The sequence below is a fragment of the Streptopelia decaocto genome (assembly GCF_964273445.1).
Source record: "Streptopelia decaocto genome assembly, chromosome: 3".
Classification (NCBI taxonomy): domain Eukaryota; kingdom Metazoa; phylum Chordata; class Aves; order Columbiformes; family Columbidae; genus Streptopelia; species Streptopelia decaocto.
In genome coordinates, this window is record NC_138656.1 from 105,506,799 (window position 1) to 105,650,977 (window position 144,179).

At 40.8% G+C, this 144,179-nt stretch overlaps 3 protein-coding genes across 4 annotated transcripts; 1 reads left to right on the forward strand and 2 right to left on the reverse strand.

Moving 5' to 3' along the window:
- Positions 1-5,880: 5,880 nt before the first annotated feature.
- On the reverse strand, positions 5,881-56,781 carry NOL10 (nucleolar protein 10). The gene is made up of 21 exons (XM_082048055.1): positions 56,688-56,781; positions 56,173-56,218; positions 55,422-55,520; positions 54,612-54,689; positions 52,714-52,751; positions 49,095-49,231; positions 48,262-48,327; positions 46,766-46,826; positions 46,153-46,238; positions 45,732-45,810; positions 44,204-44,353; positions 41,839-41,905; positions 36,499-36,551; positions 19,390-19,516; positions 17,651-17,730; positions 17,404-17,502; positions 16,675-16,764; positions 15,854-16,027; positions 15,239-15,486; positions 9,628-9,730; positions 5,881-6,290 (listed from the first exon to the last, which is right to left on the reverse strand). The coding sequence occupies exons 1-21, from the start codon at positions 56,751-56,753 to the stop codon at positions 6,171-6,173; spliced, it is 2,067 nt and encodes a 688-aa protein (XP_081904181.1). The 5' UTR covers positions 56,754-56,781; the 3' UTR covers positions 5,881-6,170.
- A 5,535-nt stretch (positions 56,782-62,316) lies between these two features.
- On the forward strand, positions 62,317-83,324 carry ATP6V1C2 (ATPase H+ transporting V1 subunit C2). 2 transcript variants are annotated; one of them, XM_082048005.1, is made up of 13 exons: positions 62,317-62,369; positions 63,414-63,572; positions 65,084-65,151; positions 70,611-70,696; positions 75,194-75,288; positions 75,811-75,902; positions 78,027-78,125; positions 79,191-79,259; positions 80,634-80,726; positions 81,157-81,250; positions 81,480-81,577; positions 81,961-82,090; positions 82,934-83,324. In XM_082048005.1, the coding sequence occupies exons 2-13, from the start codon at positions 63,444-63,446 to the stop codon at positions 83,027-83,029; spliced, it is 1,149 nt and encodes a 382-aa protein (XP_081904131.1). In that variant the 5' UTR covers positions 62,317-62,369; positions 63,414-63,443; the 3' UTR covers positions 83,030-83,324. The 2 variants fall into 2 exon arrangements, with proteins under 2 accessions (XP_081904131.1, XP_081904130.1); XM_082048004.1 differs by lacking the exon at positions 62,317-62,369 and having other exon boundaries at positions 63,283-63,572.
- Positions 83,325-84,355: 1,031 nt separating this feature from the next.
- PDIA6 (protein disulfide isomerase family A member 6) lies at positions 84,356-98,695 on the reverse strand. Its single transcript, XM_082048003.1, has 13 exons — positions 98,611-98,695; positions 95,719-95,860; positions 94,463-94,520; positions 93,606-93,732; positions 93,004-93,110; positions 91,426-91,559; positions 90,924-91,038; positions 90,178-90,318; positions 88,720-88,804; positions 88,554-88,626; positions 87,545-87,703; positions 85,557-85,653; positions 84,356-84,838 (listed from the first exon to the last, which is right to left on the reverse strand). The coding sequence occupies exons 1-13, from the start codon at positions 98,642-98,644 to the stop codon at positions 84,770-84,772; spliced, it is 1,341 nt and encodes a 446-aa protein (XP_081904129.1). The 5' UTR covers positions 98,645-98,695; the 3' UTR covers positions 84,356-84,769.
- Positions 98,696-144,179: the final 45,484 nt, after the last annotated feature.

The following is a 144,179-nucleotide window of genomic DNA, read 5'->3' on the forward strand; positions in this document are numbered from 1 at the left end:
CAGAAGTGTGTGCCAGTTCTCTGAACCCCCGTGTGCTTCGATGTCACAGCTCTCCACAGCTCCAACTTCATACAAATCTGTTCTGCTCAAGATGTGCCTAAACACAGCCTGTCTACTATTACTGTTTTAGTGTCCCTTCTCAAATCTGTGCTATATCTGTACAAATTTGTGCTATAGATAGATCCTGATATTAAAAGAAAAACTGGAGTGCAGAGATGTGTGCCCCCCGCCCCCCCCCCCCAGCAAGAAATAGCCAGATGTTAAAACAAGAGATAATAAGTAGGAGAGACAGAGCAGCTTTGGCAGAAACTGCTGTAGGGAAGGGAAGGGTGGTTCCAGGAACTGGGAGTGTAAATTTTAATTAGGGCTGGGCTGGTATTTCCCACTTCAACTGCCTTTTTCTCTTTAATGAGGAAATGGGATTTTCACTTTTGCCCCACTCAATAAAGAATTAAATGTGAACAAGGACTTGCCTTCATAGGTAAGCTGACCCAAATGCCATTTATAAAGCATGACCACACTGGGAAGGATAGTGTTTTAACTCATACCTGATCTTGCTGTAAAATTATTGTAGTTAAACTCCAATTGAATGTAACTGTCAAAGAAAATGTAGCACTTATCTCTGCAACTACTTCTTTCAAATGGTAAGAGAAAAATCACTCGTTTCTGAACATGCTCAGGGTCGATCTTCACTCCTCGCACATGCACTGCAGTCTAAAACACTAAGCAAAGAACAGAAGATGAGATCCTGAAAAACAGTCATCAACAGACAAATACACTTCTGAATTTTTACTAGTATGGACGATTTACGCTCATTGCAGTTTTCATTGACTTGTACTGAAATCAGCTTACTTGACCACTGCTGATGGTGAGTGTGCAAACCAGTCTGTACCAAGGGATGCTCACAAGTATTTCATAGGGAAATGCCACTTGCAGTACAAATGCAGAGTAACATGACATATCAACAGAAATTTGCCACTAGGCCCCATGTGGATCAAGGATCTGGGTCAAATTAAAAAACAAAGGGTGAGGAAGTGATGCTAAAATGATACTAAAATGCAGTTAACACAAGTGCAGTCATCAGAGAGAGGAATGGGGCAGAGAGAAAATGCCTAAATTAAAGGTGGGGGAATGGATGTGGAAATTTGTTATACCCAGTTTTATAGATAGAATGACTTACAAACCGTCTTGCAAAGTTTGAAGTTATCCATCTACGGAGTCTTTAAAATAAGGGAATTCTTTTTCCTCCAGTTGTGTAAACTACAAACTCTGCTAAACCTGATTATTTTCTGCAGGCTGTAGCATAAATTGTTCATTTTAGTGATAGAACTACTTCATGTTCATCACAAAGAGTCAGTTGTTGAGTAAAATGGGCTTTGAAACACAGAGATAAAAATCAAGAGCTAAAGTTTATTAATAGATTTATGTGTTTTCATTCAGCTTAAAAAACCCACACTTCCCAAGATCAGACAAAATACATTAGCTATGGAAACAGGCCAGAAAAAGTATTTAACCTTTACAAAAGAGATAAAAAGGTGAAACTAGTGAGTGATTCAGCTGAAGGACGGGACAAAGGAAAATGACTCCAGTCAGTTAATGCTGCACGCCACTTCCTTATGCCCTACGACATCAATAGAGCCACGGGGCTGGAGGTCCTCTGGAGTTGATCAGTCTACTCCTCCTCCTCAAGACAAGCTCCAGCAGATGTTTAATCTGACATCACACGTTTTTCAGTGGGTACTGCACAACCTCCCCAGGTGAACTGTTGCACTGCTTCACTGTCCTGCTGCACCTGGAAGTTGGTCCTTTCTTCCTGGAATTCAAGTTTATTACTCGTTTTCCCATGTGGAAACATGGAGAGACAAATATTTATAAAAGGCTGCTGCAAAGTAAGATGGAGCAATTTGAAAACTGTTACACCCTTGCTCACAACTCTTCCTGAAGCTGGTAAAATCAAAGCATACCTATGTTACACTCTATACATAAACAAACCCCATGAATATAAAAATGTATATATACATTTTACACACACATGCAGGGAAATATTTTAAGTCATATTTCACTATTTTGTTCAGATATTAGAAACCAGCAGTGTGGTACAGTAAATTCTTTCATTGTTTTGTATAAACTGATGGATGCTCTCCATTTCAGACAATTGTACCAGCCGCAGGAACACAGCATGCTTCTTGGCGTAGTAACAGCATTTTGGAAAGAACACTACACAAACAGTTTGGTTCAATGTTTGTTCAATTACTAATAGCCTGTTTGAAGTTAATTATATTACTTGTGGAGTAAGAAAGTACTGAAGTATATAGGTGACACATCAGATCCAGGTCTTTATCTTGCTGGTATTTCAGGCACATTTAACCACTATCAGTAAATTTATTTATAGTCTTTACACTGATTATTACCATTAAATTCTCACACGTAGGAAACAATTAGGGTTTCAATGAGGCTACAGCATCTGATCACTCTTACCTTAGAGTATGAACTTTAAATGTCAAAAAGGATCCCAGCAGCTGCTCAGGTTCTAGGAATGGCTGTATCCATACTGATTCCTGCAGCATGGAAAATGAAGTACTGTTGACTGAAAGAAGGTTCATTTAATCAGGCCAATATCAATGAAATGTCCACTTTGAATGCATTATGAAGTTAATGGGTTGCAATGATGTTGCATTAGCACACCAGCTTCCACTGAAACTCTCAGATGTTACCCCAAATAGCTGCTTAAGGACATTTACCTGGTGTATGAGTCTCAAGAATCTAAACATGCTTCATGCCAGGTCCCTATGTGGGACATTAGGGCTTTGCTACTTCTCCCCCACGTTGCCAAGGGTTTGATTCTCTGTGTTGAAAGCCAGCTCAGGTAAACCACTGGGGACCAGACTGCTGAGATCATAGAACAATTTGGGTTGGAAGGGACCTTCAAAGCTCATCTAGTCCAACCCCTTGCAATGAGCAGGGACATCTTCAACTAGATCAAGTTGCTCAGAGCCCCGTCCAGCCTGGCCTTGAATGTCTCCAGGGATGTGGCACCTACCACCTCTCTGGGCAACCTGGGCCAGTGTTTCACCACCCTCATTGTACAAAATCTCGTTTTCATGTCTAACCTGAATCTCCGCTCTTTTAGTTTAAAACCATCACCCCTTGTCTTATTGGAACAGAAGAGCTCTGAACAGCCTTGCCAGAGGTCTCCCCTGCTTTGCTTGGGAGACGCATCAGTCTTTATCCTCACCTAAGCTATGTTGCAGGTGTGCCCATGCCCACCCAAATACCTTTCTGATCCTGAGCTTATCACTTGACCTAGGACCTGCCTTGTCATGATGGACTTGTCTGTCAGGTCTGTTGGTTGAACCTCATTGCTGTCACCCTACTGCTCTCCTTGTTTGGTAACTGCCAGCCTGCCCTCCCTCAGAGCTGCCTCCTCTTGCTGCTCCCCAGCACCTCTGAAGCAAGGCTTGCAAGGAATCTTCATCCCTATTTCACCAAAAAGCCCTTGGGCTTGAACACATTCCAGGCAGCTGGACACCCACACTCACCAACTATAGCTCACCTGGGTTCCAGAGCTGCAGTGCTGGACACCCTGAAGAGCCGTGTCTCACCATTTGCAAAGTCAAACACCTCTGACCAAAATGAGCAACATAGAAAAGAGCACTGTCCTCTTTCAAACGTTTAATAGTCAGATCAAGGCTAGGAAATCCACTTTTCTGGGTATCACCGATTCTAAAAGTGGTCCATGGGAAAAAGTAGCCCAAAATTAAATATTCATTCAATTAGTTTCTGAATTTTTAAATTATATTATCTTCCTGCTTTAGAGACCGGCTGGGTATCCCTCTGCCTGTATTAGAATCACATGTCCTTCCTTCAGGACCCCTGCAGCAGGAAAACACCATTGACACTACAGACCTGGTTTGGGTTAATTCTCTCTGGTCTTTCAACATCAGCCACTGGTTATCTAGTACAGCATGAATGTAGTTGTAGCTAAGATGGAGACTGCACAGAGCTCTGTGCCCACCTTCCACAAACGCCCTGTTCCACCACGATCTGACACAAGCCCTGAGCAATCCAGTGCACAAACGAAGAAAACGTTGCATGAAGAACCATCCACAAGGCAGGTGCCCCTGGGCAGACAAGCAGATGCATTCACAACGATATGCCAAGTATATTTAAGCACTGTTTAAAGTATATACCAAATAGCACAGTGTATATTTCACATAGAGGGTAAGTAAAGTTTGCATGTGCCTTCTCTTTAGCAGTATGACGTATATTCCTCTGATGACACAGGTTCCAACCTAAATACATGATCAGTATTATCATAATGTAACGTACTCTGTAATATAGTAATATAACTAATAAAATAACTGTAATAAAATAACTGTAAGTGCACGGAAAACAAAAACCACTGAATTAAAACAGTGTCAGTCCCGAGAATCTCAAAATAGAAGAAATACACTTTTTAAACTGAAAGTTAACCATTTCAAACCCAGCTTGGATGTCATCAAAAGACAAGACTCCAGAAAGAGGGACTTGCCTTGGAGCAACCACAGTGGCATTACGTCTTCTCAGTGGCTAAAGAGGAGCAATAATGTTACCCCTTGATACGCAGCATGGGTGAGACTGACATTGGAACACTGGGCAGTTCTGTGTTAAACAGCAAGCATGAGAAGCTTGTGGACAATGCAGAAATTTGACAGCTAGAGGTAAAAGATGGGTATGGAGAGACTCACCCTTTAGTTGAATGCAAGGACAGAGCCGTGATGATTACAATGTATGTTCTGAAGATGAAAGTAGCAGGTGTAAAAGGCATTTTTAAATCAAAAGAAACAATTAAAATCAGAAGCAAGAAATTAAAGCAGGTAAAATTAAATTGGGGAGAAGAAAATAAATTTAACCATGTGACTAATTACCATGTTAAAAAAAAAAAGCATCAGGCTATGAGAAACCAAGGTTTTTACTGACACTAACTGCAAAAATTCTATGATAAATACTGTCCAGGAGACCTGACCAGATTAATACCCTCTCTGGTTTATAGAGCAAAACACCTAAGAACCTCCAAGCCTCTTAAAAAGATTTACAGTGATGAGGAGATTCACCGATTCTTGTCAGATCCAAAGTTCACAGTTTTTTGGATTTAGTAAAAAGACAATTTATAAAGCCTTTTAAAAAGCAATTAAAAAGTTCCATTAGAATCAAAGGCAAAAATTAATTTCTTTGCTTAAGTAGTGAATAACTTATGTAAATTATGAGTTTGCAAGATAATGATCAAGAAGAAATGCTGCATCCTGGTTAGCAAGAAGTATTCTGTTGGGAATCAAAAAGACGACAAAGAAAAGAAGCAATCATTTCCTTAACGTATGTTCTAATGAACTTTTTGAAGAATAGGAGGCTCCTGGCATGGCCTTAATGCGCTTGTTAAGTGAACATACACCATCTGATCTATGTTGAACCATGGCTAGCTTATAAAAACCATACTAAACCTGGTCCTAAGGATTCCAAGTAAAGGTAATATTCACAAATTTCACCTAATACGACTATCCTTCCAAGATTCCCCTTTGTACACCAGTGAGGCAAGAAAGGTTTCCCTACAGAGTGACTTAGAGGAACCTAAATCAGGCATTCTCAACTGTCCTCATGATGACCATTGGTACCTCCTCCTGGCTACTCAGGCAGCCCAAGAATATAAAGGCAAAGTTACTTTTTGAAAAACACAACTGTGTGTCATGCTTCAAGAACTACAGAAGAAAAAAACTGTTGTGCCCTCATAAAGATAAGTTTTTAGAGAAAATAACTTACCCTTGATCTTTTATCTAAGTAGTCACAAATAAATATTTCAGAAAGCAAAACCCCACAGCTCTTAAGTTAAACAAAAGACAGGCAGCCGCATTGCATATATAAATTTTTATATAGAAAACATCCAGGGTTACAAAATAACCAGTTGCTAGTGATTACTGCACAAATGCAGCTCACACATACTCACATAGTGTCCTTTGGTCAATATTTTCATCAACTTTTCAAAAATGATCACTGGCTTTAGCAAGTTCTGATTTTTGTGTTCATCAATTAATCGAAATACAAATACATTGGTACTGCATCCCAATTTGAAAGAGTCCCTTTTTCCAAATGAAAAATTAGATAAAAGAAGTTCCTTTTAAAAAATAACATAAAATAAATCAATGAAACCGTCGTCCTCTTCCACGTTTGCTCTTGAGATGACTAGCAGAACGCCTAAGAGCCTTCCTCTCTTGACGATGTTGTTTCTCAGCTTCTTGCTGTTTCTTTTGCTGCTCCGACTGGAATATTAAAACAAAAATAGACTAAGATTCTTGCAAACTTACATATCACCTCATTGTTCAAGTATCTATGTATCAAGTCAGAATTCCATTAGGGAAATCTGCAAATGTTACTGTAAATAGTCCCATGCTATCTTGTTTTATATGGCACCTGTTGATTCTGGGTATCCCAGGGAATTATCATTCCAAGTAATTCAGAGCAAACATTTAAGATAAAGATGTTGAAAAAAAGTGAATAAAGTATTTCAGATGAAAACCAATGTCTAATAACAAATCGTAAAATTAGACTCCAGAATGTATGTTTTAATGTCCTCAAGAAGGTAGAGCACAATTTGAGGCTACTTAGTATCTACTTTGGTTAACTAGTATTAGCATATTTATATTTACACAAACGCATTTTTAAAAGATAGAACAATTAGTTAAATTTTCTGAAACATATAGTTTTTTTTAAAAGTGTTCTTAGAAGTTCTTTAAAGTGTTTGATATGCTGTATGCAATTCTAGGCAGACTTTCCACATTAAACTAATTTAAAGTCTCTGGTCCTGTGGCACATGCTCTATTAATGTTTTTCCTCTTCATTAAAAACACACTGAAAGGGTTTCACTTACATACCACATAGATGAGATGGCTCAGACAGCCATAAACTACTATTTCCTTTGGAAGACTAAGGCTTGTCTTCAACCTAAGCATAAACTGGAACTAGCAAACTTGAACTGCCCAAGCTCAGGCAACTGTCCATGCTATAAGATATTCCAGCAATTAGAGCAATTTCAATGGCAGCACCGGATAAATGCATGAACAGCGTGACCTGATGTGTGGCTGTATCCCCACTGCATCTAACTCTGCAACCAGCAGCATTCATACAACAGCCCCACTTCTCCCAAATCTCCCATTAAAGCACCAATGAAACTAGAGCTAGAGATTTGCCTGCATAGAGAACGTTTTGGCTCAGGTAAGATATGAACCCATTTACCAAATGCAGCAATAAACCCATACCAGTGTCATGGAAAGAAAAGCCAGTGGTCTTTGGACTTTGTTGAAATTTTTTGACTCCTGTTTCCACTGCAAGCAGGGAAATAAAAAACCCACTATGTGTAAGTAGTTTGTCTCCAGACTTAATCTGAAAAGGTCATGAGAAATCTTACTTAATATAAAGTTGACTGCTACTGCACTTGATTTGAATTTGAAGCTTTTTTCTTTTTAATGTCCTCTATACCTCCTTAGTAGCATAAGTACTTAGGAATTTTAGAATCCCTGCTATTTCATTAAATCTACTTGCTATGATAAAGCATGCTGAAATTGAAAACCAGGATGGCACGCTGGAGGAACCATACTGACATCCCTGAACTGAAACTGACATACTGAAACTGACATACTGAAAACTAAACTGTGAAGTATCAGTGACAAACAATTTCATTGCTGGACCTCTTAGCAGTTGCCGGGCATTTGGGAAGCTGCTGACACACCTCAACCACAGCAGCCAAGTTCAGTCTCAATTTCACTGACCTATAACGTTGAGTGATACCAATCCCGTGGAATCACAATTCTCTCACCAACTAAATCTTTCTACCTACTCCTAAATCCACCTGCACTTTAAGGAAAGGGCATCACAAAGCAGAAGCTGATGATCAGAGCATCACTAAAATCCTTTATTTGGCTTGCCAACTTCATATTTTCATCCTCTGGAGTGTCAAGACACAGAATACCACGTAGCGTGACTTTCCCCTAGCTCTCCCTGCTTCATTTCCTGGGACTTCAGAATATATACGCAGGGTCTGTTTCTTTGAGACAAGACTTGAAAGTCTTATTTTGCTATTCTGTTGACAGGAGAACAGAGCTCCACTGTAGATGCATTATCTTCCTGTTAATTAGACTTCAAAAAAATCTTTCTAATACAAATGAGCACAATATACATATTTCAATAAGGCAACATCAGTTAGCAGCCAAAAAAAAAAAATCCATATACATCAGCAGAACATAATTTAAAAAAAAAATGTCAAAGGTACAGCATATCTTATGGAAGCAAGTGGCATTCTGAACCACTGCTGTACCTGCCTATTCCACCTTACTCCCAAAATCTCACAAAACTGTTACAAAAGGTGACAGGTCCTTATTCAGCACCAATTTCAATAAACCTTGTGCCTTTGCGCTTCTTAAGTTAAAGCTACTATAAAAAAGACTGTGCTTTCAAAGTCCTGCAAAGCCCATTTAATTAGCTGCAAGACAATAACATATCAGTTACAGCAGTTGGTAAAAGCCCCAGAATGGTTATACTACACAGCACTCCAGAGGAATTTGATTCTTATTCCACAGTCAACACATTTTAAATTCCAGCAACACAGGAATGAAAAACAGATGAAAAAGGACATCTGCAAGCAGACAATAATCAGATAAAACAATTAAGGTAGAAATAGTCCAGTAAACTTGGTTATTTAAAAACTTTCCTCAGGCATAGCCAATGTGACAGTCAAATAACTACTTAGCTATTCTTGTGACAGCAGTTTTACCAGTGAGAATAACGTTTCTCCTTACCAGTGGTCAAATATATTACAGCACAGAGGTTTACCTGAGGGAAACCAGTTTTTACTAAAGTAAATTTTTGCCAGCTCGAGTATCAATTAATATAGCTGTTCAGCTTTTTTAATGGGTCCTTTCCTCGGTTCTAAAGCAATTTTCTAGCAAAAAATCCCTAAGTGTTGTACAGCCACAGCAGACGCACACGTGCATGTAACTCTGCCGACGCTACAAAGTAATCACCTGTCTGTGATCTGCAAAACTCCTTAGGATGGGAAATAAATACCCTTTGGGGAAGTTAGATAGGCAGCAGTCAACTGCACACTTCAAATGGAACACGGCAAGTAGAACAGGAGCGGAGCTCGTTCCTGTGACCTGCGCTACACAAGTTCAATGACACGAGCGGTTCGGAGCTCTGTTTTTTCCTGCTGAGACCTTGCGACATTATCAACCGAGAGCAAGTCTGTCACCTATGGCATCCCAACTGTGTTTGGAGCTGCAGACAAGATCTGATCAATCCTGGCACAGAAGTCACGTAAGGTCATAGGCTTCTGATTGTACGTCTGCAAATAAACTATTAAAAGATGGAAGCCAGCATTTTCCACTGGAACACAAGATTTTATGAGTGTTGCCTGAGTTATAAGGGTATAAACACACAGAGTACTACCGGAGGCTTTCATTCTCTTGGCAAGAAGCAGAAGAGTTGGCAGCTTATAAAGAAATGAAGAGGGACATTTGTTTGACAGTTTTAAAGTTCCTGTTCTTTCATGCAAAAACTAAAGTTACTTGTGCATTATCTTAAAAAATTATATATATAGCTCACCTTCTTTAATTTGAATGTTGCCTGTTTGCTGCCTACTGTGGTATCAGACACGTTGAGTGTGCCAAGTTTTTCTTCAAGCTTTAAACGATCTCCAAGAGTTTTCCTGCAGAGAATAATTAACATTAGTCACTATTCTTGCCATCTTCTTACTATAATAAATGCTGATAATGCAGTCAAAACTAATCTCAATGTCTCTGAAACCTTGAAATGCCATCACCTTAAAAAATAAATATTCAGTACACAGAACAGAAACAAGTTCAAATCATTCCCTCCAGATATTGCTTTCAGTAGAAACGTTTTTAAAATTTATGTAAAGTTCATTGTGTTTTTTTCCTGTTAAAAAAGCAACAGGACTCCAGTTGAGAAAGAAACCGCACCCTTCTATTGCTATAGTTTTCTATGAAATGTTAGAAAAACGAATGTTCAGCTACAGTAATAGATACATAGACATAAAAAATAAGGCTAGAATAATCCAGTTTTCTTGAAACCTTATCATTTCTGAACTGGAAACACTTTGAAGGGACGGAAATAACCTTGACAATACATCAGAATGAATTAATCACCAAATTAATCACTTCCCTCATAGAGACAAACTACTTAGTTCAAATATCAATGACTGTTCGGACACTGCACCCCTAACGGTCTAATGCAAATCGTTTTCTAAATAAAAGAACAATGCAAACAAGTGAATGTAATAAGAAGACAGACCCTGACGATGGAGCGGAGCTCCACATGACCACGTGCCTGCAAGCGCATGGTGCTCATGAGTTGGTTTCTGCAGCGAGCTGGTTAGAGCTCCCGCACTGCTGGGGATGGGGTGGCTGCTGGCACCAAAACTGCTGCCAGCTTTCCCCCACTGCAAGTTTATGCCCGTAGAAAACCAGGACACATGACATGCCCCAGCTGCTCCAGGTTGTGAGCTGATGTTTAACATCACCCTTACTGACTTGAGTGAAGTCGGGTTGTAAACTGGAAGAGCCGAGGAGCGGAGACAGCCCTTGTTCTCCAGCACAGGGTGAGGCAGGGCCGGGGCTGCCTTCAGCCAAACTGCTCAAGGGCACCTCCAATCTTAACGTGGCTCATCCTTCTTCTGTCATGGGGGTCCTACAAGTGGGTAGTGCCACTTGGGAATATGACACGGTGTGTACAACCAAACTCACTCGGTGATGCGCTTTGGAAATGTTCACTTGACTGTAAATGAAATTAGTTTCTGTAATTTGAGATACTGCTATTAGTGCCCTATTAGATCTCTCTGAAGAGGTCTAGAAGACATTTTTTGTGCAAGTTTTAGAGTGGAAAATAAGCAGTCATAAAAATACAGATGATTAGCAGCCACCAAAGTCAATGGCATTTCTAGGGATGAAGGGCTCGTGGATGGTGGCCAGTGCATGAAGTCTCTGAGGTCTGCTGAATTTTGGTTAATGAGCCATTTTATGTAAAAAAGTCTTTTCAGATTAACAATGAAAAATTACTGTCAAGAATTACATTATTTCTCATGACTAGGTACTTTGTATTTTTTTTTTCTGTAGTATATTTTTCAGTGAGTACGTGTAAAAACTTGTTCCATCTGTGCGAATCGGGAAGACAAGCTAAGCCTCAGAGCTAACTATGGCAGGAGATCAGTCACAGACAGTGCGGTGGGATTTTTACATTCAAGTGAAGCCCCATTTCTCTCCCCTTTGAAAGTGAACTGGAGAAATATGGCTACTACCCAGCAATTATTTAGCATGACTGCCTAGATACTGCTTCTGTCAGGAGAAAAATTAAAATGAGGAGATATTAGCAAAACGCCGTGGGGTTGCAGTTTTACAGAATAATTGCAGGTATGGCTTTGTTTATCTGAAAATGCACAGACCTCAAATGATAGTGAATTGCACACACTGATACACAAACACAACAGCTGGGTTGTTTGTTTGTTTGTTTTTAAATCATCCCCAACAAATTGATTCAAGGGATACATTAGCAGTGTTATTAAAAGCAACTTCCCCTGCCCTACAGTAAAAAAACAAACAAACAAATTGCCCAGGCACTTCTTTTTTCCTCACTATAAAGAGAGGAGTTTTTCGGGATCTTTCCTGCTGTTTTACTTCAGCCATACCTAGGAATGTCAACTATGCTTTTGTTGACTTTCTTGTCCACCTCTGGAGACATTTACACTGACTGCCATACTTTATGGAGTAAGACTACTGTAGTTTTTAATTTTGACATGCTCTAACCTCAATAATAAACATTTTAAAGGGACATCAAGTAAAGCAAAAGAGCTCTTAGCACACTGATAAAAATCCTCTCTGTTGATGGATTCCTTTTAAATTACTATGTACGGAACTTAGGTGGTAAGTAAACAAAGCAAAGTTTTGCAGGTTTTCATGTGTAAGTATAAGAGTGCAAAAGGGGAAAATGAAATGCGGACAGATTTGACAGGAGGTGTTTTTTTACAATCATGAGTAAATTTTGTAGCTTTCCTGTGCAAAGAAATGCGTAGACTGTTGGTCTATGAAGAAATGTATAGTACGCACCACTGCTTTAGAAGCTGGGCTTGGAGCCGTGCTGAGTCAGGAACATGTTGAAAGAAACACCCAGTTTTATATAAGTCATAAACTGTTTCCTCAGGTAGAACATTATATGATTAGAGAAAAAAAGAACACCTAGCCATTAACTGCATAGTGAAGGTATTAAGGTACTTAATTATATTGGTCACAGACCATCATGCCATAATTGGATAAATCAAATGAAAGACAAACACGCCAGCCTCACCAGATTGTACATGCCACTGCAGCCTTTCCAATTTTCAGTACCTTACTTGAATTAATTATTTTTATGTTGACTACTGATCACTGAATAAGGCTAGCACAAAACACATGTAGGTATTTTCTTCACAGAATTCCAATATGTAAAAATGCTATTAACCAAACAAGCTAGCTCATAACACAGACTAAGTCATTATGATTAGAGAACTGCATCAGCTATATAAGAAACATATACCAGCTGCTAATTTTTAAATTTTTCTGAGAATGTGAGGAATATCAAACTCCATACTAAGAATAATGTGTGGATGAGCACAAATGGGATGAGGGAGTACAGAGCTAATGGCTTAGACTAAAATTTAAAACAACATGGAAAGACAATTCCACAACAGCAACTCAGGAAAACAAAGGATGTAACACTGTCACATCCGCATTTTGGTAATCCTATCTTCAATTCTGTCTCGTTTTCTTTCTTTTTTAACATTTTACATTACATCCCATCTGTGCACCTACCCACAGAGGGTATCTGACCTAAGCCACCCTAGTTATGCATCACACCTTGCAAAGTATCCTGCAGAGAACTGGCAGCAAATCTTAAGACAGTTTTTCTTTTCTCTAAAATCCATCTTTTAAAAATCTTTCCATGGTTATTTCATCACTGACATTCCTCCATCCACCAGATAGGTCTGTGGTATTTGCTTTCATTTTTCACAAGCTGAAGCAATAATTTTCCTCCCTGTATACACCAGATGTAAGAATTTACTTTGCCCTGTGTCACACTATACTAATTTTTTTCTAAGTGTTTCTCTTCCTTACACCTGTTTTGGTTTAGTTACTAAACTTTCAGTATCCTTGTTCACATTTAAGCCTTCTATGTTTTGAACAAAATGAAATCTTACTACGTCAAATTGAGTATTCTTGAGAATTTCCTTCAGATGTCAGCAGCTGAGTTCCTGTAAAAGCCCAGGCTGCCTGCCAGGGGAGCGTGTCAACAGCAAGGAGAACACAGCGCCATCTGACCACTGTCTCGGGCTCAAGTCACTTGCTAACACAACTATAAATGCAAGTAGAGTGTAAAAAATATCCTCAGCCTATGATACGCTGTCAGAGTGTCCAAAGTGGATTTTCTCCTGACAAAGGGAAACAACTCACAAAACTGAAGAGTTGTGAGGGAACGAGAGCGGGAGAGAGGGAACGAGAGCGGGAGAGAGGGAACGAGAGCGGGAGAGAGGGAACGAGAGCGGGAGAGAGGGAACGAGAGCGGGAGAGAGGGAACGAGAGCGGGAGAGAGGGAACGAGAGCGGGAGAGAGGGAACGAGAGCGGGAGAGAGGGAACGAGAGCGGGAGAGAGGGAACGAGAGCGGGAGAGAGGGAACGAGAGCGGGAGAGAGGGAACGAGAGCGGGAGAGAGGGAACGAGAGCGGGAGAGAGGGAACGAGAGCGGGAGAGAGGGAACGAGAGCGGGAGAGAGGGAACGAGAGCGGGAGAGAGGGAACGAGAGCGGGAGAGAGTTGATAGAGAAATCTAAGAAAGTCAGAGTCCAGAATGAGTAGGTATATTCAATATAAAGATCAAAAAAACCCCTGTGTGAAAACACTTGCTGATAAAAAACAGTTAAGGAAAACACGGGAACCAGTTCTGCAGAACTGCCATAAATCCCAATTTATAAAAAATACGACTTCTATTTAAAGTGGTCTTACAGGTATGACATGGAAATCATAGACTACCAGACTGCTGTAGAAACACTGTTTCGATAATATTTAAAGACCATTTACATGATCATTCAGTTAAAAACTTGCAAGTCTAAGGGATGAGCTGAGTTTTTATCAAATGTTTCTTCACTTGTCTCCAGAAAATTTCCATCATGAAACAACCAGATTGTAAAGGCAGTCATTAGTGACACAAAGAAACAGTCCCATTATATATATTATTCACTTCCTCTTCTTTTACTGTATCATTTTATTCTAAGTAAAAACATAATGGCTATTACGAGATCCATCTAGCGCAACAACCTGTTTCCACCATTAGTCAAAATTCTGCTTTGCATCTTGTGTGCTGCAAGAACTTTGAAGCTATTGTCTTTCAAGGTTTTAATACTGGTGTCTGCACTCCAAGTAATAAAAGGCTATTAAATCTAATCTTCTGAAGGGCTCAATTCACCTCTGAAAAAAAAAATATCAATTAGATTTGCAGGCATTAAGCACGTCAAAGCCAAGTCCTTTAGTTTGACGTGCTCTGTATAAAGTACCCAATTACTTCAGATGATCATCAACTTAAGGAAATCCAAATTAAAAATAAAAGAAAAAGGTTGTTTTTTTGTATTGCAGAAAGAAAAATAGAAATAGTGAGACCTGACAACATAAGGACAGCATAGTTTTTTGAAAGTTTCTGGATGCCACAACACCCAGAGAAAACAATTTTTGTTTTATCACCTTATCCTACCCCCAAAATAGTGACTAGTCATGCAGTATTCTACATCCTTTTAGAGGATCAGATGAAAAACATCCAGACTGTCAACCTCATACTGACACTGGGGAATAAATATATCCAGTATCACAGACATCAGTGTTGTTATTTGTGAGAGCAGCAGTTCACCAACACTAGTAATGGATCCCCAAATCTGGTTCAGACTATTGCTCTTACTCGCCTCATTTGTGCTGTCTCTCTGCCATACTTTAAACATGATATTTGTTTTAACTACAAAACAAAGCTTTAACAACTATGTCGCTTTAAGTTACATCCCTGCATCACCAGATGTGGCTTTACTAGTAAGTGCTTCCAAGCCAAAAATGCCACTGGCTTGCACTATACAGAAATATTTGAGAATCGTCCACCCCCAGCTATTAAAATAGGAACATTAGTCTTACTTCATTAATTTTTGTTTTTTGGCAGAGTCTTTGAAGCTTCTGAATTCCTCTCCTTCTTTAATCTCAAAAAACTGAGGTTTCAGTAATGTTTGCTGATCCTCCTTGAACCTTTCCTGCCGCTTTACTTTTTCCTCTTGGCGTAGAAGCTTGCGCTGTTTCCTGACCTCTTCAACCCAGCCTTTTTCATCATCTGAGCTCTCAGAACTTTCTGCATCACTTGCTTTTCCTTCTGGCTCTTCCTCGTCTTCCTGCAGACAAAAATAGTATAAAATAAGAAATCATCAACTCATTTTCTTTTCAAACCATTCCTGCAATTAGTGTACGTGACAGCTTTTGCATAGATATAGTTGAAGAGAACTAAAGTTTGAACAAAAGCAACAGCAGCAAATGAAGCAGAAGAGATATTATAAAATTGTTTTCACCTACATGTTTTATGTTTTTCAAACCTATATTCACGTAGGCACATATTGCTCACATCTAACAACCAAGATAACATTAGAAATTACACTTACTGTAGTTGATAAGACATTCTTGTGTTGCTTTCATCTTTCTTTCTTTCTATGGTAAAAAATCTGAATGCTTGAAACAAACAAATCCAAATGTAAAATATTTCACCTGTTCTTGTGCTTCCAGTTCCTCTAAGATCTTCAGTTTCCTCTTTCTTTTCTCACTTATTTTAGAAACAAGTGGGTTAAGTAGCCTAAATTCTTCACTCTGCTCATCCACCTGGAAATCTGGATTCTCAAACATGACCTTAAAACGATCATCTTTGAGAAGGCTAGGCAGGTTCTGGAAGACAAGCAAAGCATGAGTAAGTTATAAAATTCTGAAACAGACCTATAGAAAGCTTCCCCCCGCTCACTAGATGTTAAACATTAACTCATTTTTTCTTTTGAACTTCATTTAGGATAAAAATGGATTATTTTCAACACCAGGAAGAACTACTGTTGCATAAGGGCAAACCATTTTGGCTCTTTTATGAAATGTAGTTAACTGCGTACGTAAAGAAAGGCAATTGTATCTTCAGTTTTGCACATAACATCTATCTTGTGGTCACCACCAAAATACCAACAAATGCAAACAACAGGCTTTTTTTGAGCAGCTTTGCATGAGCTCTGCATTTAGCTGGCTTCTGGAGTCCAAGTAAACCCATATGTTCTTCACAGTGAGTATTTAATAATTTTAAGCTTTAAGTTACTACATAGCCTTTTTGGTGCTGCAGCTACAGTGAAGTCCACCTTAAAGCCACCTACTAGAATAAGTGATGAGAAACAGAAACAATGGCTTTTTGAATCTGTTTGGTCAGATTACAAAACAAACAAAAATCCCACACCAAAACAGAATGAAACCAACCAAACCAAAACAAACAAACTAGTTCTGTAAACATTACTGTGTCTGTGCTCCCACTTAGAGAAGTCTCCAAAACAAATACTCACCTTCTGTTTCCTTTTTCTAGTAACCTGTTGCTCTTCTCCTTCTTCTTCAATCAGTTTGAGTGCAAGCTCTTTATTGACTTTTGGAAGTTTCTGAAGAGAGGAAAGCAATTAATCAGTAAATTATTCCTTTAGACATGCGAAAACCTATATGCTTTACATTTGTAAGTCTGGTGGAGAGAGAATTCTTATTCATTCTCATAACTCCTGCTGAAAAGCTCTTTGATTGGTTCCAAGTATTTCTAGGCACTAGTAAAGCAATAGCACTTGGAGAAAATTTAAGCAGAACTTCTGTGTAGTTTCTTCCCTGCAACGCATCAGCTTTAGTACTTTGAAAGCTACCATTTCTCCTTGTATGTTGAGCAAATTCAATGTGGAAAGTTACTAGTTATAAACACAATACTATTTTTATATTATCTCTTTTCAGAGTATTACGGTTTGATGGCTTAAGCCATTTCGTTTAATGACAGCAGACACTGCAAGTTTTACCGGAGGGTTATCTGCTCAAGTGGCAAATGTGATGAGAGCTGCTCTTTTACAATTTGGTATCAGTCTCTCATATATGGGAATCACAAGCAAGGGAATGCTACAGTTCCATTCAAAACATTCTATAAATCACTTTGTGTCTCCAATGATAAACAGAATCAAATCCTAAGTCATTACATCTCTGAGATACACTTACTCTTTATGAACAGTTTTCCCAGAAGTATACTCATTGTTTACAGGATTTACCTTTAGTTGAACTCTCTGTGCACGTGTTTCTTCTATCTTCTGCCTTATTTTCTCTCTTCTGTATTCTTCATAGGCAAAGGGGTTTGCCATCATTTTTGCCTTTGAATAAGCAGGAGGAAGTAAAAAGCATTAACACAGGACACAGTCCATTGTTTGCAGAAAAATAAAACACACAACCATCAACAAAAAGCCAACACATGTACTTTACTGCTTCAAGTAAAAGTTGACAAGGATCAGCCTTATTTACCTTATGATACAGTCTTATGTCCATGAAAAAGCCATGCATATATGCTCTGAGCAATGATGATCCAATGAGATGAGCAAGGCCTGGGAAAAAAATTAAAGGATTTCAAAGAGCTTTCATACAAAAATAACTCCTATTCCAAGATAACCACTTCACTGACCCAAGTCAAGACAAACAAGCACTGCCAACACAACATATCAATCTAACAGTCACATCTAATACATCAATTCTTAAGAAAAACCGCAAAAAAAAAAAAAAAAGTTTGGCCAGCAAGAAATCTGAGCTCCTTCAGAGAAAAAAAATCCATTTTTCTTGTCATAATCCATGTTACTGTGCACTTCTAAAAAATGCCCACAAGTACTATGCTCCATAAAAGTTTACAAAGAAAAATTTGAGAGGATTTTTTTTAAAGTCCATAGATGTTTGACAATCACTTTTTTACTGTGGTATAGAGATGTTTTTAATTAAAGAGTTTTGCCTTGGGTCACTATCTTTGAAGAATCAACATGTTGAAAAAAATACAGTGCCACATCAGGTCGTAAAACTGCCACCCTAGGCCCTAACCTAAATAAGAATGAAAATCCTTAAGAGTCCTCTGATTTTCCTTCCATGTATCTTCACAAAATTCCAAGACTGAGAAAAGGAAAAGCTTTTTATAGCAAAATATCCTTAATTTCTAAAGATTTGGAATCTGTCAAGAATTAACAAACTACTTCTAGAACTAAATGGCAAAAAAATGTGAGAAACCACTGTGCATCTCAGAAACTTAAGTTGGTTTTTTTTAACTGTTTCCAGGACACAATCTTCCTGTGTATTCCAAAATGAGAGTACTCCAGCTAATGGCTAGTAATGCAAAGAAATCCTGACAGATAAAATCAAAATATCCCTTAAGCTGGTTCTTTATTTGAAAGCTTCCATTTATGGGGAAATGAATTTGTCTAAGTTACAGAGAATTTAAAGCATATTAAGTATTCTGAGTCAAGTCTCTGCGTAGACAATACCGCGTTGCCTTTTTCCCTTGCTATTGGGATAGGGGTCTGTGGGCTCCATTCAGACCACCGACTCTAGAACTCTAACACTGAAGACGCAGGTGCTTTGGATGACCTCCCCCTTGAATGGACTCCAGCCAGGCCAAACCCAACTCCCATATTCAGAGGTAAATTAGCTATACTAAACTGGATCAAAAAATGGCAATCAAAATACATAGTGGACTGAAAAAGGACTAATTACGTTGGGAGAAGCATGCTTCCCTTCTCTGTTATGTAATTTTCAGCACTCCAGTTCCTTGAAAGTGGTTTTCTATTAGCCCTAGCATGATTTGTATTTTCTGGAATGACTATTCAAATAGGGTGGCCTTTGGCAGAGTTTGCTCTGAGCTCCAATATACTATTTGAGCACCTCAAAAATACTTTGAAAACTAAACCAACTTCTCTTCTTATGCCATCTGTTTAGTGTCTGAAAGCACACACGACAGATTCCTAGACATACTAAATCAGCAAATATCAATCATCTTCCTGGGATAAAAATCTGCGAAACACAAATACCTTGTGTTGCACTGGTTGGGAGCCAAAGAACATAAAGCCATCACTCTGGTAATTAATATCCAAGAAGACTGGTGGAAACTGCTGCCAGTGAATTTCTAACGGTGCTCGTACGTCACATCAGAATTACAAAACTCGTATGTGCAAATAGTCAAAAACTGAACAAAGAAGTCAGTTAAAGAGGATATACAACTGTTTTACCTAAATTTTCAAGGTCTTTTCTGGTGACAAATTTGTAATCATCATAAACTGTGCTCTCTGGATTCTCTTCCAGTTCTTCAGTCAAGTTATCCAAGAAGGAACACCATTTTGGAGCAGGTCCTAAAACCTGTGGATATTATAAAAAGTTAAGACATTGTATATTCTTACAGAAGAAAACCTACAGTTAGGCTCTCAGCTACTGTGTTGTAATTGAATAACAAATGAATCCCTCTGAAATCAAATATACCTTGAGAGCAACAGCAGTTAGAGAACACAATTAAACCTACCGCTTGCATTACCAATAAAGAGTACTACAGATTACATAAACATTATTTTAATTTAGGTCATTTATTTGAAAGCAACAACACAGAGGTTTCAAGCTTAACTGTTTCAAGTTGTCTCAGTCTGATGGATTAATTTATTGAAAGCTCAGAGCCCAACACTATACATAGAGTCATGAACTAATGGCACTAGATAGCAACCAATCTCTAAAGCACTGTTGGAAATCAAAGTCATTACGTTCAGCATGCAACGTTAAATGCCACTCTGCCTTATTTATTTTAATTAAAACACCACGGGTATATTTTATGTATTTTTATTCAAGGATAAACCCAGACTGTTATGAACAGATAATGGGAAATATTAAAAAACTTGCATATTTCCATGATGAAGCAAAGGATTTATTTGAACAATATCATGTTGAACTATCAATGTACTTTTCCATATAAGCTTCCTTCAATTTCCCCAGTTAACAATTAGCTCCCTCCACTTTTCCCTCCCACTGTTCTGATTGAAATTCCTCTCTATCCTGATGCACGCAGCCATACTCAACTGTTCCAGTACTATTATTTTAGTAGGTGAGTTAGCTGAATGGAAAAATCCAACACTACATTTTTCTCTCTAGAGCAAATCATCTGACATTTTAGAATGTAAAGTGGCCAGTTAACTCCTAGATTGGGACTTTTAATAAGGCTTGTAATGTGTTTGCTAAAAATTAATGTTAAAAACTCTACAGTCAACATGACCATAGGACTAGTTGTGATTCAACAACATTTTAAGATCCTATCTGATTATGAAAAAAGGTAGAACTGATTTTATATATATAAAACACACAGTTTGTTTTAACATGATAGTGTGGTAACAGTATGAGATAATTCTGTTCAAGTGTGTTACTACTCATTCAAAAGTCTTCTTTTGAAGATAACTATACACAAAAAAATTGTAAGTTTGTGTTCTAGACCACAACATTCTAGACTGTAAGACTCCAGACAATAATACTGTATTCTAGATCATTATTGTCTCTGTGTCAAGTATTATCTATCTTACTAAGATTTCCGCCTTAGCCAAGAACTGAAACATGTCATACCAAAAGCTGCACTTTTTTACAGTGCTGCATATTTTATTCCAATTAGTAAGAGCTTCCAAACAAAGACCCAAGATGTCACTAACAGGAAAGACGTTACCTACTTAATGAATTAACCAAATCTCCATGCCTGCTCCAGCAATACTCAGCTTAAATATAATACTATATAACATTGAGATTGATTTCTTGACAACATTGCAGACACTTTTGTCTCCATATTGTCTCCAACGAGATTTTAATTTTTTCAGTTATTTCCCCCAAACCCACCTATTTAATCTAAATGCCAAACTTTATGAGAAAGTAGACTAGGTATATTAAATGTAGCATTGGTTTTCATGCAATTCAGTAAATCAGTGCTTAATTACCAGACCGTCAAAGCAGGACTGGGGTGGAGGAATCTTCTCTGAAGTTTACCTATAGTTTTGTTTTGGATGAAACCATTTGTCCTGCTTATGAAAAATGAGTTGATTACTAACTAAAGAAAACTTCTCTTGTAATAAAATTTAAGTACAAGTTTCTCTGCTGAAGATTATTAGAAACTAAATTAGAGAATCCTTGACTCACATCCATTCCCACTAAATAAAAAGTTCCCCTTTATTCCATCTTCCTGACTCACCATGTAAAGATCTTTATCACTTCAATAAACCTTTTTCATCACTTCCATGTCTATGACAGTATCTGCTCAAGCCTTACAAAGCACACGTTACTCATTAGAACTCAGGCCACTCCAACCACTTAGGGTAATCCCCCGATGGGATCTTGACTGGTGTAAATCTTTGAATGAATAACTAAAGTAGAAGTCTCACAAATAAAGGAAAGCAAGTTTATCTGCCCTTCAGCTGTAGCTCCACTCACTGTTCCAAGTATCCCAGTACTCAAAACCTGAGAGTAAAACCTTTCATGGCACATAATTTGTGCCACAAGACATATAAAGCCAAAAGACCTGATTATTCATTATAATCTGTGGACTGAGTTGGATGATCAGATCACAGAAAACAAGGAGCAGGGGAAATGAGATAATTAAAGGAAAAAAGCAATAGCAGAATGCCAGGAAAAAATAGAAAGTCCAACTATTATTCAGATTTCACATGTAAACTGACAAAAAGGAAAATCCTACAGAGATGTCTGTGTATCTTTTATTGCCTCTCTCCCACCCTACTGAAGCCACTTGCCTACCTATTCCAGGACACCTTAGGACCTTTCCTTTGTATATTAAAAGGGACATTTTTTAAAGCTGAGGAAGAAATTTAAAAATAGTAAAAGGCAAACAATACCAGCCACAATGACAAAAACATAAACAAGAAATATCCTTCCCTTGCAACAGTAATTCCTCACAGAATTTAATTGCCACTGCAGAGTTTAATGCCCCTCTGTCACTCTCTGCCAACCAGGACATCCCAGGACGGTGCCGAGACCACTCTGAGATGTCAGGCTCTGCCAGTCCTGTGCTCAGGTGCCAACGCCACGGTTCAGGGGGCTGGTCCCCGCCATGGCCACCAAGGGTGAGGCGGAGAGGTGACACCTGTCTGTCCCCCCAGCAGCGGGTGTGCAGCAGCAGGGGTGGGACCCCTGAGAGCTCCTGACACTGCCTTGGCCTGGTGCTCAGTCCCTGCCAAAACCAGAAACATGGCCACAAAGCTGTGGAGTTTGGTGAGACCTGACAACTTAGATCGGGAATGTACAAATCCACCACGTCTAAGGGACTAAAAAAAAAGCACTGGAATTCACAGCAAGAATAAGGAAATGTTATTGAGGTAGGTAATCGCATGAAACTAAACTGCCAGGTCTCATTTCTTAAATATTATGATATACCAAATAGGTTTCTCCACAAGTTTTAGAAGAGTTTCACACAACTAATGGGTGAGTGCACATCTAAATTTGGCTTTTACTCAGATACTTCTTAGGACAGGAAAACCAGACATCATCACCAGTAGTGATCGAACCAATATTTTTGCACTTGACCGGACTCACCACAGGAGACCTCCCACTGGGACACACAGGCAATGCAGATTCCTCGTCACTGCCTTTCCTGTTCTATACCAAGCCACAAGAAGATGTGGACTTAATATCATGCCATCTAATCCCAAATTTTTATTAGTATGTATTAGAATGTCTTTTTTTTTTTTACCTTTAGACACAGAAAACACAAAATAGGATGAGTAATCTAGCACGCAACCAATCAGAGATGGCCAGTGCAAGGCCAAGCTGATCAAGAAAAGGAAGAGAAAAATGTTGACAGAAAAATATTTTTAAAATACTTTTGTATTCTATTTCACAAGATGTTTAATTCAATTGTATTGTTGCACCAAAACCTTACATGGTAGAGCTCAGCAATGCCTAATTCCTGAGCACTTCTGTAGAAAATACCATCCTGTCATCAGTCTCTAATTCCTCTGAAATTAATGAAACCTAAGACAGAGTATTACCTGCAACCCACAACAGATGTTCATTATCTTCAATCTGGAACACCAGACAACACTTGTACACTTTTAAACACCACTCAACAATTTGACAGCCAGATCTGCAGAGCCCTTTGAGTCACAGAAAAACTGGGTCTAATCCTAACTAGTACTAAACATTCTCAACAACTTAAAAGAAGCCCAGGAGGTGTAGAAGCTTCCAGAGTCAGATGTCACAAGATTTAAATTATACAACTTCAATGCACATACAGATGAACGTTGCTAAATATCTGTTTGAAGGTTTCAGGGACCAATTCTATACTAGTTAACTGAACAGTTGCTCTTTCCTTCACATGGCATAAAAACAGGCTCCAAAATCTGTTTTGCAGGATGCTAAATAGTAAATTCCTGGAAGATTTCATACGAGGCAAGGACTAATCATGCAGCTGCAAATAAGATGTCAAACTATATTAAGATTCAAGTAGCAGAAACTCCTCCCAACCTTCAACAATGTATTTTAGCAAACGAAAATATGCAAAAAGTTCACAGACAGCATAAATCGGATTGGGAAAAAAAAAATAACTAGAATTTGCAAAGTTAAAACTGCCTGAAATCCATCTAGAAGACTAACTTAACGTAGGTGGACACCAGTCAATAAAACACTTCCATAGGCTTTGGAAAGCAGAGGTATTTGCTGCCATAGCTGTACAAGACAGTGACATGCAGCTTCACAGAAACTCAAAATTAACACCGTAATGCTGTATCCTGCTCTACCAAAATAATACAGTTAATAACAATTAAGTATAAAAATACATAATATCACTGTTCTTTCATAATGTATTTTAAATGTAAAAGTTTCTTTTAAAAATCTTTCAAATTGCTTGTTGTGGTATCTCCTATGGATTTTAGTTAGACTGTGAGAGCTTTACAAGGTAGCCAAAATGTACAATTATAGTTAAATCATCCACTCCCATCCTATTTGAACAATGCCAAAAATAAAATAGTGTACCTTTAAGGGTTTCAGCAGAGCTCTGGCTACAGTGTCTTGTGTAAAACTACTGGTCAGGATGAGAATTTTAATAGCTGTAAGGCAAGACAAGAACTGGCTAACAAGAAACAGCTTATGCTGAAAGGAGAATTACTGCACAGAAAGGAGGTTCAAAGGCTGTCCTATAAAATATAGTAAGAAAATTAAAATATGCTGATGACAAACTGTCAAAAAAGAAGGGTCAAAATCTCTCTAGGAAAAAAACTACCTCAAAAAAAAAAAATGCTGGAAATCGGATTAAATGTATAACCGATAACTATCAGCTGTAAGAAACAGAATAGGAAAAAAAATTATACTATCTGATCACAAGACAAGAAAATCATCATATAAGGACATCGTATTAGTATAGAATAGGAATAACGACTCTGTGTACATCTTGTACAACACCGGGCAATGAGAACAGGGTATGAGAACACAAACTGTAGCAAGTACCATGAAAGGCTGCCAGGATGGTTTCTGAAACAGTGCTTCCTGCACAAGGACAAACACATGCAAAGTCCTCCCAGTGACACTGTAAACCACAAAAGTTAGCTAAGCATCAATGGAACGGGACTCTTGAACAGCTTTTTAATGGAGATAATGAGGAAGAAACAAAACTAATTTTCAGATGAAATCTGACATATTCATGGAAAAGATTATACAATCTGCCTGTGACAAAATGGGACTGGACTCCATGATCCAAGGAAGCTCCCCCATTCCTCTGTTCCCATGTAAACAAACAAACCACCAAGCCAAACTTAAAGGACTTTAACAAAGAGAGATTCTTTCCTAGATGATAATTTCTTTAAATTAAATATATTTTATACATATGACTCAATGACTTCACATACGCATTTACCTGTAGGAGAGAAAAATAATTCTTTGGAGAAGACAGAGTAAGAATAAAACAAAATGTTAATTTTGGCTTGCTTTGTTTAATAAAATGGCACAATAAAAAGCATTTTAAACTTATAACAGGACACATTTGCTGGAGAAAGCAAAGGTATGTCTATGTATGCATATTCTCAGCTTCAATCCTGCCATTTAACAGAAGGAGATTACAGAAGATCTAACGAGGGAAGAGAAAAAAAAATGGGTGATCCCCAGGGTGTGGGCAGTGATTGAAATGTGCAATTGTGTTTTAAACATAATTAGCTCCCTAATTGCATAGCCAAGTTTAATTAATGCAATTACATGAGTAATTAATTACTATTCATTTTAAGAGTACTGTTTTCAATGTTTTGTTCTCTAATTTTAAGAATTAGACAGATCTCAATATGTAATAACTTTGAAAAGTTTCCATCTATACGCATTGAAAAGGCAAGAGAAGAAAGAATAACTTGTTATTATCCCTTATTAACAGTCAAGGTTACAACAATTGCAATTGGTAACTCTCACAAATCAGATGGATTATTTCTAGCTTGCAGACACAAAAAACTGCGGCTCTCCATTCCTGTTCCTGCACTTTTGGGCTTCAGTCATACCCAGCCCAAAAACTTCAGAGTGCTCAGGAGATGAGCTCGTGTTAAAAAGGAGCCTTGGGATCACCTTGTCATGTTGTATTTCTATCTATTACACTTCCATACACAGTGTGTTTCCCTTAGCAACCAACATGCTCCAAACAATTTGTGAGGTTGAATTTTATTTTGCCATTCCTTTCTAATCTACTTTCGCCCCATGAATGCTCTACAACCAACTCCAATTTTGCCTTGTTAATCTCATGAGTAAACCCATTTAACGAATTGAATAAAATTCTTTAATACTCTAAATTAAATGGGCTTTGGGAATAAACTCCAAACAAATCTCCCACACATTTCTGTTTTTCAGCATTTCATGATTTCATTCACCCTACATTACATAGCGTGGATTTGATGCTTCTACAGCCACCAAATAGCTCACTGGACTAAAGCTGTGACCAAGACTGAACAGCGCATTTTTCCTTTTTGGCATATTACTGACAACTGCATTGCATTTGGTTTTCAAGCCCACAGACTCATAAATTTCACTGAACTATACAATGAATTGGCTCTTTCTTTCATCTTCACTCCAGCCCATCCAGACATTTCTGGCAGGTTCATTAATCTGAGAGAGGCTGGTTTTCCCACCTTTCACGATGCTATGGAAGCTGCCAAATAAAAAATTTGGAGGTTTTACTCCTCCGAGAACATGTTAAAGAAAATGTGGCTTTTAAGATCCTCCCAGTGTTAAACAAAAACTGCTGCAGGAACTTGTACACTTTATCTAGGAATGAGATACTAAGTCTTTCTGCCCTGGTAGTTATCAGATAGTAAGCACTTCTTTTTCTAATCCTAAGTAGTTTGGCTTTACAGTTTGTGGGGTTTTGGCTTGGTGTGTGGGTTTTTTTGTTTGCTTGGTTGTTGGGGTTTTTTTAGTTGTTGTTTGTGGGGAGTTATTTTCTTTTTTTTTGGTTTGTTTTGTTGTTGTGGAGTTTTGTGGTTATTTTTGTTTGTTTTTTTTTTTGTTTTAAAATCTCCTATTCTCTGAAGTGACAGGTATTGCAGTCAGTTAACTAGCCATGGGTCTGCTCTCCCTGTGAGGGTCTTCTTGGTGAAGCCATCTTCTTTCGAAGGAGACAATGGTCCTGTTGCTCATTATGTTAGGAAAAAATGACCTCCAAGATAGGAACAGCAAATAATTCTTCAGCAAGAAAGTTACTCCTTAAAAATGTAAATAAGATTAGCAGACTAATTCTCTTCCTTACAAGGCAGGAAGGAAAAGGGACTTTTCTCACAAGTCATCTGTACCTTACCAGCAATGGCACTGAGTCTGACACTTTTGCCAACATCCTTGTCATGTTCTAACGTGATGACATACATAAAAGATAAACACTTGTCACTACTGCTACAGATCTTTTTATTTATCAAGACTCCCTACACTTTTTAGGTCTTTTGACAATTGGAGCTGAGATGGTCAGAAAAATACATAGAAACATGAAGTACAAGAAACCACAACCTTCACATTAAGCCAACTAATCAAATGAAGCTCAGGGGGTAAGAAGACACTGGCTTCTCAAAGCATGTATTACAAGCATGACCTGCCGCAAGCACTCTCCCATAAATATCAGCTGGAAATGAATTAAATGTTCCCAAAACTCTGTTCTTATTCTAATACAGCAGCTACTAGAGTATATCTGCTGTAATAATAGAGGCAGTTCGGGTAAGTTAAATACTGTACAATATGTTCAACTGAGACTCACTTTACTGGTTTTTACCTGTGAACATCTGGTGATGGTCTGTTTATTTATCCATGAAAATAAGGTGTAGGTCAGGCATGACCAGCTGATCTAATGCCTTACTGACAATAAAAGGCAGAAACCACATTTTACTTTGACTACCCATACCTCCCATTCCCAACAACATCTGACTATGTGCTCTTACCAATTCCTTTGCAGAGGTTCTGGTATTCGTCAGACCCTTCATGGAGCCAATTTACCAGCACAAGCCCCCTCAAACACAACATCTCCACATTTTATATGAAGTCTGACAAAACAAAACAAACAAACAAAAAACCAAAACAAAACAAACCCACCAACCTCACCCTATTATGATACTCTTTGAAGAATAAATCCCTTATGAAGCTTTCCCTGTGCTTTTACAGTTGCAACTGCAGAGGACAGACAAGGCAACAGCAAGTGGGAGACTTCCTAACTGTCTCAACTTTTTCTTGCATAAGGACAGAACTGCTACACAGCTTCTACCCATTCCAACACGGTCAGAAATCTGTTTTTCAAAATATAATAGCATTTCTTGCAATACTAAGGGCACAGACCATCAACAGACAAAAATTCTGCTACTAATAGAGGCGAGAGTAACACGTGCACTGATTTTGGTATGTACATAAAGGCCTCTGATTGCAAACTAAACTAAAAAATAAGGACGAAGAATAATCCAGAAATGCAAAATCCCAGCATGTCCCCCTCTCCATGTCTCTGATGGGACAGAAGCACTGCCAATTGCCACACCATGTGGGGCCTTGCCCCTCGTGTTTTTTACTGGCCGGGAATAACAGGGCTCTCGCAGTACAAGCCAGATGCCAAGGAATGTTACAGCATGAATACCATTACAGTCATGAAAATAAAACTGTACTGGAGTTCAGAGCATAACTTGTATTTTAGGAAAATTTGAGGGATGCTACAGATACAAAGGTGACCTCAAATCCAGCTGTATGGCTACTGGAAATCAAGGAACCTTCTAATAACTCCCTGCCCTGGCAGCTTAATTGCATTTTGCAAACCTGGGAGGAAGAAGAGTCTGTACGGCTACTGCCAGACAGCACAAAGGGACGGAAAGGCAACTACTTGTTGGGAACGTGCAACTCCTGCAGACAGATAATGAAGATAACAGCAAACAACAACCAACCATTATGCTTTGCTTCACAGAGCATAATGCTAGTTAGAAGAAATTTTATACAATTTATGAAATAATTTTCTTTGGGTACAAAACATCTTCCAAATGTACACTTGAAAGCTTTCACATAACTGATGGTTTTATTTATCTCTCAAGTCTGTGTGATAGAAATTTTAAATCCTCACAACTTTGTTAATATTTTCGTATAAAAGTGGTAACTCGCAATGTATTTGGTTCGTTCCTGAGTGCAGCACAGATGATAATACAGACAAGTCACTTGCCTCTGCTTTCAAATATAATGAAATAAAGACATAGTTTAAACTATCACACAGAGAAAATTCTCATGTTCTTTGCCTTTTCCAATCCAAAAAGCAAAAAAACTCACTAATTTTTATTACATGCTTACAGACTATAGCATAGTATGAAACTTCATTTAAGCAATTACATCCTTCCATTATCTGTGACTGCTTCTGTCTTTACTAACTGCGGCTGAGCAACTGCACCTCTAAATTTTCAGAAACCAGGTAAAGAACAGATGGTCCAAAGGAAGGAACAAATGGCAACTAAGAATTTTTTTTTTTTTCTGATACTCATTGCTTAAGTTTTCTGCCACTTAAAAAGGGGAGCCCCCCTCCCCAACAACAAAAAACAAAACTGTTTTCTTAATATAGGAACCCAAAACCAGAGTGTCCTATACCACTAATTGCTTAAGAAACAGTCACAACACTAAAAACATGAGCCTATCAACTGGCAGAGCAATCACCTGGTATAATTCAGTACAACTTCTGCTGCTTTGTCCTATGAAGGGCATGATGCAAACTACCAGAAGTGTGGGCTTAACAGGCAGCATGCTGCTAGCAAAAAAATATTAATCAAGAAGCGCTGCCTATCACACTATCACCCACAACAGCAGCCAGCAGGGACCATACACCCTCATAATCAACACCACGTTGAACTACTACATCGTCAGCACCAAAAATCATCTAAAACAAGTTTCACAGGAAGACCAGAAATTGTTTCCTGATTATCGCACGCTGGTGTTTTCCTTCTATATTTGTGTGCTAAGTGGTACGGTGTCTCTCAGCCAGAGCATGGGAAATGGAGGATATCCTTTGTTGGGAATAAGCCCCGTGTGTTATTTTTCAGTTTGAAAGTGTTTAGGTTAAAAGTAGGAAGCTCACATTTCTGTTTGTGATGATAAACAACTTTTTTCCCTATGCTTGTAAATACTGTGAGATAGGTAATGTATCATTCACCAGCCATTCTTTTTATATTGTTTGCACAATTTTCTGTGTAAAGGATTAGACTGTTCTGGATGGAAAACACAGTTCTAAAAGACTGATATACCAAAACTCAGAATTAGCTTAAAGGCCAAAGATACACTCAAGTATCTTTTTATTAATGCAAAGTTTTTTCTTCTAACACCTGGCAACCCCAAAGCACAACCGTAATACGCTGCTTCATAACAACCCTGCTTCCAAGTCATTTCACAGTTCCCAAAATGAGCAAGCTAAGGTTAAGATCAACATTTCTCATTCTACGTCATAACTACTGTGTTTTTATCTTAAAACATTTTTTCCCAGGGAACGAAATGTTCTTCTACACTATATATTGTTTCAGGATAGAAAAACCAAAACCTTCAGTTTCATGGCTGCTTTCCACTTTACCTAAAACTTCTTAGGTAAGGGTTGTACTGAAGGAGATGAACAACTGTCTTTTAAAAAATACACCCTCATCATATCTTCAAGACGACAGCTGAGGCAGCATTAATTCAGAATTACCAAATACTGCCAATCAGAAGACATGAAAACATCCTAAAAGAGATCAAAATTTCACACTAGTCCTAATCTGTTCTATTAGTGTCAAAATACCGGCCACAAATATAAAAAGAATTGCATCATTTGCTTTATAGCTTCTACTATGCAGAAGCGTAACTCCAACAGCACCCATAAACCATTTGAACGACAGCTGACTATAAAACAACACTGGTCTTAAGGGCATTTAGTACAAGGTGTGGGGAGGGGATTTTCTCTAATTATATACCCACCATATAAAGAACCAAGAGAAAAAAAAGTGTGGGGAGGAACCAACAACAAACAAACAAACACCACACACGACACAAAAAACAACACACCACAACAAATTAGTAGATTCCAAGATAAGTAAAGGATGAGAAAGTTAAGTCTTAGATTGATAAAATTGTTCTGGGAGGCTACGACCATAGAGTTAAGCATGGAACGTGCCACAAGTGAGAAACCTCCTGCATCTTTTAAAATGAAAAATGACAGACTGTAAGGACAAATACATGATGATTATAACCCCTAGTGAGAGAGCACCCTGTCACCAGCCTGACAGAAATACCTGTTTCAGATAAAAGCTCCTCCTGTCTGCAAGTGAATTGAACACAACTCTTCAGTCGAGTCAGTCACAAGTAGGTTTAAAAGCAGAATCTCTAAGCATGGTCATCCTTCATTTACAATCCAGAACTGTTGCAAATTAAGAAAGAAATAAGGGGAGTGAACTAAGGTGTTAAAAAAACTGCCTTTGTATTTCCTTCAGTACAAGTTCCCTCTACAGATTTGTTTCATCAAATATCTAGTGCATTAAATAAAGACATAAGCTAGGAGAATTTGGTGTCTTAATCTGTGATTATGTTATTTCAGGTAGCTACTAAGGAAAAACTACCTTTTTCTACAGTTTTTCTAAAACTTTATTCCTAAAGCTAAGCGAAAATTAAAAAAAAAAAGCTTTTTTTTTAAAAGAATGAGCATTTTGGGGGCATATTAAAAAAAAGATGGTGATAAAGAGTAATTAAAACAGTTAAGTAGAGAACCTAAAACCAGGAGAAACCAAATAATTTAAAATAGCACGTATGAAAGGAAAGGAGTAACAGGAATGGCTGGTTTAGTCAAAAAGCTACCCAATTTGAATACGACAAAATTCATCAATATTTCTAGCAATAAATAGATCCACACATCCAAAGCAGATGTTGTACTAGAAACCAGACCCATTATAAAGATATTCTGGGAAAAACTGAATAATTGAGTAGGCAAGAAATATTTGCCCTTGAAACATTTCCAGCTTATAACTCCAACAACCCTGAACTGGGAGAGCACTAGGATATCAAATGATTTTCCAAAACCACCTGAAAAGAAGCCAGAGACGCTCCAGGATTTATTTTTTCTTAAAGAGCTTAATATCTTCTCTACACCAAAAGTACATTGCTTCTAGCCTCAACAGGGAGTTTTCTGCCAACACTGCAGGAAAGTATGAAAAAAAATCCAGAACACAGAATATTACTCTCAATTAATTACACACTTAATTGCTCTCTTCTTTAAACAGCCTAATGAATAGAGCAAGTTTCAGTTTCAGTATGTATATGTAGCCCAAAGTTTCAAGTCCAATAAAACAGATGTGACTGATTTGAAATATCTGCGCTAAAATCAGACATGTCCACCTAACCAGTGGTAAACACCCCGAATAAATAACATCTACACCTCTTGCTCTCCACCCAGAGTGGCCAGGAGGTGACATGTAGGGTTTTTCTGTACAACCTGAGAAGAGAACATTCTATGCCATGAAAGCTGACAGCCTGGATTAAATGTAAGAGAATCTGGCTCACTTCAGATGCCAGGCCAGCAGACCACCATGTGTTGGTGGAGCTTCTTCACTTCTCCAGCCAGGCCCTGGTTGCACTACTGACTCAACTTATGTTTGAGTCAGTAGTCTGAAAAGTGTCCCAAGGCACACACAACTTTCATTTCAGCCTTCCTGAGGCACACATCAAAGCCATACTCCAGGAAGCCAGCTGGCAAGGAGCGCTTTCCAAGTGTTTGCAGAAATTGCGAGTTAACTATTAAACTATTGGCAAACGGCCCAATTCCAGTCAGAGGCACTTGCCCTCATTAAAGCCCAACAAAATAAAACAAAAACAAAGTCTCCAAGCTAAGCCACTCAAGATGTTACCTATGTAAAACAAACATTTCATTTTAAAAGTCAGATTCAATTTGGCTTTTACTCACTCCCTGCACTGTGTAGTACCTGCATAAGGCATCTTCTTGACATTTAAAACCAAACCTTCCTGTCCTTTCTAGTAAATCAAAAATCACCTTTTCTCTCTGTTAACAGCTTTGCAGATAAAAGGAACAACTGCAGTGATTTTTTTATTTTTTTTTTTTAGGAAAAGCATAATTCTCTCAGACATTCCTAGTCTCAAATGTCATACTCATCTTGCTGAGAATTCTGCAGGAAAAGCTGATGCATGCCATTTCATTTACAGACAATATTATGATACCCGTTGTCAACTCTTTTATAATCCTGAAGTTCAAGAGACAGTAACTTTTTGGTTTTGCAGTGGAAATTCAGCTTTGGCATTAAGAATGGAGAGAATGGGCACATGTACACAGATAATCCAGTCAGACATGAGCTCAGCCAGACCGTACTCCAAGCCGGCCGGACAGGAGCCAGCTCCAGCTCACCAGTCATGTAGCTGTGTTAGCACAGGACTGTGCCCACACTAATAAAACCTGCAGAGAGGCCGGGCCTGTTAGGCTGGGCCTGTTAGGCTGGGCACAGTCTGGCCAGCTTCAGTCGAGGACAGAGGATGCTGTTTCTGTCTGCACCCACCCACGTCCATACACACTCCTGCTCCATAAAGCTCTGACTCCTGGGCATCTCTTCTAAAGATGTTTTTCCTTATGCTGTAAACTAGAGGGCTAGAGCACAGCACCATACATTTGAGGTTTTAAGTATCCTTCTTGACCATAACCATGGTAATTCCTTGTAGTAGTTCCAAGGAAGACTTAAAAAAAATGAGAATAATTACTGGTGTTACAGGGCAATGAGGGGCTAGGGCAGTCAAATGGATTCTATTTACACAAAAGTACTTCCAAGAGTTCTGAAACACAACTGTCCTTTATAGTAGTAGCATTTCCCCCAGGCATTTATTCTGTTGTGGAATTCAAGAATTATAATCCAGTTCATGTCAACATCTCAAAAACAGAGGACACATTTTAAGTAGTATTCACATCTACCTCAAAGTAAACAAATAGAAAATTAAGCTATTCATTGGAAAATCAGTGACTCCAAGTTCTTAGAAAAAGCCAGAAAACAAGATAATGAAAAGAGAGCAGGTAATACAGCAAATCACTAGTTCTTTAAAGTTTTGCCCCAAAGATAAATGCAACTAAACTCATCTTTGCCTCTGCAAGGAAATTACGGTGTGTTCCAAGGACAAAAAAAAAAAAGTCTTAATAATCTACTGACATAGAAACCAAAGGACAGGTGTGCATCTTGCACCTCAAATAACCAGCCCAAAAGATCAAGGAGTAAAACTGTAACATGAACATGTTAATAACATTGAGTTTTCCTTAATAACAAATGCCCTGGAGCAGCTTAAGGCTGACACAACTTATGCATTTTATATTTTCTTCATCTAAATATGAGAATAAAAAACCCAACCAACCAAATAAAAAACAACCAACCAAAACAGATTTAGTGATCTACATACTTGATTTTTTAGGAAATGCAGTAAGAAACCCGTCAATTATACAACACTATCTGTGCCAGCCCCTTTAGTCTTGCCCATGGAAAAAGAAAAGTAGACAGGTTAAAAAAAGGCAATTACTAGACTGTGAGACTTCTGTCTCTATTTCAAAGTAACCTCTTCTTTCTACTTTTACCTTTTCTATTGTTTAGAAGCAGCATTCCATGTTTTGAAATGAACTATAGATTGTTGACTAAACAGAAGTTATGCCAGTATTTAAGATATTTTCAGCAACCTTCAAACTCAAAACCATTGACATGAACTGGAAAAGTTTAGCTTATTCAAAAAGCGAATTTAATCTGGGCAGTAGCCTTTGAATCACATTTTAAATTTTATATATAACAGTATTTCAAAAATGGAACTCATATTTGGATTTATGCTTTAACAGTCATGATTTGGGTCCATTTGCATACTCATGTGTCACTGCGAATGTATTTGGGTCCATTTGTATACTCATGTGTCACTGCGAATGTAAAACCCATAAAAAGGTTTAATTCAAATAAGTTCAGGCAGACTAACGTACCAATAATCAGAGAACGGTGACAAAGGAAGATGGTTCAAGGAAAGATTTGTGTTAATTTTCATTGGAATAACCTGCATGCTGCAAAAATAGTAGGTAGGATTAATCAATATTTAGGTTTGCAATAATGTCTGTGAAGTATGATCTGAGATCTAGTATAGAGTGCTTATATTTCTTAGCTAAAAATTACTTATCTGCCTTCAGAAACATGAATTCAGTATTCACAGAGCATTCTGCAAGAGTGAGACTTTTGAGACAGTAAAATTTTTCATTTTGATTTACAATATGTGCAAGAATACTCAAAATAATACTGGCCAGAACAAGTTCTAACAAACATTCATCGCTGGTGACAATCAAGACAATGAAATAATTTTTTGGCTAAGTGGCAATGTCAGATATGAACCTCTAATGTACTATAGCTGTATATCACACACACCTGCATTAAAAAAAGCTCAGTGCACAACTCTGAGAGAGAATCTGAACCTTATCCTTCATGACAGAAGGAATGCTTTTTTTTTTCCATCTAAATTACTTAAATTGAGTAACTAGTCCACTCCAGTTTTAAAAACTCATCCTATCTTGTCTTCCCTAATCCATTACTTAAAAAGACAAAAGATTTAAAAAAAAAAAAAAATGCTTGGAGAGCTACTCTCTAAACTTTACAAAGGACAACAAATAGAAACAAAGTGTTCAGTTCTAACTACAGCAAATACTTTGTCTTAAATACAAAATATTTGTTGTCCCCCCACCCTTTGTTATCCAAAGCATTGAACAGCTCCAGTTAACAAAATATAAGTTGGTTAGAGCTGAATTAGAGAAGTAGGTAATTTACATCTGAAGAACAACCTGACACAAATGACACACAAAAAACTCACGTATAAAATGCAAAAATCTAACAATACAAGAACCAGACTACAGAATTGTTTAGAGTGGTAAACTGTTGTGTTTAGACATTTATATACAACAGGTATATGGTGTCTATTCCACAAAGAAAAATGTAAACTGATGAATCTCTGCCTTAAATGTAAGTGAGCTCATATAGGGGGGAGACATGACAACTAGAAATAAAATATAGAAAATTAAAATTAATTTAAACCTAATTATCTGAAGACTTATTGGCTGTTTTTAAAAAATGGTTAAAAATATATATAAAAATTAAGGAATTTTATAGTTTGCCCAGAATGTGAATAAAATTACTTAAGAAGAACTGTACATATTTTTAGAGCCTGGTCAGCTATTCTACATGTAACATTCACATATATATCCTGCTATTTATCTCCTATCACGCCAAAAAGCCTCTAGCAAATGCACTGTAGAATCAACAAGAATGAAAATCAGGTGTAGTTTTCTGTCCCATTCCCTAACAGTGGAAGTCTTGCTGTTCAGTCTCCCTAAGCCCAACCTGCAGAGATATATAATTAACCTACTGTTAAGCCTTCCAAGTGAAGAGCTGCTCAAGTGAAGAGCTGCATTTCACGTAGGGCACTGAGCAGAGGCTGCAGCAAGAGCCACACAATCACATTTCTTTGAATATTCATTGCTATGACTACGTCACTATATATCTTGAAAGTAACCTAGATAGTTCCTGTTTAGGAATTATTTTCTGATGAGCAATCAAAAACTACTCTTTCCAGCAAACCTCCACTTGAATTTCCTACTGCCACTGGCTAATTTTGAAACTGGCTGCAAAAAGGCAAATTACAGGCTGTTTTCTTCAGTAATTCAATATGCTACACTAGTAAGTTATGATTAGCTTAAATTTACTTTATCCTGGAAAGTCAGAGAATGTAGACGTGAATTTGCAAAAGTAATTTTCTAACATGAATACTTGAATGGCACCAAACAACCGAGTTTTAAAAGAGCAATATCCACAATTTGTATTACTTACTGGTATATAATAGATATTCATTTTAGGGGCTTCATTGGCAGTCATTAGCATTCCTAAAAAGAGATTTCCATATTAAAAATTTTGGTCACAAGAGGATAACACTACTTTTTTTAAAAAAATATATATATACTTGAGGCATTTAATTCACATGAAGTATTATAGATTTATACATAGGACTTAAAATATCTTTCCAGGGAAATAAATGGAAAAAAAAAATCGAAAGTCAACCTGAGTATTTGTAGGAAAGAATCCTTCATGGGTTAGGGGAGGAGGGGTGAAATCACATTACCTGCAGCTCATACAGTACATATTCTGGACCTGCAATGGAACAGCTAAGTGGGACCCGTAATAAATTGTTGCGTTCAATGCTAAGGAAAGAAAGGTCTGACAGCAGCACAATTAATGAAGCTTATTTCCCTACATATTCTTCCGTTTTGTCTTTTATCTTAACAACTGTTCAGCACCACTTCAAGCAACACCAGAGTCCTGACAACTGTTGGCTGCCAACTCTTATAACAAATCTAAATAGTTCATCCCCTAATACTATTTAGAACAAATCCAGTTAGTATTGTACTTAAAACCCACCTCTGGGGTGAACACGTATTATTAATACAAATGAGGTTTCATATTTTTATTTTGTTTTTAAACACACACCTGTAGTCTAAACAAAGTCAAAAATCATAAGGTGGTTTACACCTGTATTCGTATTTTATCTTGGGAAACCAACACAACAGTAGCTTGTCAACACAAAATAAGAGTCAAGATCCTGTGGCTTCAAATGCAGTAATATTAGTGATATTAGCCAACTGGGGCAAATATAAAATTTGAAATATGTATGAACATACCCAAGGAACACCACAAATAAGGGTTTCAAATACTGTGAATACAAAAAAATATTGCAGAAGTACTAAAATCCATGGAAAATCTCCAACTGCCACAAGACTTCATTTAAGTTCAAAATGAAAAATATTTCATTCTACATAGAGAGTCATAAGGACATCTGGCATATACTTTTACATTTATCTCAATTTTGTCTTTCCAACATAGCTGATCACTGGGTAACACAAGAAAACAGAAATCAAGTTAGATAACCTTCTGGTCTGAAAGCATTGTAGCATATGCTGCTGAGACTGAATAATTGGGTCAATTACTACACACCCAGAGGGTAGAAATATAATTTACACCCAACTAGAGGAACGCAATTAACATGGGTGGAGTAATCCTTCCTACCTAATCCTTTTATTAAAAATACACAAGGTATGGACTTAGAATGTCAGAGAAAAGGGGGCTTCCTTCCCTGGCAAAGCACAAAATCTGGGAAAGCTTAGTCAGCAAAATGAGGCTAAAAACCATACCTGGAAAGGTTCTCAGGCAATTTAAGGAAAAAGCAAGAACGTGTAGTATATACATATATATATATATATATATACACATACACACACACACACTCTGTACTATATGTATATATTGTAGTATAGTATGAGCATGCTCATTACTGTTTCAGGAGACAAAGCATTTCTGCATTGACTATATGAACCAGTAGAGATAAAAGGATAGAAATCAATTCTGCAGGTGCTCCAAAGATGACAGTAAAGGGAAAACCTCCTATGTAAGAGTCTTCTCCCAATGATCAAAGGAGGGAAAAACAGTCTTTGGAACAGTACATGTGTGTATGCTACAGGGGAAATAAAATAATAAAATAGAAAAAGGAACAACTGCGAAAGGAGAAGTCTACTGTGCACATTTTCATTGTTACAGCTTGTCAGTTTTAACCAATTTTTGTGAGAAGAGAGACCACACCCTAACAAACTACACAGCAGCCTAGTTTGATCACTTTAAAAGGGAAATAAATGAGAACTCTTTTTTTTCAGAGATGAGTTTTTATAAGACCATCTTTGGAAAGTGGTCTGCAATAGAGCATTATCCATTTAAAGGAATGAAAACATGAGTATGAAGCAGTAGTGAATGGAAGAAGAAGTTTTAGAAAATGTAAATTCATGGATTGAAAAATTTTCTTTACAATAATTGAAACTAATGAGGCACAGATTTCTATACACTGAAGATGCTGTTAAGTTTCATTTATATTCTTCTACTTAACAGAAGCTGAGCCAAGGCTACTCAGTAAGTGGTAAACCTTTTTTCCCCACCCCTGTTCTGTGTGTGTGTAAGCAGAGAAAAGACATTCATAGCTAGTTTAAAAGATCCACTTAAAGTTTGTCATGATGTAATTTGGTCAAAGATACACAAGGGTTTGCTTGCCACAAAGGGCAGTAATACTGATGTAGGTCAGTAAAATAATTTAATTGAAAAACCTCCAACTACAACAAGGTTCTCACAGTACTATTAAAAAAGAATAATTCACAATACTGATCCACAGCTTACCATAAATATTTCAGAATCGTTTACGTTACAATGTAGCTTCACTTTTCCACTTTTCTTTTTAAATAACTGTGACAATACAGTGTCAAAACTATTTCATTACTGCACGTACAGCGGTTATTTAGCTGTAAAATGGGCTGCAACTAATATAAAGTAGCAGCTGCCTACTGTGGTTTTAAACTAAAACCTGATTATTACACCTATTGTAATAAAATTACAAATATACAATGGAAAAGTACTAGACATCAATTTTCCCAATATAAAAGCATTCTGCATGTAGACTCAGTGGCTTCTGGTTCATGGTATTTCTGAAATTGCTCTCTTCAATTTGAAACAAAACATGTTTCTCGTGAAAGAAATTCTGAATTTTGACCCACATCAGTGAAATAAAATACATAAGTGTACTGTTCCTTGCAATGATGAACTGCAAAGTTATTTTAAGCAAATATAAGAGCATAAGGGTGAGATTAGAGTATGGGCTTTCTGGGCAGCAGCTCTATAGGAAGTGTTAACAGGAGCCAGGCAAACATCTTTGGGTTCCTGAGCGGTGCTCTGAGAACGCTGGGGCACCAGTGGCAGCACCGAGCCACAGCCACACTGGGACTTCACTGATGTCCAGCTTTCCACAACTGCAAGTTCGTATCACTGAAACTATTTCCTTCTTTTCAGTTGTTCTACCGTTATTATTCTTTACATTCTGAATGAGCATGAGCTGGTGCTGGGCACCTTAAATTATGGAGCAATAGTATTTATGACAAATGTGTGACACCTCACCTTTTATATTAATTTTTTTTTCTTAATTTTTCTCTTAATTTTTGCTGCAACACGTTCTAGTTTTTCTCCCTCTATCTTCATATGATTATAAAATACAACTTAGCTTTCATCCCACAACAGTTTTTACCAAAAGACATCAACCTAGCCCCCTACACACACGGTCAAAGAAAAAACAGTAAGTAAATCAGAACTGACTTAAGGAGGAGACACAGGATGGGAATGCACAATCTCGATCATGGATCTTGATCCAGATCACAGACACATGAAAATGTAATGTCCAATATGCAACATTAGGGAGATATGTGCATTCAGTTCCTTGTGCTACAAAATTATTCCTGCAGTCTCATGAAAATCACTTCTGCAAAAGCACTTGAGGCACGTCTACATACCACTGAGGTTATACAGATTCCATGGCTGAGTAACATCCACCCTTGTAGATACTCAAACTTGGCCAGTCATGACCTGAGCAACCTGTTCAGTCTTTAAGTTACATACAACTTCAAAGTTTGGCCCTGCTTTGAGCAGAGAATATATGACCCCCAGAGGTCCCTTCCAACCTAAATTATGCTAAAATTCTACATTGTCAAATAGCTTCTCTTTCACTCCCTCTCATGAGCCCTTCATTATCCTGCATGTATGTTAATGCACTCCTGGATTCTCCTTTGCAAAACAACAAGCTCAAAGGTGAAACCTGGATGAAACGCTAAAGATAATTCACTCCAATGACCTCTTTCTGTAGCCACTATGGATGAGAAAAGACCAGGTTTGTTCACTTCAGTGTTGCACAGTCCACACTTACACTACACAGTTACTCTCGAGGACGCCAAAAGGAATTTGTACACACAACCAGGGTACACGAGAGGTACCCTCAGCACCATGCCACAGAGTCTCAGTTTTGGCAGGCTTCAATTCTTTGCTTACATTATTTCTGGCACTTTGATCCGAAAAAAACCCCAAGTATACAGAACACAAAAATGGTATTTATGCCTTTAAGGGCTCAAAAAAACCTAGCCCAATTCCTATGTAGTGAAACACAGTCTGTTTCAGAGGGGGCTAAACCTGAGCAGCATGGAAGTGAGTTAATATTTTCATCAGCAAGGTCCTGCAAGGTCCAGCAAGAGTCTTGTTGCTGCGTAAGGTACAAAATGCCCACCACCTCAGCAGGGATCCATATTTAAGTGTTTGTCTTAATTAAAAAAAAAAAAAGGATGCATTCTTAACTGAAGCTGGCAGAAGAGACAAGATAAGTTAACTCATTAGAAATCTCAAACTCACTTATCTACAATCTTGAATTTGAGCTGCTAGCGTGAATCAAAGTCCAAGTGACTCTGTCTTCACTGCTACCTCTCTCCAAAATGAAGATAACGGAGTTTGCAACATAGGCATTCTCTGGATCAATAATTTTGTCCTGTGCCATCCTAGCAGCCCTAATTTTTGTTTCATCTTTTTCAGTCTGCTTTCTCAAAAGTACGTAGGTGTCACATACTAGTTAAGAACTAAGCAAGTTGGATCAAAGAGGGAAAATTGGGGCAATTACAACTAGAGGTACAGCCAAAGCGTGTGTGCACACGGAAGCACCATTTTGTCAAATATTTTCACTCCTAAGGTAGGATCTGGAAACTCTGGTTGAAAGTGACCCTCCGTTTTGAACTCTAAGCATAACAATATGAGACATAGCAAATCTGAAAACAGTCACAAAAAGCATCCAAATCTGTGCACTTAGTAATCTACACTTAAAGCCAAAGTATTCCATCCCACGGCACAATAAGTGCTGTATCTAAAAGCAGGAAAGATCAAATAGTTGTGAACACTTGTAAAAATTTGTAAATTTGCTGTAAAGAAAATTTTCCTAGCTCTTGAATACAAGCTCTAACTCATCTGGGACTCAGCCGAGACAAAAGGCCAAAATTTCTACTCTTATGAAACAAGCACTTCAGATATTTGAAAGGGTAAAAGAGGTCAGTCGCTCAATAGACAGCACAGCAGTTCCTAGCTGCACAGGCTCTGATTTAATACAGATGCAAAGGAAACAATGACACTAATGAACGAGTAACCATTTTTTCCTAACTCATAAGGAGGAAAAGTGCACCTAATTTGTATCACCTAAACAGAATAAAAAGACCACAGCTTGGGTTAACACAAGCTTTACCTTTTGAACTTACTAAGACATTAAAACATCTAACATACCTGAATTTGGATACAGGCAGACATCATTGATATCATATTCTGGTTCCATTGAAGTAAATATCTTCCCCTGAAATTGTAGGAATAAAAGCTATTCTAAGGAACTCCAAACAGTATAATATACTTAAATTTAGTAAATTTAAACATTAAGAATAGCCATTATAGAAGCTAAAAACATGACAGAATACTGAACAGATTTTGAAGAACAATAAAGCATCTGAACATAACACAAGGAACTCAATATTGTATTTTGTCTCTGATCCTACCTCTTATAAGGAAGTGTAGCCTACTGGTTATTGAAGACACAGCAACATACAGTGGCACTTCTAATCTCTAAGCTCACACTTCTGTGTTGAAAATATGTGTGTCACATCTGCTTTATTTTATGCAAAAAGAGGGATGAGGTCCATAGGTTCCTGGCACATAGCTAGCATAACCCCCCTTTTGTTTAAGTCTGAATATGGTAGTTTCAAGTAATTTTATTTTGGTAAGTATTATTAGCTGAAATTATGAACTGGGAGTATAATTTTATTCTGGAGCTTGGTTCCTCCACCCTGCTTGTGTCTACATAAAATCAAATACAGCTCAGCACTTTATCTGCAATTTATAAACTCAGTATTGAAGAGGTCTAAACATAAAACTAGTAAAAGCATCCAGTGGCATCTAGCTTAGCGCAGAATTGAAGTTATAAAGGTTATTTAAGAAAAAGGTAAAAGCAGGAAACAATATTCTCAAAAAAAAAAGAACTGGAACAGAATCTGAAAAACCCAGACAAAATACAGGTGCTCTTATAAGCCAACACACAAGACAGCCAGTAAAAGAAGAGTCTCTAAGAACTGGGCCACAGAATCTGAAGCATGAGAGTACATGTCTACACAGTTCTAAATGAAGGACAGGAACAGAGCAAATTTTCATCCTATTCCTCCTTTTTCTTTCCCTGCAGCAATCCCACCTACCTTTCTGGGCCCGTCCTTTCCCTCCCAGTTACATGCTGTTACCCCACCCACCTCTGGTCTCTCCCCGATGATTAATATGAGTCCTCCCCACCCCGGTCCCAGCAGACAAAGCCTCTCGCTCCCCACCCCAAGGCACGTCTCAGCATGGGGCTATTCTGGTATCAAAGCCATATGCTCTCCACCCCGCAGTCTGCCTCTGCACTTGGGTCCCAGCCAGAGATAGTCAGGAACCAACATCTGGCAGAGGTGGAGCCAGCTGGAACATAACTCTAGGAAAGAGTCCAAAGCTATCTCTGCCCTCCAGCAGTGAGACACCCTCCCTTTTCCCACTGCAGAGGCCACCTGACAAACCTGACAGCCTTTCATTCTCTATAAGGGGAATATATATACCTAGGAAAAAAACAGAGAGAGGCCACTGCAGATGTTTCAAATAATATCCAATAATTTCTCTGCCCTTCTAAACAATAAAAAAAATAACTGCAGAGGAGCCTACAAAAAACTGCTCGCGATCAGAGAAAAAATAAAGGAGGCTGTTGAAAGTTCATGAAGAAGCGCAACAATAGAGAAATGACTGCCTGAAATAGTCAGAAAAAAGCGTCTCTAAACTAGTGTAACTGCTCTTGATAGGTTTCACTATAAAGCTAGAAAACCATAGATGGAGCATGTTTTTTAGAAGGGATACAATGAGTAAAGTTAGCACCTCAAACCAAGTTAGAGTAGCATTACTATGAACCTATTTGGTAATTATTTCGTGCAAACTTCATTGATGGAAAGGTAAAAACAGCTTAATATAATGAAAGAAAGTCTTACGAAACTTGAAAGATTTCAACTTCACTGAGAGGTGCAAAAGGCAGGGACAAAGCCGTTGCCTATTGCAACATAATCCATTAATACAGCATAGTACACCCTGTTATTTGGACCTAGGCACAGTAACTGCTTCAGTATTCAAATAGGTTGCTCTGAAAATAAGCAGTACCTGAATTTAATAGGTCCTAAACTAACTGATCTACCTTTGAAGTTAGACCTTTGAGCAGGGAATTGGAATGCTTTCTCTGATGAAAAAAACACAACTGGATGTGTTCAAGCACACTATGAGAAATACACAAACCAGGGCAATGGTTAAGATACTACTTTTCACGTTTAAATCCTTCTACTGAAAGAAGCATCGTGGGCAGACATGTACAAACAGCTAAAAAAATATACCTAAGACTATATTTTTATACCTGACAGGCTGTTGAATACCTTCCCAGATGTTGGTGTGTTTAGTCAGACAGGACAAAATGCTATGTAAATCAGAAGACATGAAAAACCCAACTTCCTACAGTGAATTTTAGATTTATTATTCAAGCTTCACAAAAAAAAAAAAAAAGAAAAATTAAAAAATCTGAATGAAGCAACATAAGAATACTCACTGTATCTTTGTTCCACATTTTTATGATTCGTGAATCTGCAGAGATAATTAAATCCAACTGACGCTGAAACTGAATTGACTTAATAGGCAGGCCATAGTGGTGATCTTTGACTATTAATGGATTATTAGACCGGAGATCATATAATAAAACCTTGAAGAGTACAAGACAGATTAAAGTTACAATATTATAAGATCAAGAAGAAGTCAGGTGTACCAGATCTTAACTACTGATGCTTGATATTTTTTACTTGAATATATGAACAGGATTTAAATAACAGAAATAATTTCAAATTCTGTAAAAAGTGTATTAAGTGAGCCCAGTTTATTTTGACAATATGGAGAGTGTTTCAAGAAGATGGATGCAATACGTTACAATTACAGAAAAATTTACAAATGGTGTAATGAGTTATCAGGTTTTAGTAACCTTTTTATAAACGCTCTGTTCCCTCCACCTGCTGTACAAAGTTGAGATTATAGTTGACACTTAGTGGTTGCAGAGATATAGTGATTTCAAAATGGGTCCAACTTTTTGAAACACCCTGTATTTTAACCTCAGAATGCTTCAGTCTAGAAAAATTAGGAACAAGTTTAAGAGCTCATCATCTTTCTAAAGTCTTTTAAATTTCTGTTGAAACAAACCACTTTTAAGGCTCTTAATTACTCATCTCTCACTTTCAGATTCTTGTGCTGTTCATACAAGATTTCAATTTTCAGACTCCCACATTCAGTGAACATCACTTCCACTCAGTTAAACACCACAGAACGTAATATTTTAAGTAGAGAGTACATGCCCTGTCTTCCAGAAACCTGGATTTTTATCTCCAAAGTTTCCTATGGAACTTGGGAACACCTTACATCTTTCACAAGCAAAGTGTAAGTATTAATAATTTTTGAAAAAAAAAATTACCAGTTTGTTTAATTAAAAAATATAATCTCCAATAAAACTTGTCTAACACGTATACTATCATTAGCCCAAATACAACTCTTACATATGTATCTGCTCTTGAACAAACTGCAGTTTTCTAAACCCAACAAAATATTGATGAAGGCAGAAAAAAATCTCCACTCCACAAATATGATGGTAACAACGAAAAAATGAATCTAAATGATCCCTTACAGAAAAATAAGGCAGTAAAAATCATAGCTGAAAGACAATCACTTCTGCTTTCTTAGCCACAATCAAGGGACAGCATATGTGACATGGAGATGGTACTGATAGTCTCAAAAAGCAACAATTTGTGTGCATACATGACTCTTAAGTCATGAGAAAACTGCAGAATTTGAAGTTACAAAGTACGTTATGACGATTTTAAGTGGTCCCCACAGTTTTCAGAAGAGTAAGACCATTTGACAAAATTAGCTAGCAATTTAAGAATTACTATTACTACTCTATACATATAATTTATGCTCTTATAAATACTTTTATTAATATGTATTTACATATTAATAAGTGCACTCAACGTACAATAGACCTGGACTGGCAATTGCAAGAACAGGATCTCCTAAGAACTGTTGTATACGAACTTTACCTGCCCTGTAGATGTTCCAACAGCCATGTTCAAAGCTCCATCAAATTTCAGTGCTGAAATGGATGGCAAACTGTCTATCCTGCAAAGCACAATGCTTATAGTTAGATATTATTCTAATAAGGGCTGCAAATAATTTTTTCAGTGTTAAAAATCATGAACGTAAACTAGTTTACAGATATCACTCAGAAATACTACTTCAAAAAGTTGTATTGTTTACATTCACAGCTTGTGTTTGTATAGAAAATCAGCCACTACTGCTCAGACCGATAACTAAGAGACTCCTCTATGACTAAGAAAACCATTCACTCACAATGAGAAGACAACCAGACAGATCATTTTAACGCAAAGTGGGATTTCTTTCTAAAAGTAAAACTACTGAAAAAACAGAAGAGCACCCTTTGACAAGGCAGCTTTTACTCACTCTGTGTCTGCTGTCACACTGCTCAAAGCACAGTCCAATAGCCCAACTCGATTTCTAGTTCGAGGATCCCAGCATTCCACTTTACCCTAAACAGTTTAGAAAATACATTTCATACAACTTTACGCAACAGATATCTGGTATTCTGAAAGTGTTTGAATAAAATTATGAATTATTTCATCTATGACTGATGAATCAAATTTCCTAGGTTGACATGAGTTGTTCTAATAATGGCATATAAGCTCCACATATTTCATTCATATTTTCAAAAAATGTGATCTAAATTAAAATAATTAACACCAAATTTCTGAAGATTAATAGGGTAAAATTGCTAGCTAATTACTACAAATGGCTACACTATAAAGCAAGATAATATTATTTTCTCTCCTGCCTGCAAAATCTCAAGCATTTTAGCAAACAAGGTAGGTCAGAAATGTTATCTGCACTATGCTCTAAAAAGTCATCTTGTTTAACAGATCTACACTTGAAACAGCAAATGAGATTAAATTAATTAATTAGGCTCTTGTCATGATTTTTTCCTATTCTCATGCAAACTAACATAAAAAAAAGAAACAAGCACTACTGCCCTTTTTATAAAAGGAATTCAAATATTTACCTCGGCCGTCCCCATGGCAAACAAGAAGTGTACAGGATTTATGTCACAGACATTACTCTCTCTAAAACAGAAAAAGAAGTTTAATGACTTAAAAATAATTTAACACATGAACAACTAAAAAGACTCCTGTGATCATGTAAACTGTTGCTCAGCCTGAAAAAGCAAAAGCTGGAGGGAGGGATAGATGGCCACCTAACAGCAGCTTCCCATACTTAAAAGTAACTTACCAAAAATTTGGAGCTATCAGAGACAGTGCTAATTACTTAAAAAAGTCAGGTTCCAACTGGATGTATGGATAATATTTTTATGCCATGTAGATAATTAAGCATTGAACAGGTTGCCCATAGAGGCTGTGGAATTTCTTTCCTTGGAGTTTTCACAACCGTGTGCAAAAATTCATCCGAATTCAGTGTGACCGTGCCCAGAGCAGGAGGCTGGGCTTTAAGGTTCTTTCCAACTGGAACAATTCTGCATTTCTCTGCCCACATCCACCACCTACCACCAAGCCTTTCCTTATCACTCTGCTCCTCTACATTCTTCAACACCTCAATTGTATCAAAAGGTGTTCCCGATGACTTCCATTCTGAAGCTTACATATTCAACGTATTCTGGTGAATTATTTATTTTCCTTCCCCAAGCATCCCGTTTCTCAACAGGGCATCTAGCAGCCCTGTATTTCTCCAACAATTCTTCCAAAGTACAAATATTTCTCTTTAAACCACTCATCCTGGTGCTTTCCAACTTCTTCCATTCAAAGTCCTCCACCTCTAATTCTATAACTCATCCAATTCCCCTACCCTCACAACCTTCTCACGACTTAAAGTATCATCTCCCCAATTCAGATTTTACACAAGACCCTTAATATTCCTGCTCCAGGATATTCCCCCTCCCCTTTTTTTTTCTACTGCTCAGTTTCTGTAGTTATTCCTGCCCAAATATTCCTTCATCCATTAAACTCTCCTACCCCACTGAGCACCAGCTGTTGTCCACCAACTAGCCCCTTCATCTAGTCAAGTCTGTTACTCTCATCTGCTTCTTCCCACGTAAAAGAAGCCCAGCTCCTGCTCTGGTAGGATTTTCAAAAGAATCAAACACACACTGCAAATATAAAAATTCTCTTTGGGCTACTCCAAGAGCAGAAGGACAAAGACATGCCTGGGAAATTACATACCCTGTGGGTAGATCTCTATATGCTGGCTAAATTGAGCAATAATGTCAAAGTTTTAATGAAATGCTCTTAAGATCAAGTTATATAATATCTACTACAAGTCTCCATTAAGCAATTTTAAAATATCCCCAAAAGAAAACTCAATTAAAACATAAAAACTAGAACAAAGAATTACAGAACATAAAATATGGCTTAGATTCGGCATATGTTCCGTTTTAGCTCTACAAGGCGTTTGGGCAGCTCCAGCAGTGAGGGTGAGCACACTGGTCGTTTGCTTCCACCTGGTGGAAAGAAGGCAGACGGGTGCCATGCATTACAGATAACTTACGAGGCATCAGTCTGCAGGGAGTTGAGAAACCTTCCTTGTTCCAGGTTTAGCCTGTATACTTCAGAACTACAAAGGAAAAAAATCAAAGTTAATCCTTTCTGTCACAAATACTGAAACATACTGTTATAAGTTAATAGGAGTCATAAGGAATCTTGCTGACAGCCTAATTTTACCAAATTTTCAGACTTCACATTCTAAAACATAAGACTCATCTATCATTCGGTGTTAAAAAATACAGAGAAAATGTGTATGTTCACCAAAGATATTTATTACACTGTAATATCATACCAATTACCCTTTTTTCAGAGAAAAGATGTATTAATTCCTTTCTTAAGTTCTTCTAATTTCCTTTGATTTATGTTACATCTTAAGTTGCTAGTTATTTTGTTTGAAGCCCTAAAGACTTCGTTTTATTTTTAATGTATCTTCTCACAAACTTAATTAATTATGTGATTTGACTCACACTTTAACTGCAACAAAACACCAACCAGGATAGAAAATTATTTAATACTCCTTACTTAGATGCTAGTCGCTTTTTAAAACAGTACATTGAATTGCAATTTTTACAACAAACTTGCAAATATATCATGTACCTGGTTTAAGAATCAAAGAAAAAAGTATTCAAACAGTACAGGGACTTGAATTAATCTTAGTCTTCCCACATCTTCCACTCTTCACAAACTGTCTCTATTATTCATTTGGAAGGAATTGCCACTTCCCCCAATTTCTTAACTTTTCTGGAATTTTATTGGAAATTATTATTGGAATTATTGAATTATTATTGGAAAGCACTGATAACAAAAATGAAACAGAAAAATTCACTTATTCAATACCTTGCTCCTACAAAGTACAGGTCACACGACGGATAGTGATACGAGAAATCTCTACCAAATTTTGGTATTCTTGTCTTGTAGTAATGGCCATGTTGGGAATGAAACTCCACAAACCTGCCACACTGCAAGAAGACAATCTGAAAATAAAACAGAAAGCATTGAAACACACAGAAGCAGACAAGAGTCTCCTCAACTTGTCTTACAGCAGAAACTCCAGTGTTTTTTTAAAAGCTCACACAGGTCTATCACAACTCATTTAAACCATTTCTGTGATAATGACGGAACTGACTTGTGCTTTGTCATTCTCACTAGTCACAGCAAAGAGCTTTATTAAAAAAGATTAAATGAATATTCACAAGAGCATAGTATAGAGGTCATATAGTCACCCCAGTGTTACGCTGCATCAAAATTAACATCTGTACTTCTTCCAGACACCAGAGTCAATGATTTCTTCCAGGTGCAATGCCATGCAGACATCAATATGTTCATAGGTACTAAGCACTTGTACCATACATCCTGATGCACAGCAGCATTCCTATAAATGACACCAACAATCTTTGTGCATTTTTTTGTTGTTTGCCGACTGAGTAAGTACATTGTTTCTTTCTGAAACTTAGACAAACATCTTGGTCCTGGAAGAGCCCACAGGGAGGTACTAGTAGAAGGTTAGATCTTCTAATCTATTTTATTTACTAGGATAAAGTGCTAGTTCAGTTTAGTTTAGAGTATGTATAGTCCATACATCTTCTAAAAGTAGCAGATAATGAACATTTAAAATTTCCTACTGCTGGACTACACTGTTAGCAACACAAATAAGGATGAGAAGCTCAGGAAAAGCAAAGTACAGAAATTATTTTGAATCTGTCATCTTTAATTATATATCCGTATATTCTTCCCTTACAAGACACAGAGAAAGTACTGACCTGGGCTAGTATTTAATGCCTACTCATCACTAAGTCCTCCCCTACTTATGATTTTTCTGATATCAGAAACGTTAGTGTTTCAACTTTTATTCATGGACTTGCTCCTCTTGGTCCAAGACCAAGCAGAGTATCATTTTTCACAAGCGTAACTACAATTTCATAAGAGATTGCAGATGCAACTGCACAGGTGATGTTATACAATGTTTTTCATATATACCTCAATCAATCCTTCGTGTGCCTAATGTTTTTATGCTTTTAACTGGAGGTTTACAACAAGAAAAGCTCTTATCTGTTTGAAACAACACCCAGATTAAATCTTTTCTGTATTATCATTGCAAAAAAAGAAATGTCTGTATCTTCATCTAGTACAGAAGCTGAGAAGAATACAAAATTAAATTGTATTTAATTTAAAACTATCGGTATCATATTCTCTTAGTTCACTATCAGTAAGCCATCAAAAACCTGTTACCAGGAAGAAAGATGCAGTTTGCTTTCAATCAGAGAAGCAAAATTTCTTCTCACCCACTCCAAAAAGATTTTAGAAAGTTTTTGATAGTTGCCAAAAGCAACCAAATATCCTGCAAGTGGTTGCCTTACCGCTAATAATTTTCTACTTTAATAAACATTTCTACAATATTGGACTTGAAGATCTTTGTGCCCTCTCTCATTAGCAGTGGATACAACTCACTGTAAATCATGTTTGCCTTTCCTTCATACTAATTAAATTTTGGTCACTACCAGAAAACTACAACCTCAGGGTGGCAAAAACATAGCCACCAATGTGTGGCAAAAATACTGAGCAGAAATACATGTCTTTTTGCAAAAGGCTGCAGAAAGAGAGATATTACTCTCTCCTTAGTCTAAAACATAGACCAAGTCGAAAACTTTTAAGCCTAAAACATAAGAGAGCACAGAAGTGTAGCTAGCCTTATGGATACCAACAGGAATGAAAACCAACAGCATGTTATCACTGGGAAAATGCAAATAAGCCTCAAAAGACGACCTTATGAGATGGTGGGAAAGGACTGAGGAGAAGCTGTTTTCCCTGTGCTGCTAAAGCCTGAGGCAGCGTCTAGTGAGGGACAGTGAGAGCATCGAGAGGGCTGCCCAGACAAGGGGCAGAACACAAAACGTACAAAGAAAGGTTGGAAGAATCTTTGCTTGTTTAGTCAGTCAAAGAGCAGCACCCTGTAGGACAACCTAACAGCAGCCAGCAACTGAACTGCAGTTACAAAAATAGCAAGAGTCAAACTTTGCAGAAGCAACAGTGAAAATTTCAGATTTTCTGGGGCAGGTTGGATAGGAAGGAAAAAGTATTTTTAAAGAGGTAGTGCAGCATTGCAACAATTTATTCAGTGAATTTGTGGAAACTCCATGCTTCCAGTTTTTGACTGTCCTGTTCAAGCACTAAATGACATATGAAGGTCCCCTTTCAATCAATATTTTTATGATTCTACGTATTTCAAGTATAATTTCTCAGATATTGTTACCCCTTTCTAACATGTTCAAAATACTACGACAGCTACCTGAAATTAGTTCTCTTTCTAACGATTTGGTAAGGCTTAGAAAAACAAAATTGAAAAGTTGTATTGAACTGTGAAAGTAGGGCTTCAGTCTGAAACAGAGTACCAATTTCAGCTGAAAACACACACAAACCTTACTGTTCGTAACCAGTCAGAAACACATTGGCAAACACAATGTGTTGCTCAGCCTCTCAAATAACTGGTTGGTCTGTACAACCAGAAGCATTCCCCCATAGCCAGAGAAGCTACAGGCAAGTGTACTGTATCAGTCACCTTCTGCTACTTGAATTCATGCACATTATTGGAAATCTTAGAGGGGAAAAAGATCAAAAATACTTAAGCTAGAAGGATCAAATAGAAACGTTTATTAAAACAAAGCCATACTGGAAACACTAAGGTCTGTTCTCAGAAAAAAAAAAGTCATTTTAAAAAAAGACTTGTCCTAATGAAATCAGCAAAAATTGTATGCTTAAATTTCACGTTTAATTTTCAACATAAAACCTTGATGAATCAGCAAAGTGAAGTTTACAGAAAGAGGTAATGTCTTTTCTTACAGCAGCTTCTGCAGCTGGAGAAAACAGATGAGCTCTAAAGCACATAAACACTTTTCCAACTGTTAAACAGAATTAGAAGCGGTGAACCTTATTGGGCCTGAAAAAGGGCTGATGGTCCTAAGAACTCAACCATTTCCTCTAGGTACAGCACTTCGTTCAAGAAAAAAAGGCATTCTTTCTCTCCACATTTTTTGCCTCATCCATGTGCTTATAATCATCATGGCTACAACAATCCTGACAAATCAGACTATTAACTTACACCATTTTTGAGAGATGGGATAGCTATAGGTATCTGTGTCTCACTGGTCACAAGGGATTGTGACTACATGTTATTCTAGAAAGAATAACTAATTCCATTTTTCGCATTATTTTGTTTGTAGGATAGATCGCTATTTGGAGTTTTTCTCTCCTACAGACAAAACACTTTTAAAGTGGTAAGGCAAATTGTAATATAAAGAGACAAAGAAAACAAATAATATTTATCCTGTTTGCTTTATTAAAAAAACTATTCTGTTCCAAAAGTTGTGTTGATTGACTGCCTTTACTATATATGAAAATACATTTTCATATACATATTAAACAATTTTTTTCATTTATATATTGAAAACATTAAACGTACCTTTGAGTAATCATCTGATAAAATCTCAAACGTAACCACTAGAGGAAAGAGCAAGAGAATGTTAAGTCAACTAAGTAAGCAAACTTATTTGGAAACATTGGCATAAATCCTGAAAACATTTACAGTCATGCTAAACTATAGTCATATAAGTATTCCCCACAGCTGTCAATGCATAATGCAAGCATTGTGATAAAATCTTTAATTATATAACCTTATTTGCAAAGTAGTAAGTAGGTTTTTTTAAACTTTAGAAATGTATGAAGCATCTTGTAATCTTTTTATCCTTCTTGTATACTTGACATGTTTGTCAACACAATGCTCAACAATGTATCTATTGGCTCAGGGAAGGTCTAATCAAATGTTTTTCAGTGAGTATTTGGTCCATGGACCTTTGGTAATCTGTCAAAAATAACAAAAAATGACTTACGTTTGGGCATACTACATACAAACCCACATGTGTGATCATTCTAAAGAGTCAACACTTCCACAGAAAAAGTTCTAGGGCTCAAAAAACAAACCAAAAAACCCACGAACAAACAAACCAACCAACCAAAACAAAAACAACAAAAAAATCAAAGTTGAAAGCTACTACTATGCACACTGAACACTGCAATGTATTGAACTTCACCTAGTTTTAAATGAGCTGGGTTGGGAACATCAAGGAGTAGTTGCTTCAGCTAAATTGGTTCCATTTAAATTAGGTAGCTCATTTAAAGTTACCTGAAGTGACTCTATGCTACATTTCAAATTAAATATACTTTTGCAATCTAGTAAATGCCAGCTAAAAAAAATGTTTACCTTAAGCTCTAATTACCAGCAAGCATTTACTATTAAAATGATCACTACTCTTTTAATAAAGCGGGTCTTGCTCTTGCCATACCTTCCTTTCCCCAATCTCTCTGAAGCTGTAGCCCTAACACCTGCCCTCTTGCCACATTGTAGCTCCATGTCCCTTCACCCCACATGACTCCTTGTAATCTTGAGGCCCAGGTTAAAGTAAAACCAATATGCTTCTCTGCCCTTTTCCTGACCTCATTTGGTAGTTCTCAATTTTTATTTTTCACATCATTTTCAGACACAACACAGACCAGTTTAATTCTTCCCTAATGATTTAGGACTTCTGCCAATCTATGCTCATCCCCTCACTGTTTTGATCACCCCTGTATTTCAGTTTTCAGCTGTCAGGCTTCTAACGAAAAACAAAACCAAACAAAACCACAAAATGCTGGTCCCTAACTCTATGTACCCTAAAACTCAGAGCCACAGCAGCTCTGACCTCCTCCCCTACTCTAACTGCCAGCAGATTCGCCCTTTCCCATTGTCTAGATGGCTCCTTGCTCTCCTCACCATAGTTGTTCTCCCTCTAAATTAGTAGCAAACAAGGTGTAAGCAAGGCCTTAGCCATGCTACCATCTATCCCCAAGTACCTTGTTTCCACAAAAACAAATAAAAAAACCAAACCAAACAAACCAACCTACCCTCAGGGAATTCTTTTTACCCTGTAACTCACTTACTGAGCTTGGGGTTAAGTGAGAAAACTGTCAGTACGGACAGTGCAACTACAGTGCTTCTTCCTGCCTCCCCAGAAGGGGACAGAAGAGAGATCCGGCACTACCCATCCACTGTACCTGCTTCGCATTTCCCAAACACCCAAGCCCCGTGCTTACTGGCTCAATGTAAATCTTACATTCCTCACACCGCTCCAAGAGAGGAAAGAACATTGACAGAGAATGAAAAGGGAAAAATACAGATAAAGACTAGGTGACGTTTTACTCTAGATTCTTGTTCCCCCAAAGAACACTCCGTCCCCTTAGCACAGGGAGGAACATTTCTACTCAAGTCCAATCTGAATTATGTATGGAAGATATCTTGTACTAACAGCCATAGCTTATACTAACCTTCAGAATCTAAGCATCTTTCAAATTTCTGGGATAACTGATAGGTATCATAACAGCGGACCCTTGGCTTGTAGGTTCCTGAAAGAATAATTTGATCTTCAATAAAAAAAATTACACAAAAAGATAACATTAAAGCATTTTTTAAAACATACTTCTTACATACAGAGGTTTTACTGCATTTCAACCATAAGTATTCTGAACTTATCAAAGTCTCTGTGACCAGAAAAACATGCCTCTTAGTAACATAACCTTATGGCCTGTTTTTTGTCTTGGCTGCCTGGAAGCACCCTGCTTGTGTGTAGGTTCTGCTGAATTTAGTACCTTCCAGTAAGTCTGAGAGACCAAGTTTCATTATGCTGTTAACGTCTACTAAAGTGTTCGTGTTTGGATCCTGCTTTGACAGCTACAAAATGTAGCATTATCCTCCATCCTTTAAAACAATAAACAAACAATGATGTTCAGAAGTTATTTAAAGCAAATTTATGTACACGCAATAACAACAATTAAGAACTTAGTTTTAAACTGTATTATAAACCCCCCCTGTGGCAGGGGGGTTGGACTAGACAATCTTCAAAGGTCCTTTCCAACCCAAACCATTCTATGATTCTAAGAACATCTGTATTGTAAAAAGAAGGGCTACACAATACCACTCCAGAGACAGTCACTCTATCACATCTTAAGAGCAAGTTTCCAAATGCAACACTTTAAAATGAACACTTATCAATTTTACCTGAAATAGTAACTCATTCTGCAATCAACAACATCTAGCACTTGTGGCCTCTACTACAGAGAGACACTTTGTTAACTCACCAACTGCCATAATATACTGTCCATCTCTTGATACCTTAATCTTTGTGCTAACTGTGGGCATTTCAAAGTCTTGAATAAGTTCAATTCTTCTACGGACATCTAGAAAGAAAAAAAAAAAATGTATAATTAACACATTATAAGCAGATTAATACAGACTATTAACCCTGAGGTGCAGGCTACCTCCATGCAAAATACATCGCTACTGTAAGGTGGTAACTCTGTAACAAATTATTATAGATTGTAGTAGCAAATATGTATCACATATTTTACATAACTAAGATGTTGCGTGATATATTCCACCTTCCTGATAACTCTATGTATTTTTGGTTAGTTGAGATTTTTATATAAGATTTCCTATGGTATGTAAATAGCCATATTTTATTTTGGATAACAAGTTTAGACTAAAGTGAGAATGTTCCTGCACTCCCAAGATGAGCGTAATACACAAAAGAGTTTCTGGTTGGACTTTATAAGAAGCTATATGTGGAATTCATCTGTCATGTTTCGTTACAATCTACAACCCCAATATTTAATGTCTGAAATTTAATGCAGCATTAGTAATATTCAGTTTATACAAAGCCATGTAGAATGTTAAGAATAGCCTTCTAACCATAACTACTTATAGCGTCAGTCTTGTAGTTTTTAAGATATGAGCAGGCACAACTCCCTTGTATCAGTTAGCAAAGTGTCTCCTTCTGGACTCGCATGGTGTGTGTGTGCAGCCCAGTATTACTGTGATAGGAAAACTCACCCACATCTTTCTTCTGTAAAGCTCTTTTCTTCCTGTCTGAAAGCCACTGCAAGAAAATACATAAAGCAGTGTTGAGCTCATTACTCCTGAAGGAACCACAGAATCGCCTGAAGTTAATCCACTTTGAAAGTATAAGGCATATGGGTAATTAATTATTTTTTTATTATTTTAAAGTTTTCACTGTTAAGTTTAACCACTCCACATGAAGAAAACTCACAAAGCAGTCTTTTTTTAAGGGTCTGTATAATAACACACCCACAGCCGGAGACGCACGCATTCAAACCGCATTTTCAATTTATAAAACACTTATAGCTGGTTTCAGTGACCGACCCCCGCCCTGAACACAAGCGCAGAGGCCGCAGGGGCAGCTCGGTGAGCTCAGGCCCGAAGCCTCCAACACGCGTTTCTCCTCAAGCCGCCGCGGGCCCCGCCGGGCGGCCCTGGCACCGGGACCAGCAGCGAGGGAGCCGGGCCGCAGCGCGTCCCCCCGCCCGGGGCCTCCCTCCGCCGCTCACCTCCGGGAGGCTCCTGCCGGCGCTGAGGCTGTAGATCTTCACTTCGTTGAGGCTGGAAACCTGCATGGCCGCAGCAGCGCCCGCCTCTTCCTGGGCGGAGGGGAAGCGGAAGGCGGCTCGTTCCGCCCCGGCAGCCGGGCCGGCCGGGGGGGGCGGTGGCTCGGGCCCGCCCCTCTCACAGGGGAAGGCGGGGACCGGCTCTCCGTGGTGGGCGGAGCACTCGGGGTCAGTCGCTAAGGCTGGAGGTGCGCTTGCAGACAGGGTGGAAAACTTTAATTTTCTACAGGAAAACCGCGTCTGTCGTCTGCGGAAAACAGTCAAGATTTGTTTGGTCAGAACCTTGCCAGCAAATGTGAAAAGACCCGTTTTTATTGCGTTGTACCGGCACTGTTTGAACAAAAACATGGAAAGTTCTCGCTGTTCCTATTCTAACTTACAAGAGCAAGAAAAAGGACCAAGATAACACATATTTGATCTACGGGGGGTTTTGAGAGGATGGACCCAGTTTCAAAGCAGTAATGATTTCAAATTGGGTCCACCTTTTTGAAACACCACATTTTCAAGTAACAATGAAAATCACAACTAAATTCTTATCAGAACTAAATTCTTACTACAACAACGGGTAACTCAGGTACAAGATGCAAACTGAAGCTGTTTCAAGTAAGTCTTATGTATGGTGTTCCCTAGACGACATATCTCAACAATGATTGATACCAATATCATGAGGAGAAAGGACTGTTCAAGTTCATATTAGCGTTATCGCTGAGATTCATGGGAGATAACACACTTTGATACAGGTGTTTATGTGGGTGCTAGACATCCAAGCTCCCATTTCAGAGAGCTAAGGCTTCACTTGCTTAAATGTAGGTTGTCTAGAGGCATTTGAGATGCTGTAAGGTATCCAGGACACCCAGCTGGGGCTGACACGAGACCTGTGGAAAACCCATGCCCTTCTGCAGCGTGAGCTGGACGCCAGGCGCGATGTGCAAGGACATCTCAAGTGGCACTAGAAGCTCAGGCAGCTGAATCTCATTCCTAGCAAATGTGGCTGATGAAGCCTGAGGAGCAATGTGGCTCAGTAGCCACTTGGTGTCTTTTATGGGGTGAGCTCAGTTCTCTCGAGGTTACGCAGTCTAACTACTTAGACCACGACTAGCTACAAATAGACATTTAAAGTTGAATCCGGTGACAACCAATGATAGGACAAGGGATAACGGGTACAAACTGGAACACAAAAGGTTCCACTTAAATTTGGGAAGAAACTTCTTCTCAGCGAGGGTGACAGAACACTGGAACAGGCTGCCCAGGGAGGTTGTGGAGTCTCCTACTCTGGAGGCATTCAAGACCTGCCTGGGCGCCTTCCTGTGTAACCTCATCTGGGTGTTCCTGCTCCAGCAGGGGGATTGAACTAGATGATCTTTTGAGGTCCCTTCCAATCCCTAACGTTCTGTGATCCTGTGATTCTGTGAATTCACTTGTCCACAAATAGAGGTCTTGTGCTATTCGGGATGCCCTTAGGAATCCCAGACATCCGCAGGGGGTTTGTTGGTGTAATACAAGGTGTACAGAAGACTGGTATCTTCCTGAAAAAGCAGCTGAAGGGCCAACAGGATGCTCCACGGCACCTCAAGAGGCATTGGGCAGAATCAGGAGGATTGAGCCCACAAAGAATTCCTAGACATGTGAAACACTGAAGATTCTTACATGCAGGAGAATTATGTGACTTTCTTTAGGTGAGAATGCCCAAGGATTCCTGACCCTCTCGTCCATTCTCCAGATGTATTTAACTGACCACAGTGCAGAAGAAGAGGGTCTGGCTGCAGAGCAGGAAACAGCATTGTATTTCAAATCACTTGAAATTAATTTTTTGTTCTTTTCAGTAAAATTCAGTTCTCAGGCAAAGTTGAAAAATCTGAGACTGGCCAGTCATACATTTAAGACTTCTTAGAAAATCAAGGGGGAAAAGATCAACTAGAATATGGACTACTAAAATTTCAGCCCAGATAATTTAAAAGCAGCCAAATCTGCTTCTTACCCTTACTACAGAGTTTAAAAAGTCAGGATCTGAATGACAGAGGAGAAGCTTTGGCAAAGCATTTTGCTTCCTGTATATAATGAAGCTTTGTTGCTTGTAGTAATTATATACTTTTAGATTTTCTATTCAAATATAGATGAGCAGGTAGATGTACTGACTGTAAATGTGTGTGCTATAGGATGCTCTCAAGCAAGAACAAATAATTTTGCTTGCTTTTTCTTTCTTTTTCTAGTGTCAGAATTTGCTGCGTGCGTTACCTGGTGACAGACACGGTGCTGCAGTGTTCTGAAATGATGTGGTCATAAGCAAACTGAATGTAACTGTTGCTGATTTTAATGATTCACTAGACAGTGCCCCTTCAGTATGGACATACATATAATTATGTTAAGTACAAGTTTTCAGGTATATTCACATTAAAACAACATTTCACGTTCAGTGCACAAAAGTAAATAGACACCATTTATCAGGAAGCTTCTGCTGCACTTTACACTGCAGAGAGAGTGAATAACCAATACTCTGTAGCATAATTAAAAAATAAATACACAGCAAAGGAATAGTGATAAAAAGTAGTTTGCACACTAATCTTAAAGGTACATGGAAACATGTTTTGATTTAAATAATATTTTATTATCCATTATCAAGTTATTTAAGAGTTTCTTCACTGAAATATTTGAGATTATAATTTTAAATACATTGCTACAATGATAATAAAACACTTGCAGGACTAGGAAATAGGATTTAAAAGATTCTAAGCAGAGGGGGAAAAGCTCCACACACTACTAGAAAACTAAACAGGTAATGTATGTAAAAGATGTATAAATTGTTTTCTATAGAACTACAAACATAAGCTTTCGTATTAATATCCATGTCACTTCTTAGTAGTGACATCTGAAGAAGTACAAATGGAGGGAGAGGCAAAGTCACAGAAAAAATCACCGAGTTGATGGATCAAAGAGAGCAGAAAGACACATGATGACCACGAGGGAATTAGGCAGCTTAGAGATCACACGGCACCCCTTGCAGAACTGGCCAGGGAAACGGAAGGGGAGACACGAGCTGTCACAGCCGCCTCACTGCCAGAGCTGGCGGCCCATGCTCCTTCCCTCCTCCACATTCACTGCTCCTTCACCCAGCATAAATAAATGTATAATGGGGGGAAAAAATATCTTAAAGTCACAGTAAAACCAGAAAATGTGATAATAGAAAGCATTTGATAGGACATTGCTTAGGCCTTGACATTGTGTTTCCTTGGTAATTTTCTATTAAAACAAAACAAAAAAAAATAAGTACCATAATATTTTCCACTTTAATAAAAGTAACCCAGGTAAATCAATCCATATGAGAAAATAAGAAATACAAAAGTGACATTGCTGAAATAAAAACATTTAGGAAGGAAATAGTGTATATTGTAGAGTCCAGAAATGTGACCACCCTTCAGCCTGGGTTTTACCTCATTCACTATAACATTCACGCATACAGACCATCATTTGCCACTGCAGCAAATCACATTGACTGCTAGCACTAGTGGCAACTGACTCAATTCTGAATTTAAGAAGCTTCAAGAACATAACATTTCTAAAATTAATCATGCAAAGTATTTCTGTGGCTTGAGACTGCAACAAGGATCCAATGCAAACTCTGTACTTGGTCTGAGATGGGGAAGAGCTGCCTTAGCTAGGTGATGAGGTTACTATACCTTTCCGTCTATGAGTAGAAATGTGTGATGTGCATACTCAAACATCAGCTAATTCTGTTTCAGTATTAAAATGTATAGTCTAAAGAAACAAACAAAAGGAAGATATACAATAATCACTATTTCTATGAATGCCATCATGCACATCAATATGTCAGGTTCTGAAAAGTCCTTTGTTGTGCCTTAGGGGACACCATGATTGAAAAGAACTAGAATAATCACAGTATGAACATTGAATGTTTAATTAGCCTAGAAAGGAAAAACCAACACAAGCAAGGAAAAAAAAAAAAAGCAACCACAAACAACAACAACAAAAACCCCCAGACAAAACCACAAATAACCCATAGAGTGGTTATTTCAGATACGAATCTTCTCAGTGTCTTTTTCTGGAGAGTTTTCAGTAGAAACTCTCCTCCTCCACACATGCTTTTTTATATATCATTAAAATATATGTCACTAAAAATGTTAGAAGAAGATGAATCCTTGGCTAATCTAAAGAGTCTATAAATTTAGAGTCTAAGACCTTCACCTTTGTGTTAGCTAGCTAAAGCATGATTTAGATGGAACAGTCCAAGTCCAAGACTATGATTCAGGACTTCTCCTATCAGCTGCTTCTGCCTGGTGCTGGAGATACTTAAACCCGTTCAGGGTCTTCACTTAGAATCAGAATGGTTTGAGTTGGAAGGAACCTTCAAAGCTCATCCAGTCCAACCCCCCTGCCATGGGCAGGGACATCTCTAACCAGATCAGGTTGCTCAGAGCCCTGTCCAGTCTGGCCTTGGATGTTTCCAAAGACGGGGCATTGACCACCTCTCTGGGCACCACCCTTGTAAAAAACTTCTTCCTTATATCTACCCTGAATCTCCCCTCTTTTAGTTTGAAACCGTTACCACATGTCATATCACAACAGGCCCTGCTAAAAAGTCTGTCCCCATCCTTCTTATAGGCCCCTTTTAAGTACTGAAAGGCTGAAATGACTCAGTGCATGTATAAACTGATGATTAGAAATAAGGTTCTTGGAGGTGTCAAGAGCTCTGTTTCTGTGCATGGCCAGACCTGCCTGGCCCAGGCAACTCAATCCCTCTCAGTTTAGGACAGATCATGTGGAAAACCAAGGGCATCCTTCTGTTTCATGTCTCGCGGGGCTTCATTTACATTTGATACACAGAAACACGAGCAAAAAATGCACTGTGTTTTGAAGAAAATAAAACACCAGTAAGAGTAGAGATTGCTTAGGTGCTGTATGACAGCATAGTGGTGAGACTGTGCAAATGAGAACCGGATGCACCATGTACTCTCTATGAGGGGGTTAAATCCCTGCTTGCAGAAATGCCACTGAAAGGTGAGCACTGAAAGTGTTTAGACACTTGTTTCCTTCAGAGCATGCCTGTTTTAGAAGGGTCTGCAGAACATTACTCCACATGAGCTACAAACCACCCTCAAATATCTGAAGTAAGGCAAACTCAGGGCTCAGTAAGGACTAAAAGCTGCTGCTATATTTGACCGAGGAAGAAGCATCACCAGAGGAGGGAACATTGCTACCTTGCAGACTCCTGCACCGCAGGAGTATTTGTTAAATAAAGCACTGATGGAAGTCCCAGAAATAAGAGTTTCCTAAAAGTTTATTTATTGCAAAACCTCCAGACTGGTTAAAGGCAGTCGGTGTTTAATGAAAACCAATGGCCTCTGCATTATTTTTTGCGAGTTTAAAAGATGGCGAGAAGCTGACAAGCTGCGAGAACCGGAGCTGTTACCGGCTTTTAGGGGTTGTGTCACCAAGTGCAGCAGCCGTCCCTGTACGGAGAGGGACCCCCCGCACCCAGCGTCTCCCCCCGGCGCGGATCCGGCAGCTGTCCCGCCCCGGCCCCGCCCCGGTCCCGCCCCGGCCCTATCGGTGCCGGCGCCGTGCGGGCAGCAGTGGGGCGGCGTGGGGAGGGACAGGCGGCTGGCGCAGGTGAGACGGCGAGCAGGGGTGGGCAGGACACCGCACCGGCAGCATCTCTCCCCATCCCCATCTCTCCCCATCCCTATCTCTCCCCATCCCCTGCCTCCCTCCCCATCCCTATCTCTTCCCATCCCATCCCATCCCATCCCATCCCATCCCATCCCACCCCATCCCATCCCATCCCACCCCACCCCACCCGCAGAGCTCGGGCTGCGCAGCCCGGTGGTACCGGGGGTTCGGGCGGTGCTCTGGCCCCGGGGCGGAGGAATGGCCGTCCCCGGGGGTGGATGACAGGCGTGTGTCACATCTTCCTTGTCCCAGGCAGCGGAGAGCTGAGGCGTGCCTGGCGGGGGGCTGCGGGAGAGCCTCCGGAGACACTCGTCGCCTCTTCGGGAGATCGTTTCTGCCTCTCGCTGCTCTGCCCAGTCTGTTCAGTTAACACCCGTGTAGTTGTCCCGCGTGGATTCCCGCGGCTGTTATATCTGTGGTGTTCTACTGATATTTTGTCTGTACACAGTGACTTGCCTTCCTTCAGCTCCTTCCTGTCCAGTTTGGGAAGAAAAACACAGCGGAAAGCAACATTTTATCTTGCCAGTGGCACCTTTAGCAGCCGACGTGCTCAGCAGAGGTCTTTTTGCATCCTGCTTTTGCATTTGCCTGCAAGTGTCCAAAAATTTGAGAGAGAATATTTGTCAAGCAGAAACCCTTAATGACATTTGAATGGTTTAGTGAAGTCCCCAAGCTGCACAGTGGAGACTGGACTTACAGCATAAGGGGAATGGAACAGGCTGGGAGGGAAAAGGGGAGGAGGAAGCTTCATTTCTTCATTCAGAAACTGGATTGAACAACCCTGAGGAAGGAGGAACAGCTCCACTCTTTCCGTGACATTCTGGAGAAGGTCATGTTCCATTTCAGCCTGAGACACAGGACTGACTCACTCTCCTCATGTTTCTGAAAGAATCATTAATCTCTTCTAACTTTTTCCTGTTCTTAGGGAAGAGCCTGTTTTGTGCAGTGCTCTTGTAGCCTCTTACCTGCTTTGTGTTTCTACAGCGACCAGGAGCGAAGGGAAAATATTAGATCATGTCAGAGTTCTGGCTAATTTCTGCCCCAGGAGATAAAACAAATCTGCAGGCATGGGAGAGAATGAACGCGGTGACGTCTAAATCCAACCTGTCCAGCAACAGCAAATTCCATATTCCAGACTTAAAGGTAAACGAGGAAAGGGTTTGGGTGTGTGTGATAAAGTAGCATTAGCAGGACTAAAGACTTGGGATAAATGTGGGATTTATTTTTTGGGGTAGTAAGCAGAAAGCAGAAGAAGATTGGAGTCAGGGAATGAATTGTGTTCAGCCAACTGAAAACTGATCAGAGAGAAAAGGAGTTATTGTGCTTGAAGCTGACCTTCACATTGGAAGGATATATGTATCAGGAGTGAAGATGACCAGTTAAATAACTGATTTATTGCTCTCGATGTACCATTTGCTCCCAGTCATGAAAGTCATACAGCATTGTACATCTTGGATTGCTAATGCAAAAGGAGTAGCTAAGTATGTCAAACTGTGCCAGTAAGACTGCTAACAGAGAAAACAGTGCTATAATGCACATTACTGCTTGGGAAATGGATGTATGTGTATATTCAGCTATGTTGCCTAGCTTCATATCACCATATAAATAGGAAAAGTCTTAATCCATTATTTTTTTTAATCTTTGCATTATTTAATCCTTATTTTATAAGGTCTGCACCTTATTATTATTTCACTTGTGGCTATGAAAAAATCCAAATATGCTGCATTAAAGTCAGCGGAGCTACCACAGATGTAGAACTTGGTTCCTTGGGGAGTTGCCACTACCCATCACTTAACAAAACTACACTTAGTCCATTCATGATCTGGCTTTAATCCAAAAAGATTGTTAACAGTTATAACTTGAGCTATCCCAGTTACATAAGGATACAAGTAAAAGGGGAGCATGGCCTGTTCTCAAGTAATAACCTACTGAATTTTCACATATATGTTTCAGACTGGGAATACTGCTTTTGGCACCTGCACCTGAGATTGCTGGCTTTTACCATCTATGGGCCTTACCCAGTCGGTGTTGGTGTCAATCCGTCAATGTCAGAGGACATAAAGCATTTGCAGTGCCTGGAGATGCAACCAGCCCCTTAATATTCTCTGTAAAATTTCTTTCTTCTCCTTCAGCTTGACTCTTCAAAATGTTGAGCTGGCAACATTACACAAAAAGGTTCAGCAATATATTGCCATACCACAAACATAAGATGATGACTGTGACAGAGAGTCATACAAAAAGCAGATATTGGTCTTGGAGGCAATGACTTTGTGAGAGGCTTAGTCTTCGACTAAGCAAAGAAAGCAAACAGAGACCCCCACACACCTTTTGAATAAGTGCTGCTTCCCTTGGTTCTCTCACTACATCAGTTTTGTTTGTATAATATGTATGCTGTGTGCATTTCTAGTCACTATTTCATCATGTAAAAGACCAGTCTATGCTACTTGATGATATGGGAATGAAAACAGGAAGAAAGATACTGACATGTAATCTTGAGACTGCATATATATGTTTTCCTTTATTGGAAAAGGCTTTTTACCCTAGATCTTGGGTACAGGAATTGCTACTATTTTCCACTAAGTAAATCAAGTTCTGCCAACAGAAGCCTCAGTCAGACTTATGCATCTTTCACCTACTTCTCATCTTTTGCACAGGTGGGGACACTGGATGCTCTTGTTGGTCTGTCAGATGAGTTGGGAAAACTTGATAGCTTTGCTGAAAGGTAAAATAGATCTTATTTACCACCTACAAATGAGAAACAGACATTGTTTTTATGGGACGGAATGTCCTTGTGTTCACCTCTGTCTGATTCAGTTCAGCCTGGGCTACAACTGGGCTGAAGTCGATAGGCTTTTTTTAACCCTTGTGTTGATTGTCATGGAGTCATCACAAAGAAAGGACCATTCCTTTAAATTGGGATGAATTAAGTCAGTGATAGTTTTGTCTGCACAGCAATCTGTTTGTGTGGCAGTGTTAGGGAAGCTGTTTCTCAAAGGGAAACTGCTAAAAAACGTTTTTTATTTTTTTGTAAAGAACATCATCCCACCTGATCCAGAAATTTAAATTAATAAAGTGGCATTTGGAGAATATTAAGCCCTCCCTGATCTCATTTCCCCAGAATTTTTCTCTCGAGCCTTCTGCTCCTTTTCAGCTAGATATAGGAATAAGTTCTTCTGAATGAAATCTGAAGCTCTCCCTCTCAGACTCTTAAACTTCTTGAAAATCAGATTATTGACTCACATAATATCAAACCAACTTATGCAAAGACTCACATGATCTCCCTGCTGATCATTGCCCAGATTGCCTTTTGAGCCAAACTCGCCTGGCTGTACAAAGAATACTAAGTATAGCAAGCTGAGAAAATGCCAGGTTGTAACATACTTCAGGGCACAAGTTAGACTTTGTTGTTGAAGCAATCAATGTTACACCAGGGGAGGTTTAGATTGGATATTAGGAAAAAAATATTCACAGAAAGGGTTGTCAGGCATTGGAACAGGCTGCCCAGGGCAGTGGTGGAGTCACCATCCCTGGAGGGGTTTAAAAGACACATAGACGAGGTTCTTAGGGACACGGTTTAGTGCTAGAGTTATGTTATGGTTGGACTTGATGATCTTGAGGGTCTGTTCCAAATGAAATGATTCTATGATTCTACAAGCTTCTGTGCTTTTCGTTTTGGTAGCGTGTTTTTGTGTGGTTTTTTTGTTTGTTTTTGTTTTGTGTGTGTATGTTTGGTTTGGCTGGGTGGTGGGTTTCTTTGTGTTTATTTGGTGTTTTGGTTTGGGTTGGGTTTTTGCTTTGGAAGCATACCTCACATACAGTTGTGGTCTTGGTCACAGTGGCATGTGTTCACTCTGGGCCTTTTTGCATTTTTTGCCCTCAACCAGGACTGATAAGGATTTGCTTGTTTAAATATGCTTGATAATTTCATAGATTTTTGTCTGGCAGTTGCAAACACATACAGAAACACTGATATAAACTGTTTATATCTATGCTAGGCAGTCTGAGTAAAAGTAAGTCTGCTAGAATACATTTCTCCATAGGATTTTTTTTTTTTTCTACTTTACTGGTGCTACGGCAGTGCTGTATTAGGATGATTACATTTGATCACTCTTGGTTGCACACAACGCTGAACTTTTTAGAACCATAGAACATCTCAAGTTGTAAGGAATCCATAAAGATCATGGAGTCCAAGTCCCCGCTCCTCGCAGGACTATCTAAAACTAAACCCTACTACTTCTTACAGGATTTTTTAGCAGGACAGAGAAACTTAATTAATCAAGAAAATCTTTATTGTGATCCTGCCAAAAAACCTGCCCAAATTCTTTGTAAACATGTTCAGGCCTCTGATTCATACTGCAGAGATATTTCATGAAGTGGTGTTGGGGGCATATTTGGGGAGAGGCAGTGTCAGTCCTGCTCTCTGGTCAGGGCAGCAGATAGGCAAGCAACTGTGTGATCTGGGTTTGAGAGCTGCCAAAAACCATGCAGAACTGACTTTCAGAAGGGCTTAGCTAATTCCCAGCTTTGTGAAGAATTAGGACTTCTGAAAAGCTGTCTGTAGGATCTGTGTAAGATCAGAGGCTGATTTTAAGTGGAATGTCAGTATGAGCTTCCTAGGCTCACTGTCTCCTTCTGTTACCTTTCTCTCAACTTGACAACATGGTACAGCTCCTTGTTCAAGCTGGATGCCATGTTACTCCACTAATTGTCCCTTTAATGCCAGTAATGACACTTGTCATATGACATGTTACAGGCACTGAGCAAAGGGGTCAGTGAAGGCCTTCCCCCCTAACCTGCCAAGATAAGGACTCTTCCTATTTGTCTCATTTGCCTATTGAGCTAGGTAACCAAGAAGGGTCAACAAGATTTAAAAATAAGAAAAATGTGTTGAAAAATAAGAAAAATGCATGAGAGTAATAGTAGAGAGTAATCAACGTAAATGTATTAGCAGATCAAATCCCACAAAGACATACAAAGGCATTTTGCATTAAATAACTGCCCAGAGGTTTGAGTCTGAATTGTGATTCAAGGGTTAAAAAGCCAAGCACTCGCGCTTCATTGGAGTAAATGGCATCCAGAGAGTTACAAGCCTGTTCCAGTGACCTGAGCAGTTCCCTTCCTGCTCCTCTGGAGCAGCTGCAGGGGAGCTGTTGCTGGATAAACACCTGCCAGTAAAGCCGGGCAGCACAAACCTGTCAGCGCTGCCTCCTGCCAGGACAGCAGAGACAGGGCAAGAGTTTGCAGGATCTATTGTTTCCACATACTTTTATTATTTATTCACACAGGGAGGCAGGGTGTTTTTCCATGTCACCCTGTGGTATCATGGAAATCTCTCAAGCTGACGGTCCCCTCGGTTACTCATACCTGGGGATTCTCCTGGCTTCTCAGTTGGCAGAGTGTTCTGCAGTGGCCTCAGATGGCAGGTCTTCTGCTCCCTGCAGCACGTTGGAGGCCTAACTAGTAGCACCCTTTAATACACAGTATCATTTAAAGAGTGTTAGGTTGGTTTTTTTTTTTTAAGTAATGACATTGCAGCAATTTCAGAAGCAAAATGTGAGAGTCTCCCAAGCCATAATACAGGTATTTATTACTACTTCTCGAGGCAGTATAGCTGAAACCCACTCCTTCTATAGCGCATCATTTGAGCATGATATTTGCTCAAGGTGGGATTCATCTCACCTGAAGGCAGAAGTTAAGGTTTGGATGTGAAAGCTGCTGTCTGTTGGATTTGCTATAGTCAATGGGGCTCTTCCAGGACCCTGATTCCTCTCACTTGCATCAAACATCTGTGGTGCACACGTTGCATGTTCTGTCTTTGCATAGGGAATATATTGGATGAGTGAATCCCACTTGCATTTCACGGGATGCAAGTCAAGGCACAGAGACTAAGCCAGGACTGGAGAACACGTCTCTGGCCCAATGTATACAAATATCTGTCTGCGTCCTGCTGCAGGGACCTTGGGGTGTGTGGGCTGGAAGGGAGCCAAGCCTCAACAGGGCAGCTGGGACTGGGGGTGCATGACAGCACATACCTGTCCCACTGTCTATACCTGTAGGCAGAGACCAGACCTGAATCCCAGCTATCAGGTTAGCCACCAGCTGCACTCAACAGTAATGAAGCTCACACCCCTCGGAAAAGCTGCTGGTTTATACACTTCCCTGTTGGCTGCTTTCTCCATAACGTCCTTAGCCTCCTGCTATACTGTTCTCACCAAATAGGCTGGAGTTCTGTCCTGTTCCAAGTTCCTTTGGGCTCCCCGAGCATCATGAATGAGCCAAAAACCAGCTGCATCTACAAGCTGAAAATTGCATTAGTGCTTGGGGAGCTGCTGTGCGGATCCTGCAGCCTCCCCAAGCCCCAGTGTGGGCAGCACATGTTCTGCTCCAACAACATGCAGCTGACACCGGGTCCCTGAGGGGCTGCAGCCAGAGGGTGAAAAACTGAGAGAGAGCTGTGAACCAGGGCACGGTGGTGTATATTCCTCCTACAGACACTCTGAACTGGGCCTCTCCAGGGTTTTGGTGAAAATAGTTTGGGTTAGAAGGGACCTTTAAAGATCATCTAGTCCATGTCCCCTGCCACAGTCAGGGACATCTTTCACTAGATCAGGTTGCCTAAAGCCCTGTCCAACCTGACCTTAAGCATTTCCAGGGCTGGGGCACCCACAGCTTCTCTGGGCAGCCTGTTCCAGTGTCTCACCACTCTCACCATAAATAATTTCTTCCTCAGCCTAATCTAAATCTACCCTCTTTCAGTTTAAAACTGCTGCCTGTTGTCCAGTCGCTACAGGCACTGGTAAAAAGCTTTTCTTATAAGCCCCTTTTATATACCGAAAGACCACAATAAGGTCTTCTCCAGACTGAATGACCCCAAACAGCAGGAATTCTGACTAATGCATTCTTGTCAGCATCAGCAGTCTCAGATTTTTCCTCCCTATCACAGGGCTGGAAAACCTAGCCAAAGACTAAGTTTCTTCACAGGAATGGAGATGGAGGGAATCTTTACCTCTGTGAACGAATACTTTTAAATGGCCTGTATAACTGCTTTGCAGCACACCAAAGAAAATCCTTTTCTCTGATGCTCTCATGGTATCTGTACCTGGCCTGAAGCCCCTTTCCTGAGCTCTTGAAAGCCACAGGATGTCACAAGACACATTGTCCCTACGCTGTAATGCCCTTTCAGCCTCCAGCTCATCTGCAGCAGTACCTGTCTCCCCTCTGTGAGGAAGGCAAGGGAGAAGCATTTTGCCATTGTGCTCCACTCCCTGTCACTGTGCCAAGGATTGTGTCCACTTCATGCCTCTGCCAGTCTCATGATCAGGAAGTTACTTTTTAGCTTTTTTTTTTACAAGATGTAGTCTTCCTGGAACAATTATGGAACTGAAGGTGAAATTCTGTGACTATTTCTGAGTACAGGAGGATAGTGGAACAAACAGAAAAGCTCTTGGCCTGTATGAGATAGGTACTTTGACTAGAGCAAGGGGGATCTACTGCTGGAGGGACTTGCTGAATCCAACCCTTTAAAATAAACACATGATAAGTAACTGCATGGAGACAATGTTCTCCAGGAAGGGCTCTATTCAAATCACTGCTCTGCATCAGGCAGAAGGAGGATTTGTATCTAGTTCTCCCACACCTTGAAGGACTGTCTTGTCCACCATGCCAAAGAGTCTCCTAAAGAAGAGGAATAAGAAGGAAATTCTCCCTGTCAAACAAGAGAACATTGTCTTTTTCCCCTGAGTACTTTGTAAGAATCTTATCTCCACAAGCCATAAGTGTTTATTTAGCATCTTATGGAACCAATTTTCAGCCAGTGTTGTCTCTATGTACCTTCTTGTTCCTCCATTGCCTTTGGAGTTGTAAACATGGGTTTCTTGCCTTCTGGTTTCTGCTATGAGTATGATGAATGTACAGAAGACTGAATCTTGAGCTTCTGGAAGTCTGGAGAACTGGGGAGATGATATTACCTATGTGTTTACAGAGATCAGTGTAGTTAGAAATATGGCATTTAATTCTGCAATATCCCATAGATTTTTTTTGTCATCATTTGAATTACAAATTAATCTGCCTTGCTTCAAAAGTGTTTTGTTTGGGCATCTCCATGTTTATCAGATCATTGTGGCGACTGTTTTGTATTCATTTTGTTACTTCACTAACAAAGCTTCTCTTCTTACACCTAAGTGTAATAAAGAAAATAGCCCAGTATATAGGAGAAGTTCTGGAGGACTCAAAAGATAAAGTCCAGGAAAATCTTCTGGCCAATGGAGGTAGGTGCTGTGAATGTGGTTTTGTTTTTTTGTTTTTTTAATGTATCAATGCTGCCTTTGCTTTGGAATATGAACATGTGGAATTCAAACACTCATACATTAGAAAGGACAACCAGCAGCAACATTTTTAAGAACACATCTAGCCTGCTGCCATTTTTCTCAAAGTTATGAGAGGCTTCATCCAGCACCAGTTTTGCTTCCAGGACAGTGTACAGTGTCTAGTACTGAAATAGTTTCTAACATCAGGGCTGAGGAGTGAAGATGAAAGCAGGAGATGTCCTTCCTCACTCCTAAAATGACCTGGAACCTCCATGAACTGATTCCCCCGCTTTATTATCCAATATGGTACTCAAGGCCCCAAAGGCAGCCTGTGTCAAGGGCAAAATTACCATTTAGGAACTAGTGGCTCCTAGATCTCTGTGCATGCTTCATTATACCCTAAGTGTGTTTCAGAGCGAATTTCTCCCCAGCTGTCCTGGAAAAGTACAGCAAATTTGGATGTGTTACACATGCTAGTGACAGGCTTGTCAAGTGATGCTATTAACTGTCAGACAAATAACCTAAGAGTGTACGCTCCATCAGCCTTTGACTGTCTGCAGTGTTGTACTTCAGATCTGTATGAGTAAAGCATGGGGAGGAAGTTCTTTTGGAAATGTCCTTCTTGCATGTAATAAGATTGATTTTTTGATGAGAGCAGCCACTTGACAAGTGCAATAATCCCACTTATTATGTTTCAGGGCGAAAGGATAAAATGAAATGTCTAAAAAGTATGTTGAAGATTGATGATTGCAGTGTTGTTACAAGCATGCATTTGTGTGTATTAGTGCTAGAGACAAGTCTTGGTCTGGTTGTAGAGATACAGTGATCAGGTTACGATGGATTTCTCAAGTAACAACCTCGTAGCTTGATCACGATATCCCTATGACTTGAGAAACAACAGGTTTAACTTATTTTCTTTGTTTCCTCTTTTCACAACATTTTCCTTCCCTATCAGCTTTGCATGTGTTGTAATAGAAGGATGTATTACTAATTGCATGTGTTACTAATTTCTGCCCTCTGGATTTAGTCATCCAAGCAAATAATATTAAACTAAGACATTAACCTTTCCAAGACTATTGACTACATCTTAAAAAATGGAGTCAGCTTCAGTATATGAGGATTCACCTGATGCGTTCCAGTGTCATTCTTCATAAGCAGCAGCAGCTTTGTTGTACGAATTCTTTCACCTCCCCTTTCTGGTTAGCGAAAGGAACCTAAATTTGAAGACTTCCTTGAAGTCATGAAATCAGAAACGAAATTATAAGACACAACTTCTTGCCACATGGTCTTGTTTCAGACTATTAGACAGTCAGAACTCATATTTTGTTTTAAGCTACACTATACACGTTCTCAGATTTTAGCTCTGTTGTATATGTTCCAGACAGCAGTTTGGTCCACAACCTGATGATAACGATGGCTGTGTGTCTAACAGTTATTTGGTAAGATTCATGTGAAGAAAAATGCAAAGTATGAGAAAATACAGCTCTTTTAGTTGAGTGAACACACACACACTGCTTTCCAGTGGGCAACAGCTGGAAGCAGCCGCATGGAGATGTCTCTCTCGTAGAAGGAAAACATGTGTTCGTGTAATAAAGGGAATTTTTAGTATATCACAACAGCAGCGAGTGCTTTATTGCTTATGACAGAATAAAAAATGTGAAATGTAAGTAAAGCTTTTTTCAAAGATTCAGACCAAATTCCTTTCCATTTACAGTAATGTTAAACCCAAATGAATTTTAAAATTTGGTAAGTGATGGAATAATTCCATTCTTTATAATAAGCTCAAAACGGAGCAAAATGGGAAGCATAACAATTTTGAAGAACTAAGTGATTTGAAGGGAAAGTATTTAACGTTGCCTCTTAGAGCTGGGTGAGTACATCAGAGTTAGGAGAGACTGAGGCTGTGGGGTTCCTGGGCAGCTGTGAGTGCACTGGGGTAGGTAGGAGACATCTCTCCTGGATGGGCAGCTGTGTCAAGTCTTTCAGAAGTGACTTGACAGGTTTCATAAATGAGAAGTGCCATTCCAGGAGCATCAGGGTGCTTGGACTGCTTGGCATTTTAAGCTCATTTCTGCTGATGTGTTCACAGTACTTTGTGCCATGCCCATGATCGGGCTGCTTAACTAAACCACACCAGAGTGAGAGCTCTGCTCAAGAGTGGACTTGTAAAATGGGCTGAGAACTTAAGCTGTGCTCAACCTTTGAATTCTGCTGAGATTCAGGGAATGCGAGGATAGAAGGGGCATGTGCAGGGAACTTTCATATCTCCTCAGCTAGGTGTCTGTTTCTAAAGAGCCTGTGCGTACACTGTTCTTCCACACAGCCCAGTAGTACCATACGCTTTGCAGGTTTCATTCGCATTGAATTTAGCAAAGTGTAGGATATGAGGAAGGCCTGTCTCATCACGGTCAAACCCTTCCTCATATCCTATAGCAGAGCCTAAGCAAGAAAGCTCAAAAGAGAGGCAGCAGGATAAAATTTGTGTATCGTGTACGCCATGCTGAAAATGTTCCATAAAATTTATTGCTCAAGTATTTTTGACCTTGCTGCCTTTCCTCCAAAGACCACGAGCAAGCTCTGCTGGAGAACTGTGCACACAGGAGCTCTCCTTGCCTTCTGCAGTTTTGCCCCCTTTCCGCACCCCCCTCTGTGCTGGAGAATTTGCTGATTCCCAACCAGACCTTAGCAGGAGGGGCTGGATCTTTGCCTTGTGACTCCTGTCCATTGGATGTGGGGAAGGTTTACACAGCTGTGGTTTTAGAAAGCGGGGGAGAACACCATCATGCCATTGCTGTTTGCCTCCCAGGCAGTTTATCCCTTGCTAAGAAGCCTGTTTCCTCCTAACATAAGACTTTCCATACTTGGAAATCTAATAGGGTAAACTGACTCTGTTGTGGGGTGAGAGAAGCCCATGGGAAGGATAGTGCTCTCCTGCCAAGGGTATTCAGTGTCACATGAGGCAGGGTAGTACCCTCAGCCTGGTAGTAAGGCATTTACACAACATTTTACATTCCTTTCCATGCATCTCAGTTCATGAAGTTTTCCCCACACCCTGGAAGTCTGTGCTCAAACTTGGCTGTGGGACTGAATTAACCCTCTGGACAAGGCAGCAAAGAGCGCTGAATGGCCCCAGCGTTGCACCTCCTTTCACTTGGCTCCTTGAGCCTGTTTTGCTTCCCATGTCCCCAGAGCAGCTTCCCAGATATTCTCCATGTTTACCCTCCTGGTCTGGAAGGGAGCCCACCTGGCAGGTGACAGTGCCTCTGGCCTTTGTCTAGACACTGAGACCCTGACTGCTGTCTTCTCTGGGCTCCCTGGCCCACGGGGGACAGTCTCGGCCCCTCTGCTTTTGTGGCAGTATGTGTGACTTTATCCCATCCCATAAAGTGTCCCAAGAACACTATGTAGGAATAAGTTTTGCATCCTAAGGGCTCTCAGGACTCAGGCAAAGAGCTGTCTGATTTCATGAGCTGCTAGAGGAGAATTCCTGGTTTGGCACCATAATGTACCAAGACTTAATGCAGGGGTGTCAAACTCATTTTCTCTGGCAGCCACATCAGCCTCGCGGTTGCCTTCAAAGGGCCAAGTGTAATTTTAGGGCTGTATAAATGTGGCGAGGCTGATGTGGCCTCCAGTGAAAATGAGTTTGACATCCCTGCATTAACGTTTTGTAATGTTAAGGAGCCTTGGTCTTCAAACAGAGCAAGCCAGCATGATCCTGTTCTAGGAGCAGGATGTCATATGTGTCATCTCCCCTCAATTCTGGGAAGAAGTGATGGTTCCTCATAGGTGCCTTGTTTGGGGGCAGGGGGAAGTTGCATGCACAGGGCATTGCTGTGAGTTTCTGTTCTTGAATGCTGTGACTGGATTTATCCATTTAGAGAAATACCATATGGCTTTGTGTGAGGTGGGGAGCTCTGTGTGCAGAGCCAATGAGGAATTCCTCATCGTACCTGAATCACTTTGATTTCTAGTGAGCGCTTGACTGAAGTCACATCAGCTATGCTCTTCATACCTTTCATCAAACTCTTAACAACCCTGAGTATTACTGCTAGTCGTGGGTCAGTATTGTCCTGATAGCTCTTACTGGGATTAAATTCAGGCATATTGCAACAATCAAGATTGAGGTATGTTACATGAGGCTGTGGCTGCACATTGCTGTGTCCTGCTAATTTTACAGTAGCGCTTGTTCTGTGGTGTTAGGTATAATGCAGAAAAGATTTCTAGCTCAACTTCTAAGTTTGGGGATGTTTAGAAAGATTATTAGATTGGGCATGCGATCTGTGCCGATTTAATCTAGATCAAATTTCTATGAGGATTCAGAGGTGGGCTTCTGGTTCACTCCTCTCTCCAGTGGTAACCAACGTTATGCATAGGCTGTAGCTGGGGACTTCTACCCAAACTTTGACCTGCCATCTGGTAAGCTGCCTGCTTTAATGCATCTCTTTGCATTTTCAGTTGATCTAATTAGCTACCTGACACGGTTTGAATGGGACATGGCCAAATATCCCATAAAGCAGCCACTGAAGAATATATCAGAAGCATTATCAAAGGTAAACTGTACTCGAGATTTAAGATGTCAGCGTGGGAAGCATGTCTTTTAGCAGTTTTTGGTCCCTCCTCTCAAGGCAGTCAGTGAGAACCTTGCCTTTGGTTTGGGCAGGAACAGGCTCAGTACTTGTACTGAAGCAGTTGATATTATTTTAATTTCTAGTGATATAATAATGATACATATATTTAAACCTAACCAGTCTGTAAGTATATGGCACTTTATCAGAATTACTAGAGTATATTGACATGCTTCTGTACTTTAATCCCTTTCTTTACAATATTTTATTGTTTTTATTTACTGCCATATTATTCTCCATTTTGGAGTTCTTTTGTGAAATTGTTGTTCTGACATTAAATCAAACACAGCGCAGGCTGAATGAATTATTTACAGTCAGTCCATTCAGGAAGGCGTGATGTGTTCATTCAGTATAGATAACAAGGCGTGAGAGCTGTGTCCTTGCAGGAGGGGGGTTAGGATGACATCTCAAGCACTGAGTTGACTCATTTTTTTTACTTTGTTTTAGCAAGTGACTCAAATAGAAACAGACCTAAAGACCAGATCAACTGCATACAACAACATTAAGGGAAATTTGCAAAGCCTGGAGAAAAAAACTGTGTAAGTACAGCACATGTCTGTTCACATCCAGAACACTGCGTGGCCGAATTGAGGACAGGGCACACTCACACCCCTTGCTGTGCTGTGGACCATATCTGTTCTAGTGGGAGCAAATTTTTCTGGCTTTGGGGCATGCTGAGCATCTACAGACCCAGCGAAAGACTGGGGGCAGCTGGTGTGATTGGCATGTCTCAAAATCAGCTCAGGGAGACTGCAGTTCCTAATAGGATTCTACTGGCAGTGTGAGCAGACAGTCCTGGGGAGAGTCAAAACCAAAGGCACTGCATTGTTCTGATGAGATTTCAGGGAGTCAGAAATTAGATGAGCTGGGTCAGCCAGTGGATTCCTTTGCAAGACAGTGCTGTTTCCTATGTTCTGAACTCCATCTGCAGAGCTCTCATGGCAAACAGCTCTGTCTTGCTTCTTCCCAGCTCCACCAGCACTCCACTTCCATTTTTCTTTGCTTTTTTTCCTTTCATTCTGTTGAGGTCCAGATGATGCCCTGTCAGGGCCTCCCAAATATTCTCTCTCCTGTCTTCAGCTGCTTGTGGTCTTTATATATGTGAGTGCTGATAACTGGATTTTTTTCCAGGGTATCGCTGGGGAGAATAGTAAATTCCAGTAAGTAGTACAGTGAAAGCAGCTTGCCCAACACATGCACATATGTGCCACGCTTCCTACTCAGGCCCCTTGCTGCCGGCACAGTACACAGGTCCTCACCTTCCTGGCACTGCAGCCAGCCAGGCTGTCAGCCTGCCTAGGAACCAACCTTTGCCCAAGGGAGACACCCATGGGGGCTCAAACCAGACTCCAGGGTGGCTGGAATTTTGCTCTGAATGTGGAGCTAAAATGAGCATGCCCAGCACCAACTCCACTGAAGCCAACCAGAAACTGCAGAAAAAAATACTTCCAGGGAGCAGTTCAGAATGAGTTTGTAAAAAAAAAAAAGCTATCCCTCATGGAGACCTGCTCAACATGGGGACTGCCGAGCCATACATAGCACAGTTACATCTCCCCCTCTCGCTGCCGAGTTCCTGTGGCCTCATCACTGCCAGCCAGTGCACTGGCCTGTGTTTCCAGCTTGCTACAGACAGTGTTAGACACATTTGTCTCAGGCTGCGTGCATGTGGATAATCATAGGCATGATGGACAAGGGGATATTAGCTCCTATTTCGCTTATCTTGGTACCGTTTGTATTCCCAGCCCACTCCTGCAGCTTCTCTCCAGCTTTCACATCAGCTTTAAGCACCTGGAGGGAGGCAGAAACTCTGTGTGGGGAACACAAGCAGTGCCAGGCCTCTAGCAAGGTGATAACGGAGAAGAATGGAGACCTCATGGTCCAGGCCTATCTTCCTTTTACTGACCCATCCACCTTTAAATGCGGGTATCTCTGGTGTTGAACAAGCATCTAATAAGATACTACTGGCCGGTTAATTAATGTTTAGACTGGCACAGTGAAGCTCAAGCCAAACGCAACTGGTTTAGGTCTTTCTCTGCTCCTGCCCGGTGACAGCGTGTGCAGCTGCTCTCTCCCCATACACACCCAGTGCCCAGCCAGCCCCAGGCATCTACACCTAGTAGTTGTGCAGCGCCAGTGGGATTTAATCTGATCAAGTGGGTTTAGACTGTGAAGAGTCCCCTCCTGCAGGTCCCACCCACACATGAGACTGCCGCTCCCACTGTCCTTCAGCTGGAGGTATCTCAGTGTGCTTGTCCACGGCGGTGCAGGTGTGCCAGGGCTGCTCTGATAGCTGAGGTCCACACCACCATGGCCTGCTCCAACCGAACCATGGGCACACAGCAGCTCAACAGGCAGCCTGAGGAAGCGAGTGCCACCTGCAAGCAGCAGAATGGTGTAATTTCACATAAAGGGCATAATCTAGCCTAGTGCTAGTCACTGATATTCTGCCACTAGTATTAGTTGCTTTTTTATTCTTTGTAGTTGCAGTAAAAATAACTAAATGGCCATTTTAGAAGTGTAGGCATGTCCTTTAGCCATTGTCTTCCTGGCCTTCTTCTACCCCAGCATGCACTGTTAGCAACTGCACCCACAGCACAATACCTCCAGTGTGCTGCTGCTGGGTTCCTGCTAATGTTATTTTTAATTTGTCTTCTTTACCATAGGGGAAATCTGCTGACTCGGACCCTGGCAGACATTGTGCATAAAGAAGACTTTGTTCTGAATTCCGAATATCTTATCACGTTGCTTGTCGTGGTGCCCAAGTAAGGCAGGAGTGCGTGCACACGTGCTTCGTGTGGCGTGGAGTTTCAGGACTAAGCACTGAATCCAGGCAACTCTGGGTCAGGCTGGGGCAGCTCGTCTGCACGGTGGCTGGGGCACAGATGGAGCCGTTAGCAAAGGGAAAAAACAGTTTCTGCCAAGGGCGATGCTGGCACAAAAGAAAGGGACAAAGACTGGTTTGAACTCTGAGCAGGACAGAATTGAGATGTAGGTTTTTAATGGCTATAGAGTGGCTTCTGAAACAGCTTTCTGGTAGGAATAGTACAAGTTTAAAAAAAAAAAAAAGAGAAAAAAATATTCTTACTGCAGCTTAGCCACTTTCTAAAAGGAATTACACCTGTCAAACTCACAAGGCCCCTGCTGGCCATGTATTTGTAAGAGCCTGCATGTAGGATGAGTGCCATCACCATGAGTTGTGAAGTTACACAATGTCCTGCTCCAAAGCCTACACAAAACTTCCTCTCTGTGTAGCCCTGTCCCAACACCCACACATATATAGTGCCATCACATGTCTGTCTGTGAAAACCATGTTACAAAAAACTATTTGAGGTCTGTTTATTATTATCTGCACATTCTTTCAGACTTCTCACTTTGCAAACTCTTACCATCCCCTTGGCCCCTTTCTCCCGGTGCTGGCACTCGCCATGTTTGAGAGGAGCACCAGGTCAGCTCTGGGGTTGCACATGGCAGATACACCACCACACCTACCCACAGACCAGGGACAGCTTGTGCAGGGCTCCTGGAGTGTGGGACACTGTGGCAGCCTGGAAGTGTGTACCAAAAGCCACATTCTTCCCACCATCAGCTTCCTGCTCTGGGCCCTTCCTCATGCCAAGACCCAAAGTGAGGATTGAGGGTGCAGCACTGAGGGAAACATCTCCTTGACTGGTGACTAGGAGAGGAAAGGAGACGCTTCATGTCTCTTTATGCCATAACCCAGCATGAAGAACTCCAACTTAAGCCATTGGCTTAATTACATTTATCAACACATTTGTTTTCTAGTATATAGTATTTATTCACCATGCTTTGTTTTGTGTTGCTCGAAGGTCAAGCTACATACAGTGGCAGAAGACCTATGAATCTCTCTCCGATATGGTAGTGCCTCGCTCCACCAAGTAAGTGAAATTCCAAATTAAGGTCCCTATTTTTTTCAGAGATCCCTGCCATACTTCAGCCCCTCAGATTGCTGGATCCTGGAAGGAATCACTTGTCTAACACATGGGCTCCATGTTAACATACAGATTTGCCCAATCTCATTCTCAGCTGAAATCAGAAATCACTCTGTTGTAGGGAAGTGAAGATGAAAGAAAAATAAATCACTGTTTTTTCACAATTAGCTTGTTGTTCCCTTTTCCAGTAATCTAGTTCTTTCTACTTTCAATGAGGGCCTTTGCTTTTTGTATACAACAGACAATTTGTTACAGTAATCCAGGCATAATTCATACACATGCAATCACATAGAACTTTATGGAAGCTGCTTTTTGTAAAGATCAAACACTATCTTTGCATCTTTCATTGTTTCCTGCTGTAGAATAGGATAATTCTGTGTATTGTCATTTGCAATAGAAAAGGCCATATTAACTTATCCTTTCACCTGGATTAAAAATTCCTTCCTAGGAATTGAATATTCCACTACTCAGCTCACACAGACCAAATTAAAGCATAGATTCTAACATGTTGCTTATTTTTCTAGGTTTTTGTTTGTTCGTTTCTTCTTTTAACACAGCTCTTGCTGTAATGACACCAGGAAAATATGTCTGTTTATTGTAGACCAAATAGTTTCCTTAAAACATTCTAAACACATGCAAAAGTTCATGATGCATAATGACTTGAGTATTTCTTGTAGGTAGGTGTTCTGTATTTCAGAGGATCCATATGTGTTACAAACAGTGAACAATCAGAAACACTCACTGATTATGATATGAATTTTTTTTTGGTACCTCTTTCTGTTGCTCTGACAGAATTATAGTGATGCATTAGTCATTTGCATAGAAAAGAACTTGGTCCATCACAGTCATTTATTGGTCGTGCCATCTGCACTTTTTCTGAGTAGATTCTAAGATTAAAAAGTATATTTTGTTCATTGGTACTTTAAAAAATCGGATGCAGGGCCCAAGAGGCGACAGTGATATTTTTGAAACGGAAGAAGCAGGAAGCACAGAGACAGAAGAAAGCTGTGTGCTGCCTCCTTTCTCAAAAACACAAGTATATGGGAAGTAGGTGAAGGTTACGAGGAAACAAAGGAAAATCAGGCAGGCAGAATGTGTGTGTACTACGGTGGGTTCAGGAACTTAACTTGTGGGAGCTTTACACAGGAGATAGCGTGGCCAGTACTACTAAAGTCTTTGTTTGTGTTTCAGCCACAGCAGTTTTTGAAAAGCAGTGTTGTTCAGTATCACAAATGAAAAAAGAACTGCAAAAGGGGAAGGTAAAGGCAGCATGGGGATTTGCCATTTGCCAAATCACAGCAGTGAGTTTCCCTCCCACAGAATGATTGCTGAGGATGCAGAGGGAGGACTCTTCACCGTGACCCTATTTAGAAAAGTGGTGGATGACTTCAAGGCTAAAGCCAGGGAGAACAGGTAAGAAGCACTGCTTGCTCGGTGGGCCAGGTGAGCAAACAGATGATGAGGGTAAGGTGGGGCTTGTTTTCTGTGCAGTACAGCTGGATCCATCACTGGGTTTTAGGACTTTACTGTTTGGGCTGCTGCTGGCCCTAAAGCCACTGAGGAGGCAGGGTGGGAAGGGGCTGTGGTAGCAGATACAGTGATCCTATTTAAGCACCAAACTACAGATCCCAAAATTGTCCTTCCTGCTCTCATGCTACTGACAGCAGTAAGGTTGCTTTCTGGGGTGACTTCAACTCCCACCCTCCACATACTTAAAGCAGTTAAGTTTTAGCAATTTTGAAACATCCTGTACCTGCTTCTCCAGAGGCAAAAGAAATGAATGTGCTTGGACTTGGAATTGCTTGGACTATGGCTTATGAGAGCAAGTATCATTCAATTGTAGGTTCATGGTTCGAGAATTTCATTTTGATGAGAAGGAACTGAAATGTGAAAAGGAAGAGCTGATGAAATTAGCTTCTGATAAGAAACAACAATATGTAAGTAGCATGTGATTTGATGAAGTTGATGCCCACGTAATAACAGTGTGTGCCTAAGAACCTCTCCCTCTGAAATAGCTTTATGGTTCCAACAGACACCTCTGAGTTCCATTTAGCCCAGAAAACTGAGGCATGGGGTAGATAACACCATTTGCCCAAGGTCACTTGACCATCTGATAACCTGGGAGCCACTGACTGCTTCACAGTGCTGTTGTGTCTGTTCTCGCAGGGCCCGTTACTGCGCTGGCTCAAAGTGAACTTCAGTGAAGCATTTGTAGCATGGATTCACGTGAAAGCCTTGAGAGTTTTTGTTGAATCTGTCCTGAGGTAAGTGGGTAAACATGCAGTGCTGGCAAAGACTCCTGGAGAAGTCAACATGTACAGCTCTCCTCCTGGGGTGGTTCCTTCATGGGAGGGAACACTCCTTACACACCACGCTCCAGAAGCTTCCAGGAGACAATATAGATGATGACAAAAAATGTGACACACAGAGCTGATGAAAAGCAGTTCTTTGGGGGCACTTACAGGAAAGTGGAAAACAGGAAAACACTGTTTAGTTGACTTTTGGCTTCAAAAAGAAAATACTTTCAGATAAGAAGGAGCACACCAGCACTGAAATCGTGCACTGCAGAAACAATCAGCCGGTGTGCCAGAAGCGGAAAGCTGTGCCCCTTCCCAGCAGGTGATTGTGTACATTGGTGTGTTTCAAGGTATGGCCTACCAGTGAATTTCCAAGCGATGCTGCTGCAGCCAAATAGGAAGTCTGTGAAACGCCTGAGAGATGTCCTAAATGTCGTCTTCAAACACCTGGATGAAGTTGCAGCTGCAAGTATAATGGATGTATGTATTTGACTATGACTATACATGTTGTAGCTTGTCTGGGTTTAGCTAGATGAACGCTTCCAACACCCCAGGGCTAGAGCAAGCACCTCCTCACACCTTGCACTGTGAGGAACCCTAGATGCAGCTCTAATCCCTCAGGTTACAGAGTGGATTAGGGTAACAGGTCAGCTCAGATTATGATGGGGAGAGGCACATAGAGCGCTTACATTTTCTCTTGCAGCATCTGATATTTACAGCTACCAGACTAAAACAGGGCTGCTCAATTAAGTTAGCTCCTTTAGGTAAAAAAAAGCTTCAAGCTTTCTATAAACGTTCAGACCAATACAAGCAAGAGAAAATAAATTCAGAACCAAATGCTAGGACTGTGACACCTCTGTCCTCTGCAAAAAGCTGTAATTGACTAAACACCTCAACCTAGGCCTTCAGCAAGCAGCAGTTCTTGCTTTGTCCTCCCTGTATCTTAAGTGCACAATTTAGGATAAATCAATTAGGATACACCAGTCGGCATTATAACAGCCTAAAACCAACAAGCAGAAGATTCCCAGTGCATGAAGGGAGGAGAAATAAACAAGCTGTCCTAGAGCTGAAGCACACAAAAGTGCTGCAATCCATGTTCATATAGTTGCAACCAAGCATGACTTCTCAATGCTAACTGCATCAGGCGGCCCCCAAAACACCAAGCAAACACCAGATTCCCAGTGGTGAATTCCCCATCTTAAGCACAACAAATACAAAACTCCATTCCACCTGTGGAAGAGGAGCACAAAAGCAATGCACTGTAGCCTGGAACCGTGCAAAGTCAGCTTTCTGGTACTAAAGTCACATCATTTCCTTTTGCAGCCTGGTATGGACATCCCTGGGTTACAACTGAGTAATCAGGAATACTATCCTTACGTCTATTTCAAGATTGACCTCAGTCTTCTTGACTGCAGTTAAAAATAAATTGCTCAGGCTTCATCTATTCATTTTCAAGACCATAATGTTACAGTAAGACAATCTTCAACTGCTGAAAGTCAAATTAAAATGGAGATGCTGCAGTAGGATAATTGCATACTATCTTCCTACCACTTCCAGTGATTTTTACAGTGGATTCAATATAAATGTCTTGTTCATAGTTTAAAAAAAATATTTTAGAGGCACGAGGTACTATGGTAGTATTTATTTGTTTTTGGTAAGTTACAAAGACGGAATATGTGTTGGACCAGAAATAAAACAACTTAAGTGTGGTGGCTAGGTGTGTACATCTTTGTTTTTCTAACAAAGCAAGCTTAAAAATAAAAAACAAACCAAAACAAACTAAACCAGAAAAAGTAGAAAGCATCAGAACAAAACCCAAAGGTTTTTTTAATTAAAAAAAAGCGTAAGAAAGATGCTCAAAATTGCTGTGGAACTTAGTTGGGACTGTAAGTCATAATACAGTAAGTTTAATTTTGTTCAGTTAGAACAGTTCCATCAGATCTCTTCTGCTGGATGATTTAGAGCTGGGGCACATTTCCTGCCCCAAATCAGCACTCCAGTTACCATTGGCTACCAGTGGCTCTTGGTGCCCTTTCCACAAGTCAGCTATGGTTGACAAATACACGTAAGTTTGACAAATACACGTAAGTTATTTCCTTGTAAGAAGGGGAAACTTTCAGTTCTTTAATTCCATACTTATAAACAAACTGATCACGAGGGTCACTTCACTAGACACTGATACACAAGACATGAAGAGCAACAAATACAATAGTATTTTTATTAAAAAGAAGCAGTAACCATCCCTATTCCCAGTCCTAATTCCCCTTCCAAGGAAATAGCAATTTCAAATCAAAACAATACCAGATGGGAAGTAAAGAAACATTGGATGCCACTTGCTGGAGACAGCACCGTGGTGGTGTTCTGTTAGCACCTGGAAATCCTCAAGCCCTCAAATGGGGATTAGCTTCACTGCTAATCCTGGGGAAAAGACCAACAGCTCACAGCGTCCCTCATTGCAGCAGCAACCCCACTTCCATTGTAGTAATGGTCTTACCAAGTCCAGCACAAAGAAAGAGCGAGCCCCTGAGAAGGAACAGGAAAAGGAAGACTAAAGAGCATTTAAACTAAGATTGTCCATCTAATCAGGTTTTAGGCCAAACTGTCAGGATCATTCTCATGAAAGGGGTGGCTTAGGACCCCCTTCTCCACCAGTCTCTCTATTCTACAGTTCATTTTTCCAAGCATTATCCAAAATGGGATACTTTTTGTCATGTGCACTTTTGTTACTCTACACAAGACTAACACTGTGTGTCAAAAATAATTTTATTCTTTAGGTGAAACAGAAGCTGACCAGGTTCCACCCCCATAAGAAAAAAAAAGAAAATCACATTTAAAATGGTTTACACTAACAGCCTCCAGTAACACTCAAACAGCACACTATCAACAAAATAAAACCCAAGATGTTCCAAAGAAATATCCATGTTGCCCTCAAAATATTCGTTACACAGAATACAATCAAGTTTACTGGTTTTGACAATTCATAGAATTTCTGCAATGTTTTCTTGAGATGTGTACAGTTCATTGCTGCAGTGCATCAAATAGCACAGCATATCACGTGCTATTTCTCCATAAAAAGGCCACTGGAATATCCATCTGATTGTGAACCAGGTTGCAAACTACTGCGCAAACTCTCCCAAGAAAAGAAGTTTCCTGAAGATCTCACAGCTCATCTTTATCCCAGTCATCCAGATCAACATCACTGAGATCAATATCATCTTCAACTGGAAGCTGTGAAAAAGGGAAGGTTTTGAGCACGTTTAGAAGCGCTTAACATTGCGACATCACTTGACTTTATCCTGAGAGTAAAGCTCCCAACTGCCATCTCTTTCATTCATAAAAGCCTCCAAGTGTATTAAGCACAAAACAAGTGATCAGAGTTCAGAGTAGGAGGTTGTTTTCTGCTAATAAAAATACTCCACATAAAGGCAAATACAGATCAGCTACTACCATATTCTATATTTTTATTCCATCTGAAATACATCAAAGGATTGTAGCAACTTAGTCTTTTTACAGCAATGCTGAACCTTAAGAACATATTTAATCACTGTGTTATTACATGGGCTTTACCTTGCAAGCTTTCTGACATTAAGACTTTGATGGCAAGGTCAGCTTATTGCAAAACTAAAGCCTCCACAGATGTTTGAGTCTTGAATGCATACACTACTGCCTCCCCTACTCAGCATGGGTAATAACAGGTTTCAGCCTCAAGGGATTTGGCTTTCAGACTGCATCCTAACAGCTGGGCAGGAGTATCCGCCCACAATGTCAGACAATTAATCTGTTGTGTGGTCTGGTTTTCTATTATCTATATCCTGCCACCATCAACACAACTTGGCAAAGTATCTGAAAAACAAGAATTTTCACACTGCCAGTTCCTAGTCACTCTGTCCACTAACTTCTGAACCCAGCAAACCATCAGCTCTTTTAGAGATGGAGCACCTCTTACCTCACCATCTTTGCCATCCCATGGTTCAACTGAATGAATCTTAGGGAAAGCTCCACCACCTACTGGTGCTGTAGAGCCACGACCAACAGATAGTTCCCTGAGGGGGAAAAAACAAATGTTAAATTTAAGAAAATTCTCCAGTTGCCAACAGTCTGGAACAGTGCCTCCTTCAAATAAAAGGATGTAAACTTTGAGATATGCTTACATCTCTTGAAGCCGATCTAAACCATCTGGAGGAAAAAGCTTTTTAAATTGAGAATCTGTTTCATTTTTCAGGAGTATAACAATCATGGAAAAACACAGCCCCATTAACAGTATGTTGTTTACCACTGAGGCCAACTCCAACAGGAGTCTATAATTCTAGTTTTCAAAGTCACCTGCAACTGTTACTTGAAATTGAGTGATTTTAGTTGAGACTAAGCCTCTATGGGTTATAATAGGTCTGGGTTAATCAGCTTCTGCTTTGAGACACCCCCAACTTGCACTCAGCTTAGGCTTGCTCAAAAATCCTAACATTAAAGTCCTGAAGAGCTAATACCTTTGCATTCTTTCAGAGGCAAGTAAGACTGAATAAGCATTCCTTCCTAGGTAGCATCTACAACTTTCATGCTCTTTGCAGTGATTTCCATACTTTTGGTCCCTATCGTTGAGACTGCCTATCGGATTAAAAAGCTGCACGCAGCAAGCTGAGCTGGCAGACAGATACACCAGCTGTAACTGTACTGCTTTGTCTAGGCAGCATAGCTGAGTTGAAGTGTCAAGTAAGAGATTATTCTAGCAATGTATTGCTCTGTAGTAGGACAATACCAAACCAATTATCTAATGCAATATAAGCTGCTAAGTTGGCTGTTGCGTCCTGGAAGCACCATCCACCCTCACCAGGAAAGGCTTCACTATGATGGATTTTATAGACTAAGGGAATTTATCATGTCTGAGAAAGGCAGACATTTCTTTCACATGCATTAGTACAGACTGTCTGGTGTTACTCTCCTTGCATCCCGAATTTTACTTGATACTCTGAGAATGTTTCCTTTTTGGCATTAGGAAGAAAGTCTGATCACTTACATAGGTAGGAGAATATAGTACTGTTCCAACTAATCCAGCAGGAACAGAGTTCAATTTATGTGCTTCTTATGGCAAGGTAAGGAGAGCCTGTTGTATTTGCTTTTGCAATTCTGACTGTTGTCTGCCATTCTCCAAGTAAGGACATGGAAATAACACCACTGAGGTAAGCTGTGAAAGGCTCTTACATACCTTATGGCAGCTAGTGTTTTACCCAGAAGCAGAGTTCCTACTACACTTCGAGCATGCTTAAGTAACAGTTTAAGTTTAGCTGCTCTGTTTTGGTGCTGCTTCTACCTTCTGTCTTCCTTTCCATTCCCTTTCCCAGTTCAGTTCCTCTCAGCCTTGGCTCTTGCCCAGCTACACAAAAGGCAGTTTCAGGGAACTTCAGCTGAGCAGAGAGCTACTGACTTTTTGGACAGATTGCTTCAGCTCCTCCAAATAGTTTATCAGATGACAAGGGAACAGGGAAAAGGAAGACAGGACCAGACCAAACCAGAAAGAGGAACAGCAACATACAGAACCTACAGAACCTCACCAGCACCCATGTAGATTCCCAAACTGAGAACTGCCCAATTACTAATGAGAATGCACCATTTGAATTAATAAGCATTGATTACCAAATCTCAAATTTATTGGGTTACCACAGAACCAGAGTTTTTCAAGATCAAAACTCACTTCCATTTTCAAACTCTCTTCAGTTGTGCTAAAACTACCATTCAAATCTAAACATCCAACTTCTTGATTCTGCCCGTCACAAAAAGGTAGGGACTCCTTTGTTTGTTGCAATTCCCTACTCCAGTGAATACTCATCAACTTAATTCTCCTAATGTGCAAGTCTTATCTGATGCAGGAAAGCCTGATTTTGGTCTAAAGAGTAACAGCCCCAGTTACAGAAAGATTGAAGTCACTCGAAGATTTCATACCTGAGAAACTCATTAATCCCTTGCTCACTGAATGATCCTTTCAGAAGGGCAAACTTCATCTTCCGAGCATTAACAGCTGCCATCGCTGGATACCCAAAGCCTCCAATCCCCAAAGAACTCTCAAGATCTGACTGAGCACCTGCTTCCGTCCACAGCCACCTTGAAGAAGAGATAAAATAGAAAATGAATAATTAAGATAGGCACTACAGTCAGTTTGAAGTCAGACATCTCCTACAACCCTGCAGAGTTCAAGCTGGGCTCTGAACTGCCCTTGACAGCGTCAAACGTTACTGAAATCAGCAGGGAACAGCAGGTCCCCATCTTGAACAGTGTAACAGAAGAAAGCTCCTCCTGAACAGCACTTCTGGGCCAGCGCTGTGCTCACAGCCACTGAAAGCTGGATCAGAAGAACTCCCATTAAAGGCAGTCCAGGGAAAAAACTATGCTACCAATCTAACCAAATCACTACACTTTAGCCTATATTAAGTGAGGTTTAAAAGGGTTCAAGTCACAGATCCAAAGGTGACAAAGTACTGCCCAAATCCCACTATAGAGGATTTCTGGCAAAAGACTGCAAGACCAATATTTCACTCAGTATTAGTTCCTCACTGGTCAAGTCTCAGTTTCTCTAATACTTAACAAGTCCCCTGAAGAATCTCTGGAATCAGCCAATCTCAGTATTTCCCCCCAGGCTTTCATGCCATTTTGCCCCCTTTTCACAGCAGTCAGTGTCAGAACAATTCTCACTTCCCAGAGATCCTATCATCCACTTGAGGAGAGTGCAAATGCAGGATTTGAGAGGTGAATGAATTTTTTTAAAAAAATCAGCAGTTTATTCTAAAGCCACAGGATCCCCTCCCACAGTACAGTTAGTGAAATAACAAGATACACTATCCTGAAAAGGAACAACTTTCATCTGCAGATAAATCACTATCACACAAGTTATATCCCTTTACTTCTAAAAGTGCTCACATCTTTTCCAAGATGACCAGTCTACAGTGACACTTACCCCCACATTTTCTTTTTGTATTTTTCAGCCATTTTTAACATGACATCCAGGTAAGAATTCCGCCCTGAAGCTCCTGTTTTTAGACAGAATTGAGCAAGTTAAAAAAACCACAACTACATGTTTAAGTGACAAATTCATACAGAAGTCTGCTTGCTTGTATGTCTACCTGTATCAAGAATATGAGGCAGGACAGAAATGATGCAGAGCTGATGAGCATCACAGGTGCTCTTCAGGACATCTTCACTAGTTATCTAGAAGAAAGCAGCAGAAAGTCAATGAGAGTAATACCTGGTTACCCAGCTGTGACTGCAGTTCCCTCCAACAGCCTACCAACTCCTTCCTGCAAGATAATTAACACTGAAACAACAGCTTACAAGCTTCTATTACTTCACTGGTTCCCCAACACAAGACTAATTACAAAGAGTTCAAAGTCTTCTGTTGAGACTTGCAGCAATAAAAAAGTAAGCAGTACCAAACGAGGCTTACAGAGAGCACAGTAAAATGTCACTTCTTGCTCAAAGTCACTGTCCTTGGACAAGGGCCGGAATCAGCACACCCAGACCTAAGCATACGCCCGTAGGTTTCACTCATGGCACTGCCAGCAAAAGGGGAGCCAGCAGGGTGCAGCATTTGCTGAAGGTGAGAGCATTTAATCAGAGCAATACCAGTTGTGTGATCTACCCCAAAATCCATTTACCTATATCAGTGGTCTCCAAGCTTTCATTGTGCACTGCTACCAGTCAAAAAATTTCTAAGCACGCAGCTCAAAAATATGAATATCAATTATATACATGCACTACTGTACTAAATACATTATAAGGCATACAGAACACAGATACTTTAAAAGGATGACAAAGATGAAATAAACACTATACAGCCTGGAGAAGAGAAGGATGAGAGGGGATTTTATCAATGTTTATAAAGATCAAGGGTGGGTGTCAAGAGGATGGGACCAGACTCCTTTCAGTGGTGCCCAGCAATAGGATGAGGGGCAGTGGGCACAGACTGAAGTACAGGAGGTGCCATCTGAACACGAGGAGAAACTTCTTTCCTTTGAGGTGCCAGAGCACTGGAACAGGCTGCCCAGAGAGGTTGTGGAGTCTCCTTCTCTAGAGACATTCAAATCCCACCTGGACACATTCTGTGCAATCTGCTCTGGTGAAGCTGCTTTAGCAGGTGGGTTGGACTAGATGATCTCCAGAGGCCCCTTCCAACCTCAACCATTCTGTGACTTTTTTTTTTATTTATTAATGGTACAAATTCTTTTTCTTCCTGCACCCCAATGGATTGTCTTGCATGCACGTCACTTTGTAGAAAAAACTGACCACCATTTCAAATCTACCAACATCAAGCTGAAACAAGAAGTCATTGTAAAGAGCATGGAGTTTTTTGGACAAGCAGCAAGGTTAGTCATCATGCAACTTCTAATGAATGGCTTACAAGTGACAAAACCCTGCTCCCTAGTTGTAAGAGAAAAAGATAGGGCACAGAACCCAACCTTTTCAATTGTTCCTCAAAAGAGGCATCACATAAGCACTACCCTCAAGCTGTTTTATTTACATTCCTGTAAAAACTGCTGCAAAGGATATGACGGAAAAGCAATCTGAGAAAATAACAAAGGTACCTCCAGGAGCTCAGGTGGCGGGGCATTATCTGAAAACAGATCCAGAGCACGAGCAACAATATCAGATCTAGTTCTGCCACCATCATAATCAACAGGGTCTTCTCCTTTCTGGAAGATTTTAATTGTGGGAAATCCACGAATCTGCAAGACAAGTTTAAGCCATCAGCTCTAGTAAATCTGGATATTTACGGTGGAACTTCTCTGCTACTCTGATATGTTCTAGATTAAGAGGGAAGAGATTTAACATCTACAAGTCTCACACCATGTTACTACTGAACTGGAACAATTCTGCAGCGTCCTACTAGTGCAACAATTCAAAACAAGGCTAATGTACTCTGAAACACTGTTTAAAGTTTTATGCCTAAGAAATCAGCAAAATTTAATCCCAGGTTAGACACACCAATCACAGCAGGTTAAAGTACCAGGAAGACTGTCTTCACTCTTTGGGAAACTGATGTCTAAGAAATAAAATTTGTTTGTGGGGACAATTATAGACCTTATGGAAATAAACAGCCTTTTTCATCAGCAACATCCAGATTTATCCCTTTCCTCTCATCACATTTATTTATATTGTTACTGACATTCAGGAATGAATTATTTGTGGAAAACTGGTATGCATCACTCAACATTATTTTTAGCACAAAACATTTAAGTGGTACCAGATTAAGGAACAGTTCAGTAAGCATTAAATGGAAATCAGACTTGGAGATTGAAAGCAAATTGAAACTGCTGCAGAACACACTCACCCCGTATCGGTTTGCCAGCATCTGATTGACTGTTGCATCTACTGCAGCCAGCTTTACTTTTCCCTTTGTTTGTTCCTTCACCTCAGTGGCAGCAGCTGCCCATTCTGGCTCCAAGCTGAAAAACACAGTATAAGTGCTTAGAGCTAGCAAAATTATACCACATTACAACAGTATGTAGCATGCTCCACTCAGAAAAAGAATAAAGACTCTGCAGAGAATGACAGCTAGGAGAGTTATTCCAAATGAGACTGAAGTACTGCATCTTAAGGAATGAAAAGGTTAGTATAACTTCCAGATCCTATTTCTACTGGTAACTGGGAATTTTACTGCCAAGTAGGAATACAGCCAGAGCAGCACCAAGCCCACAGTTTTGTTAAAACACCTTACAGAACACCCCACTTCTGATATACCAGAGATGCCAGGTTCCTTTTAGAGAATTAAGCGCACTGCACAAAAATGAGCACAAATGGGAACTAAAATGTCAAAGAAAAACCTCATTTACTTTTTGCAGTGCCCACACCATGGTGCATAAAACTCCACCATCCACACATCATCACTATTTATGACGTTCTTATCAAAGCTGTCATCAGTCAGTTCAATCACATCCTTCTTATCTCCACCTCCACTTTCTCGGCTCTGCAAGAAACAAACAGACCCTCACTTAAGAAATAACCAAAATTCATTTCCCACACAAGCCATCTCCTGTGCGTCATGTTGTACAAAATTGTCTTTATTTGAATGAGGCACAAAACAGGCAGTCAGTGTTAGGTCACAGAGCTTTCCCATTTTAGAACTAACGATACACACAGCCTACTCCCACAGTACTTTTAAGAAACAGCAAGTGAACCTTCTCTTAATCATAAGAAAAAAAATAAAAAGAAATCAGGTCAAACTGACTAAGAAAATATGGAAGCACTTCCCCAGTTCCTCATGCTCTGATCTGTCTGAAAACAGAGTACTCTCCAATCTTCCAGTCCCACTGTGGCCTGGTTTCCAGGAGAAACAAACACATGGGAGTGCAATACACACTACAGCATACTGTCCACCCAGGTCTATCTGGCCAACTTGAGATGACAGCGTGTACTTGCTCTGTGATTCAGGTACAGCAGTAGGAGCCAGAAGCTTTTCAAGTTACCTTCAGGGAAGCAAGCCAAATTCAGAAGAACGCCACCAAATTTAAAAAAAGCCTCAACCATCCAGCTTAGACTAGGACTAGGCAAATGGTACCTCAACTAGTTAACAGAATGGGCTAACAGGGACCTCAGAGTTCAAAGGGAGATGCCAAAGTCTTGCACCTTGGAAGAATAACCCCATGCAACAGTACACACTGGGGACTGACTGGCTGGAAAGGAGCTTTTCAGAGAGACCTGGGGATCCTGATGGACAAGTTAAATGTGAGCCAGCAACACACCCCTGTGGCAAAGGTGGCCAACATCCTCTTGAGCTGCTTTACACAGAGTTGCCAGCAGGTTTGGGGAGGTGACCTTTCCCTCTGCTCAGCACTGTGTGAAACATCTGGAGTGCTGGGTCCAGTTCTGGGCTCCCCAGTGCAAGAGGCATGCACACACTGGAGCAAGGCCAGACAAGGGTAAAAGCCAATTGAGGGCTCTGAGCATCTGACATGATGACAGGTCAAAAAAGCTGAGATTGTTCAGCTGAGGAGAAGGCTCAGCATGGATCCTATCCGTGTATATAAATACCCAAGTGGAAGGGACTAAAGAAAACAAACTCTTATCTGCAATGCCAAGTGACAAGACAAAAAGGCAGAAGTGGAAATACAAGAATTTCATAAGTGAAAAATTTTTGACTGTGAGAGTGGTCAAATACTGCAACAGGTTGCCCAGACAGTGCAGTCTGTGTGGTGTCTCAGTCCTTGGAGATAGTCACAACTTGACAGAACACAGCCCTGAGCAATCTGCTCCAGCTGACCCTGCCCTAGGCAGGGGTTGGACTAAACCTCCAGAGGTCCCTGCCGACTTAAACTATTTTGTGAGCAGTCAGGAGCACAAGTCCTGATCTAATGTTCAGTCAGTCAGGTCAGTCTCCTGTTTAAAATAAACCCACGCATTCCCTCAAATACCTGTTTCCCAGAACTATATCCTCCGCTTCTGCCACTAAGACGGTCTTTCACTAGCGACCGAAGAGCACTTAAAGCAGCATCAACAATGGCATCACTCGTCCTGCCACCTGCAATACAGCAAAATGAGAGATTAAAGCACCTAAAGGTCAGTTTAAGGTAGGCCTCTGACTTAATTACAAACTTAATAGTCCTTCATCCTAAGAATTTTTCAGGAAAAGCAGGACTGGGCTGTAAGTGATATGGTATGAGTAGAAGCACATCACTGACTTAAACACAAGCAGCAGGATTGACTTCGCTTTTTTAACTACCCCACCTTATCTGATGAGGGGTGACTGCAGCAAGATTCCAGCGAACAAGAAGAAAGGAAGAAGTTCTTTGGAACTGCCTGTCTACCTCCACCATCTACAAACTGCAGGTGGGATGCTTAGCTGACACTAAGACACACACAATTTGCTCAAAGAAGTCCCACCCATCTGTCTCTCAGTTACTAGAAGCACTTGACAGGAAAAAAACACCACACAAGACAGTATTAACAGCTACCATAATTACCATATTCAGAGAAGTTTTTAAGCATGCAACACATGAAAGAGCATCACATTTACCCTGATAATCCTCTGCTTTGTTTTTGTTGGCTCCAAATATCTTGATAGTTGGAAACCCTCTGACTCCATACTGTCCACCCAAGGACTGATGCTTATCTGCATCTACTGCACCTACTTTCACTACACCCTGTGGAAATAACAAAAACTAAGACAAGACTTCTACAGTGATTTAACACATTTTATATTGTTGTGCATGCTGGAGAGACAGTTTTTGGGAGGGTAAGGAAACAGTCACCAGAAGAGAGGTGTTATCCCTCCAAAAGCATTAATTATAGAATCATAGACACTACAAAACACTATATATGTCCATTTCTTTCTTCATTCTGTCAAACTAATTTGTTAAATTATTATTATTTCAATTTTAAGAACGGGAATACATTTTACACAGGCAAGAGTTCAGCAAATCACTACATGACCAAATTTTCTGTAATTAAGGAAAAAACCATCACCAACAGCTTATAAAGCTGTGTTCAAATATTCAGTTGATGCTGTTCCTGTACATCAGAGGCAGGTGACAGGACAGCAAGGAAGAAAAGAGAAACATGCTATTTTGGGGCATGGCTGGATTCTAATGTCTTCTGGTGCTGCTAAAAGCAGCCCTGGAAAACAGTAATGGGAATTGTCAAGGACAGAATTGACCTACTTCCTCTATAATACAATGGATTCTTTAAAAAATGAAACAAACAAAAATCATTACTTTTAAGTGCCCCTGATTGACCACTCCTCTGGATAGACAGGTATGATTAAAGTCATAGTTTTGGAGACCAAACCCCACCTCCATGTTCCCAAGCCAGATGACAAACAGCCAAACTCCCCTCAGTCCACTGTCACAAGCACATTTGAAAGGCTAAACTTACTTTTAATGCTGTTGCTGCTTTCTTCCACTCAGGGGTTAGCCTTTGACAATGACCACACCTTTTAGAACAAACAAAACAGTAATTGTCATTCAGATCTGATGACTATTTTGCAAAGTATTGAGTGGACTTGTTGGGTTTGCAATTACAGAACAGTCACTCACAGCAAACTGTAGGAGACAGAAGATCTACTCATTAAGAGGAGAAGAGGCGATGCCACAACATCACATCAGAACTCAGACTTCAGAAGAAAAAGCTCCACATGTATTATATAGATGCATACATACACATATGTATATACATGCAGGTTTCAAAATCTACCTGGCTTTCCAAACACAGGGACAAACATTAACACCAAAATCCAGATTTGCACACTAGTCTGATTTTTGCAAGCCAAAATGGACCTGTGAGAAGAACCGAAAAGTCTATTCTAAAGATAACTTCTTAACTAGAAATAATTTGTAGCACACCATATCCCAGAGGTGTCTGGGGGAGAAGATGAACAGTTGACTGGCAACTAGTGCATAATCACAGCATCACAAGTCCGCAGAGAAGAAGGAGCTGCCAATTTACTAATATCTAATCAATAAAGCTTCCTGTTGCCCATAAAGCTGCAACACCACCAGAAAAGGTACAGAAAGCTTTCCTTTAAACCTCTCAGTCCAGACACAGACTGTTGCAATGAAAGGCCCTTTCCTCCAGAATGTGGAGCTTTGGATGGCAATAGCACAAATGATTTGTGAAAACATGGAATATACATCACCAGAATTTACATGGAAGATGAAGACACTCCAATGCCCTGGGCATGAGCAGGATGGGGCATAGAAGTACTAAATTAAGATGCACAAAGACAGTATTTTTCAATGGAAATTGGAAATTCTAAGGGTGAATTCAGACCTGTGCTTCCACATCAGAATCAGGTTCAGAAAAACAGAAGTGAGGGGCCTTCTCAGTTACCTATTGCACTGTTGATCAGTCATTTTCATTATTCGTCTCAGTACAAAAACTGAATTAGTAAAATGGCACATAGGGTTTTGTTGTTACAGCCTATTTGCCAACTTGAAACCAATTCCTGCCTTTTTCCCCCCTTATGAGGACACTTAAACTAGGAATCCCTACTGCAGCTATTTTGCTACCGATGAGGCCAAACTGATAACTGTACTACCAATGACTGAATGAAACCCTGGACTGATCAGCACCAGATTCCTATGCTGCTCATTCAAGATAAGAGCAAGCAAGCATGCATCTGTAATTCTTACCATGGGGCGTAGAACTCCACGAGCCACAGGCTCTCACTCTGAATGACCTCCTTGTTGAAGTTAGTTGGTGTTAGCTCTATCACATCATCACTGGCTGAATACAAACCATTAACTGCCAGGAATAACGTGCAGCTCACTGTGCCTAGGACAAAAAGCAAAGTAGTCAGCACTCCTGCAGAACATTTATGGCTCTCCTGTTGCCATGGCTAAATCATCTCCCTTCCCATTGCAAATAAGCAGGAAAAAAGGGAAAGGGATTCCAGCTTGACCAGAGGAAAAGGACATTAATGCAACATATATGTATTCCCTCACAAATAATTGTTCTACAGGATCACATAATGCAATTTCTGTGCCTAAAGCTAGCTGGAGTCATGCCACTCCCACTATAGCTCTCCAGAGAGCATTTTGTCAAAGCTGCAAACTAACTACTACTGGTACCAGACCAGCAGAATTTCCATAGGTATACGCACAATCAGCTACGGTTTCAGTTCTTTCTCATAGAAACTCTAAACCAAATTGCCTATATCTCTTGCACAGCAGGCAAACATCTTTCATGGGATCACATAATACAGAACTAACCCAACTAGTCTTAGCACAGTTACACTGATTTTAGGACCAGCACTTGATACACTGGTAGCATAAGGAAGTCCTTCATTCTTGCTCATGAGGATCTTAATCTACCATTGATTTGTCTCTCTAGCAACAGACTGGAGAACAACAGCTAGATCTCTCTAGTTAACAACTCAAGAACTCTTAGAACACTATATATATATATATTTTAATATATATATATTTATATATTTTTTTATATATATATATATATATATATATTAGAAGGTACAAGGAAATTGCTTTCTTTTAAGAAAGACTTCATACTTATGGATTTTATTGTTTGAGACTTCATGTAAAGCTTCATAATCCTTCCTTCTACCTAGTCAGAGATTAAAAGGTGACTTGGTGGAAGATGACAAGCATCTCTGTCACAAAATTCACATAGCAAAAGACTTTTCTTAATCCACCAAACACTGGGGTGAATAAGAGCTCAGACACTGAAGTTAGAACTATGCAAAAAAAGTTCCAGCTTTGCTATGAGGAGTTAATAACTTGCAGAGGAAGCTGCGTATTCTCAAAACTGAATGAGGAAGATACAGTTCAGTGATGTAGAAACTCCACAGCACATGGTACACAGACTGCACTGCATCACCTATGCTTTACCAAGTCCTGCTCAAGAAAAGCCAGTTTTGTTACACCTATTCTGCAGGTGGCCAAAGCTGACAGAAATAATACCTTCCAAGTTACTCAGACAGAGGATCAGGACTGAAATGTCACACTGCAACCCAGCACACTTATCCATTGCACCACTACCCCTCCTAACAGCTTCTTCTAGCCCTGGGACCCACCCTTTTCCTTTGGGGTGATCCTAGCTGGTTTCCACCACCAGATTTACACATTAGATTGGCCCTTTCTCCCTTTGGTGCACCCACACACAACGAGCACTTCGTCAACAATGACCAACTGACTTCCAGGGCGATCTGTGGCTGGCACAGCATGTTACAGTGACCTATGGTACAAGCTGTTGCTGGGGTAGAGTAAAAACACAAGGAGGCAAAAAGCTGCTTCAATGTTACACTCTCAAGAGAGAATCCCTTCTCTAGATGGAACAAGCCCATTACATTGTAATCAGCATATTTTTAGCATCACCTAAAGAGACCTGTCGCGCAATATATTCAAAAGCTGAACGAAGTTCTCTCAGCCATTTCTGTCACTTAAATAGAGAAGTTCCAGCTTTGCAAAAACACCTGCTAAAGAGAACTCACAAAAGCCAGCACATGGTGAAATTCACCTAGTCACGCATAACTGCATCATTAAAAAAAAAATTATGATGACTCATGAACTGGTGGCATAATTTTCCTTTCTATAGTGAAATATTCAATGTTAAATTCATCTTTAGCAAAAAAAAAGATCATTCTGCTACAAGCATCTAAGCCACAAAAAATGCAAATCTTTTCCTGATATTTAATAAAAAACCCCACAGAATAATCTGATTTCAAAAGTTGTTTTCTAATATAAACAAACTACATACACACAAAGAATATTAAATCAGCTCTATGCTAGTATTACCACTCCTCATCAAAAAGCCAAGTTGTGACTCTGAAGATCTGAAAAGAAAAAAACCTTTTGCTATGGGACAATGATGACGACTCTGTGAACTTTCTCCTTAAAATCACCCACAGCTTCAGCAGCAGAGCTCGGGGTGCTGAAGATCACACATCCCTGCACATCTGGGTGAGTGAGAGCCCTTCGGCCCTGGGCACTACCTGCACCCCGTGTGTTTGTGCGCAGGGGTCCAAGCGGGGCTGCCGAACGGCTCTGCCCATTTGTTCAGCCCAAAAGAGGCAGCAGCTAGCGGGGGGGAAGGGGGCGGGCAGGGGAAGCGCAATTCCCCACAGACTCCTCCTTTTGTCTCCAGGCGTTACTTCCTTATCACCCTCACAGCGCTGGATCCCAGCTCAGGGCAGCCAGGCACCGCTGAATGAAAATCAAAGCGGTTTTACCTACTGATTTAGTACTAGGATGAGAGATAAGCACAGTTTTTAGTATCTTTAGACCGCCTACCTGCGCTCCGGTGACCCACCGAGCAACCGGGGGCTGCACCCCCGTCGCCTCAGCCGGCACAGCGGCTCGGAGCGGCAGAAGCCGAGGCGCGACCGCTGCCCCTCACCCCGCAGCACGTCCCGCACGCCCAGAGCCCTCGCCCCTCCCCAGCCGGCGGCTCGGAGCTCGTCCCCGGCGGTCGCCCGCTCAGCCCGATGCCCAACACCCTCCCACCCCGGCGGGGCCCAAGGAGGGGAAACCCGCGGCCCTTCACCCCGCCTGCCTCTCGGCTCCTACCCCACCACAAGCGGCCCGCAGCGCGCTCTCCCATGGCTGCCCCAGCTCCCTCGGCCGCAGCGACTAGAGCCCGCTCGCCCCTCCCTCCCGCCCACGCACCCTGCGCTCCCCGCCGTGGCCGCCGCCCATTGGTGGCGCCGGCGCTGGCGCACTGGGATAGCCAATGAGAGGAGGCCGCGTCAGTCGCTGTGGGGCGCGGGTGGTCGGAGGCGGCTCTGAGGGGCGGAGGAGGAGGAAGAGGCGGGTGGCGGGGACAGGCCTGGCCTGGCCTAGCCTAGCCTGGCCTGGCCTGGTCTGGGGCGCTGGGTTTCGGGTTTGAGAGCGGGGTGTCGAGGCCAGGAGGGTGGCAGGGGGGAGCTTGGTGAGCGTTGTCAGTGCGCTGGCCTTGGAAAAGCACGCTCAGCCTGGTTCTTGCAGCTTCTCGGGGTCCTGCCCAGCCAGAGTGCCCTTAGGCACTCCCGCCTCAGCGCTGTGGGGTGTCTGAGCTGAAACTCACATAGGCCTTCAAGGAGAACGAAGACAGGCCAGTGTTTTGGCCTGTTTGGTGCCTGAGCTGCTTTTGTACTGCCTCTTAAGTGCAAACTGAAGTCTCAAGGACTTGGCAGTCTAAATGATGTCACTAAGGATCTGGAAAAAAGATTGATTGCAAGTCACAAGCTTGCAAGTAAAAGTAGAAATTAGCCTATCTACGTCTGCGGTACAGCAAGGACATAAAAGTAGTGGCTGGGGAGGACTGACACCAGTGCTGCTGAAACCGGGATAAGCTGCTTGCGTCGGTCAAACTTGGAAAGTTTGGGTCTAGTGGCACAATATGCATACGGCTATTTTCAATGAAAAATACGCATCCAAGTTCAAAATCTCTGGAAACAAATGGTTCAAAAAGCTGATTGTTTCCCACCTTGCTCCACAATTATTGCATGTTGCAGGCGGGTACTAGAGCTTGAGGCTATGTGGGCATAGGTCCAAAGGCTTTTGTAGAGCTAGGTTTCAACGATTAAGTGAACTGTGAATTTTTTAGTGTAGCAGTAGTAGCTGGATGTAAGGTACCATTAAAAGAGAAAGTTTCAGCAGTTGGCTCTGAAGTGGTTTAAATTTTACGCCCCCATCCACACCCATTGCTTCATGCTCACAAGTAGCACTTCAGTATTTCCAAGTCATGCTTTTTAATATGAAATTGTTAGCATGGTAGTGAGAACAAGCAGCCATTTTTATAGTCATGTTGTGTCAGGAGTGGAGGAACAGGGATGCATGAAATAAAAGTTTTAATCAGAATGGTTACAAAATATTGACATCTTGGCATTTCTATCTACAAAAGGGCAGCCTGCTGAGCAGGCAGGTTCCTGTTTGTGGTGATTCTTAGTTCTTGAGATAAAATGTACATTTTATTTTACTGACTCCTGAAGCAAACAGGAGCTGCTTTGCTGACCATCCTTCCCAAGGGAGTGACTGTTTCTCTTAAGTTTCTCTTACATTCCACCTGTATGATGAAAATTAAACATGGTGTCTTGGCCACAATTGAGCAGTTAGCATGACATTAGCTCCAAGTGAAATCCTGAAAACCAGAAATAATTAAAGGATAGCTTTATGGCATGTAAATTGGCAGAGAATATTGATAAAAGGGTGGGCTAACAGAAGGAACTGCATAGAGGAAGTGTATTTTATTTTTCATCAGTTCATGCAGCAGCAAGCTGAATGGCTGTGTTTAACATTTCTGTAGCACCAAGAAGCATGTGTTAAAGTACTTATTGCCGAATAAGAAGCTTTTAACACAGATCTTTACTGACTCAGTAAATTCCTAGTGAGTTTCTACGTGAAACGATTGTACACCATGAGCAATTCAACATTTTTATGTGTGTTCTGGAAATACACATGAGATAGTGGTGATAAAATCTGCACCAACACAGATATTAATAGAGTGATAAATAACAATGAAAACAGGGAAACGATACAGGGTATGTGATAAACGAGCTGCTTTCAGACAAAATGCATTAAGGTTTTTAATGAGTTCACATGGGGCCTTACTGTGTCTGAAAATGGTACTCTAATGGAGTTTCTGAAAGAGATTTAAATGTTGTTTCTCCATTGCAGCATGAATTTCTGTGATTTTACTGGCAAAAAAACCCTCATGTGGTGCATGGCTACATGAAAAGAGGAATACGGAAAGTTACTTTACCAAAGTTCATGAGATAAGTTACTGAGCCAACGTTTAAAAATGTATAGGTACTTGCAGGGACAGGATTCAAAGGGATTTTGCAGATTTCCGTGGTCAGCACACCGACATAGCAGACATTGCTCCCTAGAGGCACCTGTGAGACCTCATGGATGTGTGCAGGGGAGCCTGAGTGACAGACATCACACGACACATACAAGAAAACCATACAATCAGGCCCAGTCAACATGGGTTTATGAAAGGCAGGGCCTGTTTGACCAACCTGATCTCCTTCTATGACAAGGTGACCCACCTAGTAGATGAGGGAAAGGCTGTGGTTGTTGTGTACCTAGACTTCAGTAAAGCCTTTGACACCATATCCCACAGCATTCTCCTGGAGAAGCTGGCAGCTCATGGCCTGGATGGGTGTACTCTGCGATGGATAAAGAACTGGCTGGATGGCCATGCCGAAGGAGTTGTGGTGAACGGATCTAAATCCAGTTGGTGGCCAGTCACAAGTGATGTTCCCCAGGGCTCAGTATTGGAGCCAGTTCTGTTTAAGCTCTTTATCACTGATCTGGATGAGGAGATTGAGTGCACCCTTAGTAAGTTTGCAGATGACACAAAATTGGGTGGCAGTGTTGATCTGCTGGAGAGTAGGAAGGCCATACAGAGGGATCTGGACTGGCTGGATTGATGGGCTGAGACCAGTTATAGGATGTTTAACAAGGCCAACTGCCAGGTCCTGCACTTGGGTCACAACAACCCCAGGCAGCGCTGCAGACTCAGGGCAGAGTGGCTGGAAAGTGCCTGGAGGAAAAGGATCTGGGTGTGTTGATTGACAGCCAGCTGAACATGAGCCAGCAGTGGCCCAGGTGGCCAAGAAGGCCAACAGCATCTTAGCTTGTATCAGAAATAGTGTGGCCAGCAGGACTAGAGGAGTGACTGTGCCATTGTACTTGGCACTGGTGAGGCCTCGCCTTGAATCCTGTGTTCAGGTTTGGGCCTCTCATCATAAGAAGGACATTGAGGTACTAGAGGGAGTGCAGAGGAGGTTGATGAAGCTGGTGAGGGGCCTGGAGCACAAGTCTGATGAGGAGTGGTTGAGGCAACTGGGGCTGTTTAGCCTGGAGAAAAGGAGGCTGAGGGGAGACCTCATCACTGTCTACAACTACCTGAAAGGACGTTGTAGCATGGAGGGTGTTGGTCTCTTCTCCCAAGTAGCAAGTGATAGGACAAGACAAAATGGCCTCAAGTTGCACCAGGGAAGGTTCAGATTGGATATTAGGAAAAAATTCTTCCCGGAAAGGGTTGCTAGGTGTTGGAACAGGCTGCTCAGTGCAGTGGTGAAGTCACCATCCCTGGAGGTGTTTAAAGGGTGTTTAGACAAGTTTCTTAGGGACATGGTTTAGTGCTAGAGTTAGGTTATGGTTGGACTCAATGATCCTGAGGGTCCCTTCCAACTGAAATGATTCTATGATTCAATGTTTACCAGGGAAAGGAAATAGTGTTTGAAGAACACTTGTGTGGAACAGTGAGCAGATTAATCTTATAAATGTGAGGAATATTCTAGTATTCCAGGGATCTTGCCAGGTTCCTGCCCTGGCAGATGAGCAGAAGGAGAATAACACACAAGGATTCTGGCTTTACAAGTTCTGGATACTTCCTAACTCCAAACCTGAGACATGGCTGAGGGATCCTGGAATGTTCACAGTAAAGCAGTCTTCGCCTGAAGGAACATTTTTCATTTGTGCTATTAACATTCATTTAATCATAGTGGCCTGTAATTACCAGAAGGCAGCAGACAGAAGCTTTTACTGGAGACAGAAAAAATAGGGGAAGCCTTAGAGCTAGTAATAAGAGGTGGGGAAGAGGTTGCTCCCTGGAACAGCTGGTTTTGTTTCTAGCAGAAGGGAGCCAGCTGCTGCAGAGCTTCTGAAGCAATGATGGATGGAGCTTAACATGAACTATTCTCTGTTTAATGAGGCTTATCTGTTTAGGATGAGACTGGGGTAATGGTTTGGGAGCTGTAAAAAGGCCTTTTGCTAGCTAATTTGATACACATGACCAGAACTGACCATGTTTGAAGAAGGAGAAGACAACTTGGAGGCAGCAAAAATTTTGAGGGGCCTTCACTAACTGGCAGATGCAGCCCTCCAAATATTCCAGGCTCCAGCATCTGCTGTTCAGATGTGCAACAGACCTTGTCAGCATTGGAGCCCGTTTGCCTTGGTCAAGGTGAGGCCATCACAAGGAGTGAACTCAGTTATCGGTTTTAAACATCATCCTAATAGAGATGTGATTGTTTTAGCCTTATCCCCACCACCACTGGAATCAGCCACCTTTCCTCTTCTGTTTCTTAAATGGAGCATTCACCTATTCCGATCCAGGCTTTTCTATCCCAATTCTTTACTGTCCTGGACATTCAGGTCCCCAACAGGACCTGCCATTCTACTTTTCTGTAAGGTAACTTATTTTGGATTGGCCTGTTACACAGCCTATAATCACTTTTGGACTCTCAAAATGACATTGAAAGAACAGTAGTTTCAGATGCACCTAGTCTGACCTGGTCATGTAGCTTCCCATCGCCATCTCACATGATGCACGAATGTGAGGTTTATGCTTTATGCATAATAGCAGAACAGATTCTGTTTTCCAGTGCCAGATGTCTCATTTTCTTAGGTTATATCCTGATAACAAATGAGCCAGGTAGCAAATGACACACACTGCCGTAGGAAGTCACCTGCCATTCAGCTGGGCCACATGAGAGGCAGCCTGCGTGCGATATGTTTTAGAAGGAATTCCAATGGCCTTTTCTAGATCTTGTTTGCTGCAGTATGCCCGTGGGAGGTCCCTCCCTTGAGCTGCAAAGCCTCTGTTATCCAGATCTCTGAGATCATACCTGCCCCTTCAAAACAGCAACAAGGTTCTATTTTCTTAGTACTTACAACTTTAATAACTGCCAGACCGGTGTTGCTATTGCTTATGAAGAATTTTGGGAGGAGTGGCCAGTGCTGATGGAGGCAAAGGTCCTAGTCTGGCCCTATTTCATTCTGCTGCCTCTGGAAGAAGTGACGGCAGGAACATGGGGACACCCAGCTGAAAGCTAGTGGCTTTATTTTCAGCAGTGTTCATTTTCCTCTATCTCAATTCCCTGAATTGAGCTGCACAAGGGAGGGTAAAAGTTCAGAGGCAGAGAATCTGGCACGACCCCAACAGTCCTGACTTGTAGTAGCTTAAGCTGCCATAGACTGAACCCTCAGGTTTCAGCAGCAAAAAGAAAATCGTAATAATGATCTCAATTCTTGAGGATGCCTCTGTGTTCATTCCCAACTTGTGAGCAGCAAGGAAGCGGGTGATGCTGGAGATCTCTTAGACTAGATGCCAGGAGATCAGAGAGGGTGCAAACTCCTTACAGGAGGAAGAGCATTAGAAAGATGAACATTTAGTCTGGAATATCAGAGGCATGAAAGCTTTTCAAATTCACTTAGTTAACAAATGAGAGACAGATTTTTCAAAATCTGTTTAGAAGAGCACATGATGACTATGGTTTCTGTGCTTGCAGTTCCAGATAGGGAGTAGGAGCAGAATGGAAAAAAATGAATTATTGTTTTGCAGAAAATAATTGGAGGTGCTTCATGGTCCACTTCTCTGTTTTCTTCAGCTTGACCAAGCTACTCACAAGCACAGCAAGTCTTCAAAGCTTCTAGCTTGAAGTATCTAACAAGGCTTGGCAGTACAGAAACAGCATTTTCAGCAGCTACAGTAAAATATTTAGCAGCTTCTTGACAAATACACCAGAACATTCTAGATTAAAAGAAATAAATAAATTACATAAAACTGTTTCAACTAAACCAATAAGTTTTTCAGGAAGTAACGTGATGCTTGGTGGGGAGGACACCATACACCAGACCACAGGATCCTTCAGAAGTACCCCCAAATTATTAAAATTACTGCAATTGGGCCTCACTTTTGTGATAAACATGGAAGTTCAGTCTCTTCATGAGTCTCAGGGATGACTAAATTGTACGTGGTTGTATAAAAGGCCAGACTGGCTGTCATTTTGCAAGTCATTTTGGGGTTGTCAAGGAAAGAAAAGTATCATAGGGACCTAATGTTATGGAAGCCCAGTAAACTTCTCATTTTCCAGTTAAATGGCTGGCTTGTTGTATTTGACCATTGTGGCTTGGAGAAAAATCTGTTGTAATAAAGTAAGTGTAGCTGTCTTTTCTTAAGAAAAATAGGTTTGATTTGAGTATATCATGCATAGGTTGACCTGCTATATAGAGAGGCCTTGGAGCTCACGGTGAATTCCTGTGAGCACAGTTTGTTCTCCTTGGTGAGGAGAATCTCAGTCCTGCAGCTTGAATTCCCACTGTGCTTATCCTGAGGAAGAACCAGGGACAATGTTGTAACTGAGGGAAATTGCAATAAAGGAAATACTGCTTAGGTGTAGGGAAAACATTTTTTGTTTTGAGAGTGACTGCGCACCAAAGCACAGAGATTTTGGAACTTCCATCCCTGGAGGTATTAAAAGCTCAGCTGAATATGGCCCTGAGGAACCACATCTAACTTTGGCTCTGAAGATCACCTCCAGCAGTTCCTTTCAGCCTAAGTCACTCTATATCACTCTGTAGCTACAATGGGTGCTGAAATAGGCAAGAAAAAGAGGTCAGGCACTATTTTTTCAGTTGTGTCAGTAAAATCAGAAGACCACAGGCAGGCACAGCCACAGAATACTGGGTGTCTTACAAACATGAGGTAAGAGCTCCTGTTGCCAACCATCTCTCAGAAGGCCCATCCCTGCCACCTGCTCTATGCAGTGAGCATAGCGTTACCAGCGCCTTTTTGCATGACAAACTATTTCTGTGCACGACTTCTACCACGCAAAGGTGTTTGCTTAATAGCTGCGTGTGGTTCTACACATCTAATCACTGTGACTCTGCTAGACAAGCACTGCCTGTGTATGCACAGAGTCTTACAGCCACTTAACATCTCCGCTCAATAAAGCATCAGACCACTGAAGAGCTAAGGGCCAGCACCACAAAACCTCAGTTCAAGCTTCTCTCAGATTGTATTCGTATTAGAGGAAATGTAAATAAGTTAGGAAGATCAACTATTTCTAGTTGTCCCTGAAGGGCTGAAGCCACTTAAGTCTTGTTACAAATATGTATTTCTGGAGAAATCTGTGTTCTCAGACATCTCACATACAGCTCAGAAGTCTGCCTCAGCTCCGCCTCTTGGTGTTTTGCTTAATAAGTCATTGAATATTGAAACTCTGTTCCCTTAGCTCTTCGGGGCTGTACTGGTTCTCTTCTATCCCTGAAGAGGAGAGTTCACCTTAAGGCCATCCTGGCTTTGCCTGTGTTACAGTGGAGCTTTCAGAAGCGTTGATTTTAAAGGTTGAGGTGAATAAAGAATTGGGTGGAAGAAGACCAAGAGGAAGTGGATATTGAGGGAGATAATAACAGCAGTGTATGTTCACCAAGGGAAACTGTAAAAAGAAGGGAATAATACCAGATATGGCAGAGAAGGGGAGCATTTCCGAGATTTTATAGATGCAGATCCCTACCAGCTTGTCTCAGGCAGGTGGAAACCCAGTCTGGCTGGAAGGGGAGGCTGCACAACCAACCAGCTCCAGTGGTATCTGTGACTCTGGGGGTGCTGGCTGATGGGACAGGGTGCTGCAGCCCTGACCTGTTCCTCTTCTTTCACCTTGGTCAGTCCAGGCTGGCAGTACATTTCACCAGCATATTTCTCCACAGGCTCTATTTTTGTCTGGCCAGCAGACTGCGTGTTTACTGTGATTGACTGCTCTACCTTATCTTGTCCTGAAGAATTCTGTGTAAACTTGGGAAGTTTTGTTTTAACTTACACTAAAATGAAGGAGGTAATTTGTGAGTAGCAGAGAGACAGCGGATAGGGAACAGCTGCTTATTCTGTAATATGAGAACTAGAGATAGTAATTAAGAAACAACAAATGAAAATAATAAACTTTTGATTCAAAACAAAAAATGTGGATCCTTTGTCCTATGAGCAGTTAAATTATTGAACCCCTTGCTGCAGGATATTTTGGATGGTAAAAGCTAAGAGGATTAAATAAGTGACTGGACAAAGTCATGGAAAGAAAAACCATTCATGGCTGATTATCTATGAGCCCTGTCTTGGAATGTCCTTTAACCACGAAATGATGGGGACTGAGTCTGTGCTTGGAAATTGTATCTATTTTTTCTCATTATTAGCTTCTTCCAAGATACAGAGCTGGATGGCTTGTTGGTCTGCTTTAATATTGCTGCTTTATGTTGTCAAATGCTTAGCTATCTCTCATTAACAAGTTGATTGTTTTGAGGATGGGGGTGGAAAAAGCTTGTGTAGGGCAGTTGCCACCGAGCTTGTTTACTCTTCTGTAATTTCTTATCCTGAAATGCTAATGGGCAAGAGAAATTTCCTCATTAGCAGAACATAAGCCTGCATTTATTTGCATCATGACAAACAAACAAATACAAAAAAAACCCCAACAACAACAAAACTGCTTTGCTAAGAAAAAACCCCAATACATTGGATTTTTTTTAGGGAAGGACACCAAGGTGATGGAGATTTAGAAAGATAAATTGGAATGTCATGTTTCCTAAGTAATGAGTAAACACTGAGTAAGTAGATGAAAAAATATGACAATTGTCCATATAGTACACATATCAAGGTGATAAAGGATTTTTTTTTTTTTATTAGAGTATGTGGAAGCAGAAGAAGGACAGGTGGGAAGAAATTAAGGACAAGTTCATTTAAGCTGTTCGTTGGAAGAGCTACTGAGAACAGCAGAGCCCAGGGAGTGGCCCCTGATGCCAGGGGTTTTCTCTGCATTTGAGATGGAGGCTGAAGGGCAGACCTCTGTATTTCCCTGTCCCTGACACCCTTTCTATACTCCTGTCTCTCAGCACTGGTGCAGAGTATGGCTCTAATGAATCCAGAATTATTACCAGTTATCAGCTAATGCAATGAATACCCACTAGATGCCACTGTGCCATTTCTCAGTCTGCAAGACCACACGCCCTTTGCAGACTGGAGCAAAATGTGTTCCTTTCAGTGGCATTTCTGATGCTTTTAGCTTTCGGGGATCTGAGCAGAACATTTGAACATGTGTGTGTGAGTGTCTTTGTGTGCACAGAATCCATCAGAGACTTATGACAACACTGTTGTAGAAAACAACAGGATAGGTTATTGATTACTGGGGTAATGCTATCGAGACTAGCTGTTGTACAATAAAAAGCAACAGTGGCTGTTACTTCATAAGAACTTTGTAATATTTTCCTACCAGCTCTTCTTTGTGCTCAGCCTGAGTTGCCACGTGCCTGTGTTCACGAGCTTGGGGACAGTCAGTAAAATCCTTTTCCAGGGCTACCGCGTAGGGTTACAATTGCACAAGAGCTCTGTAATGCACCTGAGCATTGGTTAAAAAAATTACAGATGGCACCTTCTTCTGTGTTGCAACAAATCATCACCTTTTTAACCTTGCTTCACAGTGCCTCTGTTTGGACTGTTACCTCCTTGTGATGTTACCTGTGCTGTCATATGCAACCTCTTTAATCACTATTAAGTCAGAAGATTTTAGTGAGGTTTAGAAAGTTCTGCTAGGGATAAACCACACTGTCACCAAGCTAAGAATTTCCCCTTGGTTTTAACTATCCACTGGAGTAGATTTAGGGCATTAGCCCTTAGTTTGCTTTGGAATATACTTTCCTGTCCCATTTCAGCTGCAGTTCTATGCTGAGTCTTTCCCTTGACCTGACCCTAAGCCTAATCTTATAGTGTCCCTTGGACAGGGGATCCCAAACCTTTTTGTTGGAACGATAAAGGACTCAGCATTCTGATACAATGTGAATCACGCAAAGCCATTTATTACAGAAACAAGCCTCCTTATATATGCAACTATTCTCTAATCACACATCCACACTCCAAGAATGGATTTGCTAAATGAGTATCACGGGCTGTCCACGCGCTGGAATCTCACTGATGATAGGTCCGATGACTCATGCCATGTTGAGGCCCCGCTAATGAAGAAACGCCCCTCTTTCTCACAGCAGATTCTGTTCTCAGCTTCTCGAAGCGGCCTTGAGATTCCTTTGAGCCTGACTAATTCAACAACAAATCTTTATCTATCAAAACCCCTCCACACCTTTTCCCAGTTATAATATGTTCAAGGGAAGAAGATATTTTCTGCAGCCCTCTCTGTCTACTGACAGCCCAGTTCTAGCCCCTCTTCAACCGTGGTCTTGCTCTCGGACCTAATCCTGACCCTAACAATAGGCTAAGCCATGAGACCCTGCTCAATCCAGGGATTAATTATTCCTCCGGTAAGAGCTGTAATAAAGCCAGTGCTTTACCTCAGAGTTGGGTTGACAGAAAGAGAAAGCCCAGAGCTGCAGGAGCAGGGCTGGTGGCACTCTTCCAAAGTGACTTCTGGCATCAGCCCTTACTTTACTTGGAAAGACACTTTCCAGTCCCCTAGCAGCCGCAGCTTGGAGTTTATCTCCATTTTGCTCTTAGCCTTGTTTACCACATGCACGTCTTTGTGAGCATATGGATAGTGAGGGCTACGGTGCAGGCTCGTCTGCATGGCAGCTACATTTATGTTTGGTACTGTGACAAGGACAAGATACGACAGATACAGAATTTCTCAGGAAAGATGCTAAAATGAAACAGCAGCCAGTTTCACTTGAGTCCTTCCAGTACAAAACCATTTAAATATAGTCAATTGGGTGTTAAAAACATTTCAGTTTGCAGAAGAGCCATGGAAGGAGGGGCTGAGCACGAGCAAAGTGCCAATAGAACACAGAACCACCATGAAAGCTACAGGGGTCCCTTGTGTCCTGCAGCTGGCCTGCCTGGACAGACCAGTCATGTGATGACTCAGAAGCTGGTCATCACAGATGCATATATGTATATTTTGCTACTCTGTTTCATTTAGTACTCCAATAACTTGATGTATGCCATATGACTAGACCAGTTAGGGTGCCAGCTCAGTGCTGCTCTTCTGCCTGCACTTGTTGGTTTAACAGGTGGAATCCAGGCTTTCCCTGGAGTGATGCTCTTTATTTTTCAAATATTGGTTCAGTTGTCTTGGGAGTTCTGCAGTTTTTCATTTGAGTGACAAATGAATGACAAGCAAGAAATCAAAGCACCTTATCTCCAGACACCAGCTGGTACTCTGTCTGAACTCAGCTGATGGCATTTAGAAGTATGTGGAATCTGTATTAAGCATCTGAAAAGGCATGTGTTTTCCTTGTGTTAATGTTTGGAACCTGCTGGATTCTAGTTCTTGCTGTACCACATGGTTTCTGTGCCAGAATCTACAGGTCTGCAGACTAACTCATCTTCTTTTCCTCTCACTCAGTCTGCCATTGTCACTAATTAAAACGTGTCATCCATGAGAAAGCTAATTATCACTACTGTACAGATGAGCAGGCTGAAGAAAGGTTATTGCTGGCAGATCAGAACTATGATGTGTTTATTCTTTGGAACCCAGAGGTCTGGAGGACTATCTCATTTTTACCTTTATTTATTTATTTATTTATTTATTTATTGGTCAGAGACTATGACTTGGATAAAGTCCTCAGAGGAGTCACGGGGGTTGTTTTCCTAACTAACCTGCTTGTATACTACCAGAAAATGCATCACTTCCCAAACGTTTAAAAAAACAGAACATGTGGAAGGTCTCCAGCCAGTTGTGCCTGTGCAGGGAGCCATATTCATTCAGATACACATCTGGAAGGGGATGTCTGGCAAATGGAGGGAGGGAAGGAATAGAAAGGGATGGACTAGAGAACCCCCATGCTCTATTTTGGAGATTCTCTGGGAGATAAATTGGACAAGAGAATATTGATTATCTATGAATGCCTGTGGTCAGATGGATGCAAGGTGTCTCTTACCAGGTATCCATCTGGGACCTTAGAAAACTTTCCCCCAAAAGTGTGTAAATTAAACTAATGTATTACTTTGAATACTTTTTTTATTGCAACAAGTCAGAATGTTCTTAAAATTCTTTCAAAAATTCATTTCAAAATTTCAAAATTCTTTATTAGTTTGAGTCACAGAATGAATCGAGGGCCCATTAACAGCCATCTTTACTGTAGGACATTATAGGGAAGTGGGGGTGTGTGGGGAATATGATCTTTCCTTTTCTCACGCACTGAGACCACAGCGTTGCCCAAATTCAGCCTGAGCCCACTGCTCCTTGCAGTGCTCTGGAAGAACTGGCAGATGGTGCTGGTTACCTTTGATATACACCATGTTTATCACTGTGCTGTTGGTACTGTCAAAACGGTTTGTTCATACAGGTGCTGTATGTTAGAGATCGGAGATTAAGGGAGGAGAAGAGTGAAAAGAGGTAAACAGGAGTGAGTCTTACAGTCATTAAGATTTTGAACGAAGATAACGTGAGTTGGAGCTACTGCATTAACATGACAAGTTGTGTTGTTTGTCGGCATTAAAATTGAAGCTCATATGTGTAAAATCAGACATCCTAAGTCATAATTTTAAACTGTATGCTTATAAATTGATGTAGCCATCAACTTTAGGGCAAGAAGGGTTCATTCTGCTAGTCTAGGCTGGGTTAAAACAAAGGTCTTCAGGCTTCCTCAGTTTAATTCCTATCTGAACTGGTCCGTATCTTTTAAACAGACACCTGCAGTCTAAAAATGAACGAAGGTAAAGAGTTAGATCTGTATTAATTTATCCCAGCTGATGAAATGACGCATTACATTTTGTGCACTGAATTTTACAGTGCTTCCGTTGAAGAAAAAGCTCATATTGCATCACATCATTGTAGGAAATAATGCTGCACTGTTGTAGAAACAGTATTATAAAGCTCAAACCCAAATATTACATGGAGGGGAAGGTTATTTTATTTACACAAAAGCCACTTCTTCCCGTCCTCATACCCACATGATCTCAAGCGCTGAGATGTGTCCAAGTAGCCTACCCAGCGTTCAGGCATCTAGAAGGTTGTCCTGGTTTTGTTAAAAACAAGTCTTTTAGTGAATTTGCCTGTCAGCTAAAGATTTAATATTAGCTGCTTTTTCCTGAAGAGCCAGATAAATGTTTTGGTAGACATAGCAATGGATGGATGTACATCTCGTGAGAGGGGCAACGAGAAACAGGTGACCAGAAACTGACCAACAGAATATAACATCCCATTCACGTGAATACTTCATATAAAAGTGGGAGATCACGAGGATCTCATCCCTTTTCCTTATGGCCGACATTAGGGGAGGAACTTGTGAATCATCCCTGCGAACTGAGGCCTAGTGACGGACTGAATCCAGTTCCGGTTGGCTGCAGAGTCCAGTCCAGGATTTGAGTGCCAGCCCTTTCATCTGCTGGAGCAGTTGCCTGGACTTTCAAGATTTGTTTTATATATTTTGTATTATTTTCTCTATTTTTATTAGTAGCATTAGTAAAACATTTTTAATTTTTCCAACTCTCTTCTCTCGGTCCTTCTTTCCCTCCCAATCACCTGTCCTCAGTGAGAAGGAGGGAGAGGGAGAGGCTAAAGGGCGGGGCGGGGAAGAGGGTGTTAACAATACATCTGCCATGGTTTTATTATCAGTCCGCAATCAAAACCTCGACAAAGGTGGTCTGATGGATCAAGTGGACAAGGTGGTTTGGCCCATATTCCTTGTGGTGAAAAAATGTACAAGGGAAACTGATACTGAGTACACATCACGTGTCCTGGGTACTCCCTAGGCGATGACCATTTGATAGTTTTGGATAAGCTTTTTTGCACCCATAGAAGCTGGTGGTGACTTTGACAGAAGAATTGTTAAGGGGAGAATATGACTCTTTAGGCTTCATTGCTTTGGGCTGTTGATATACTGCAGTTATACAGCTGCTGGTAAACTAAGCAAAACCGGGATCCCTTTTTGACCTTGAGGCTAACTGGGCTGGTCTGACAGTTACTAGGGCCAGATCTATGGAGCTCTTTAGCTTCTGAAAAATGTTGTGTGTGTCTGGATTAATTCCTGGCTTGCATTAATTTCAAAACTGTACCCAAGGGCTGTGCAGGAAAGTGCTGGGGACAAAATTGTACCATGGATTATTCTAATGATGTAGCCACTCTACAAAATCAGGTGTCTAGGCCTACACCTTTAGCTTAGTTTATTTGTATAAATATAACCTTATAAGTTTCAGCATAGCTTGTTATTTTACGGTACATGACATCTGGAGCCAGGAGACACACTACATGGCATCTAGAGCCAGGAGACAAGATGCAAGGCAAAATTTCCAGGTGGCTCTTTTCCTTCCACAAAACCCAGCAACTTTTTTACTAGAAACACTTAATCCATATTTTAACATCCATTTTTAAAGTGACTTTCTTTCTGATTAGAAAAGCCCAAGGGACAAGTGCAGAAAAAGAAGCATTTAGCATGGGAGTCATCTGCTTGACTTCCATGTCAGAGTTACACAGGTGATGAATGGATCTTAGGCTGCCTTTGTAGTCAAAAAAGAGTGATAACTTCTAATTTCATACCAAAACAGGTATCTAGAGGGTGAGCTGAATATTTCTATCCAGGGGCTGTACCAAGAACCTTGATGAATGCAATATCTAACCTTCAGGTAGATGAAACCTGAGCAAGTGGCCTCCTGCCCATTATGACTATAATAGTATTAGCTCCTCCAGATACTTTGCCAATATACCACAGACTCCTCAGTTGTTTTGGAAACCTTCTGTTGCAGAAAACTCAAATGTTTTTGGTGGCTGTGAAACATGCTTGTGGAAACATCTACCCCTGCTTCCTCAGGGGTGTTACCGGTACCACCAGAGCTGTGTGAGACTGCCACTTTCCCTTTTGTTTTACATAAGCCATGCAAAGAGAGACCTTAAACTTGCTTTAATCATCAGTGATTCATCTCCCCTGGTTTGTGTCAAAAAATAATTAACTTTGGTTTGCTAATCTGCATATCTCATTAATGCAGACTCTAAAGACAAGGAAATAAAGAGCTGCCATTCAAAACTGCTTCATCCTGTTTGTGCTGTGAGAAGCTGGGGAAGAGAGCTCTGCAGCTGGGATGGGTGGGCAAGGGGCTCTGGGCATGGGAGTCACCACGGCGGCTTCGCTGCAGCCGCTGTGTCCATCCCCCTGCCCGAGTCTTATTTTCCATCCCTTGTTCATAGCTCTTCAGACAGGTCAGTGCAAGCCTTGTGTGCTGGTACAGGCTGAGGCTGCACTGGGAATAAGCCACAGAAGTGGAAGAACGAGTTGTTTCTAGGGAGGCGGAGGATAAATCCTGACTCTTCCCCCCTAAATCCCCTGAGGCCAAGCAGGAGGGCAGCTCCTGTGAAAGGAGAAATCTCCAAATAGCAAAGGCTGTGAACTTGCTGTTCTGCTCTGTCAGAGAGGGAATGATTCTCCAGTTGGAGCTTTTCCTGGCAAAGAAAAATTTGTCTAGGAGGTCACATCCTTGTGGTTGAGTTTAAGCTGATCTCTATTGCAAGAAATGGTCTAAGGATGCATGTGAGCGGGACTGCAGATGAAGATAAGTAATACTTAAACCTGAGACTAAAATCCAGGATGCAGAAATTTAAATTATTCCCTAGCCATAGTTGGAAGAATATTTTTCTAAAAATACGATAGAGACAATTTAATAGTCCCCTGAAGAGTTACTGCATGAGTTATGGAGACAAAATTTAATCATAAAAATATGAACTAAAGGTATTTTAGCTCTGCTTTGATTTCAGATTTCAGTGAAGCATCTGCTATGACATTGCTCCCAGCTCCTTCATCCTCAGCCTAGACACTGTTCATTCTGCCAGGGCCAAAGCACATCTAGTAATTTAACAAAAGACTTCATATAATTTGGAAGGTAGTTTTACTATTTCCTACAACAGATAGCCTTGGACTTTCATAGTAACAGCAATAAACGCTAAGTAATGCAATAAATAATTATCAGCTGCTCCTGGCCCAAGGTGAACTTTCTATGGGTAATGTTCTTCATTAGGTCTGCGGGTCACTGGCCAGACACTGGTCTGAGGTGAGACTGCCTGAGCGGGATATGGAAAACTACGGGACGTGATGTGAGAAATTGCTGCATGTCACTGTTGGTGATGCGAGGCGCTGCCAAAAGCTACAGATCGCATGGTGAGGGAAGGCTGAATTTCACAGGTCATTACGGGGGAGCTAGATGAGAAATGCTGAGCTTCACAGATAAATGGAGGGATGTTTTGGGGAGTATTTGGGACCTCTTGAGTATTACAAGTCCAAGATTGCCTAGAGAAGCATGTAAGCAACACCATCTAAGTCCAATATGACCTAAGCAATAGTATCAAAATACCAAATTAGGGTGCAGATGCAACAAAACTGTGACAATGAGAAGAACACACCCTAAAAAAAAAAAATCAAAACAAACAAACAACCAAACCCCTAAATCTTCAAAACTACCATGTGGTTGCTGCCAGAGATATGCACTTCACAGGCAGCTCAGTTCTCTATGATAGTATAACCAAGTGCCAGTACTTCTCCTGCCATTCGGCCTTGATTTTTACAGGTCTGGGCAGTGTTGTCTATCTCACACCCATGGCCTTCCAAGACTCAGTAATTCTGCAGATTTGACAGATGCCCTACAGGGCTCAGTGCAAACAAATGACAAAAAACCCCAGAATATGAGGAGCTAATTTATTTTGGAACCTTCTTTGCCTGAGGAGCTTCAAACCTACATCTCAGGTAGCGAAACCAAGCATTGAGCTATGTGGTTTCGGATGGAAAAGAGAGGGTGTTGAATCCCTTCTGTCAAAGCTGTTTTTCCTCGTACAATAGGCTGGGAGGATTTGTTGGTAAGCAGGCAGCAGGGTAGTGCAGTGAGGGAAGATCTGGTTCCAGTCCTGGAGAACAGGTGGTGTCTGCTATGGATGGGAGCTCTGTAAATGATTTAGTCTGATGTGGAAACAGCATCACAGAGCAATGCCTTTTGCATCTGTGTGTATGTGTGTGCACCTCATTCCCTCCAGGCATAAGTAACAACTTAATAACAGATGGAGACATGTGTGGGGTCCTTTAAGTTATTGATTAATAGCATATGATGCTAAACCATGCTTTCTCTAACAGTGGGGTGGTTCAAAAAAACAATACAGTCCATGAAAAGGTGTTGATTCTGGAAATTCCTAGATGTCCTGAGAAAAGAGAGAAATAATACATTTACCAAAATTTCCTGATCGTAAGTCTGTTTTAGCACTTAAAGCGGAGGGAGAAACACAGTATCAGGATTCTGTTAAAGAGCTGCTGTGACACTCTAGGTACATAAATTAAGTAAAGGGTGTCAAGACATGGACAAGGGACTGGGAGCTTGATTGTCTACATGGTTAACTTTCTAGAAAAGTCCTTGGTATGTTTTTGGTCTCATTCAACTAGCACTCCTCCAAACTGCTTGTGAGAAGAACTGAGGAGTGGTCCCAGGCTAGGGACTTTTTCCAGTGGGGAGGTCGCACATCACCATCCTCAAAGGCTGAAAGAACATTTATCTGGCCTCCTCGTGCCAGCTGGCCCTGGTACCGCTCATAACATTAGTGTAGGTATTACCTCTGCAGGGGTTTTGTTTGATGCAGTGTAGATGCCTACAATATACATTTAAATCACTGTCACTCTTAGCTCTGTGGTGAGAAACAGGCAGTTTTAAGATGTGATTCATGTTATCTTAATGTAGGCATCTAAAATAAATCAGATGAATCACAGCCTAAAACTTCTACATGCCTCTCCATTGATGATGGCAGCACAGGCAACTGATTCATGTGGAGGGCAACCTGCATTGGTCTGGGCAAATTCCCCCCATGCTGAGCAGAGAGCCAGTGACTGTAGTGTTAAACTGTAAACAGGGCCAGGGTGTGAGTGTAAGTGGAGCTAGAATCTTGTCCCTACTACAGTTCTTTTATTTTTCATCTTTTAACTGCCCTGGCAAGGTGAATGTAACCTTTTGGATTTCTTATTACTAAATTGCTAATGCTAATTAAACAATTACAAAATCTAATACAAATTAAGGTGTTGCACTAGTAATAAACCTTTGAAGTTCACTGATAATAAAGGAAAGGGGCAGTAACAAGAGAAAATGCCGACAGGTCCCAGCAGCTTTCAAAATCTTCCTTGTAGCCAAGTCTGAGAGGCAGATATAAAGGACTAAAGAACCAGACCTGCAAGCCTCAGAAAGATGAAAGTTTGGATCTGATGGCCATGGGCACAGACATAAATGACTGGTTAGGAGATGAGGAATTAACAAAAAGACTAATGGAGGTTTTAGCAAGCACAGAAAAGGGGACGGTTAATTAACAATCTGTTTTGGAAAAGAACAACTTCAAGTGCTCTTTTAGCCATTTTTGGATCTGTCTTAAAATGAACCTCTGTAGCAAAGAAAAATTATAACCCTTAATTAACTCCAGGAAGTGTTGAATTGTGGTGTGCTCAGAACTGCAAAACACAGCGGTGCAGGATAGGGTTTTTAAAGCTATCTGTTAAAAACCCCAAATATTGTGAAACCCCGTGGTGCTGAAAAGTAAAGGAAAATTGAATGTAGCTTGTTCCTGTCAAGTGCTGAGATCCTGGTCAAAGAAGGAGCCTGGAAAATAATTGTGCAGACCTGAACCAAGACCTGTGATTTCTTACATACTGCAAATGATATCAATACATAATATTATCTTTGTGTCATGAATGATAGATGTAAGATGGCATTCATCTTGGCTTAACTATCTGTCTAAAAGGTGACTAAGTCAAAGCTAATTAACTGAGACACCCTTTGTAACTAGTGGATATAATCAGGAGGCCATTTCTCTCTGGCTAAGGTAGCTCCATACATGGATCAAAAGAGTTGCCCTCTGTGATTGCTTCTTGACTCTGAAATGACCACATCCAGGCAGCTGACACACAGACAACTAGTGTTCCAACATCTAAAATTATGTCAAATAAATCCTACCATTTGTATTCTTGCGTGGTTTATCACACTGGGATTCTCTGTAATTGATTTCCTTAACGACAGGAGGCGGGGGAATGGATTTGAGAGGAAGACGATTGTCATTACTGTATTTTCAGATGCAAGCTCAAATTTTAATATCCTTTCCTAGGAATCTTTGAGTTAAGCCAAGGCAATGGCAGGATTTCACCTAGATGACAAAGCGTAACTTTTCTTCAGTACCCGCTTTAGATTTGCAAAGTTAGGTAGAAAAACTGAAAAAGCCACAGAAAAAAACACCCAACAAACCTGATATGTCGAATTCAGCTTGATTCAAGTCTTAAAAAAGAAGTTCTGTTATAATCTACATTTTCTTTGGAAGGGTGACAACTGCAAATGTTGCCTTAAGCTGTTATTCTGAGGTTTACAAAGGCAGCATTTACCTTAACAATTTCATCATTCACAGGGAGAAAGCACTGGCCTCAAAGCAACCATGACAGGTGATTTTGAAACTACTAGCTTGCTACCTAGACAGAGCAATTGGATATTGATCTGCCTTTTCTGTTTGATGAGCAAGGCAGATAAGAGTTGCTCAAATTTGCTTTTGAACTGAGCATGCAGAGCAGTAAATCATGTAACATCTACACAAAGCTACTCCTTTGGCCATGAGGGGTGCATCATGTGGGGTGACTTTGTCCTGTGAAGATAATTATTTGTCATGTAAAGGAGTGCAAAGATAGCTAACAGAGTTACATCCCGCACAAGTGCTTCTTGCCGAGTACTCTTCCATCCTTATTTGTGACATTAAGAAATGTGATATGGAAATAATCCACATTCTTTTTGAGCAGTGAAGCGCCAGTTAATTAGCAATAGCAAGGTAAAGCCACCAGTTGATCACATACTTGTTTGATTGGATATTATCAGATTACAATTTGATTAGTAGATTATGTTTTACCCTCTTTTGTTCATACTGTGCATTAGAATGACAGGCAACTACTTAATGAGTGATTGTGGTTAATCATTAGCCGTAGCATCTCTGCTAAATTTAAAGCTTCATTTCTACTTCCTACTGTTTAATGAACTAAGCAACGAGCGATTTTTAAATTTGTGCAAGCTTGACATATATAGATAAATTTCCTTTCAGCAGGTCCTTTGACAGTGCTTGCTTTGATTAGCAAGATAATGACAGGCCCTGCTATCTGAAGGGGTTTGTAGGTTTTGGTGGTGGTGGGTTTTTTGTTGCTGTTGTTGTTTTATTTGAGGTTTTTTTTTTTTTTTTCTTTTGTTTTGTTTTCCAGAGGCCAAGCAATGGGGTACCAGCACCTCGAATTTGAACCTATGCAGAGATTTGTGGAAATCCAGGAAACTATGGCTACAGCAAACACCAGAGACTGCTCCCAAACTAAGAGGAAAATGTGTTTTGGAGCTGCAAATATCCCATGAATCCCATTGAAGAGTATCAGTATAGGATTATGTGCAGACCACATTCCTGCTAGTAAATACAAAACATGCTATGGTACAGATCCCCTCGGGGGCAGCAGGGCAAGGACTGTGGTGTCTCTTTCAGCCATCCTGGCTAAATCCACTTGCAAATATGAGTCAGAGCCTCATGCTTTGCTCATGCCTTACTGCTGAGAGAGCTGTCAGTGCTCTCGCTGGGGTAAAACTCTTACACAGTGGAAAAATCCCAAAGCATCCATGGTAAATAGTGCACTTTAGGGAGGGTCTATTTTAGCAGTAGTTACAAATTTTAGGGTCAGCCCAACACCAATGTTTTTGGGTTCTTTCTGGCTATCATTTCAAGATATGTTAGTGCTACACCATCACTCCCAGTCTTCAGGCTGGCAGCTCATCACAAGGATGGGTTCTCACCTCTAGTAGCTTTGGAAGGTGCATCAGCTCTTCAATACTGGGACCATAATGTTAAATTAAATAGCTGAAAAACAAGTTCTGGGCCAAAATTATCAGTCACGGTTGAGACGGACAAACAACATAGACCAAGTTCTTCCAGGATGAAAGTAGATGCCATTTATTGCCACAAGTGCATTTTTATACAGTTCTTACCAATTTAATGTGTCTCCTCACTATTGGTTACAAGTTACAGCAGTAACACCTCATTGGCTATTTTTGCTATCAACAATGTTACTCTTTTACTCCCTTCTCTCTCATGGGTACATCCTTAACATCTCCAGATACTCATTTACTCCCATCTTTCTCACTGGTAGGCCTTAATATCTTCAAGGCTAATTTCTGTTCCCATACCCTCAGGGAATCCAAGGACCCACTGTAGTCCCACAGTTATCCCTGGTAAAGTTGAGAAGCCAGTTTTTAACAAGTATTTAACTGCCTAACAAGGCAGATGGGTGCCGTGAAGGTTGTGTAGGAGCTGTTTGGTATCAGGAACAAACTCCTGACAATTTCAAGGTCTTTGATACTTTCGGAAGCCCCAATGAACATCTAAATACCTTTGCATGAACATAATCCACGCACTTAAAATAGGAAAACTGATTTTTATACTACAGGATCATTAAACTACAGGGGGTAGACCACATAGTCTAAGGTATGGCTAAAATTAATTTATTCAAAGGCTACAGTGATCTTCTAACAGCAGCATGGAGGGTACATAGATAATTAGCAAGGCCTTATTGCTGTTGAACTGATGCAACAAGTTCCAGGTATAAATTAGAGGAAATAGAGGTGATTTTTTTTAAAAATGCATTTCTATACAAGCATTTGGAATAGCTACTGCCCGATTACAATTATTGTATGCTTTGAGTGTCCTTTATAATCTGATCCTTTAAATTGCACCTAAAACATTGAAGTCGAGTGAAGTCACTCCAGCAAGTACTTAGTGGAGAGGAAGATGTCTCTGAACTCCTCCAGAGAAAGCCTGTCTGTCTAATTAAATTCAAAGAAACAATTTCCTTAGATCTCTGGTCTTTTAGTTAGTTCAGCAAGTTATATACACCTAGTCAAATGAGATGTACATTGAAAGATTTAATAAAAATAGCTAGAATGTGCTGAAACTAGAGTCTTTTGGTTAGAATGTCTGGAGTGAGTACCTAAAGGAAAAGGAAAAGTTAAGAAAAAGTAAAAAAAAATAATAAATTTATTTTGCTGGAAAGAAAACAAATTAAATTCTGAACAAAATCAGCATTTTTGCTTATTATCATTTTGAACTTTTCCATATAAATATTTGTATAATGTTATTTAGAATTACAGAAATGTAATTAATCATAATTAAATCAAAAATTTTAGAATGCTTAAGTTCAGAGGACTAGAACAGTACTGCGGAAAAGCAGAAAGTGCCTCACAGCACTGCACCTCTGACCAAAAGGAAGCCTAGTCCTTCACTGTCAACCTCATAAAGTAAAGCACAAACTCGTACAGTACAGATAAATGCTTCTGCAAATGGAATCCTATATATTAAGTAAATCAGAGCTTTAGTCTTCTTATATTTAACAACATGCACAAAATTGCCTCCCAAAGCTGTAACACGGATCAAATATCAAACCTTATTCTGAGATTTAATTAACATTCCTAATACTTTCACATACTATGTAGAAAAAAATGCTTAACAGTGGTCATCAATATACAAATGTGGATAAATTTAAGTTCCTGTGGCTCACACTAAGTACGTTTTTCTGTAACAAATGTTTCCTGATACATGGAAAGTATAAAGCTTGTTTATGTGCCTGGGTATGGGCTGTGATCCGTTCACTATTAATTTCCTTGCCCTGAAGTGCCTGAGTACTGAACACTAATGATAGGAAAGTACATTGCCAGCATAAGCTATGAAGTGAAATGCTTTGTTTATAGGATATGAATGTACACTGTTTATAGGCTTGCTAATGCGTATGAGCATACATATAAGTGTGCACACACAAAGAGAGGGTTGCATTTATTTTATTGAGTATGTTTTATGTCCCAGTGCCTATGCACTGTTAAATATCTGGTTGATCTCTCAATTTTCTTATTATTCCACAGGGTCCTTAATAATTAAATATAACTTGACTTCCACATGTAGAGACTCTACCTTCTAAAGCCACCGTAAAAATTCAGTGTCATTACAGCTGCCAGAGTCTGTAATTCCCAGGATTTATACTTCCTCAGAGAAACATTTTATTTTTTTCTTTCTGGTTCTGCTGTGTATAGTATTATATCTTCCAGTGTCAATTTTTTAAATAATTTAACTAACATGCAAAACAAAATTCATCTGGCTATAATTCTTTCCAGGGTGGCTCAAAAATGTGACTGCTTTTGTATTTATTTCACTTCTCTGAAAGCACAGGGTTATGCTCAGCTCCTGGGGCTCCTGCTTGACGCCCTTGGCAGCATGTCAGCTCCAGGAGCCATTTGCCAGGTCACAGGTATGGAGATCGCTTCCAGCAACTGGGCACCATTTGTGGTGCCAGAGCCTCCATGGAGCTGGTGCCCCCATCTTGGATACAAGAGGGGTTTCTTCCAGAAGTCCCTGGCTTCTTGAGCAAATATGGACTTACTGAATGCTCCCTCTCTTGACATCGGTATAAAATTTAAGCACTGCTTAAGCCCCCTTAAGGCCTGTGTTAAGAACTTGATAAGTATATGAACATTGATCCATTGCAGAGTGGAAGATTTCATCTCTGGTAAGAAAATGGGGATTTGAAAATTGTGCTGCTAAGCAGGCAGCTGAATAGCCACTTCTTCAAAGATGAGGGACTGTAAAGCACTGTGCGATCATCCTGCCATTTGTCTCATTTTCACCACTTCAGCTGACAAGTTAGGTTTGTTTTCGACTTTAATCTTTGATTGGGAGTCTAGAGCTCTTGCAGTGAGGGCTTCATGATACTGAGTGACCTGCTAAGAAAATGGCTGGTGAAATTTTGTGTCAGTGACTGCAAGTAATGCAGAGGGGAGGGAATGGCCCTCGCTGAGCACACACAGCTGTGTACCCTGACTTAGGTACTAGTCCTCAGGAAAGAGCTAGTATTCAAGTTCAAAGGCAAAAGGAACATTAAGAATTACTAAGTCAAAAGCCTGAGAACAAACAGAGATAATCAATTAGGTGCTGTAGGAATCAGTGATGTCCCCACATCTCAAACACTGGCTGCAGCCGGTGTCACCCAGTGGAGTCAAATGTTCCCTCCATCTCACATGACAGAGCAGAAGTAGAGAACAGAAAGATATAAGTGAAGGGAGATGAGAGATCTGATACAACGATCTGCAGCAGTGCCTTCCTACAGCACAGTCCGAGTTGAGGAAGTCATTGCTGTGGGACATCATGGGCACAGCAAGTGGAAATGGCTTCAGAAAAGGATTTTACATATTAGTGGAGGACAGTTCCATCAGGAACTACTAAACAGAGTTGTCTGGATATGGCTTCTGGCTCAGGAAGTCCATAAACATCTGCCTGACAGATTCTGCAAGAATATCAAATGTATGCACACCTCAATCCGGTCCATCCGTCATCTGTCTGGAGACAAGTTGCTGGATGACAGGCACATCTGACCCAGGCAGTCCTCTAATTTTTAAGGATTTAAATGTGGTTGTTTTCTTTTCCTTTCTCAATAAGCTCTAGGTCAGGGAATCCCACTTAATTCCCTGACTTTTTACAGTTGATAGGTGCAGGGCAATGATTTGCAAGCTGTTGCACAAGCTTTCTATGTCTGGAGGCAAATGGCCGCTTAAGTGGTTTTAGCTGTCACTGAACCATCTCTTTTTCCAGACACACAATACCAATGTATATTTAAAAATCCGTGGGGCAGAAAAGAGTCTTCAGAAATGGAGCATTAAGAGTCAGGTGGTGACTAAATGCATTTTATATGCTGACATTTTTTGGTGTTTTATTTAGAGAGAGAAAGTATTAGAAATACACAACCTCAAAGGAATGCACAGGCTCCACGGGGGTTATTAGATAACTCAAGCTGTCCCACTTCCCGCTACCATGCCAAGGAGGAGAGAGTTGTGTGTAAAAGGTTTACAGGGAAATAAATGCCTTTCTTTCTGCAGCATTTTTTTCCTGGTGATTGATGTTGCTGCCATAGACAGAAATCTATATATACAAGGATAAGATATAAAACAAGACAAATTAAGAAATACAAGTACTTTGTCTGGAGTTTCAAGTTTCTAATACAAGCAAAGTCACATGGAGCTTCATAATTATTTCTTACCTGCAAGGTTCAAGTTTTGAATTTTCCATGGGCGGACCCAGTGAAGGACTCAGGGTACCTAAAGTAAGGAGAACACAAAAAGCTTTCCTTTCCCCCTGTCACGTGTGGAGATTGTTTGATGCATTGACTGCTGTCATCACTTTTGGCAACTTTAGCTGCTATTGCTATTGGACAACAGGTAGCTGTAAGGTGGTGGGGACTGGAAGGGACATGGCAGGAGATGGGAGGGAAAAGGATAACAAGTGAAGCAGAGGGACTGACTGGATTCTGAATAAAGGGCAAAGGTTTATTTAGGGTTTGGGAGGCAGCATATCTTTTAGGGAATGTTGTTTTCTTCCTTGAACAAACAAGAGGGTTCTTGGCAAAAACTAGGGGAAACATTTCTGTCCTTACTGGAACTGCAGTATGATCTTTGCAATTAGGGAAAAAAAAAAAAAAAAAGAAAAAAGATAATTCTAGACAGAAATGTCCCAGTTTCATTTAATCATGTTCTCCATACCTTGTGCAAACCTAGTCTCTAGGTAGGTAAGCCTCTCCTCTCTGGCCCTCAACGATTAGAGCCTACACGACAGCTCCGTAAGATGCTTTTAATTTTCCCTCAGCCCTCCATGCCGTGCACAAGGGCTTTGAACAACGTTTGGAGGCAATTCCAACAGTCCCCTCAGCGGGAGCAGCGCCAAGTTGCATTTCAGCATATTCCTTTCACAGAAATGCTGCCTTTCTTGTGGAAGCATGCAAGGAAGCATAACACTGGCATTTCTCAAATGTCAAATAAGGTAACTTGTTATCTGGCACATAATTATATACTTTAAACATTACTGGAAAAGGAAGAATTGCTGGGGCATAAGAGAGCCCATCTTGTCTGAGCTTGCTCTGGAGCTGTGCTCAAGGCAGCAGTATTACACTGCGTAACAAGACTTTGTTTAGCTCACTATTAGACAAATGCTTTAGAGAATAGTGCAGTTAGAGACCTGAACAATAAAATCAGAGTAAATAATGAAGGGCAGGAGCGGGGAGAGAAAAAATAATACTACAATGGAAGACATCCATGACACTGGGTTTGTGCAGCAGCATTTGTCTCTGTCTCTTCTTCTGCCCTCCCTGTTCACCTGTGGTGTCCTGCCCAAATGTGGTATGGCCCTGCTTTATGATGTCCATTGGCTCCAGATCCTTGGACAGAGAAGGTGGCAGGGAGATGCAGGGCGGCTGCCATGGGTGGTGGGAGATGCTGCAGAGGAGAGTTGGTCCCAGCAGGACAAGTGATGCAGAGAGGCCCTTCCCATGGATGGACCTCCACTTGTGTGCTTCTCCTTGACTGCAACCCCATCTCTCTTTCCTTCCAGACTCCTCCAGCCACCTTGGGATCCTGCCTGTCGCCTGCGCTCCTGGTGAGCTCCTCACTGTTGGGAAAATGCCCACTGGAGACAATGGCTCACGCCTGACCATGGTAACTCAAAGCATCACTACTCAAATAACTGTGCTGCCGCTTTTTGGTCCAAAGATGCAGAGCAAGAAGAGAAAAGAGGTTACATGTCTAAAAGGCTGCCCATTTAAGTCTTCATTAAGGTTTATAGTTTTTCTCATAAACATGGGCATATCTAACTTTCTCAGACCAACCCTGCAAGCTCAAGATGTCTCAGGCTTGGCTGTGAGAGCAGCTCCTTGGCAACTTAATTAAAAACCAAAACATTTTACTGTAGAGGAAGCTTGTGATATTGTGCCTTAGGAAATCAAGTTGTTTAATTATAGCTGGCAGCTGAAAATAGTATCTTTCTAACCAATGATTGGGTTGCTGTTCCCTGCCTCATAGTGACTTATTTAGAGATGTTGTATACCTGTCTGTATTTTTTTCCACTTCTATTTCTGACCAGGTCTTTGAGCCAGCTGTGTGGTAGGCTGACATATGAAACAGGCTAACTGTACAGTGTATAAGTCTTCTCTTTTACTCACAGACATGTAGGAACAGAAGACCAAGTTTTTTCTTTGTATTTGAGCAAGTTGTTTCTGCTCAAGGCATACACGAGGGCAAGATGTTTGCTCCAAAATGTTAGGCCAGATGTGCCAATCCCTTCATAGCTGTGCAACAGAGGAATGATGGAATGCTGCTTTTCCATCCCTATGTGAGAGCTGTGTAAAATCCCTCTAGCAGTACTCATACACTGCCATGCCTTCTCCTGGCTGCTCTTCTGGCTATGCCAAACTCCTTGGGGGACGGGCAATGGCCGAGGTGGAACTGATAGCAAACACTCCTCTGAGAGTTAGTAGTGATGGTTTCTGTGAAGGGTTTTACAGCATATTGTTGAATTTTATTATATTGTCCCATGAATGTGAAGTTTCCAAAATGCATGTAAAAACATTAGGTGTGTCCCAGGTGATCTAGGAACATGTCTCTCTAGTCACTTGGATCAAACCTCCCTTTCCAAAGGCATGTAGAAAAGTGACTTTTCCATCTTGTGAGACAATGTGGTGTTCTGACAGTGGTGACCCCCAAGGAGAGCTTCTGCAGCCTCAAAGAATATGGGAGAAGGAACAAACCAGCCTGACTTCATTCTCCCTACTTAATTCCCTCTGTGAAGCACTTCACACAACTGCCAGCGCTTGGTGTGCTGTTTCTAACAGCCATCTGGCTGTGAGGATCACGTATACCGTACAGTCTGCCTGGTTATCAGCAGAGACAGTGCAACTTATTCTGAGCCTGCAAGTGTTTTATTTTACATCCTAGCATGTTTTAGTGCCCTTAGTTAAGCTCACATGCAGTGAGCTCCTGTAGTGCCTCAGGAGCAAATACCTTTGGTGGAAACTTCTTACTGGACAGCCAGGATGTGTTGTTTAAAGCTGCTGTGATTGAGCTGCTGAAATACTTGGGGCTTCAGGCTAACAGAAAGACATTATGAGGCACAGACAATAAAATGATTCTAATGACTCAGTCCAGACATTGCTGTTTTTCAGCTCCCTGGGGATTTGTGCAATATAGTTACTTAGCTGTATTAACAAAAAAAACCAAACCAAACCAAACCAAAACAAAAAAGACCAGTTATGGGAAGTGCTAAAATTTTCAAATAAAATTGATGTCAAAAGAACTGTATTTTAAAGCTGGTCCAGTCTAAATAAAGTGCAACACCAAACATTTGTATATGGCATTTTGTTTGTTTTGTAACCCATTTTGCTGCCTCCTTCCCTGCTTTACCGCTCCTTGCAGAATATTGGCCAAAGCATTCACCACATGCTTAACACCATACACTTTCCTATTTCTCTGAGTTGTAGATGTTATTTGTTTTAACCACTCCTATCAGTCTGCTTTTGATTGATTATCTGGCCTGTTTGCTTTTGATTTGGCATAGAAATGCTAAGGGAAAGTTTTATTTCATAAACAGATCTTGGTCTTCAGTTTCCACAGCAAAGCAAAGTTATGAAGATACTAAATTAAATACAGACTTTGAAGTCCCAGTTTTGCTTATTACATTGCTCTCTGTAATAGCTCCACTGAAGTTAGTGGAAACACTCCTATTAAATCAGAAGGACATGGGTTAGGACCTAAGTTGTGGAGGTCATCACAGAAGCCAAGAACAGCATCACAGAAGTTATAAGATTTCATGGTGTAAAATAAAGATGAGAGCAGAATCCAGCCCTTGCAGGGTAACATTTCTGCTTAATAAAAGTAGCATGATCATTGTGGTAGGATTTTTTTTACTGTACCTATACTCCTTCGCAAAGTATTTTCCATTTGTGGCTGTGTATGAAAGCACTCCTGGAAATCAGAGGGTTGAGAAAACAATTAGATTCAAAACTTTTACAGGCTTTGACATCCAGGCTGCCACTTTCATACCTGCCAAAGAGCCCCTCACTCACACCCCAGGGAAGTGGTTTTGAGTGTTCAGACCACTTGCTTGGCACAATAAGTGTAGCTTTCCTAAGGGCTAACAGAGTCTGTAAGTTGAGCCTGGCTGGATCTGAAGCAGTGATCATATGGCAAATCTAAATGCTCCCAACAAAACCGCATCCATCGTTAGATGCTACTAATATAGCAGAGCTAAGAGTCAAGCCCCTTATAAACTCTGGTTAAAAACAGCTGGCTCTAACAATACCTGTGTGGGCAAAACCTGAAACCTCATTTGTGGGGGTACCAATTGAGCATAAAGTGAAGGAGAAGTGAGCTACTCAAAATAAAAATTTTCCATTGGTCTGTCTGATAATAGTAATGGCAAAGCTGACTCATGAAGTTAGAGACTAGAAATTCAAATCACAGATGTGATTGCCCTTTATTGCATAATCTGAGTAAGAGCCTTTTCCTGCTGTTTAGTCCCAATGTCTACACTCACTTTTTAAATACAGATAATTGCATGAGGCAGATTTTCCCTCACCCCTGACTGGTAGTCTAGACTTAATTCATCAGAAATACAGAGATGAATGAGATGATGCATTCAAGTTGCTGCAGTTTAGGGAAATGTCTCCAATACTTGTAAATGAGGATGTTTGCTTTTGGGGAGGTTGTGCTGAGATAATACAAATGCACTCATGACACTGATTTGATGTTTTGTTAAGAGTTCACTTGTAACTTTTCAGTCATTATACACAAATATTCTAAAAGATGGAGCTGAAGAGAGAAGCATGTCTGCCCTGAAGGTTTTTTACTATCCTACATGTTCATGGAAGGATGGATAATGTTATCCCTGTAGCCAGGATGTAATGGCTACGATACTTATTTTAGCAAGGATATAAATTTCCTGCAGATTAACAGACCTTTCAGTCTGCCAGAGCCTCAAATTCATTTTCCTTATCTCAGCTCCTATGTCAGAGCCATCCCCATGGTGCTTTAGTACCTATGTGGAGATTATTATGCATTAACCAATAACTATTATAAATCCAGCAAAAGACTAAACCAAGAAAAATCAACACTATGCCTCCCTTGAAGTTTGCATATTTTAACATTTCCTTGAGAATGCACAATAATATTTAAAGTTTACTCTTCCTCTTTCCATATATTTTGGAAGACCCAAAGGTGAGAGAAAGAGAAGCCAACCTGCCATGCGAGGCTGTTGTCCTTAGACTGCACAGGGACAACTCAATACTTTTAAGCATTTCTGAAGAGTCTTGTTCCCTATGTTCAGTTGCTTCTCAAAATAAGGAAAGATGACTCCAAGACCATTATTTCACAGCAAACTGATTTCAGAGGGTAATTGCTGCAGATTTGATGGGGCTCACACTAAAACATTAAGTGTAAAGGAAGTGTCACAGAGGCACCCTGCAGTTAGTTTAGATGGACAACAGGGTCCAAAACAAACTTTTATTCGGTAAAGAAGGTGCAGCAGATTACCCGGTGGAAAATGGGGTTTTAGCTCTCCAATAGTGACATAAATACAGGTTCGAGTATCAGTCGAGGTAATTATTGAGGTGCAGCAAATAATAACAATGGAGATCCACAGTGTGCATACATGTGGCTCACCAAAAACAATGCCAGAGCTGTCCCTGACTCTAGGAAAAGTATACACTTGCCTGAATCTGGCAAGGAAGTATTAAAGAAAATACATGTGCTTATATTTAAGCATGGAATAAGCACCCGCCCAAGTGCCGAGGAATTATTTCACTCACCTACACATGGAGATGAGGCAAACAGCGTCCCAGTCCCGGGAGGGCTCTCGGCAGCAGCACTTGACCCGCACTCCAAGAGGTCCACACAATGGGCAGCCAAAACCTCGGTGGGGGTCTTGTTTATATAGCCTTGTCAGATCTGACTGTGGGCATTTCAGAAGCTTCTCTGCACCCCCACTCTGGCTGTGGGGTGTTCTGAAGCTTCTAAGCACCCCTACTCTGGCTGTGGGCACCCAGTGGCTCCATGGCACCTCTGCACCCCTCCTCCTGTCTCTTAAAGACCCTGGCCGGTGGGCTCTGGGGTCAAACAAAAGAAGCTGTTACCCCCATTGTAGGAAAGGGTGGGGATGTGTCTGCACCTTCCATATCGAAGGAATGGGGGAAGGGAAGAGGGGGGAAAAGGGGGTGTGCATCTGCCACAGGAGGGTTTTACATTCTATATTTTGAATTAATTTCATCTTTCTATAACACTAATTTATCCCTTACTAGAGTAGTTTTTGGTACTTTTGTACCAAAACTCTCATGGAACATGAAGATTTCCCAGGTGCACACTAGATATTGACTATCTGAACTAGAGAAGACTACCTCTAGACTATTCAATTAAGTAGGTGCAGGCACTTAAGTTTGATAATTTATGGTTTTACACCAAAAAACATGGTGTGATTTAATTTCAGGCCAACTGCAACTCTCCCAAAGGTTTCCTGAGCATGGTCTGAAAATTATCATGCGCCAGGATCTTCTCCTAGTAGGAAACTGGGATGGGGCTACAGAATATTTTTTTAATAACTAGGATGTCAGCCAACTGTGTCTGTTGACCTTAGGTGTAGAAGAGAGGCTCTAGCATAATTTAATTCATCAATATAGACCAAGTCAAAGAAATCAGACTCCATTTTGCAAGGGACTTTACAATGTCTTTGTTGGGAAGGCAGGTTAAGAGAAGACAGCCATGAAACAGTGCTAAGTACTGTATGACAGCTGGTGGACTATTCTGGTTAGAAGTATCTTCATGTTTTCAGCCTGTCATCTGAGGGCATCTCACTAAGGTGATCTGACTCTACAGCTTGGGCTAGAGGCCTAACAACATTTGCAACCTATGTTAGATACCAAGTGACTTTTCCCACTAACACAACTCAGTTTCTTTGTGTGCTGAGAGTCACAATGAGGCCGATCCCTTATTTCAGATGTCTCCTTGGAATGAAGGACACTGGGAAATATGGTCTCTGTGACAATGGGGACAGGGATTCACCATGGTGGTGTCTGGGCAATGCTGCACAGCACTGCTGCAACCCACCCCCTGGCTGAGCAAGAACAGCAGAAGACTTGCTCCCTTTTCCCAGCACTTTCTGTAAGTCACTCACAACAAAGAAATCTGAAATCAATCCCTTCTTGTCTTAATAGCTCCCAACTGCCCTTCTTTGCAGGGTTTCAACCTACAGTTCATCTGAGCACCTCTGAAGATTATTAAGAAAGTGTTAAACACTTCTCTGCTTGCCTCTGAGTTACCAGATACTCTCAGCTGGATCTTTGCAAACTCCATGGGGACACGGGCTGGCAATGTTCACGCTTGTCTCCAGGCTGACGGGATCGCAGCAAGCAATCTTGGAGCTGGTGCAGCGGGCAGCCTCATGTTTTCACCCTGTCAATACAGCAGTCAGTGCTGGCTGTGGTTGATTGATTGTAAGAGCAGCAAATTACTGTGCATTTTTAACTATGCTGCTTCTCTTTCTGAGTAATAAATCAGCTTTTGGAATGGGTAGAATAGCTGGATTTCTGATACCGCTGAGATTCAGAAACCTGTGGAACTGCAAATGGATGGGGGGAAATTGCTTCTTCTCTGCCTGTGCTGCTTGTGTCCTTAAACTGTATGATTAGTCAGGAAGAGCTGAAGATTTATAATAAATATGAGCGCACTTCATATTTTAAGAAAAATAATGAGAAGGAAGAATAGTAATGATTAGAGTCCCTAGTCTCATTAATTAGTGCCTCTGGCAACTTCTGTTGAATTAAAGTACCCAAAATCCTAGGTTAATTTTTTGTTTATTTAGTTGTTTGCTTCTACAATACCAGATACCCTCCAGAAAAAAAAAAAAAAATCATAGAAATGAGTAAAGATGGAGCTTGAGTTTGGAAGCACAGTGTCCAAAGTGTCTGGATATCAGTGAGTTTAGAGGAAAGAGGAGCTTCATCCTCACACCTCATACAGTTTCATTAGTGCTAACTGCCTTTCCTTGATTTTCCTGCACCCTGGCACTGCAGCCACACTGGGTGGCTGCTGCTCTTGGTTTATCTGCCTGCACATCTCTCCTTTCCCCTTTCCAGACCAGGGCCATGGAGGAGAGCCAGGGGTGTTGGAGCTGCTTGCTTATTCCCTGCTCTCCCTCCGTGGCTGAGAGGAGACCTTGGTGCATTGAGGACCACTGCCTTGGGCTTGCTGCAACAGCAGGATGTGGTTTTCACTATGCAATCTGTGAGACTGACACTGGGGTGAGTGATGACTCGTGAGGGCTGAGCAGCAGAGAAAGGTGACAGGGTAATAAAGCAAAATAATTATTTGCTGCTTCACTGTGAGAAGTTCAGTTCTTTTATGTTCTCCTCCCCAAGAGAGGAAAGCAAAGTTCCTTGTCTCCAATTCACTGAACTTTGTGGTAAACAAAATTATGCTTTTCTTAATCATGTCTCCACCATCCAAATTTTTACATATCTCAGGTTTTGGCAACTGCCTGAACCACTCATTCCTCTTTGATTTTTTTCTACCACCTCTCCACACACAGATGCTTTCTGAAGGCCATGTCTCTTGAGATGCTCATTGGAAGTTTGCCTATAGACCATTTCATGCCCAGGAGAGGACCAGTGCATATGTGCTGTGTGATGGCAGCATTGCAGCTCCCCTTTCTCCTGTTCAGACAGCAGCCTTCACAATGGGGACCCTCCTGCAGCTTTCAGCTGTGTTTGAAGAGCCTGTGGGAACTAGGGAGGAACCCCTGCCTTGTGCATCAGGGTATTGCCTGCATCTTTCATGTCAGCTTCTCCTGATTTCCTCACATTTTTTCCTTGCCATGGTCTGGGATACTTGTCATCAGGTGTTTATTCACCAGCCCACCCTGCAGAAGATGCATTTAGTTCTCAGCTTAAAGGCTGCCATATCTGGATTGCCTGCATCTTAGAGGAACAGCTTAAAAAGTGCCTCCTGATGCAATGGGCACTGCGTAATGATAAATTACAAAAGCTGCCAGGAGGTCACAGCAGCACAAACTGATGGGGCTTGGTAAGGGTGGGGACAAAGGAGATTTGCTTCTCTGAGAAGGCTTCAAATGACATTCCTTATCTGCAGGCATTCATAGAGAATTAATTTGAGCAGTGAAAGAGTGGTTTATCTTAACAATGATGACCTCTTCTCTTGGTCCAAAACAACTGAATTGTCAGCATCTGTTTAACTTGAATATCTGCTTCTTTGAAAAAGTGCTGCAGCTTTAAGTTGGAATCCTAAGATCGAAGAAGGTTGTAAGCTTTGAGGCAAACTTAAAATTTAAAACTTAAAACTTAACTTGAAATTAGAAGTCAAAATAACCAAAATCATCTTGTCATTTGGTTTGTAGGTAGCATTACCATTTAACTTGGCATTTCCTATTTTATGACACATCTTGTTCATTCTTCATGCTTTACTCAGTTCTCAGATGTGTGTTTGTGAAATTACTGATGTTTCAGAAATTTAAGTACAACAGAATAATTTAGTGGAAGTCCAGCACATGACTCTCTGGGGAGCCTTGAATAAGGGTTCCAGTTGTAGGTGGCTGAAGATGGGTGAGGAGGACTCCATCCCACCAGCTCCCTCAGTATGACAGAGTCCCCATCTCACCTGTGCAGTCTGGGTAGCAGCTCCAAACAGCATCAAACATGACGCATACAACCAGTTGGTGTCCTGCTGCAAGGGGCCAGTTCTGCCTTTAGTTACACCAGCACATTCTTGGGATAACTCCGCTAAAATAAACAGTTGTCTGCCAGTGTAACCGAGAGCAGAACTTGTCCATGAAGCACCCTGTGTCTGAGGGACGTGGGGCAAAGAGACCCCAGCCTCCTCATCAGAAGGCCTGAGGTTCTCTGTTCTGCTCACTGTTTAGTAATCCTTCAGCTTTTGCCTCCTAAAGAAGCAATCTCAATATCTCATCAACAAATTACCAAACCATGTCCCAAGAATAATGATGCCAACAATTTGGAGTGAATTACTAATGCATTTTACCATTTCTTTAACAATTACAGCTCTATTTAGAATGGGAAAAAATTATATTGCTGTTCAGTTTTAGAATGATAAATTGCAGGATATTAAAAGATTCTTCACTGAATGCAAACAATAGAGAACTTAATTATTGCTCAGAGTGTCACTGTAGCATTATGGAACAATTTGAAATTCAACTTGCCTGGCTAGATTTATTTTAAGTCTGACATTTTCAGCCCTAGCTTTCACTCTCTGGGTCTCTTTTCCACTCTGACAACATATCAATCTATTTTCTAGCAGTTCTACCATTAAAATCATCTCTCTTAATCTGATTTTTTTTCCTCCCTTATTTTATATTAGGAAAAAAGATTTATCTGCAAATGCAGCATGGTACAGGAAATGTGTTTATATAGGAGACAAATTCATACGAGCAGCAGCATCTGTAATCCACACATCCTTTTTATCATAGATAAAGCTGCTTAAAAATTCTTGAAGAACCAGCTTGCTATGAAAAATGCTGTTTAATTGAAACAATGCTGTCTGAGAACAAATCAATTTTTCTAATATTTTCAATGAGAAGCTAAAGCTTTTCACTGTGACTTATCAACAGATTAGGACTGGACTACTAGACTGAAATGTTAATTTTAATAGCATATGCATATTTCTTATCAATCAAGCATTTTTCCTGTAATATAAAATATGAAAGGATATTGCAATATATTTTTTCCAGTGATTCCAAATACAATATTTTGCACTTTTTTTTCTCCTTGGGAAATTTCAAAATGTTGTCCCTTGTTCTGATGTGGAACAATTAGTGAGTATTGGGGCATTGTCTGCTGAAAGGGCACTCCTGTTCTTCAGTATCTTTGTCTGAAGAAGAGTTACCCAGGGGCAGGACTATCTGCAGAGCACAGCGAGACACCCACCTCCTGCACTGCACAATGCCACTGGGCTCCATTACTGCTAGAAACCCTCTTTTCCCAGTCATGGACTGCAGGCCACTTTCTGCTGTAGTCAGGATCTTCTGCGGCTGTAGAGCTCCAGCTGAGATTTGTGCCATCAAAGCTGACCAAGGTTACCCCCATGACAGCACCTGAAGGAGAAGTTACCCCAACATCTGATGGAACAGCTCACAGTCTGTTACTGAGTGCAGCTCCATCCTCTGTTTCCTCTCCAAAAACACCTGGGTGGATGCTGTCTCACTCAGCCTTGGTCCGTTGTCAGTTTGCATACTTGGTATGTCGCTGGAGAGAAGCAAGCATCTCCAGAGGCTGACTCATCTTAAGGCACAGGGCTGGATCTTTCTTCAGAAGTGCTGCTTTTCTCCATTGATTAGGCAGGAGGACCTGGAGTTTCAGCATACGCAAAATCCCTGGCTTTCAGGTGGCTGTATTAAGTGACTCTTGCCTTTTGCACGGCCTATGTTTGCAAGGTGGCGTCACCAAAAATGTACTTCTGAAAGGCTAGATAGTTTCAGAGATCTGACTTACAGCGCAGCCACACGAATGTTGTCCTGATACAGCAAATCCTTAAGCATCTGTACAAATATAACCATGTGATTCAGGTATGTTAAACTTGTCATCTGCATTGGCTGCAGCTGGTGCTGGTCAGCAGTGCTGGTGATGGCCGGGGACAGAGATGATGCCAGAAGTGGTGTGTCCTGTGGGAACCCACCTTGAATTGTGGTGCAGGAGGAACGTTCGTGTCTCCTCTGCCTGCTCTGCCAAGGAAGAACTTTGCTCCTCCTTGTTGCCCATGGTCTATCAGGGACTCCTGCAGCCTTCTGTCAGGCTTCAAGAAAAAATAGAAAGACAAGAAGCTGCAGTTGTGATGTATCAAACATCCTGTTCTGGGGAGATGACACAAGAATGTAACCCTCAAAGTCCCTAGGAGTCCGTAACCAGTAACTTTGCAAAGTGGCTTGAGGAGATTTCAATATCACTTTAATAAAGGGAAGCACCTGCTAAGATTTATATCACCTCTGAGAGAGGAACACACAGTACGGAGCACACACATTAAAAATAAAGAAATAAATGATCTTCAAGGCCCCATAAAAGGGACAAACTATCATTGTCAGGTTTCCCAAGTTGTTAACTGTCTGTATCCTAAATTCTGTATTTTGATTCATTAGATCTCATTCTTTTTCCTTTGTAACAAATGGCCAAGGCAGTTTCCCAGTGCCCCATGGCTGCAGCAAGCTCAGCTCTGTAAACACAATGACCCTATGGAGGAGAGGGGTGGTCCATGGATTGGTGGTCAGCATTGCAGATGGAGCAGGTCCCATCCTCAGGGCTGCTTTGCGGCAAGACTGTGCCCCACATTCCTGTGATGAAGAAGAAGGGAAAGCCCTACACAAGCACTGTTGCCAGCCCCACACTGGGGGCTGCTGCCCCACGGCATATGGTGTTGAGAGGGACTTGTGTCACCCAGCCCTCCTCTGGCTCTGGGGTTGGCATCTCCTGACTCGTATTCCTGGTGGGGGTTACCAGAGGTTCCTGGAGACATGAGCTGCATTTTCTCCTATTGCTGCTGAACTCTTTATGGAATTAACTGTTTTCTAGTGAAGGAGCTGCAGCAGGAGGTTTGGGGGAACTTGTTTACATATGAAAAGTCAGGGTTTATTAATCTCCTGCTCTTTACCACTCCAATCAAGCTTTTATGTGACAATGGTAAGAAAATTTACGGCTGCTTTCTATAACACCAAACACAGTATCATCATATAAAAGCAAATGAGGATTGTCACTCCTAGCCATCCATTCCTCTGCCTCACCAGACCCAGCTTCTCCCTTGCATTTTCACACCCCCATAGCTCCAGCTTCCTCCCATAGATGTAGGATTTCCCTAAACCTCCTGCCCCCTTCCTCCCACTCTTCCTCCTGGTTACAGATACGGCTCATTTCTTTTGTGTGCAGCCTCTGAGTCACGGCTGATTGCATGCCCTTCTCTTCAGGGAGAAGGAATTGGAGTTAGCTGTCTTGAGGCTCTTGCAGCCCTTCAACTTCTGACACCAGTAAATTACACTATGTATTATTTTCCTAGGCTCCAGGCTGGGTTTGAGGAGAACGTGGTTCAGTTCCTGCTTTTATTCTGCTGCCTAATAAACAGTTTTCTTTAAAAAGCGTAAAACAGGATGCATTTTCCAAGGTCTCATGAAATTATTTATTGTTTAGAAGTAAGTTAGTGCAAAAGTCTCAGTTTGGGAAAACACAAAAGTTTCTGTAAAACAAATCTGAGCTTGCTAGCTGAACATTAAAATGCAGGATGGGTGAATTAGTAACTAATTCAGGCATTGTAAAAGCCATATGCTTCTAGACGTAATTAGCTTATTGTTTTGATTCAGGGAATGTTCACTTAATAGCCTCAATAACTTCTCACTTTCCCAACTGGATCAAAATTAACATGCACGGAAGTGCCATTTAGATAAAATCAATCATTTCAATAATAAGAAGTTCAGATTTTCTTGTTGTTTCTGTAGGTGGCCTGAAGTCACTGAATTTTAGCTTTTCTGCATCTGAGAAATCAGTTATTTGATTAGGGATAAATAAGCTTCTTAACTCACTTAAAACAGAAAGATGGCATTAAAAACATTTGGCAGTGGCAAGAAGTAAACACTGAAGACATCTGCTTATTATGGCAAGGCAAAACTTTGCTGAAATGTTTAAGTGGATGAAATTTCTGAGGGGGAAATGAGGGGTGAAGTGTCAGCCCACTGAGTGCACCTCCTCTGCCCAGAGCTGGCACTTAGCCTCAGCTTGCCCCCTGCACCCACACATCCATTGGCCTTGAGGAGAAGAGGGGTGGTCCAGGTCCGAGCAAGAGTCTGTTGATAGTATGGGTATGTGGGACGTGCTGGACCTCATCTAATACCATTTGTGTCAGGTGCTGGATGGGCAAGCTGGATGCAGCATCTTTCCTCCAAGGCCCCAGCATTGTGTGCTGAGTGGCAGTGGGGATTTCTAGGGAAACAAAACTTGATTTGCCTCACATTATTGCTAGGATCTCCCCTCTAGCCCTCTGTAATGAAACCTGAGAGTTCTGTACCTCCATTTCTCAAAAATTACACACAAACAGCACCTCCATTTCTGCTCAGCAATTGCCAGCATTTCAGTGGCTGCAGAGTCCATCATGTAAAGGCCGCACAACCTTTGGGGCAGGTCATGGACCCCATGGCTTAGTACTTTATTGAGCTGTGGCACATCATGCTACATCCCAGCAGGCAGTAGGGTCAACATCATGTCCTGTGGCATAACAGGGTATATACAGCAGTCCACAACGGTTTCACCAAGGTAGACCATGCTTTGAGAATAGTAGATCTAGACCTAATAAAAAACTAGGTGCAGGAGCATTTAACATTGAATTGCGTGGCCCAGAGAATGCTATACAGTACCCAAAATGGTGTTCATAGGATGTCTGTGAAGCATATGGGGACTTCATCCAATTCCACCTTCATTATTATTTAGTAACATGTGTCAGAGGATCACCTAAATTAATAACTTTCTTAGCTGCAGCCCTGTCTACTTTGAACTTATGTCTAGAAAACATAGCATTGCAACTCAGTTTCCTGAAGTTCCTCATTTGATCATAAGCAGAGGTGAAATGAAGCTAAATTTGTGTTTTCTTTAAAAACTCTCAGCATTAGCTTTTGATTTTTATGACAGTGGTCAAAATGTAAATCAGTCAGGTGTGGAATAGTCAGTAATAATCAGTTACTTAGAAGTGAGATTCAGATCAAGGCTGAGATAACTACGTTTATATGTTTGCACATACAGAAGTTTGAAGAGCGTAAACACTGCTTTATAGTGAAAGCAGATCTAGAGTGGGTTCAGTTGTCTCGGCTTATGGTTCTAGTGGAATTTGAGACTCCCTAGGACATCTAAGAGTCTTGCACAGGAATAGCTGTGGACATGAACTACTGGAGAAAAGCCTCACTCATTTCCATAGATAAAGGACCCCTGCAGATGCATAATTCCCAGTGGACATTAGGAATATGTCTCACTAGTCATAAAAATTTCCAACACAGCTGCGATTGTGGTCCCAGTAGGTCTGAATAGCCTTTTGGAAGCAGAAGTGGTCCCTTGACCTCAGGACCAATATATCCAGGATGAGCTATCTCCATATTAGTGTGAGGGTGACTGACCACTGGCACAGATTGCCCAGGGAACTTGTGGAGTCTCCTTGCTTGGAGAGCATAGTTGGACCAGATGACCTCAGGAGGTCCCTTCCAACATCATCCGTGTGGTGATTCTGTGATATTGTGCTGATCTTGAACTGGCCACGTGATAACAAGAGGACTTCTTTTTCTAGCATCACTAGGCTCTGGAATTAAATGTAGTCAGAAGTATGGATAATTATGTATAATTACATCTATTAACTTGATTTTTCTAGTCCTGGGTATAAAAGCCATTTTGTCATGTTGTTTGTTTACAGAGCTACAGTATGGGTGTTAGAAAAGTGGTGGGGTGAAAAGAAAGAATAAATGAGAGTTAACTGGCAAGACAGTTAATTTATTCAATCTTTTTTAAGTCTGTGTACAGTTGCTGTGTGCTGGAGAAGATGGGAGAAGAACTGTACAAATATGAACTTGTCACAACACCCTCCACTTCATCCCTTCCTTGCAGGCCAAGTGTATGTTCTGAAGTATCTGCTTAGTAAATCCTAAATCTATAAAAATAATGTAGCTGGAAATTCTGCTTGAATTATTAAAAGTGCTGGGTCTCATAGCTATTCTTATGGAAAATCGAGATGTTCTTTGACACCAAGATAGCGATGTTAACATGCAACCTTTGCAGAAACAAGGCTCTGTGGTTTTTATCTGACTGTGAGTTGTGAGATAAAGTTATAAAGCTTGCCTTGACTAGCTATACCAGAGACCTGTGCCTTGTCTCTGCTAGGATTTTGTGCTGTGACAGGTCCTTCGAAATACTTCTCAGTCACAAAACTTTCTCTCTTTTCTCTTTCAGTGAAGACACAGAAAATTTACTTGTCATTCAAACAAAGTATCACAGTTTCCTTCTTTTCACTTTTCCCTCGTTCTGAGTAGTATTTCTCTCTTTTCATTGCCTAAAAGCCTTTTTTTTTTTAGACAGCTTCTGAAACAGCAGCTTCTGAAACAGGCTACTTATCAGTGCCAAACATATTTGGACACTATGCCAACTTGTGCCGAAAACTTATGAAATGGCCATGTCATGTTAGAAATATGACATTCAGTATATTCTTCACTTCTGAGTGAACAGGCTCTTTCTCTCACAGAGTCCAAGTATAAATGCATGGCAAATTCACTTAAAGACCCTTTTGAATGTTGTCAGGGGCTTCTGTGGAAGAAAGGAGGGCTTTGGGAGGGCAGGCTCTAAAGAGCCCTCCAAAACCTAAAAGTCATCCAAACCAAGTAGGGAGCCTGGTTCTGGGTTCAGCCACATGCGTGTCATTCCTTTGGCTTCAGTGGAGTTAGTCCTTCATTAAGGAAAGGAGAAAGGATGAGAGTTAAACTTATGAATATTACTTTAATCGTAGCAAATTTACATGTGAAGCCCACATGTACAATGCAGCAGGATGATGACCCTATGCTGTTTAAAGTGGTCCTGGCACTAAGTAATTTTTGTCTCCTAACGATTCTCTTCAGTGCAATGTGATTTCATGCTTCGCATAGTACCAAGGTGATTGCTTGCATTTGGTTTGCCTTTGGTTTGGGGGGTATACTTTGTTTCCAAACTCAGAGTTAAGTTGGAAAAAAATTATATTTTGTCTAAAAGTTAGACTGAATTTTCTTCTCTAAGGTTGAAATAACCTGCTAGTTTAAAGACTGATAGACTTGAAAAATCTTAAACATTACAGCTGCATATCAACATTAAAAACAAGGGGTTATTTTTAGCAGCGAGGCGCCCGTGTCTTTATTCATATGTCTCTTCACTAGAATATTAAAAGATAATTCACAATTCATGCATTTTGATGTCTTGCTACTTTTATCTTCATTTTCTTGTCAAGGAAAATGTCTTAAAATCTCAACATTAATAATGTGCTGGGTGTCCTTGAAAGTCATGCCTGTTCTTAAATTGATTGATCAGTTTGACTAAATGGTAACTGGCAGCACATTGTTTGCTCATTTTTCATTCCTCCACACTACCAATGCATATTGACTGGAGTCAGGCTTTTGAATAGGAAAAAATCAGATTTCTGCATGTAAAGCAGACTATTTTTGAAGGAATCCAAATTGTGCTGAACATCTCAAAATACAGGGGTGATGGGCAGTAACAAAAACTTTAGAAATTGTATATGTGGCAACCATTTGTGCTGCTATGTTTTAAAAATACTATGCAAACTTACCTAATGCTATAACTACATCAGAAAGGTTTGTTAACCAAACATTACTATTAGATTAAATTCTGACCTTGGATAGATATGAGTGAAATACTGCCAAGCTGCAGTTTATATTTTAGCTGAACGCATCACCGCACTGTTTAGCCAAATTGCTGCTCTGTGAAAGTTTTCAGAAAAGAAGGAACACAACATGGGATCATTTTTCTGTATTTTCACAAACTAGCTGTTGACTCCATGTAAGCATTATGTTGCACTGTAAAAATTCAGTTTCTCAGAAATGCTTTAACATCAGAGTAAACCCTACTCTGTCAGACAATGCTGCTGGGTGATTAATCAAGGTTTTTGTGTTTTTTCATGAGTCCAGGTATATAAACCAGTTAATGAAGCTGAAAGCTGTTATTAAACCTCTTCATAATTTAGGAATGAAGTGTTTCAGAAGGAGGTTTAAATGAGATAATTAGATATTTGAAAGCTTACTCCAGAGCTAGGCCTTACCAGTAGGTTTCAAGCAGTTCTTTGCACAGAATCATGGCATAAAAAAGCCTGCAAGCAGGGGTGCTGGCAATAGGTTTAGAATACCTAGTCTTAGTCTGCAGGTTAGTCTGGAGCACAACCAGTGCCCCAGGTAGGGGAAGAGTGGAAGATTTGTTTTTTCCAGGCACAGCTCTGCATGAGGACTCTGTGGAGAACCACAGTATCGTCATGCCTGCTGGAGGGCACCTGAGTGCTTACTCCGTCATCTGGTCCAAGAGCTACAGCCATCAAAAAGCTTACCAGGAAAGGGATGAAAATAGCTGTACTAAGGTGTCAGCTTCAAAGGGAGCAGACTTTGTTGTCCAGGACTTTCTGTCCAGTCAGCTGTCATGCCATAGCTAAATGAGGCACATAACACAAACCTTTGGGTTACTACTTTTAGCACATGTTATCCCATCTGCATGTTTGCCAGGGGAGGAAGCACATGAATATATGAGTGTTTAACATAGAGCCGATGCTACTGACAGGCAGGTGCTATGAATATTGTAGTTGCATGACCATGATTTACAAGCATCAAAAATCACACCTGTGGCTCCAAAATCAAGAGTTTTTATTTTAAAAAACACGAGATCATTTTTATATAGTCTGTTGCTAGTTGTATTGTTAGCTTTTAGGTGTCCGCCTTTAATCTTAAACTTTATTTGTATTTTTTAAGGTTTTTGTTTGTTTGTTTGTTTGTTTTCCCTAACTTTTCTTTAAAAGTACAAGCTGACAATCCTGTGCAGCTATTTCATCAGCTGGACCCTTCCGAGACACATTAAATTACCAGGTGCATGACAGACTCATAACAGTCATCACAGAGTGATGCTTTTTTTTCCAAACTGACCAAACTGTTCAGCTGGAAAGAAAGCAACATGTTTCTTTCCTCAAGATTTAGCTGGGTAGGCAACGCTAATTTTATAAGAAAAATAGCATGAAATAACCAGAAAATGCACTGTAAACCCTCCTGTCTTGCAATTTGAAAGAAGGATCCCCATATCTTAGGACTGCTGGTAAGAGGAGTTCTTTATGTATCTTCTCTCTTACACACACAGAATTTGAGTTGACCTCGTGCCCACCTCCTTCCTCCTGTGACCCAACTGCCTGTGCCTTGGATGTGCCACTGCCGGCTTGCTGGCATTTCTGTGGCAGTGGCCAAGGAATCCAAGTCGCATGATGGTTTTGGGGAAAGGTACAGATCTGCGTGGATGGCATCTGCAGAGATCATAGTTATTTGTCACAAATGACAGCAAAGAAAGGAACCCAGGTCTGCATCAGGAGGAGCATTTCGTTTTGAATGCAATGGTTCTGTCACTCATCGAGCTACTTTTAGCTCTAGGGCTCAGGGCTGTGCCAATAAAACTAATGGGAATTTTGTCACTGCCAGAAAAGAGAGCAGGATTTGGCCTTTCGGAGCACCACACTTAATTCTAGTGTGCAGCCCTGCTTCAATTTTTAATGAGAAAATGTGAATAAACAGAACAAAAAGGGTTCCACAAGTCCCATATCTTCAATAAATGCAGCATAACAGTAGAGCTAAAATTAATGCTATATTTTACAATCTGGATAAGAGGGTGAGACAATCGGAAGAGTGTTTGCTACATCATGCAGTACAGCTGAACTAATTTCTTCTTCCTGATGATCTGGAATTACTGGAAGTCTGAATTTTCAACTGATGAAGCACTGTTACTCCAAGACAAAGCTGGACACATATTGGAAAATCATGCAGGGCTGATATTTGCCTGCTAGAAATGCCAGGACCTGCATGTCTGGTTCAATGCAACTTCAAAGTTGCTTTGTTTGCCCTGACTGTGAGTGTGACATGATGGAAGAGCTACAGACATCCTGTGTCATTGGAGTATTGTGAGATGATCCCTGTGCTGTTGCACAGTGTCTCAGTACAGAGAAGCCACAGGGAGAGCAGGTGCACCTGTCTCTCATGCTCAGACTTCCTTTCCTCTTCTTTTTTTAAATGACCTCAGTGTGTGTTGGGCACAGTGGCCTTAGGTACCTCCCCAGCTGGGCTCAGTCATCCTGCTTACCCTCACTGAGCTCCAACAGGCTCCTCTAAATTCCCAGAGCTGCCTCAGGAGTACTGCAAGCAGCAATGTTACAGCGATTCAAGAACCAGGAGCATTGGCTATGGAAAACCAGAATGGTTCTTGAGTATTAAGCTGAGGCTGGAATCATGTGTATGTAACAGAGAAGCCCTAAAGCTGGTTCCAATAATTTATTGCTATCTGCTCTAGAGGATATAATATGAGATGCTTCCCATTTGCTAATAAATTCTTCTTAATGGGCTTAAATTGCAGCAAGGGCTAATTGCAGATATAGGCTAAATTCTAGGAAAAACTTCCTGGGGATAAGAAAAACTAAGCGGGGCAGCAATTTGAGTAGGGAGACTGCTGTGTCCCCTCACTGAAGCTTAAGAAACATGTCAAACTAGTGTCTGTCAGAAGGGGATTGGGGGTGGCTGCTGCTCCTGTGGGCAGGGAGTTGGATTTGATGCTCTCAAGAGCTCTTCCAGCCCTGTTTTGTAGCAATGTACTGAGACAGTGCAGTCACCAGCTACCTGAGCTGCTCCGAGATTTTGTGTCCTCAGCACATGGCCTCCAGGACAGAGAAGGCTGGGAATGATTGAAAGATTCTGATGATGGGAGCAAGGATGCCAGGAAGGGGGGACAGAACCTATGCAAAGGTTAAAACAAGTGAT

Bases quoted from the DNA above. Each gene is read 5' to 3' on its own strand.
- NOL10 (XM_082048055.1), bottom strand. From the start codon at position 56,753: ATGCAGGTTTCCAGCCTCAACGAAGTGAAGATCTACAGCCTCAGCGCC. The intron at 36,552-41,838 runs GTATGTTAGATG...ATCTCTTTTTAG, and splicing joins CTGCCTGTATCCAAATTCAG to GAATGCTAATGACTGCCAAT. The intron at 17,503-17,650 runs GTAAATAAGGCT...GCTTATTCAAAG, and splicing joins ACATAAGACTGTATCATAAG to GCAAAAATGATGGCAAACCC.
- ATP6V1C2 (XM_082048005.1), top strand. From the start codon at position 63,444: ATGTCAGAGTTCTGGCTAATTTCTGCCCCAGGAGATAAAACAAATCTG. The intron at 63,573-65,083 runs GTAAACGAGGAA...TCTTTTGCACAG, and splicing joins TCCATATTCCAGACTTAAAG to GTGGGGACACTGGATGCTCT. The intron at 82,091-82,933 runs GTATGTATTTGA...TTCCTTTTGCAG, and splicing joins CAGCTGCAAGTATAATGGAT to CCTGGTATGGACATCCCTGG.
- PDIA6 (XM_082048003.1), bottom strand. From the start codon at position 98,644: ATGGGAGAGCGCGCTGCGGGCCGCTTGTGGTGGG. The intron at 91,560-93,003 runs GTATTTGAGGGA...TGTTTCTTGCAG, and splicing joins GATATAGTTCTGGGAAACAG to AGCCGAGAAAGTGGAGGTGG. The intron at 87,704-88,553 runs GTAAGTGTCACT...CTCTTCTTCAAG, and splicing joins TACAAAAAGAAAATGTGGGG to GTGGCTGTGGACGGAAGCAG.